Genomic DNA, 144,179 nt, shown 5'->3' with positions numbered 1-144,179 from the left:
TTCTTATCTTTGGTTTGGCCAAGGATCGCACCAATAGCATAGTCACTAGCATCACACATTATCTCAAATGGTAGCGACCAATCGGGTGGTTGGATGATTAGCGCTGAGATGAGTGCTTTCTTAAGAGTGTGGAAAGCATTTAAGCACTCATCTATGAACTCAAAAGGTGCATCCTTAGCTAACAGGTTTGTGTGGGGTCTAGCGATTTGTGAAAAATCTTTGATAAACCGTCTATAGAACCCTACATGACCTAGGAAGCTACGGATCCCTTTTATGTTCATGGGGGGTGGTAGTTGCTCAATAACTTCTCTCTTGGCCTTATCTACCTCTATTCCCCTCTCGGACACAAGGTGACCAAGAATGATGCCTTCACAGACCATGAAGTGGCACTTTTCCCAGTTAAATACTAGGTCCTTCTCTTGGCATCTCTACAAGACTTTGTCTAGATTCTCCAGACAGTGGTCAAAGGTCTTGCCATCGACCAAAAAATTGTCCATGAAAACCTCTATGATTTCTTCTATCATGTCTGAGAAAATAGACATCATGCACCGTTGGAATGACGCGGGTGCATTACACAACCCAAATGACATTCTGTGATAAGCGTATGTTCCATACAGGCATGTAAACGTTGTCTTGCTCTAATCATCGGGGTGGATGGGAATATGATGGTATCCTAAATACCCATCGAGAAAATAGAAGAAAGAATGCTTTGCCAACTGCTTTAACATTTCATCAATGAAACGCAGTGGGAAGTGGTCTTTCTTTGTTGCCGCGTTGAGTTTCTGGTAATCAATGTACATTCTCCACTCCATGATGGTACGTTGTGGAATTAACTCATTTTTATTGTTTCAACGACCGTCATTCCTCCTTTCTTTGGAACCACTTGGATGGGCTAACCCAGTCATTATGTGGTACGGGATAAATAATCCTGGCGTGAAGAAGTTTGAGGACTTCCTTCTTCATGACTTCCCGCATCGCATTGTTGAGCCTACACTGAGGCTCTCAAGATGGTGTTCTCAAAGGGTCAATCAGAATGCGATGGTACTAAGAGTTGGGATAATCCCCTTAAGATCTTGCAAAGAATACCCAAAGACTGACCTATGTTTCTCTAAAATGGCGATGAGTTTGGATGTCTCCTTATCGGAAAGCTTATCGCTACTGATTACAAGAGTTTCTTTGTTGCCATTTAGGAAAGCATAACGTAGGCTAGTGGGCAAGGGTTTTAGCTCAACCGAAGGTCATGCCGGTGCTTCTTCTTGGGGAATATTGATCGGTTCTCCTATGTTGTCCTCTTCTTCATTGAAGAGTTTCACATCTTTCTATAAGGATGACCCAGGAGAATCAAAGGGTAAAACCGACAAGACCTTCTTGGGTAAGTTAGGATAGGGGAGAGATTCTGCCACTGTGTTTTTAGCTTGAGTGATAGGAATGGTAAAGGTGTTTCTCCCTAGCTTTATGTCCAATGCCCCTAATGAAGGAGGCTCCACGATGAGTTTTTCTAAGGGATGCCCTATCAAAATGTCAAAATCCTAGATTTTGAAAACATGGAAGTCTAGGGCCATCTCCACATTATTATGATGAATTGTTATGTTGTGGAGGATCCCAAACCCTTTTAGGCTCAAACGTGGGTCAACTCTGAAATGTTTAGATGTCAGAGCAAGCGCTTCATCACTTAAATAGGTGCGTGCAAAAAAAGCGGACATAAGATTTGCTTCGATAGTGGGATTATAAAGAAGGTCCACCATGATCCTTACAACCTTGCCTTGAATGGGTAGAGAAGGGGTGTGAATCTGAATTTCTTCAGAAGAATGCTCCACTTCATCTATCCATTTGATGCTCATTAAAGCCATCAACTCCTTAATGGTTTCTTTAAGGAGAGCATCGTCTAAAGGTTTATGCGGAGTGATAGGAATAGGTGGCCTCTTTTGGCATGCATAGTTCAAGGTATTTCTAAAATCTTCAAAAAAATTCGTCCTCGGAGTACGAAAGATCTAAAGGTTGGAAACCTTCCTTTAGATCTTCTGATTCGGGTCAGGGTCTCTCTAAAGATACTATGGGTTCGGTCTCAGCCAAAGAGACATCCTCATGGTTTAGCTCGAGTTCTACATGGAGGGATTCTAGCAGGGGAGCGTTCTCTAGAATGCGGTCTAGGAGAGCTTCTCCTTCCGCTGTGGTTTTATGGGTAAACGAACCTCCGACATCTATATCGAGCAGTAGGGCAGATTCCTTTCTAAGCCCTAACAAAAAATGCTAAAAAAGCACATGGTTGGGTATAGACAAGTCTAGGCTAGACATTGTTAAAATTGAGAATCTGTCCCAAGCTGCACCTATGGTTTCTTTCTCTTTTTGTTGGAAGCTGAGGATCTCTTGTCGTAGGGTAGCGATTCAGGATATAGGGAAGAACACAAGACAGAATCTGCTCCTTAGTTCTTCCCAATCGCCTGATACCTTCCCTACGTTATGGGCGAACCATTATTTTGCCCTCTCATCAAGTGAGAAAGGAAACAACTTCCATTGAAAAGTTTCTTGTGACATGCCTAAAATGGTCAGGCAAGCACAGAGCTACTCAAACTCCCTTAGATGATGGTAGGGGTTTTCATAATCCAACCCCAAGAAGGCTTGTTCTCGAACCATGGCTATACAGCCAGGGTAGAGTTTGTAACTAGAAGCTATGATTGGCTTCGAGGATTGTGGTGGTTCTATGAACTCACCCTTGGGAGCAAAAAGGTTTAGAATGGTAGGTTGCTCCATTGGAAAAGAGTAAAAAGAATAGAAAGGTAAAAATAAAGGATACACGAGCAAACTAGGTTCGAAGACTAAAACATAATCGTTCCCCGGCAACGGTGCCAGAAATGCTTGTTGGTGCTTCTTAGCGTAAGCAGGAAAGTCCACAAGCACATGGAAGTACCGTTGTAGCACTTTAGCCAGAAGTATTCAGAGTATCGTATTTTCCCAATGGAATGGTAGTGTAAGTAGTCTCTTGGCTAGTTTACCTAGGAGAACAAGATGAAGGGTAACTTGCGTAGTGAGGTTGTTCTATGGGTAGAAACCTTAAGTGAAGATAACTTTGCTACTATAGACTCACTTTGGGCACCGAATCACACCTGGTCTACCAGGCAAGGCCGCCCTACAGCTCTACTCAATACCCGAACGTGGGGAACTACAAAGGATGGACAGGGCTATCACCACCTGCCTTCTACCCCTCAACGTTGAGATATGAGGCAGACGAAGGTAACATGTAGCTTAGACACCACGTCTACCCTAGTTGTTACTACTCTAGCGTTGGCCAGGAACTTCCATCTTTATCAGGAGTCCTCTACTAGAGCACCCGCCATGAGGACGGACGACAAACCCGCAAGTAGCAACAATGATAACTTTACTTAAGGGATGAAAACCAAAAGAAGAACACAAACGTCTTACTCCAAGTAGCACAATGTTTGTAGAGGTACAAGTGTAGAGGGAAGCCAAGTCTAGCACTTCATCCGCTCGATGTACAAGGCTCGCCGAGTACAAGAACTAGAGGGCACTACTACTCCACTATTCCTCTAACTCTTTCCCTCTCTCACTCCCTAACTAGTCTAGCTAGAAGCTAATGGAATGAGTGTAGCCCTTCTTCTTCTCCAAATGTGTATCTCTCTTGAATGTGAGGAGGGGGCACCTTTTATAGCTTGAAGATGGTCGGTTTGCTTAGATATTTTAGGAAACACCGCATGCAACCACCTCCTAGGGCATTGAATGCACCACTAGAGAAAGGTGGGGCCAGGCAGAGCTAGGGGTGGTGTAGGCACACTATGGGTGCGGCCGCACCCTAGGCTACTTGCCTAGCCACCGCCTTTGGCATGTGGGCTCCTAGTTAGGTCTGGGCCTCTGCTGTGCTGGTGTTTTGCCTTGGTGTGAAGTATGAATGTGCTTTTGCATATGTTTTGCTTGAATATGCCTTCTTGATGGCGCATTTCGGTGAATTCTCATACATGTGCCTGCAAAACATGTATATACCAAAACTCATGGAAAATGTGAGTTGTAAACCCTAATTCTAAGTTTTGGCATTCATATTTGTTTTATTTTGTTTCAATGTTGGAGGTAGAAATGTGAGTTAAGGACTAGCAACACCCGCTCGCTCCTTGTTCTGCTGCAAATGTGTCTGTCGCTCCTAGAACCGCCTCATCTCAGACTACAACAACCATAAGGTGCTGCCCTAGACTCTGGCTGGGTTCTTCTTCGACATCGACCAAGGCCATCGATGCTACACCAGAGTCACTGGTGAACAACCCTCCTTGTCCTTCTTGCCCTTCACCTTGGCCAATGTAGCTATCTTAGATATCTACAATGGCCTCATCCTATGCTAGTGCCAAGGGGCTGATGGATCATACTGCCATGTCATCTGCAATTCAGCAACCAAGGAGTTCAAGGAACTGCCGCCTACATGCATTCTGTTGGTGAGGCTTGATTGGGGTTCGATCCTAAAGCCTCCTTGCACTTCCATGTGATTGAATATATAGAAGTGGAGCAGTTTGATCGGGGTAGGGGTGTGGACATCTACTCATCTAAAACTACAGCATGGATCTGTAAGAAATCTACATGGGGTAGGAATGCTTGTGTGACAATTGAGAGATCAGAAAGGAGATCATCAGAAACTATGTATCTTAATGGTATTCTGCACATTATGGGGTACTCATGGGGCTGTCAAATACTTGCTGTGGATACGGAGGATGAAACATGGAGGAAAATTCCTTATCGGCGTGGTTTTGAAGGTTCCATCCATCAAGCTCAGGGTCACTTATGTGTATGTACTATTTGTGGTTGCGATATGCCCAAGCTTAACATCTAGATCCTTGAAGACTATGGTACTAATAAATGGACATTGAAGCATACTGTCAGCACTCTAGATGTTCTTTTAGAGACTAACATTGAATTTGGTTACTTGGATGTTGATCAGTACTACACAACGGTTCACTTGGAATGGAATTTGCTTCTCTTTGTTGGGGTTGGGGACAAAAATGACATCGTCGCATATAACATGGACAGTAGAAAAGTTCATGTCATCCCTACACGTTATAGTGCATTTTAAATATGGCATCCTACCACAAATCAATGGCGGACCTTACTATCTTCCCAATATTCCCTTGTTCTCGGAGTTGGAGTCATTAGTAGAGGAGTAGATAAAGTTCCATGATGTATCTCTCTGTCATGACATGTTTAAATGGATCAATGTTGTTTGATTGTCTATGCATAAGTTTAGTTTTGTTACAGTAAATGTCGGTGTGCAACTAGGCCTATTAATTGTCAAGTGCTTGCTTGATTATACCTATCTATCTAGGCAAACAAATAGGCCCATTGCTTCTACCTTCAAAACTATTGTAATTGCCATCCTCTTAATCTTTGTCTGCCTCCTAAGCTTTGAGCTCGTGTACTGATTGTAAGTGTGATGGATAGACTTGATTTAGCTAGAATTGTAATGGTTATGGCCCCATTAACTACTACTCTAGTTTGAGTTATATATATCTATGTGGTGCTACTCTAAATTTGTATGAGGTCGTACCATGAAAATAGTTAATGGTTGTTAAAGTTGAACTTTGATATGAGTTGTGGACTTTACTAATGGATCTTTGTTGGATTATTGTCCTCTTTAGTGATCTCATTGTTGACCAAGCTCTCATCCTACTATACACAGACAAAATGGAGGAGGCCCCCAACAAGAGGAATACACTGGCTAGCCTCAGGGATGATGTCGTTGTCGAGATCCTCCGCTGCCTCCCCGCTCACTCCTTGTTCTGCTACAAATGTGTTAGTCGCTCCTAGAACCGGCTCATCTTGGACAAAAACAACCATAAGGTGCTACCCCAGACTCTGGACAATTTCTTCTACGACATCGACCAAGGCCATCGATGCTACACTAGAGTCACCAATGAACACCCCTCCTTGTCCTTCTTGCCCTTCACCTTGGCCAATGTAGCTGTCTCAGATATCTGCAATGACTTCATCCTATGCTGGTGCTGAGGGGTTGATGGATCATACTGCTATGTCATCTGCAATCTGACAACCAAGGAGTTCAAGGAACTACCGCCTTGCATCCATTCTGTTGGTGAGGCTCGATTAGGGTTCGATCCGACAGCCTCCTTGCACTTCCACGTGATTCAATATATAGACAAGGAGCAGGATGATGCATGCAAGGTGTGGACATCTACTCATCTAAAACTTCAGCATGGATCTATAAGGAATCTAAATGGGGACCAAATACTTGTGTGACAATTGAGAGATCAAAAGAAATGAGATCATCAGAAACTTTGTATCTTAATGGTTGTCTGCACATTATATGGTACTCCGAGGTTTACCCTGAGATACTTGATGTGGATATGGAGGGAGAGACGTGGAGGAAAATTCCTTGCCCATGTGGTTCTTTATCCTCCATCCATCAAGCTCAGGGTCACTTGTGTGTATGTACTGTTCGTGGTCACAATATGTCCAAACTTTCAATCTGGATCCTTGAAGGCTATGGTACTAATAAATGGACATTGAAGCATATTGTCAGCATTCTAAAGGTGTTTGCATAGACTAACATTGAATTTAGTTATTACTCATACTACGATGTTAATGAGTACTACTCAATGGTTCACCTAGAATGGAATTTGCTTCTCTTTGTTGGGGTTGGGGTGGAAAATGACATCGTCGCATATAACATGGACATCACAAAAGTTCATGTCATCCCTATGTGTTACAGTTAGATTTTGAAACATGGCATCCTACCACAAATCAACGGCAGACCTTACTATCTTCCCTATGTTCCCTTGTTCTCAAAGTTGGAGTCATTAGCAGAGGAGTAAATAAAGTTCCATGATGTATCTCTCTGTCATGACATGTTTAAATGGATCAATGTTGTTTGATTGTCTTGGATGGATGTTGTCATTATTTTGCAGCAACTTTAACTTGTTTGTAATGTAAGCTAATGTTTGTGCAGTGTGTACCACGAATATTATTAATTGTTGTTAAAGTTGCATTTTGGTACGAGTTGTGGATTTATAAAATTTACTCACTGCTAATCTCAGCATAGAGGGGGTAAGTTGACCTTCTTTAGATGCAAGGTAACTCTCCTCATAGAACACAGACAACCAAACACCTTCTCAACAAGTTTCTTGCAAAGTTTCTCAACCGATCAGGCCTCCTCACTGCAATATTCTTGCAAGTTGAACAAAGTTTGACACAGAATCTATAGATCTCCTATTAGGCTTATTATGAAAATAGTATAATTTAAGATCAATGTAATGATACTTATTACGCATCATAATCATCCATACTTCTATATATATTTGGTCAAAATTTAGAATCTTTGAGAGAAGGGGGATGCTCCTCCCATATAGACCTTGCGCGGTTGCCGTGAGTGAAATGAATGCGCAGGAAAGCTAGACACAAGAAGTATTAGAAGAGCTTTTGACCACCATGATACGCTTGAGACTTGAAAGCCTGGTGCGGTTGTGAAGAGGACTCACAGCAGTCGAGGGGCAGTCGGGCAGACCAAAGAGTGAAGAGGGGTTGCTTCCCTACTAAGCAATTTCTCTTGGTCGAAGGATTAGAGCCAGTCAGCTAGCTAGAGATGGCTATACAATGGAGTGAGGCTAGGCTTTGTACACATAGGAACACTAGGGCTAGAATAGGCTTCTGACATGGCCGCACGACATCCATCATTACTAGTATCGAGTAGTGAATATTTTAGATGGTCGAACCTTCTGTCATCCAGTGGAGTATACAGTGCACTCCGACCCCAGCAGTCGTAGGCTCGCAGGTAGCCAAGGGGCAACAAGTAGCTAGAGATGGCTACTATATATGGTTTCATAGGTTATGATCGACTACACTCCCTAGGCTAAGGTTGACGTTGCCGCTTCATGAATCCAACTAATGTACCTTACTACTTCATGCATGAAGCCTGTTAATGGTAGTTAACAACCATTATAAACCATCAATATAACATGTATAAGGGCATAAATATAATCACCAACCAAAGTCCTAGGGTTTAAACTAACAAATTCCATGAGTTTTGGTGAATTTGTATTTTCTAGCAGGGTTTATCTAGGAAAACCATCAAGGTGGACCTAGATGTAAAACTTAATCATGCTTATCCACAGCGAAAAACAACCCTAGAAGGTTTTAGAAGACTCTAGAGGACACCACACCGAAGCAGAGGGTGAGGCGCCACCAGGTGGGGCTGGTCGGCCCCACCTACATGTCGACCAGCCCCTGGGGCCCACCAGTCAGCCCCCCATTGCCGACCAGCCCCTGGGGCCCACCTGTTAGCCCCCCGTTGCTATATCGGTTCTCCAACGCCTCCTAGATTGCATCTATGCCATTTATTCAAGTTGGTTTGATCCAAGGGCTTAAGATTGACGCTCTGGTCTATATATACCACCCCCTAGAAGCATTCAAGTCAATTGAGAAGATAGAAACCCTAATCATCCTTAGAGCTCCTCCATATTCTAGGGCATAGCTAGTTAGGCTAGGTGTAGAGGGAGGCAAGCAGGTTTCGCTTGGATTCTTTATCATGTCAAGAGCGTGGTTTGGTATAATCTTTGTATCCCCTCTCTTTTGTATCTCTCATTACTTTTATATGTTTTCTACAATTGTTATGACAACATTATTCATATCGTTTATGTTCCTAGTTATCAAGTTCATGGTCTACTTTGATTATTTACTTAGTATAGCTATATTATCCTTATAGTTATGCATAAGTTCGTATAGCACTCGCTCTAAGATACCATGGGTGAGTGGTCGATATTGTGTAAGTGTGGTGCGTATACGTTGTTTACCTATGGATACACCCTATATTCTAGGTCATGTGGTAGATCACGGATGTGACACTCCTGTTGAGTCCTTTGTAGTCCACTCCCTGAATATAGGTATACAAGTAGGATCTAGTTACGAAGGAAGACAAGCTTTGTTCTTAATCTTCCTTAGTAATATCCCTTATGTGTAGATATGAAGTTAATCTTAGCCATGACTACTAGGTGTAATTGCACTAATCAATGTATGCTTTGACTTATAATTAAGAATGACTTAGGAATTATTCCTCTAATATTCTACTTAATCATGCTAATGCCATAGAAAGGAGTACTCTAAGTGATCAATGATTAGTTATTATGCACTATTCATATATACAATTACCTCTTGACTACTCCTATTGTGAGTAGAATATTGGTTATGGTTTACTTCTCCATCAATAGCATAAGTTATCAATACATGTCCTTGTCAGACCTTCCCTATGGTAAAAATATAAATAACGATACCTAGAATACTCCTAGGTAAAGTGCTACAATAGGTATATTATCTGTGTGCTTATAGATTCTTTTCATATATATATTCTTCCTAGTCACATCAAATAATAAAGAGCTACTTAGTATTATTCTAGTAGTAATGCTAAGTAGTACCAACAAGCATATCTGGCATCATCACTAGGGATGACAACCTGGTAAAGTAATGTTAAGAGATGTATACATACATTAGGTGGCTAGTAAAACAATTGACAAGTTAATAAATACCAATGAAGCCACAGCAGGTGCAACTGCTATTTGTAGCACAGCCACTCAGGCAAGTTCTACTCACATAAAAAAATAATGTTTTTTAATGTATGACATGGGGCCAAGAGTACTTTTGTCAGCTATGAACAAATGCACTCAATTTGCTATGACATTCAAATGTACAGACGACACTATATACTGTCCTACCAGATGAAATGTACAGCGGGCGGACTTTCTTACATGTGCAGTAAAAAATTCAACAGCTATGCCTCCTCCGTTCTGCATTAGATAGAGGCAAGACTTGTCCAAATAAAATCCTCGCTGCATGGTTCGCTGCATTAGATCGAAGCCACTCATCCTACTGCTACTACTACTAAGACGTGTCCGACTGAGATCAAAAGACATCGTACCTACTGCAATAATTCTACTCTCAGCTATCCGATGAGATCAAATGAATGGATGTTTGGACTTTCTTGCATGTGCACCTAAAATGTGAATAGAAAGAAACATGCATATCAAAAAGAGAACCAGAAAACTCTGCATTTCCTGATAATTTGAACCTGTCTCATCCACTCGGTCGCCTGCCCACTAGGCAATCTAAACCATCTCGTCATTGCAAGTTCCCACGCCAGTTCAGTAGAGGGTATTTAAGAACTCCTACTATAACCCCCGCTCAGCCGCCTCCCCCTGCCTCCTCCACAACCAACGTAGGTTGATTGCGCCGCTCCACGTCTCTAGCCCTCTATCTCGCTGCCATCCACACACCGTAGTTCCATCCATGCACACGCCATAGCTCCATCCACGATGCTGCACGAGCCCTTGGTTGGCCTCCTTGCACTCCACATCGCATGACGCCGACGCCGACAATCATGGCGGTGAGGCAACAACCCACGTCATTGTTGCTGGCGGTCACTAATGAGCTGGCCATTAAGATTGCCGGCCACCTTGCTGCAACCATGGAGTGGCCCATGGATGACCTCCGCAACCTATGGGTGACCTGCTCATCCATGCACCGCATCTGCGGCAACCCTGCCGTCGGTCAGCGTGTGGCACTAGACCAGTGCAGACACGGTCTAGGGTGGGACGATGTTGGTGACTACTACGCCCTCCTTTCTAACCTAACCCAACTCAGCAACCTAGAGGCTTGCTTCCTCACCTGGGATAACAATGGTATTCGAGGAAACCCACAGGCCCAGCCGTGCCTCTATGATCTCGCATGCACCACCAATGGGGGCACAATCTAGTGGCCTATCTGGTCGCCATATTGCTCTATAGGCATAATGGCTATGCCCACTGATGACTGACACTGTAAGGTCAGTACATGAGATGGGTCAACTGGCGAGGAAGAGTCGTGGGTAGCGGTGGCGGGCGGCAGCGGTAGACCAATGAGTAGGTGGCTATGCAACAAGGGGTTAGTGCTATGCCACTATGAGGCGGCCATTGAGGTGATCTATGAAATCAGGTGGGCTAGGGGCAGGTTGTCGCTGCCTGCTACTGGCATAGGTGTGCGGTGATCTTCTATGCATAGGCGGTGCTTGCGATGATGTAGACGGACAGGGAAGGAAGGGTTGTGTATTGCAACGAGGATTGTAGGCTTTGCCGCGAATTTGACTTGTTCGCATGAGGAACTTGGAATAAGAAATTAGTAGTTCACTCTTTACATGCGAGAGTGAACTATTCCCTAAAATTTGGCTTATGCTGATGCTTATGATGATTTGTTGACATAGGAAAACACTGTCGTTCGCTGAAAAGTACTGTTGAAGTAGTTTGAGCTCCTCAAATATAGTGTATTCTACAGCTTTTGATTTTTTGTTGTTTTGTTTCAATTTTATTTGTTTCCTTTAGGGATTCAACAAAAGTACTCGTATGAAACAGATTTCCCTATATAATGTGAGATGTGTTTGGCCTGGTCAGATTTATTATGCTTGGACTTTCTTGCGTGTGCAGTAAAATTTGAATAGCTATGTGGCTCCTCCTTTAGGCATTAGATCGACGCGAGACTTGATCGGATGAATTCCGTTATGCATGTTTACCATACTATAGATTAGAAAGAGAACCAGAAAGAAAACTATAGGCAAAAGCTAACCAATAGGGGCTAGAAATCGGCTACCAAATGACCAAAGGACCTGATCTACACCATGCTCAATAGAGTTTAACCCACCTAATACAAAGTTGAACAAAAGCAAACACAGACATGCAGAGGGCCAAAAAAAGACACCCCTGCCCCTCAATATTGTGGCAGTAGCAAAGATCCTAGGCAATTAATATGGGCATTCTAGGTCTTTTTTAATTGCTTTAGTCCCTTTTAGTCACCAAAACCAAACACCCTAGGATCTTTGTTGTTATACTTTAGTCCTATGTTCCCTTGTTCTAGGAGCCATTAGTAGAGGTAAAAAAAAGTTCCATTTGATGTTATGTCACATTGCATTTGATGTATCTTCCTTATGTTGGGAGTTTCTTACATGTTAGACGCATCCAAACGAGGAAAAAACTATGGAGGATACTGTCAGACATGACCAAATGTATAGAGGTTAGACTTTCTTACATGTGCAATAACATTTCAACACCAATGGCTACTTAGCTTTGCATTAGACTAAGGTGAGACTTGATCCTCACCTACAAGGTAAACCTACCTGGGTTGAAACCAGCAAACCTATCCACCACGTCGAACCTAGAGGATCACTTCACCCGCTCCCACCGTTGTGCACCTGGGAGCAGATCCGACGAAGGCAAGCTGGACCACGATGGGGCCACCACCATAGAGCCCTCGTACATATCCTTGGTGGACGGCAAGCAGGACCGCAACATTGTAGGAGACCCGATCCCACCATGGGGTGCTAGGAGCGGATCTAGCAACAACGAGCTTGACCACGACGGGGCCACTGACGACGGCGAGGTGGACCGCACCAGGAGCTACGGTGGTGAGCGAACCACCAGTGCCAGTGGCGTTAACATTATCATTGTGGGTGACAGGGAGACCAATGCCAACCTAGGGGATGGCATGTGGGACCATGATGGTGCTTGCGACGACAGTGAGGTGGACTACACCGAGAGCAGTGGTCACAAGTGAACCACCGGTGCCGGTGGCATCAACATCATTGTTGTGGGCGACGGGGAGACTAATGCCAGCCTAGGAGATGGCATGCAGGACCACAATGGGGCCTACGATGACGGCGAGGTGGACTGCACTGGGAGCAGCGGTGCCGAGGGAACCAATGGTCCTAGAGGCGTCAATGGTGTCATCATGGGTGACAAGAAGACAAATGGCAGCCTAGGAGACATCATGCGGGAGCGCGACGGTACTAGTAGTCAAGAAGGGTATGAGCAGGCATCGAAGCAGGGTGTGCCAGCACATTGCAGGAAGCATGGACCGGAGCCCAGCCATGGTTCCTCGAGGAGGACCTTGAGCGCTTCATGGGGACAGCCTTCATGGGAACCAATGGAGAGGCAGAGGTGGGGACTTTTTGAGGTAGTGCGAGGGGAAGGCTTTCGCGTAATGCAAGGCGGAGTGAAATAATGGGAGTGAGGTGACCATAAAAACAACAATGGGAGTGAGGCCAGGCTTTGTACACATAGGGACACTAGGACTAGAACAGGCTTCTAACATGAGCGCACCACGTTCAGCATTACTAGTATCCGAGTAGTGAATATTTTAGACGAATTCCGTTCTGTCATCCGGTGAAGTGCGGTCAAGTCCAATCCAAGGAGTCGCATGCTCGCAGCAGCTGAGGGGCAGCAGCTAGCTAGAGATGGCTACATGGTTCATAGGCTCTGATCGTCTCCACTCCCTCGACTGTGTTTGAAGTTGCCACTTCAGGAATCCAACTACTCCTACCTTACTACTTCATGCATGTAGCCATAGACGGTGCAACTCCTATTTGTAGAACAGCTGATCAGGCAAAAGTTTTACCCATAGCTGAGTACAAGAGTTACATGTCCAACCCGTTCAAATTTACACTGCTCGGACTATCAGGCTGAACATACGGTTTACAAGAAACAGGTAAACATCATTTTGTCTAATATCATAGAAAACCCTACCGAATTTTGAATAAACTTATCTTTCATGCATGGTTCTTACAAGTTCAACAAATCTTATCAAACATACAAAAATAATACGAGTTGGGTTCAACACAGATCAAAGCCACTCATGACTACTACTACTGATACAAATGTTGTGACTGAGTGCACTCCGTTGGCAATAGTTTTACTCAAAGCTTTGTACTAGTATGGTATTCCGATGAGATCAAATGTGCCGCATTCGGACTTTCTTGCAAATGTAGTAAAATATGAATAGCTATCTGGCTGCTCCATTTCGGTGGCTTGTTTCTTGACATGGATTTCTCAGAAGGCATGCTCCATATAGATCATGGAGATGTGGCCCTGTGCCCTCACCATACCTCCCGCTATCACCCGACATATGTTGGAACTCCATCGGCCATGTGCGTCCCCTGCTATAAAAATAGAGGAAAAATAGGGGAGTCTGTACAGTTGTCTTGTAACCTTGCGAACTCACCTTTCATGCTCACCGCCTTCTCCCTAGCATCTCATTCTTCAAGCTTGAACCATGGCAGCGGAGAAGCATCCAAGGGAGGAGATGATGTTGTGCAGGACCTAGATGTGACCAGGCAGGCTCTCTGCGTAGAGAACCAGGAGGCGGAGCGACCACGATCATGCCTCTCCGCTGTGGAGACGGCTGTTGATGGTCACTAACATCAATTATAAACCATCATCATAACTTGCATATATACTTAATTCCATCACCTAACATAGGTATAGGGGTCTAAACTAATAAATTCCATGAGTTTTGGTGAATCTATGTTTTCAGCAGGGTTTATCCAGAAAACCGCCAAGGGGGGCCTATTCATTAAAGGAAATCACGTAATTCCATAGCGAAACCTGACGTGGGAAGACTAGAAGACTCTAGGAGGCTCTCCACTGAAACGGAGCCTAAGACACTGACATGTGGGGCTGGCTAGCCCCACATGCAGTCTGCTCAACCCTAGGGGTCCACCAGTCCGTCCCTCGTTACTAAGTTGGTTCTCCACCGCCTCCTAGGTTGCATCTATGTTGTCCTTTAAGTTAGTTTGATCCAAGGGCTCACGATGGATGCTCCATCCTATATAAATAGCCTTGTACCCCCCTCCATGAGCCATTCCTAAAACCCTAATTCATATCATGAGAATCAGAGCTAGCTATCAAGAGAAGATTAGTCCTCCATAGGATCTAGTCTTATAAATACAAATAGTGAGATAGAGACTGAGGGAAGAGTTTGGAGGAGATGTCGGCCTGTTGGTGCTCTCTCTATGGCTTGTACCTTGGCGGATTCAAGTTCTACCTGAGCTTGCTTCTGAGATTTCTCTGGTAATTAACTTTTGATTCAAGTAAGCATCTTGTTTATATTGTTCATCAGGTTTGCGACTCTTTTGAGTGCTTTATTCTCTACATAGAGGGAGTAAAGTATTAATCATAAGTGTAAGCATGGTGCTTAGACTTGGGTTAATTGTGGATGCACCCTGCATTTCGGAAGGTGGTAGATCGCGTGAGTGACATAAGTTCTATATAGCATGTACTATATAGCTTCGTTGATCCTTTGTAGTCCACCTCCCATCTATAGGCGCACATAGGACGTGGTTGTGAAGGAAAGCATCCTCTGCTGGTGTCTTTCCCTAGTAATATCCCCAGTTGAATAGTAGAAGACATAAGCTTACCCAAGTTAGAACTAGAGAACCTTAATTATCCTCTCTACGCTACTATTTATCCTAACCTTGTTGCTACCCTCTTAGTTAAGTTAGACCATAGTTAGTCTCACATGTTTCCTTATGGATATGATACTTGGAATACCTCTGGGTGAAAGCTACAGTGGTATCCAGTGTGCTTGTGGATTTATCTAAGTTTGTTAATAAATACAAACAAGTTTTCTGGCGCCGTTGCTGGGAAAACGGTTACTGAATTAACTACAAGCCTAGCTTAACCTTGTATCTTTTATTCCTTCTTTTATTTTAATTTTTCTTTTAGCATGGATTCCACTCCTATCTATCAATATGCTAAACCTGATTATGAGCTGCGCCTATATTTTATAAAACTGATTCGGTGATAAATCCTTCTCGGGAGAAGGCAATGAAAACCCATACTCGCACCTACAAGAGTTTGAATAGATCTATGCATGCTTGCATATCGCTGGCATGTCTGATAAGACCATAAGATGGAAGTTGTTTATGTTCTCTTTGATGAGAAGAGTTAAACATTGGTAAAGTCAAACCATAGGAAGTATGCAAGGAGATTAGGGAAACATTATGCTCTAAATTTTGTTTACGTTTCTTTCCCATCTCTAAAGTGGTTAGCCTTTGAAAAGAGGTTCTAAATTTTAGACAACTAGAAGAAGAATCTCTTGGTACATCATGGGATCGTTTTAATGAACTCATCATCACTGGCCCAGACCTTGCCATTCAAGACCCTGTACCCCCCTCCCTGAGCCATCCCTAAAACCCTAATTCATATCATGAGGATCAAAGCCAGCTATCAAGAGAAGATTAGTCCTCCATAGGATCTAGTCTTATTAATAGAAATAGTAAGATAGAGAGTGAGGGAAGAGTTTGGAGAAGGTGTCGGCCTAGTCGGTGCTCTCTCTACTGGCTTGTACCTTGGCAGATTCAAGTTCTACCTAAGCTTGCTTCTAAGATTTCTCTAGTAATTAACTTTTGATTCAAGTAAGCATCTTATTTATATTGTTCATCAGGTTTGCGACTCTTTTGAGTGCTTTATTCTCTACATAGAGGGAGTAAAGTATTAATCATAAGTGTAAGCATGGTGCTTAGACTTGGGTTAATCGTGGATGCACCCTGCATTCTGAAAGGTGGTAGATCACGTGAGTGACATAAGTTCTATATAGCATGTACTATATAGCTTCCTTGATCCTTTGTAGTCCACCTCCCATCTGTAGGCGCACGTAGGACGCGATTGCGAAGGAAAGCATCCGTTGTTGGTGTTTTCCCTAGTAATGTCCCTAGTTGAACAATAGAAGACATAAGCTTACCCTAAGTTAGAACTAGAGAACCTTAGTTATCCTCTCTAGGCTCCTATTTATCCTAACCTTATTGCTACCCCTTAGTTAAGTCAGACCATAGTTAGTCTCACATGTTTCCCTATGGATACGATACTTGAAATACCTCTGAGTGAAAGCAACAGCGGTATCCGTGTGCTTTCGGATTTATCTATGTGCGTTAATAAATGCCAACAACTGGCACTCACCACAGCCGATAGGGAGACGGCCGCGGCTGAAGCCGTAGTGGGTTAAGTGTGGAAGAACCGCCCGAAATAACACACCTTCAGAGACGCTCGTCTTCCACTAGACACTAAGCACCCCAAAAGCAAGCTACATCGAGCGGGTTCCGTCGAGCACTCCCCAAGGCAAAACTCGAATAATACACATTTTTTCCTCTTGGATCCAATAATGATAATGAGTTTACAATACTTAGTCCATTTCATACAACAAGAGTTCTTAGAAATACATTATTACAGTACCAAGTTTAGAGTGTGGAATGTAAATAGTGGAATTACAATAAACATCTAATGGTAGAATACAAGGATCTATCTGTGCCCACTATAAGAATCCTCCACACAATAGCTACTCTTCAAGCTGCACCTACAACATGGGGTAAATAAACCCTGAGTACGCAATGTACTCGCAAGACTTACCTGACTAATGGGAATAATTTCCTGACCCCAAAGGATATGATAATCTTTTTGGGTTGCTGGGTTTCCTTTTTGCGGAAAGCAATACTAGTAGTGAATCCTTATGTATGTTTCTGATTAGCAGTCATGATTGGTTCATTAGCTAACCATTCTATGTAAGCACCTATTCTACTTTAAAGAAAGAGTTGAGCAATCAGATCCATTTCACCATCTTTCATCTTCTAGTTCTTACTACGGTGCTAGATTGTTGACAAGTCATATCAGATTATCCGGTCATTCATGAATTAATGTGCCTAGCTGGGTACCCCAAAACACATGCCCTGCTTGTACCCTAGGCACAAGCAGGACCAACCCATCACTCTCCTATCAAGGGGTCTAGGTCCCCGTCCAAACTTGGACTCCAAGCCCCCACCCCTGAGTCCTAGACTTAGTGTGGTGCTTAGACCTCCACCATCCCTACCTCCAATCAGTTGGTCTGAAATGAGCTAAAAGCCACAATAAGAGAGCAATGAGCCTTCCCTGCTCCCATAAACAAGTATGTGCTCGGGATAATAAGTCTGTGACCTGACTAGAATCTAATGCAACGGTCGGTCCTTAACCGACATGAATAGGGAAGATAGTGTAACCAAGCTATGCCCCATTGGCCGCGGGACACAACCTCTTACACCCTCCAATACCCATACCATATCCCTCCCGATCTCCATTTTTCCATTCACCATTTTTCATGAGTGATAATAATAATCACCTATTGTGAGTAATGGCAGGTTACTCAAGCTACCGATAGCCTAAGCATAGCAACTACTCGAGCTATACTAGTAGGACTCATAGGTAGGTCATCTATGCATGTAGTTTCCATAAAATGTATGTAACGTAAATGCACATCACACATATATATATCCAATGATCATTCAAATAAGGGTTCTGCACCAGGGCTTGCCTTGGGCAGGTGCGATGTCAGCTCAGTCAGTCCATGGTGGCTCCAGGACCTCCTCCTACATGAAGATCTCCTCCTCATATGCTTCAAGCACCTCCTCGTACTCCTACTCATCCTCGGTCATGAACTCCACCAACTCGTTTTCTAGATGCATGCAATGACGATGCAACGGTCCATATTAAGGTAGTAGCAGTTCTTAAAATAAGAATACATTTACTAAGCCACTAAGCTAGCTCTAATGACTAAAATACCAACCTAATCATCATTCCCATCAAACCAGCAAGGTTTCACCTACAAGTGCTACTTAGCAACTAAAATATATTCTTACTCTTATTAACAATTTCTATATACTACAACAAGGAGTACTTAGCTACCATATTTCTCAACCTATTCTAAGGCTACAAAAATTACAATGAGCACATAATAATACAATGAATCTACTGTAAAAATTTCATGGTCATAGCTATTACCAATTTGCCAAAAAAATCCTACAAATACTAATCTAAATAATGTTAAACACTCAGAAATGATTTAATAGCCACTGGTATCAACAAATATATATATATATGAACTAAATACACTAACAGATAGAGCACAATTTGAGGAACCTAACAAAATTAGTTTCACAATTTTTGAACATCTATATGATTTTATATGATTTACCAAAGTTTAGCTCAGAATTACAAATGAAAAGCTATTTCTATTTTCCACGAAAAATCTAAACCGATTTTGGCCTACGCGGCGCAACGCGCGTGCGCGAGCGCGTGGCGGCCCACAGGTGAGGCGTGGCCCACGCGTGGAGGTGGCCCATGGCGAGGAGGCATATGCGTGCTAGCACATATGCAAAAACGCCCATGGACTATGAGCAAAACAACCCGCAGTCCATGCTACTATTCCTAGACATAGCACTTATGCAAAAGAACCCTCGGACCTATTTCCTCTTTACAACGGTGAGGCCCTTGGCCATCCCTGTGCGCTTCGGCACAGCGAGCAGTGGCACAGGCGCCTACGTCGGCCACACGGGACCCTCGTTGACATAGCTCGCTCACCTAGGGTTCGACGCGAGACAATGGGTGGAGGTTGCGCGATGCAGCACGCGTACTGGAGCGACACGACGACAGCGGTAGCATCGCGATGCGAGGCAGCTGTGGCGGATGCAACGGCAGTGCAGCGCAGGACGGGGCAGGGCAACGACGGCATGACAGCGCATGGCTAGGAGCTAGTGGCAGGGTAGTAGCATGGCAGTGAGGTGGGGTAGCCGTGCTCTAGGGCTGTTGGCCATAGCGGTCGGCGCATCGATGGTAAGCTCAAGGGCACGGTGATCGTGCCTACCCAAGGAAACCGACCTAGGATGTGCCATGCATGCTTTTTAAAGCATCCAAAACAACTAATCGGTTGGCCAAACACCCAAACCATATTCACCATACTTTAGAGGGTACATTAGGCTACTAAAATAGGCCATCACACTACTCTACTTCTTAACTAAATTTTTGTACAAAATTTGATGAACAAAGCAATGTCTACCCTTTCCAAAGCTTAAGAAATTTTCTAAGTTTTGAGTTGAACTCTATTTCAAATTGCATTTCTAAGCTATTGGAATCCTTAGCTAGTAATATCATTTTTTGACCACAGGTATTTCATTGTCATCTACAAAGTTTGTACTTCACACTTTATTCAAGTATCACATACATGTTCTATAACATTTTTGTTTGATAAAAAATTGTTTTAAACCCTAAGTGATATAACACAACTAGCAAATCAATTTCATTTCGCATTTCCATTGTTCGTTTTGAGTTACGGAAATTGATCTACACTCTTTATTACATGCATTAACACATACACATGATGCTCATGACATATTTTAGTAAATAATTTATAGTGTAACACCAAGGGTGTTACAAATCTACCCCACTTAAACAAAATCTCATCCTGAGATTTCATTTGCCTAGTGTGGGAAAAGAGATAAGAAATACATTTCAATGTAAACAACTACCTTAGTGAACTAGAAAGAAGGTGGGGATAATGCTTCAAGATATAACTTTCTTGCTCCCATGTCACCTCGTCCTCCGAGTGGTTTTGCCACTGAACTTTATAGAACTTCACTACACTGTTTCTAGTCACTCTTTCTTTCTCATCTAAGATCTTGATAGGATGCTCAATATAAGACAAGTCAGGCTAGAGGGGATGTCTTTCCACTTCCACTGCTTCATCAAGGACCCATAAACATTTCTTTAACTAGGAAACATGGAAGACATTATGTACTGCTAACAAAATATCCGGGAGCTGGCTACGGTAGGCAGCAGAACCACACTGGGCCAAGATCTTGTAAGGTCCAACATAGTGAGAGGCTAGCTTCCCATGGACACCAAATCGATGTACACCTCTCATGGGAGATACCTTGAGATACACATGATCACCAACTTCAAATTGCAAGGGCCTTCTTCGCTTGTCCACATAAGTTTTCTAACAACTTTGAGCTGCCTTCAAATGGCTCTGAATAATACTAACTTGCTCTCAAGCTTCTTTAATAAACTTAGGCCCAAAATATCCATGATCACCCACCTCAACCCAGTTAAGAGGTGTTCTACATTTCTTACCATACCGAGCTTCAAAGGTGCCATACGAATGCTTTTTTGATAGCTATTGTTATAAGAAAACTCAACTAGAGTCAAGCATTCATCCCACTTTTCAGGAAAAGAAATGGCACAAGCCCTCAATATATCCTCAAGTACCTAATTGACTCTTTCTATCTGATCATCAGTCTGCGGATGATAAGCTAAACTTCTGAGGAGACTAGTACCAAGACATTCCTAGAGTTCCTCCCAAAATTGAGAGACAAAGACTGACGCTCTATCAGAGACGATGGTAAGAGGAACTCCATGCAGGATCATGATCCGGTCAAAATACAACTTGGCATACTTCTTGGTGGAATACCTAGTATCTACCAGGAGAAAATGAGCGGACTTAGTGAGATGATCCATAATGACCCAAATAGAGTTATAGCCCTTGGATGTGCGGGGTAAACCCATAATGAAATCCATGGAAATCTCCTCCCATTTCCAAACAGGGATCGGCAAGGGCTGCAAAAATCCCAGGGTACGCATATGGTCTACCTTAACTCTACCACAAGTGTCACACTCCACGACGTACTTGGTGATATCCTTCTTCATATTTGACCACCAATACAAGTGGCACAAATCATGGTACATTTTGTTACTTCCTGGATGGATGGACAACTTGGAATGATGAGCTTCATCCAAAATCTTTCTTCTAAGTTCCTTACTTGATGGAACAACCAATCTATTCTTGAACCTCACCACACCTTGGTCATCAATACTAAAATGAGGACCACGCCCTTCGGCAATTAACTTCTTGATATGCAGGATTTTTGAAACGTCTTGCCTTTGCTCTATAATAATTTACTCGAGTAAATCTAAGACTAGAGCAATATGGGCTAGCACCTCAGCATGGTTGAGAGATAAGGTTGCTTCTTCAACTTGATATGACTTCTGGCTCAAAGTATCAGCTACCACATTAGCTTTTCCAGGATGGTAATGAACCTCCAAATTATAATCCTTGATTAGCTCCAACCATCTTCATTGCCTCATGTTCAGCTCGGACTGAGTGAAAATATATTTGAGGCTGTTGTGATCCGTAAAAATGTGTACTTCCCAACAGATAATGCCTCCAAATTTTTAGAGCGTGCACCACAGCAACCAGCTCTAAATCATGGGTGGGATAATTCACCTCATGCCTTTTTAGCTGGTGTGAAGCATAAGCTATCACACGTCCATCCTGCATAAGCACACATCCCAACCCTATCTTCGAGGCATCACAATATACATCAAAAGGTCTATCAATATCCAGTTGGGCAAGAACAGGAGCAGTGGTAAGGAATTGCTTCAGAGCTTGGAAAGCTTCCTCGCATGTCGGACTCCATACAAACTTGGCATCCATCTAGAGCAACTTGGTCATGGGTTGGCTATTTTGGAGAAGTCTGGAATGAAGCGCCGATAATAACCAGCAAGACCAAGGAACTGATGGATCTGATACACTGACTTAGGAGATTTCCAATTTAACACATCCTGCACCTTGCTTAGGTCTACAAAGATACCTTCAGGTGTTAGAACATGTCCCAAAAACTGCACTCAATCTAACCAAAACTCACATTTGCTGAATTTGGCATATAGCCTGTGTTCCCTTAATAGAGTCAGTACTATCTGAAGATGTTGTACATGCTCTTCTTGGTTCTTGGAGTATATCAAAATATCATCAATGAACACCACTACAAACTTATCCAACTCTAGCATAAAGACTAAATTCATGAGATACATGAAGAATGCAGGAGCATTGGGGAGACCAAAAGACATGACTAGGTATTCATACAGCCCATACCTAGTAGAGAAAGTTGTCTTTGGTATATCTTGTGGCCAGATCTTAATTTGATGATACCCAGAATGAAGATCAATCTTTGAAAACACTTTGGCACCCACCAACTGATCGAACAAAGTATCAATACGAGGTAAAGGATACATGTTCTTAATGGTTACCGCATTAAGAGGGCGGTAATCCACACACATCCAAAGAGTGCCATCCTTCTTCTTCACAAAAATGGCTGGACAACCCCATGCTGAAGAACTAGGATGGATAAATCCCTTCTCCAATAATTCTTCTAACCGCTTCTTCATTTCTACTAGTTCTTTAGAAGCCATGCGGTAGGGACACCAAGAAATAGGAGCAGTGCTAGGTTCTAACTCAATGGAAAACTCCACATCTCTATCTGGTGGTAACCCAAGTAGATCCTCAGGAAAGACATCTAGAAACTCACAGACCATAGGAATAGAGGCAAGATCTGGAGAAGCTTCAACATGAGCAGCAACTGGTAAGGTTGGATCTGAGGGCATAAGAAGAGATGTGGTATCCTCGGATGAAGGAAGCCATAACTCAACAACTCTCTGCTTAAGGTCCAAGACTACCCCATAAACTCACAACTAGTTCATGCCCAGAATTGCATCTATGCCTTGTCCAGGCAGCACCATGAACTGAGGCGGTAAGTGTGAGTGGCTAGCACTAATCGAACTGTGTTCGTCCAAATATTAATGCACAACTACGCACCTGAAGTACTGATTCTATAGGCAATAGGTATAGCCATAAGAGATATATTATGCCTCTGTGCAAACCCCATGCTCATGAATGAATGTGATGCACCAGAATCAAACAACACATATGTTGGGTGGGAATCAATGGTAAACATACCAGCCATCATCGGTTCATTCTACAAGATTTCCTCAACCTCAGTGAAGTTGACTTGCCCAGAGCGACTTATGGGCACCTTCTTCTTGATGATCATCAGCTTGATCAGACGGGAGTTGGCTAAGGGCTAAGCAAACTATGCAGGCTGGTTCTGTGCACACTCCCGAGCATAGTGGCCTTCCTTGCCACACTTAAAACAAGCACTAGGCTTGTTCCCCTACCCCTGACATGGCGGAACCTACTGTCCCTGGGGCTATTGTTATTATGCCTATTGAGTAGGAGCATGGTACTGAGTGGGAGGTGCTTGGTAGGTTTGCTGAGGCTGACGAAACGACTGCCCACCCGAAGACTGATAGGGCACCCGCCTGACAACCTACACCTTCTAAGCCTGGGGTGACTGGAAGACCCAGTAATCACCCGCTTGCGCTTCCACTCAGCCTGGGAGTTGGCTGAAGTCCCTCCATGACAATAGCAGTATTCATCATAGCACCAAAAGTCTAGTAGTTCCCTGTGTACAGCTCCTTCTACAGACTGCAAGAGAGGCCATGATAGAAACGGGTCCTATTCTTCTCATCAGTATCGATGTGGATCCTAGAACACTATGCCAAATGGTTGAACTTGTTTACATAGTCCATCATAGACATGCTCCCCTGCCTCAGGTCTAGGAACTCCGTCAACTTCCTGTTCAGAACACCAATAGGAATGTAGTACTCTCTGAAATCGACAGTAAACTCCTACCAAGTCACATGGTGATCCACTGGCTACATGGCATTGAACGTGTCCCACCATGCACTGGCAGAACCCAATAGCTGCTGCGCTGCAAAGCACGCTTTCTGCTCCTCAGTTATAGTGAGCAGCTAAAACTTCTGCTCCAAAATATGAAGCCAATGCTCTGCATCTAGAGGCTTAGCAGTCGGCGTGAACATGGGTGGGTGCATCTTCAAGAAATCTTGGTAAGAACAGGGCCCTATGGGACCGTGAGCACCACCCCCATTCCCGCCATTGCCTCCGTGGCCCCCATAGGCGAAGCCACCAATCGCCTAGGCTAGCATCTCCAAGGCATGGGCTGACTCACACCGAGCAGCCAGCATCTCCGCCATCATCTCCGCATGGGTCATCGAAGGTGGCAGTGGCGGAGGAAGAGCCAGAAGTGGGGCCTCATGACTCTTTCCATTGGTGTTGCCAATACCCTCACCGTGATCATTTTCACCCTAGTCTGCCCCACCGCTGGTACTCCCGCGATCAGACCTAAGGTTCATCTGTAAACAGATAGGAAACAACCATTAGGGACAATCCTCCAGATTAGGAACAAGAGTTAGAGAAATGATAAGACATTTATTAAAGCATTCTTTTGGGTTATCCTATCAATTCACTAATCCAAATTATATGTGTAGGGGAAGTTTAGTTAAAGCAAGATTTTCCTTTCATGATGCATGGCATCGGCCTACCTGTTCACTCAAGCTAGAATATTGCAGCATTCGCAAAATATTTTGGCACAACGCACCCTCACTTAACGCTTGTTAAATGATTCTTATGCAGCGTAAGTTAGTGTACCTATAGAAAACTGATTAGATAAAACCAGTGTCGCTATCCTAGATATACCATATTGCTAGGGCTTATACTTATTTACATAATTTTATCGCATCCTACTTTTTGCAAACTTTTGTTGGTCAAATTTTAGGTTCTGAAAGGAGTTAAGAAACTCGTAAGTCATTATTGGCTCTGGTACCACCTATGGTAGAATCGCCCAAAATAACACACCTTTAGAGGCGCTCGTCTTCCACCAGACACTAAGCACCCCGAAAGCAAGCTACAGTGGGCGGGTTCCGTCGAGCACACCCCAAGGGAGAACTTGAATAATCCACATTTTTCCTCTAGGATCCAATAATGATAACGAGTTTACAATACTTAGTCCATTTCATATAACCAAAGTTCTAAGAAATACATTATTACAGTACCAAGTTCAGAGTGCGGAATGTAAATAGTGGAATTACAATAAACATCTAATGGTAGAATACAAGGATCCATCTGTGCCCACCAGAAGAATCCTCCACACAACAGCTACTCTTCAAGCTACACCTGCAATAGGGGTAAATAAACCCTGAGTACACAATGTACTCGCAAGACTTACCCGACTAATGGGAATAATTTCCTGACTCCAAAGGATATGATAAGCTTTTTGGGTTGCTAGGTTTCCTTTTTGTGGAAAGCAATATTAGTTGTGAATCCTTATGTATGTTTTTTATTAACAGTCATGATTGGTTCATTAGCTAACCATCTATGTAAGCACATGTTCTACTTTCAAGCAAGAGTTGAGCAATTAGATCCATTTTACCATCTTTCATCTTCCAGTTCTTACTATGGTGCTAGATTATGGACAAGTTATGTTGGATTACCTAGCAATTCATGAATCAATGTGCCTAGCTGGGTAACCCAAAACACACGCCCCACTTATACCCCAGGCACAAGCAGGACCAACCCATCACTCTCCTATCAAGGGGACTAGGTCCCCATCCAAACTTGGACTCCAAGCCCCCACCCTTAAGTCCCGGACTCAGTGTGGTGCTTAGACCTCCACCATCCCCGCATCCAATCAATCGGTACAAAAAGAGCCAGAACCCATGACAAGAGAGCAACGAGCCTTCCCTGCTCCCATAAATAAGTATGTGCTTAGGATAATAAGCCTGTGACCTGACTAGAATCCAATGCAATGGCCGGTCCTTAATCAACACGGACAGGGAAAATAGTGTAACCAAGCTATGCCCCATTGGCCGTGGGACACAACCTCTTACACCCATCAATGCCTATAACATAAATGCACATCACACACACACATATATATATATATCAAGTGATCATTCAAATAAGGGTTATGCACCGAGGCTTGCCTTGGGTAGGCGCGGTGTCTGCTCAGTCAGTACGTGGTAGCTCTGAGACCTCCCCCTGCACAAGGATCTCCTCCTCGTACTCTTCAATCACCTCCTCATACTCCTGCTCACCCTCGGTCATGAACTCCACCAACTCATTTTCTACATGCATGCAATGACGATGCAACGCTCAATATTAAGGCAACAACGGTACTTAAAATAAGAATACATTTACTAAGCCACTAATCTAGCTCTAATGACTAAGATACCAAGCTAATCATTATTCCCATCAAACCAGCAAGGTTTCACCTACAAGGGCTACTTAGCAACTAAAATATATTCTTACTCTTATTAATGATTTTCTATATACTACAACAAGGAGTACTTAGCTACCATATTTCTCAACCCATTCTGAGGCTACAAAAATTATAGTGAGCACATAATAATACAATGAATCTACTATAAAAATTTCATGGTCAAAGCTAATACCAATTTTCCACAAAAATTCCTATAAATACTAATCTAAATAATGCTAAACACTCACAAATGATTTAATAGACGTTGGTATCAACAAATATATATATATATATATATATATATATATATATATATATATATATATATATATATATATATATATATACTAAATATACTAACTGATGGAGCACAATTTGAGGAACCTAACAAAATTGGTTTCACAATTTTTGGATATCTATATGATTTTATACGATTTACCAAAGTTCAGCTCAAAATTACAAATGAAAAGCTATTTCTATTTTCCACGAAAAATCTAAAAAGATTTCGACCCACGCGGCGCAACACGCGCGCGAGCGCGCAGTGACCCACTGGCGAGGCGAGGCCCACGTGCGGAGGTGGCCCATGGCGAGGAGGCCTGCGTGCGCTGGTACATATGCAAAAATGCCCCTAGACTATGAGTAAAACAACCCACAGTCTATGCTACTATTCCTAGTGACAGCACTTATGCAAAAGAACCCTCAGACCTTTCTCCTTTTTACAACAGTGAGTCCCTCAGCTATCCCAGCATGCTTCGGCGCGGCGAGCAGTGGCACAAGCGCCTACGTTGGCCACACAGGACCCCCGCTGACCTAACTATGAGGCCGCCGCTCACCTAGGATTCGATGCGAGACGATGGGTGGCGGTTGCATGATGCAACACGCGTACTGGAGCGACACGGTGGCAGCGGTAGCATTGCGATGTGAGGCAGCTGTGGCAGACACAATGACAGCACCGCGGGTGATGGGGCAGGGCAACGATGGCATGATGACGCATGGCTGGGAGCTAGCGGCGGGGTAGTACCGTGGCAATGAGGTGGGGCAGCCACGCGCCAGGGCTATCAGCCACAGCGGCTAGCCGAGCATGGCTAGGTGAGCGCGCGAGCAGCCAGCGCATTGACAACAAGGCTCAGGGGCACGATGACCGTGCCTACGCGAGGAATCCGACCGAGGACGTGACATGCACGCTTTTTAAAGCGTCCAAAACAACTAATCGGTTGGCCAAACACCCAAACCATCTTCACCATACTTTAGAGGGTACATTAGGCTACTTAAACAGGCCATGACACTACTCTACTTCTTAACTAAATTTTTCTATAAAAATTGAAGAACAAAGCAATGTCTACCCTTTCCAAAGTTCAAGAAAATTTCTAAGTTTTGAGTTGAACTCTATTTCAAATTGCATTTCTAAGCTATTAGAAACCTTAGCCAGTAATATCATTTTTTGACCGCAGGTATTTCATTGTCATCTACAAAGTTTGTACTTCAAACTTTATTCAAGTATCACATACATGTTCTATAGCATTTTTGTTCGATAAAAATTAGTTTTAAACCCTAAGTGATATAACATAACTAGCAAATCAACTTTCATTTCGCATTTTCATTGATCGGTTTGAGTTACGAAAATTGATCTACACTCTTTATTACATGCATTAACACATACACATGATGCTCATGACATGTTTTTGTAAATGATTTACAGTGTAACACCGAGGGTGTTACATTAAGCGCTGGCGCAGCTCGCTGGTAAGGCATTGTCATTACCGTATCTTCTTGTTTTGTGTGGCACTGCATCTTATTAATTGGTAGGGTTTTCTTTGTTCTTGCCCTTTCAGCCGTCATGGAGTAGTTGAATGCCACGTCTGTGCTGCCGACGGGGCTGAACTTCCTTGATCACGTCTGTGCTCTACCGACGTGGATCTAGGAGGTAGTGATGCATGGCATTTGCCATGGGGCTGCGTCAGCCCTGGCTACCACCCACCTCTAATCAGATGCAAACTTCTGTGTTGTGGAGCCTTGGTTCCCGCCGGAGCTGCCGGTCCAAAGGGCTTCATATGATTTTTTCCTATGGAATTTGGATCCTTCAAAATTCCTGTTTCTCCTCCATTCCAAAGTAGCCATAAGTTTTTGAGTTTCTTTTGTCCATTTCTCAGGATTCCATTTTGCAGTGTTGGTGGGCCCCGAACAGACAGGGAGATCTACCCGCGCGAAAATTTGATTTTTGGCAAAAATTTTGCACTGCACCAAGCAGTCCCACCAACACGCATCAAAAATTAGATGTCTCTCGTTTGCCCCTCGCTCGAAACTTAGGTTTACCATGCCATCGATTTTAGACAAGGGCATTTGTGGTACTGTGATGGCCAAATAAAAGCACAAGGAGTCGTTGTCTCCACCTCTATCTCCAATCTCTAGCCACCACCGTCTCTCCTCCTGCTTCAAATCCTAGCCCCATGACCTTCCTCTCCACTCACCAGCCGCCCCTCTGCCACCCCTCTCTGGACCCTAAGCGCCATCAGCACAGCAGCTCTACTCAACAATCTCCACTCTCCAGCCGCACCCTCTCTCATAGCTTTCTAAACCCTAGCCGGAGCTAGATCCCCTTTGATTCATCGATAGAAGGTCAGCTGACGGCGGAAGGACTGCCTCAACAATAGTATAGGCTAGATCCAGATCCCCTACTTCAGCACCAATCATGACTAGCTAGATTCGAACCCTAGCCAAAGTCGGATCTGGTACCCCTTCGTCAATGCCGACCGCACCAGTTCCATGACCATGATGACAAGATGATTGTGCCAACGACGAAGTATAGCCAGGGAATGCAGAGGAAGAGGTACCCAAATTCCTTTTATGATGTGTGTTGTATTGTAGTGGTTCAACTTGGGATATGTAGATAGCGATGGGGTTGCATATTTCCTATAGTTGAGTGTAGCTGACATGTGCTTTATTGGATTAATGACTTTCGTATAAGCTGGAGTTACTAGTTAGGCACTTATTTGCATACTCTTGCTCTCTATTATGTTGACATTCGCTAGAAGCTTTAGTTAATAAATACCTTTATAATCTAGATGAACAGCCACTAACTACTTTTGAACAAGAGCGGGAGGCACAAGTCACAAAGAATCATAGGAAGATGGAAGAACTAGGGGTGGTAGTTGAGGGATTTGGTGATACAAATGAAACATATTCAGATTTACAAGATGAGCCAGTGGCCCTTGTAGTTGAGGTGCTTGTTCTACCTTGTATTGAGTTCGAGCAGGAGGGGTGGGAGTGGGGTGCAGATATCAATGCAATGCTTTGTTGTTTGGATAGCAATGCAATTTGTGCATGCTTCCTGCTTAAATTTGTTTCTCTAATTTCAGTGTCTAGTTCGAAGAAGCCATAAAGAAGGCTTCGCCAGCAGGACAAAAGGCAGTGTTGATATCAGTCCTAGAGGAAGGCAATCCAAGAGAGTGAAGTCAACATGACTTGGAGAGTTGACTCATGTATCTGAGAAGGACAAGCAAAACCATGCAAAAGTAAAGTGCCACTAGGCTATAGGATCTCGCTCCTATGTTGTACAGCTACAATCATTTGTAAGTGATGGTTGTGTTTTATTATTACTCTTGCCTTTGTACAAATAGAAACTCATGTGCACTATTAATAGAAGCATTAATGGCAGGAACCTAAGGCCCCCTAAGGAACGCAGGATCGGAAAAATGTAGGAACAGGAAAAATGCAGGAATATGATTGGAATGCATGTGAAAAATAGAGGAATGAAAAACAGAAGAATTTTGTTAGAAGGGGTCTTTGGTTTTATACATGAATAACATAGGAAACCAAAACAATGAGGTTTCACTAGATGTTTTTTCCTTTGTTTTTCCTATGAAAGTTGAAGGATAGGAAACTTTCCTATGGTTTTCCTTCCCTTATTTCTTCCTATGAACCCAAGGCCTCTACAGTGCTGATTCCATAGGATTACTGATTCCTATATTTTTCTTTGGAAATCCTAGAACCAAAGGGGCCCTAAATTTGGAACTATCATATAATTTTGAAGTTGCAATACCTATGCATTGTGCTTATGTAATCCATATCTATAACCTATTGTTTACTACTTGAATTTCACATTATGTAATCCATATCAGTGCATGTGCTCTGTGCTTATGTAGAGGGTGTTTGGTTGAGGGCCACCGGCTACCACGCCATAAATTGTGGCTCGCCATGGGAACTAGAGCAGCTATTTGGTTGTTGACTTAAATGAGGTGGCCACAGCTTTACTCAATAGAGAATGAGTCACAAGAGTGGTGGATGAAAACCCCGCTACCCGCCACAACTCGCCACAGCGTGGCTATGTGTGGCCAAGATCCAAATAGTCCCATAATCCATATCAATATGAAACCTGCATTACTTGTTCTAAACTAATCTCTTGGGTTTTTAATTAAAGTCTTCTTCCACTATCTATAACCTAATGTTTACTGCTTAAATTTTAGAGGAAGCTATGGAAACTATGCGAGCAGAACCTATTGCTGGTGGGCATGAGCCAATGACAAGTGCTAATGTTGTTCCCATGGTCCTTTGCCTCTTCCATGGCCAGGTCCACTCCTAGGTCAGTGGCAACAAACTTTTTTTGAATAATGCTGGTATCCCGACAAGCTTGTTTGAAGAAACATCGGCGGAGAGAATGCTTTGAGGACAGCTTGTGCTAAACAGGAAAGTTCCGCTAACCTCGTCGAACAAGTGGATGAACTAAAGAGGAAGATAGAAAAGACTGAAAAGGAGTTTCAGGAGTTCAAGATACAGCAACAGGAGGAGTACAATAAGCTACGTGAGGATATCATGCGCTTCAGCTCTTCTTCTGGTAACTCTTAATCGTCAACTCTGTTGGCTTGATATAGTAAACATTTATGGTTTGATGTGTGTACTCATGTGCTGGTTTGATGTGGTAAAACTGTCAGCGGGCTGCTGCTGATGTGTAAACAGTAATATGTTGTATTTGATTATCATGCTGATTAATTATGTAGACATCATCAAATAATTATGTAGTCAATCTGTGCAGTAGTGACGATCTTGAATTACTTATATGATGACTTGATTGTTGGGCACGTGGTAGAACCTAGGTAGGCCACATGATCAAATAAAAATGCGACACGTGGACGAACCAGTGCATGACATGTGAAATAGCCATGACACGACACATGGGCTAATAAAAATCCAACATGTGGAAGGAAGCCATCAAGCCACATGGATGAATAAAAAAACATGGATGGACAGCACCGTGACATGTGGTCGAATACGAAACGGCCATGTGCACCAATAAAATATGACACATGGTCCAATGAAGAAATGACACGTGACCCAACCACAACACGACACATGTGCCAATAGAAAATAGACATGTAGAACAATAAGGGACCGACACGTGGTCCATTAAGAACCTAAAACGTGCAAGAACCAAATATGGCCATGTTGTCCAATAACAAGGTGACACATACCCGAACCATCTCCAATGCAACCGGCTATAGCAGGTACACATGGAAAGCATCTCCAACGGAAGAAACCGCCAGCATGGATGCCCCTGCCACGCATGCCAAAGCAGTTCTATGACGTTTAGTTTTCATCATAGATTTATCCACATCTATGATGAATTTCTAAAATCATCATAGAAGTTAAGGGATGACGTGACTTCTATGACGAACCATTTTTCATCATAAATTCATCATAAAACTGAAATTATGATGAATTTGGCTCCTTTAGTGACGAAATTTATTCGTCATAGAAGTGGATATTCTAGTAGTGTCCATTGGTGAGCGTCGACAAGAATGGTCTCCCATTAGGAATCTAGGATCTATCCATCTATTGCAGCAAAAGTACGCAAAGTTTGTTAGAGTTTAGACCATTGGGTGGACAATGGTAAAACTAGCATTAGAACAAAGCATACAGTGTTCGAGAGCACTAATATGTGCATTTATTCATATCATACTACGGGACAGTCTAGTTTTCTATTTTTGTGTGTGTCGACGAAATATGGTCGGCAGTCTACCTAGGGGTATGCCCAAGGTAGTAATTATCGGCAGATAGATGCGCAAGCTACAAACAAGATGGTGACGCAAGACAGACACGAGGTTTTATCCAGGTTCGGCCACCGTGAAGGCGTAATACCTACGTCCTGTGTCTGATTGTATTGTTGTATGTCAATCAGAGATGTTTTTGAGAGGGGTCCCATGTCCACCTTATAGAGTCTGGGGGCAGGGTTACAGATCTGGAAACTAATCCTAACCAGTTACAATTGCCATAAGTGGCCGAATAAGGATTCCTATTCTAACCAACCAGGATCTTGCTTGATCTCCAAGTCTGCCTTGATTCCTTGCGCGGGACTCCAAGCAAATTGGCTGGGCCGCACGTCATCTTCTAGTGGGCCAGACCCCTTGGTCTGGGCCGGCCCAAGCCTAGTCATAAGGGTATAGGGGTTAATACCCCCATGGCTAGTCCCCAAGCACCATGTATTATGTTGCGACACGCTGTTCGATCTTCTTCGACTAATGCGATCTGTCTTCATGTCATCTCCAACTGGTTGAAACATTGACCAAGCAAATGTGCCAGTATTCTGGTCAGCACAGAGAGCAGTAGACCACGATTATAGCCAAAGATTCCGGTTGTTCGAAGAATGCATGGTGCTCTAAAGAAAAAAGAAAAAGATTTCTTTCCTAATCAATGTGCCCACTTGTAATTCTGAAAAGAAATGTAAGTGATCCTTGTACAATAGTAGGTATGGCCAACAGTCATAGCGTAGGGGTCGATAAAATAAGCACATTCACCGCAAGGTGAAGTGTGCCCACTCAGTCCCCGAGCCTGGTAGTAGGTGACGTAGGCACGTGGTGCCAGGGTCTAAAAAGAATTCCCAATTAAGTTGAGAATCCAATCGTCGTACAAGCGATACGAGATGCACTGGTAGGTGCATCGTACCGATGTAGTCCCCAAGCTTGCTGGAAGGTGGGGTATCAGCCTTGTAGCAAGGTCTAAGTGAGAAAAAATAAATGCCTCTCAACTATATGTGAGTACAAATCACATGTAGCCGAGGAGAGCGGTCTCCGAGCAATGGTCGAAGAGTGGTCAGGGCAGTCCCCGAGCACGAGAGTGGTCGGAACAGTCCCCGAGCACGATGGTGGTCTGGACAGTTCCCGAGCACAATGGTGGTCTGGACAGTCCCTGAGCACAAAAAGTGCGGCAAAAAACCATATGCCACTTGTACTATTATTTTATGTATTTATTTATTTACTTGTTCTGTCAAGTCCAATCTGACATGTCTGGTCAAAAAAGTAGATGGGTATAGCACGTCATACTGCCTTTTTGTCTTGTCAAGCAAACAGTTGCATGGCACCTATCAGTAGGTGCGTCAGCGTGGGCCCTCCCACACTGGCAACGAAGAAGCGCATATACTGGCGTAGATCTTGAGGCTAAGTAATGCTGCAAACGTGAAAGCAACTGTCTGCGGTGCATGCGCACGTCCCCCAAGAATCCCTGGCAGACGAAATGGCATAACTCTTGGGTTAAATACAGTATATGATAGGTCAGTTACTATTTACTGAACCCCATTGCCATTCGCAACCATAGCTTTCTTCTTCCTCTCGCCAACCCTAATACATCTAAAATCGCCACCAATCAATTCGCCGCCATTTCCCCGTTCACTAGCAAGGCCAGAGTCATGGCAAAAAGTGATGCGTAGAAGAAAGCAGGGGTCATGGCGAAGGAATGGTGGAAATTGAAAAGCAATGAGCAGACCATTGAAGACCTCGTCACCATGGGGGTACTCCACAACAAGGAGCTCACAGGATGGCATGCGCCGGAGGGCGAGGGGTACCCTGATCCACAACCAGGTGAGATCGTGGTGTTCGAGGATTTCTTTAAACATGGATTTGGGGTTCCGGTACATCCATTTCTTCAGGGGCTCTGTCTTTACTACGAGATTGGGATTTGCAGTCTGCATCCCAACTCGATCCTCCTTATCGCCACTTTTATACATCTCTGCGAAGCATATGGTGGCTTCCAGCCCCATTTCAATTTTTTTGCCATCTTTTCTATCTACGGAAGAAAGGAAGCGGTGGTTCAAAGATAGCCGAGGGTGTGTACCTCAACCTCCATGATGGCATGAAAGCCTAGTACCTGCACTACCCACGGAACACGTCGCTCGATGACTGGTACAAGAAATGGTTCTACATCCATGAAGAGCCAAACATGATCACGCTATGCGACGTGGGCTACATTCCGGAGAAGAAGACAAGCTATTCGGAGAAACCCGAGCATCTGGAATAGATTCTAGAAATATTTGGAAAAGACTGGATGGTCCTAGCATGGTCGAGAGCTTCATCAGCCAAAGGATCTAGCCCTGCCAGAGGAGGGTACATCCTGGCTATGAGTATCAAGGGAGCGCGGACCCGACGAGGACGAGGTAGGGGGCGCTTGACAAAATCGAAGTCAAAGCCAGAATTGGCGAGCTATTTAACTTAGCCGACCCAAATTATGCCAGATTGAGTGACATCGAGCATGCTTTCAAGCTTGCCCGACCTCCCCCAAAGGTAACTCGTCTTGCCTTGTACCTGTAGTATTATATTGTGGTAGGATAAGTGGAAACTTACTATGTTCACTCCCTTTTGTTACCCTAGTTAATGGTCAGGATAGAGCGACAGTGTTTGTGTCACCACCCCCTAGAGTAGAGTGGCCACAAGGAGCTGATCCCACCACCCAGACCAGTGTCGAGATCGAGGACGAGGACGTCGACTAGGCGGTGTTTGGAGCTGGAGAGGAGGCAGTGGCCAAAGCTGCTGGTAAGCGGCCGGCTGCCCCCAAACAGTCAAAGAAGAGATCAGCAACCACCCTGCTCACTAGGAGGGCGCTAAATATCAATGAGCCTGAGGGGGACCCAGAGGAGAACCCGGCCGGCAAGCATCGGTAGGTGATTTTTGCCTGGCCGGACGATGGCACAGAGGAGGGAGAAGATGCAGACACCTTTCAACTTGTCCCTCAAAAAAGGAGGAAACAACTAGAGTCAATGGAGCAAGGTGGGTCCTTCGTGCCTGTGGGACCCACATTGCCGACGGCGGTGAAGGATGCAACCGGGTTGACCTCAGGAGTATCTGGGCAAGGAACGCGACCGACGATGGGAGCGACAACTCAACCGAGCACGCCACCGACCACTGCAGCATGAAGGACAAGCGGTGGAGGAGTTGAGCACCAAGGCCCAGCGACAGTGCTGGATGTAGAGGGAGACCAGGAGTCATCCGCACAGCACATGGAGCAAGTATGACCAAAGAGACACGCCTTCTCCACATCATTCCGCGCTTCCAACATGTAAGTATTTGTAATCTTGATATAAATTAGCAATTTGCATTTAATATGATTGCCTTCTGAACTTATATCAGATGTACTAGCTCGGTGTCCACCGAAAGTCCAGACTAGCTAGCCGGAAGTGGCATGGCGCTGCCAATAAGTGCAGAGCAGACTGCCCAGCAGCCGACCACCGAGGAACCCATAGTAGAAGATCTGTTAGGGCCTCAACAAGCAAGCAGTCAGACAATGGTCCCCGAGCAGGTGGTCGAGGGACCAGCCGAGCCGGGCACGAGTGCTTCGAGCACTGAACTTGCTGAGGGCAACACCTCAGCGTCGAGGGTAACAGAGCAGACCGAGGAGCAGCGACCGGAGGTGAGAGCACAGACCACATTTACTGATGCTGTAGCTCATGGGAAGGCTATGGTGATCATAGATGCTGCTGACACCGGGCCAGCACTAGGACCCAAAGAAGAACCCGAAGAGGACAAGGTGGAGGAGGTCCTAGGCCATCCGCAAGACAAGCGACAACATGTTTATGTGTCGTGTTGGTGGAACGACCAATGGGTTATCCATGAGGAAATCCTAGAGGTCGAAGAAACCAAGAAAGTTGAACGGGTGGTGAAGCGGCTTGTTACAGAAGTGCAGGTAAGCTTCGCTTCACCCGTTGGTCTTGCTGTCTAGTCATAGTTGTCTTACTTAGCTATCTGCACACAGGACTTAATGAAGACCGCAAGGTACCACAAGAAATGCTTCGACCAGATCGAGGGGATCGCTGTAAGCAACAAGGAGCTAATGGCGGAGGTGGACCGCTTGCGCCAGCGACTTGAAGCCACCAATCATGAAAAGATGGTGCAAGAGTCTCAGAACCAGAACCTGGTCATCTAGCTTAGTAATAAAGAGCGGGAAAGAACAAGTAAGTAGCCATTTTATCATACAGACTACTGACAAGTGCTGTTGCATTGTTGGTAGTAACAGCTGTAGTGCAGGCTTAGAAGCTAAAGTGATCCGTCTCCGAGAGGAGAACAGTCGTGCGGTCGTGGAGTGTGATCGCCTGAACGAGGACAACAGAAAACTAGCGCAAGACCAGTCGCAGCTCTGGGACCACATGACCAAGATGACAGAGGAGCTGAAAGGTAAGTTGTCCAACCGCCTTTGCTCATTTTTGTTGCCTACCGTAGTTTGGCGTGGTCTAACGTTTTAATAGCGTGTGTGGTTTGCAGTTATAAAAATCAATGCAAAGAAGCATCTAGAGGCCATGATGAAAGACCATGACGGCTAGAAAGCGCAATGCCAAGAGATCACCAAGGACCGTGACACATGGAAAAGCCGGTCCTAGGAGATGGCAAAGGGCATTCTGCCAGTCCTTAACCTCCTCGATCTGGCACTAGCAGAAGATGTGCCAAGGATGCTGCAGCTGGGGTTGATCGAGAGATGCCAAAAGGCATGGGGATGGTTCTAGGAGTTCGTGAAGGAGGCGGGAGAGTACACAGGTGCACATGTGCTAAGCATGGTACGTGCTCACTACCTCCTGATCGATCTCAAATGCCTGGAGGCTAGATACCCAAAGGAGGTAGATCCAGACAAGGCCGAGGAGCTATGGATGACCCAGCTGGACTTGTCGGCAAAAATAATTGGCGATATTAACCTATGTGGAGGTGTGACACCACCCGTACAAGCAACGCCATCAACAAGTCAGCTGGGAGCGCCATCATTTTCAAGCCAACCGGTGAAGCCTGCAGTCTTGACCAGCCAGGCATCGGCGGGGCCATCTTCTTCAGCTCGATCAATGCCAGAGTCCCTGAGACCCGAGCACGATGTTAGGCCCAGCGAGCAACAGGCGCCATGTGCCCCGACCAGCCAATAGTGTAGGCTATAGCTGTAGAAGAAGATGTAGTTGGGTTATTGTAAACTTGGACCTTTTTAGGCAAGCTTGTAATAACATAACTGTATTTCAACATAAGCTTGTTTGTTTTGTAGAAAACATGTTTAAGCTCGAATATCGTGTTGATGTAACTAAGTTAGAACGTGTTAGCGTTCTGTTTAGTTGTATTAGTTTAGTCAACACGTCATCCTGAAAGGTTTGTATGGCCCTGGTTTGCCTTGCGGTCGGAGTGTGAGGTGCGTAGCTTGTGCACATGTAGAAACACACAAGTCAAACCAGAGAGCACCTGTCGATCACCCGTAGCATAGAGAGCGGATCCCATACACGTGTTGGGAGGAACTAGAGATAGGGCCTGCTCTGAGAACCCGAGAAGGAATGGTGGTCGGTTTTAACTGGTAGAGTTAGAATAACAATATACTTTGAAGTGACACATTAGAGTGGTCGAAGAAATCATAATAGATTTATTTGAAATAAATCAAAAGTACAAAAGGGGTACATATCTTAGTAGCTAAGCATAGAAACACCTAAGCTTGTCGATGTGCCAGGAATTGGGTACGTCTGTTCCGTCTAGGCGAGCTAACCTGTAAGATGTAGGGCGTGTAACCTCCTTGATCATGAAGGGCCCTTCCCATGGGGTTGCGAGTTTGTGGACACCAGCCTGATTTGTCTTCCACTTCAGGACCAGGTCCCCAACCATGAAGAACCGCTCCTTGACGTTCTTGTTGTACTACCTGCGCAAAATAGTAAGGTATTTGGCTGTACGTACGCAAGAATCGAGCCACTTCTCTTCTACACTATTCACTTCTAGCTCCCGTGCTTCATTGGCCTTGTCTTCGTTGAAGTTCTCTACCCATGCTGATCTGAAGGCTATATCTGCTGGGAGCACTGCCTCAGCGCCATAAACCATAAAGTATGGTGATACACCGATATTGCGACTGGCTAGGTTCTGAGACCCCAGACCACGGCTGGTAACTCTTTGAGCCATCTTCCAGGAGCTTTGTCATTCTCTCTATACATCCTCTTCTTAAGTGCGTCCAAGATCATACCATTTGCCCGCTCGACCTATCCATTAGCTCTAGGGTGTGCCACCGAGATGTATTTTACTACTATGCTCCTTTCATCGCAGAAGTCCCAAAAAACGTTCCTGATGAACTGAGTACCCAGATCAGTGATGATGCTGTTGGGTATGCCAAAATGGTGGATGACCTAGTCGAGGAACGCAATAGCCTTTTCTGAAGATGCCTTGACCAGGGGCATGTACTCTATCCACTTGGAGAATTTGTCGATCAATACAAAGACGCATGTAAATTTCCCAGGGGTCGGTTTGAAAGGCCCGATCATATCCAGTCCCCAGCATGTGAAGGGCCCAAGAGGGTGGTATAGTCTGAATCTCGTGTGCTGGTATGTGGATTCTCTTGGCGAAGAACTAACAACCTTCACAATGGCGGACTAGCTTCTCTGCTTTGGCTACGGCTGACGCCCAATAGAACCCTGCTTGGAAAGCCTTGCCAACCAGCGTTCTTGAGGCCACGTGGTTGCCACAGGAGCCAGAGTGAATTTTGTCTAGGAGATGTTCACCATCCTCCTGGGTTATACACTTCATCAAGATTTCCTCCTTCGCGTTCTTGCACCACAATTTGCCATCGACGAGCAGATACTGCTTACTATGACGTATCAGGCGTTCGTTTTCTATCCGATCGGTGTAACCGCTACCATCTGTCAGGTACTTGATGAAAGGTACTCTCCAGTCAGGCTCCTTAGTGGTCGGAGGTGGTTTGGTGGTGTTTGACGCCGGAACCATAGCCACCAATAGCTGGTCTGGAGACTTGTCGATTGCGGGATCTTCTTCTTTGATGGAGGGCGTGAGTAGGTCTTGAACAAATATGCCATGTGGGACTTTGGCTCGGGATGATCCTAACTTTGACAGTGCATCTGCTGCTTGATTTTTATCCCGGACCACATGTGTGTACTCGATGCCATAGAACTTGCCTTCTAGCTTTCTGATCGCCTTGCAGTATGCATCCATCTTTTCGCTGGTCGTATCCCAGTCCTTGTTGAGTTGGTTGATGACCAGAGCCAAGTCTCCATAGACATAGAGACGCTTGACACCGAGTTTGACCATGATGCACAGATCGTGTAGGCATGCTTCGTACTCGGCGGCGTTATTAGACGCTGGGAAATGAATCCTGAGGACATATCGGAGCTGCTCCTTGGATGGTGATACGAAAAGGACTCCTGCTCCTGCGTCGTCGATGTTGAGAGAGCCATCGAAGTACATCTTCCAATACTCAGCGGGCCCCTGAGAGGCAGGTGTGCTTAAGTCTGTCCACTCAATGATGAAATCGACAAGTGCCTGAGACCTGATTGTAGTACGGCTTGCAAATTCCAAGGAGAAAGGGCATAGCTCCATTGCCCATTTGATGATGCGCCCGTTTGCATCCTTGTTGCGAATGATGTCTCCTAGAGGGTACTCAGTCATGACCACCACACGATATCCGTCGAAGTAGTGTTTCAACTTTCGGGATGTGATTAGTATGGCGTAGATCAATTTCTGAATCTATGGGTACCTGGTCTTGGATTCATTGAGCACCTCACTGATGAAATAAATTGGTCGCTATACCTTGTAGACATGGTTGGGCTCATCACGCTCGACCACTATGGCAGTGGACACCACTCGATTAGTCGCCGCGATGTAAAGCAGGAGGGTTTTGTCTTCTCTAGGAGCAGTGAGGATCGGAGGTGATGTAAGGAATTGTTTCAGCTATGTAAAGGCAGCGTCTGCTTCCTCCGACCACTCAAACTTCTCGGATGCTTTGAGCAGCTAGAAAAATGGTAGTCCTTTTTTGCCTAATCTTGATATGAAACAACTGAGGGCAGCCATGCATCCAGTAAGCTTCTAAACATCCTTCACCTTTTTGGGGCGGCTTCATGTCCAAGATAGCTTTTACTTTCTCTGGGTTAGGGCGTATGCCGTCGTGACTAACGATGTTGCCGAGCAGTATACTAGATGGAACACCAAAGATGCACTTCTTTGGGTTTAATTTCCATTGGAATGTGTTAAGGGCTGCAAAGGTACGCTTTAGGTTGTCAACAAGGGTGTATGCTTCCTTGGTTTTAACAACTACATCGTCAACATAAGCCTCAATGAGGTCGTCCTTTATCTCATCTTTGAGGCAGGCCTGTATGGCGCGTTGGTAGGTAGCCCCAGCGTTCTTGAGCCCAAACAACATGGTCGTGTAGCAGTAGGCGCCGAAAGGCGTGATGAAGGATGTCTTGATCTAGTCATCCTTTTTGAGAGCGATCTAGTGATGACCAGAGTAGCAATCGAGAAAGGAAAGCAGCTCGCAACTGGCAGTTGAATCTATGACCTTGTCTATGCGAGGTAAGCCAAAGGGGTCTTTAGGGCAGTGTTTGTTGAGATCAGTGTAATCAATGCACATTCTCCATTCCTTATTCTTTTTGCATACAAGAACCCGGTTGGCTAACCACTCCGGATGATACACTTCTTTGATAAATCCGGCTACTAAAAGCCATGTAACTTCTACCCTAATAGCCTCCTTTTTGTCGCGAGCGAACCGTCGTAGCTTCTGCTTGATGGGTTTGGCCTTGCCATTGACATTTAAGGAGTGCTCGATCAAGTTCCGAGGTACACCAGGCATGTCAGCGGGTTTCCATGCGAACACACTCACATTGCTTCTCAAGAACCTGATGAGCGCGTCTTCCAATTTAGGATCCAGGTTGGCCCTGATAAGGGCTGTTTTGCTGGGATCACCGTCGACCAGCTGGATCTCTTTGTGCTCTTCGAACTTGATGTTCTTACAAGGAGCCTCGAGCTCTGGGATCTCCAGGTGACCGGTTGGGGTCTTATTGGCATCGAGTGTGGTCTCAGCCATGCGAATAGAGAGGTCATGAGCCTCTGCTATTTTGAAGCTGTCATCCTCGCAGGTGTAAGCTACGTATACGTTGCCCCTGAGAGTTAGAACCCCCTTCTCAGTAGGCATCTTGAGCACCAAATACCTATAGTGAGGTATGGCCATGAACTTGGTGAGCGCTGGTCGGCCAAGGATAGCATGGTAGGTGCCTTCGAAGTTGGGGACCACGAAGTTGATGTAGTTGGTGCGGAAGTGGTCTGGGGTACCAAATTGCATAGGTAGCATGATCTGCCTAAGAGGTGTGGAGCTCTGTCTGGGGAGAACGCCCCAGAACTGTGCCTCATATGGCTTGAGATTAGCCTAGGTTATCTTCAGGGCTGGCAAATTGTTCTTGAACAGTATATCAATGGAACTGCCGCCGTCAATTAGCACTCTATCGAACTGAACCTTGTTGATACAGGGATCGAGAACCAGAGGAAAACGCCCTAGCTCAGGTATTGCAGCCCATTGGTCCTTTCTGCTGAAGGAGATCTCGCGGTGAGACCAAGGAGGGAGCCACGGGTCGGCGATGAGGTTGTTGGCATTGGCCACGTTCAAGCAAGCGCGGGCGAGCAGCTTGCATTCTCGTTTGGTTTCGATGGACACTCTGCCCCCAATGATGGTGTGGATGCGGTCGGTTGGCTTGACGTACTTGTGATGGGGATCTATGTCTTCATCATCGTTGTCCTTGTTACGCTGCTCCCCTACATCGTTAGGCTTGTCAGATGTATCCGGAGCCTGTTGGCGCGTGTAGATATATTTGAGAACACAACAATTCTCCATGGTATGGTTTGACTTGGGATGGAGCTGGCAGGGTCCTTTCAATGCTTTGGCATAGTCTTCTTCATAGTTGCGACGTCCGCCACCTTTTTTAACGGTGTTGACTTCGCCGTCATCTTCCCGAGCACGCTTGCCCCTGTAATCGTCACGGCGATTACGCCACTGATTACGCTGGTCACGGTGGTCACGGGAATCGTTGCGTTGGTTGCAGCGATCAAAATTGTCGTTCTGACCATGGTTGTCATGGTAGTCGTCGCGGTGTGGGGGTGGTCGGAGCGTGGAACCCTTGCTGCTTCTTTGATGATTATCTTTTTAGCATCATCGGCATCCACATATTTTTTTAGCAGTGGCTAGGAGCGCTGTGACTGATTCAGGTCTTTTGTGGAGGAGCTTGTCCCTTAGGGCATCGTGGAAGCGGAGACCAGTGATGAAAGCTTTGATTGCCTCATTGTCGGAGATTGACGAAACCTTGATGCGCATCTCCGAGAAGCGTCGGACATACTCACGCAGTGGCTCATCTTTGCGATCTTGAATCCGCTGCAGATCATATTTGTTGTTGGGTTGTTCACAAGTAGCAATGAAGTTGTTGATGAATGCCTGCTTGAGCTCTTACCAAGAATCAAAGTAGTTCGCCGGCAAGCTGACCAGCCATTGGTGGCCTGCATGGCCGACGACGACTGGGAAGTAATTAGACATGACATGCTCGTCAGCCATGGCTGATCTGCACGTAGTTTCGTAGAGCATGACCCATAACTCGGGGTTCTCCTTGCCGTCGTACTTCTGGAGTTTTTCAAGCTTGAAGTTTTTGGGCCATATGACTTGGCGAAGGTGAGGAGTAAACTGCTTCAAACCTGGAGGGCCATGGGTACTATCATATTCCATATGGCGATAGCTTTTGTGGGATGCACGATCGTTGGCTCCTTGGTTAATGCGATCACGCAGATCGTGTTCTCCAAGGGAATGGCGGAGATTCTTATTGCCATCACGGTGATCCCGATTGCCATCCTGGTTGACCCTACGACCGTGGTTACCATGGCAATTATCGCGGTTGTCTCATCGATTATCGTCCCGGTTGTTACGGCGATTGTCATCCCGACCACCATCATAACCACCGTTTCTGCCTTGACGGTTGTCTGATGGGTCATTGTTGCGTGAGCCATGTTGGTTGGGTGACTGTGGGTGACTTGAGTACTAGCGACTACGGCTTGATTCGACTAAGATGGACGGAGCCCGGGCTTGGTTTGCAATCTCTGTGGTCTAGGCTATAGCAGCCGTCAGGTAGGCTTGTACACCATCACGAATTGCCTGGATTTCTGGGGTATTGGGTAGTCATTGCATTGTTGCCATAGCAACAGCTACGTTGGCGCTTGGAGTCCTAAAGACATGCTTTTCCCCTACCCTATCAAAGGCATTGTTGAGATTGCGTGGCTAGAACCTTATGCATCGTGCCTCCTCTTCAGCCTCGGCTTCGGCTTGTCTACGATTAAACCGGTCAATATTGCATGCTTCGCGTGCTAGCCTTTCTTGTTCTGTTTTGCCAACTGTCGGTGGTTCGTCATTACTGATGACATTGATCAAGTCTCCTCGCCTTGGTGGGAAAGATGGGAATCATGGGAAACCCAGGGACTGGTCTGGGATATCCAGATCGTATTCAACTTCTTCATTGTCACGACGCTGGAGCTCAGTGTGGACGGAGCCAATAGATGTGATGCTAGACGGGGAGCTTGAACCGCCCTCTTGAACTATGTGGACCGACCCTTCTTAATACTCCTCGATCCGAACCATGTTGACGAAGTTGTGTGGCTTTGGCCAAGGTCGATGTATAGAACACAGATTCGAGCAGTGTTGTATATTGTGCACGTAGTTGGAAGCAGCATCTCGCAGGCCATAGGGTTGAGCCTGGTAGTTCTCCATCAAGGCTTCGCACTCGAAGAGCTAGAGACCCGTCGCAGGTGCTGGTCGGCGATGAATAGAGCGCCCTTCAGGAGTAGACATGACCACGAATCCGTACCGAGTCATGCAAGATGACTGGCCTGAGCTGGTCGGGTAGATCTGTTGTGGGTAGTGGTTACCTGCTCGGTTGGTTGATTTTGAATCGAACCTACTAGAGCTAGGGTTTCAGCAAGCTTGGTGCCGACCCGATCAATGGAGTCGAGAAGGTCAGTGTTGTTGATCCGCCTCCCTTTGTAGCGAGGAAGCGGACGATGGGTTGTCGGCATGGCTGAAGACGATGCTGGTGTGGCCGAAGCTAGATCCAACATGGTCGGAGCCATAGCTGATGCTGGTGAAGGAGTGGTCGACGTAGATTGGATCCGCGCCTCCTCCGTGGTCATGGCGATGAAGTTGTCGGAGCCAGTGGTCCAGGTGATCTGGCCGATGGTGAACGTGAGGCCGTTTGGCGTAGCCATGGAACCAGGGATGATGACCATCTTGTTCGTCTAGAGAGCAGTATGCATACCCCCCTACCTAGCGCGCCACTATCGACGAAATATGGTCGGCAGTCTACCTAGGGGTATGCCCAAGGTAGTAGATTATTGGCAGACAGATGCGCAAGCTACAAACAAGATGGTGATACAAGACAGACATGAGGTTTTATCCAGGTTCGGCCGTCGTGAAGGCGTAATACCTACGTCCTACGTCTGATTGTATTGCTGTATGTCAATGAGAGATGTTTTTGAGAGCAGTCCCCTACCCGCCTTATATAGTCTGGGGGCAGGGTTACAGATCTGAAAACTAATCCTAACCAGTTACAATTGCCATAAGTGGCCAAATAAGGATTCCTATTCTAACCGACCAAGATCTTGCTTGATCTCCAAGTCTGCCTTGATTCCTTACGCGGGACTCCAAGCAAATTGGCCAGGCCGCGTGTCGTCTTCTAGTGGGCCAGACCCCTTGGTCCGGGCCGGCCCAAGCCTAGCCGTAAGGGTATAGGGGTTAATACCCCCACAGTGTGATAAAAGCATTGATTTCAATTGAAATTCATACAGAATAGCCTTTCTTTATGTGTACTCAGTCCTATAATCACATAAGAAGGTACTCATACATTTGTTCTATGAACTAGCACGGCTCGACTGCAAGGCGCCTCTACCGTGGCACACACCTGATCACATGGATGCCAATGCCACCGCGCTCCACCGAGAGAGCACCGCCACACCACCAAAAGGACACCTGAGCCACCACAGCAGACCAGGGATCCTCCTCCTCCGTCGTCGCCGCAAGTCTAGCGGGCACAGATTTGTTTCCACATGCATGGGATATCCAATTTAGGTCAAACTTGTAGGGCATCCACATAGCCAATAGGATACTATAACGTCTCCAAAGAGATATCAGCATAGCTAGGCATCTAGCACAATGGTAAAGATGTTCCATTCCTGGATCCAGATCCCGCATTCGACTCCCAGCTATGAGACCTTTTTTCAGAAATTAAACCCCGATGGTACACATGGTACAAGTGACACGCAAGCCATCGGGTCCCACAGGTCAGATGGAGATGGAGAAAGGTCCCACAAGTAGACGTGACACGTAAGCCATCAAGTCACACAGGTCGGATGTAGAAGTGTCTCATAGGTACACATTGGATGGAGAAAGGATCGAGCGAAGACTTTTATGACGAATTGCAAGCGTCATAGATGAGTAACTATAGGTCCCACAGGTACACATCGGACGTCTGGTCCCACAGGTCAGATGTAGAAGGGTCCTACAGGTATGTTGGCGGTCCTTAACAACCATATTCAACCACCAATTAACATCCAAAATGGAAAAATAAACAAACTTTTGACACATATGCTTTTACTATTGACATATCTCCACATGTATTGGATACTTAGTGTTTTGCAGGACATATACAAGAAATACATGGGAATATGATCAAAAGGCGCAAACTCTAGGAAAGCGTAAAGCAGATTTTACAAAAGAACCAAGCAAAGGCCCAAGCAACTAACGAATCTGGGTCGAGCACCACAGTAGACAAGGCCCAGCCCCACCTAGGAACCGGCCATGCAAAGGCTGGTCGCGAGGTGGCCCCACTAGGGTGCGGTCGCACCCCAGTAGCTGGCTCCTAGGCCCTGGCTTCCTCTAGTGGTTGCATGGCGGCATTCTTGGTTGGTTTCTGGTGGTTTCCTAATTTATCTACTGCTAAACTGACCATCAGCCACTATAAGAAGATGGGTGGAGCTATCCTTCAACACACACTTCATTTGGGCTCTACACCTCCACCTCCACTTGTACTCTTTTTACTTTTAATAGTATTTTGTGAGCTAGGGCAAGAGCTACCTTGGATAGCTTGGCTCCTTGGAAGAAAGGATCTTTGGTATGAATACTATAAAGAGTTCTTCCAAAAATCTTGCTCTTATTTTATCATAGTAGTGCATATGAACTAGACTATAGTTTTCATGTTATATTCTTGACATATGAACTAGTATATAGTTTGTATGTTATGATCTTAACATGTAGGACTTTATGCTTAACCACTCATATGACTTATATGAGTAGAAGTAGAGCTAGTTTGAGGTGGAGGTTCGTCGTTCCTTCGGGTTTGCCCATGTCCTATGCTTGTCGATCCGTAGGGTCGGAGTCCTAGGGGATATGGGTAGTTTCTTTGTACACGGACAGTTGTGCCTGGGTGCACAGGAACCTTCGGATATGATGGTACCTCCCCAGTTGAGGGGTAGGTGGCAGGTGGTGATAGTCATATCCTGTCCCTTGTAATCCCCCACGTTTGGGTATCAGTGTAGGAGTCTTAAAGTCTCCCTGGCTTGCTAGCAGACCAATGCCCTAGAGATCTTCACATCCATCTTAATCTTAGTTCCAACTCTAATCATGTAATTTGTATGATCATTAACTGTACTTTCCACAACTATATTAGAACATGCTTGCTCTACTTAGGACATTCTTTTATTCTTTGTTTTCCTTTTATCCTTGAGGTTGGCCCAAGTGTGTGTCCACTATCCTTCAAATACCATTTTACCCCTATCATGAATTGTTGGTTCACTATGCAAGTATGTAATCTTATTCATATCCATGCTAGACTCTTTATACCTTGCCCTCCTTTGGGAAAGTATAAATAACGATACCCTGAATACTTCCGGGTGAAATGCTACTAATGATAGATCTGTGCTCTTACGGATATTAATTTTGTAATCGTTAAGAACTATCGTGGTTGGTGTTTCTTGGTGGCGTCGCTAAGATTTACCAAATCTTAGTGATGGTGCTAAGAAATGCCAACTAGCATTTCTGGTGCCACTGCTAGGGATGGATTTTATCTCCAACCTTGGTAGTGATGCTAAGAAATGCCAACAAGCATTTCTGGCGCTGTTGCCAGGGATGGACTTAAAACTCCTTTTTCGGTGATATCGTTTAGAAATGACAACAAGGTACATGTTGGATGGAGGACCAAGCGAAGACTTTTATGATGAAATGCAAGCGTCACGGATGAGTAACTACAGGTCCCACAGGTACACATCGGATGGAGAAAGGATCGTGTGGAGATTTATGATGAGGTGTCGTTTGTTATAGATCAAAAACTTGGTCATAGATGTGTAATTAGTTCAATGACGAAGCCCTGGTCATCACAGTTTTAAAGAGGATCGTCATAGATGAGCAGAAACAGGCACACAAGGCTTCTTTGTGACGAAACCTATGATGTTCTATGACGCTTTTGTGTGACCATGCCTGATTTCATCATAGATAGGGAGGGTTGGAGGATCGTCACCACTGATCTATGATGAAACCGAAATATTCGTCATAAAAAGCGATTTTTATGACAATTTCAGATTTGTCATTAAGATTTTTGTCATAGAAGTGGATATTTCTAGTAGTGAGCCATTTACGAATGTTTCACACATTCTTCAGCTGTGTTGCTTTGGTGATGCATGGTATTACACATATCCTGCTCCCCTCTTGGGGCAGGGAAAGCCCTAGGGGGATAGGGGCAGCCGTCCCAGGCCTAAGGAGCCGATGGGCCCTTCCCTAAGTATTCATACATTAGTACTATTAGTACTATTCAGGCCTAGTAACATATGCTATGCGCGCGATGACGCGAGAGTGCAAGGCACTGACTCAGTCTCTGACTTCACGCCTTCTCGGCTTCGACTCATCAACTGTTGGACTTCCTCTCAAGTCTCATCGAGTCATCCTCTGCATCCAGTTGATCTGCATAGACTATGAGTCGCCAGCGGCCGGCCGGGCACATCCTCATGTGATTGGTGATCCTGATCCGCATAGGGCAGCGGCAAGTCAGTGACGACGTATTCATCTAGGTATGAAATTACAAATCTCTATCATATGACTATGATCCCTAATTATGTTGAATCTGATAGGTATTTTGTGATTGATTAATCAGTGATTCAGAGACCTAGATGGACCGACATCATTTGGAATTTGCAAATTGTGATTTAATTGAGTATTCGAATATTCAATCTGCTAGGCACTTACTCCCTAAGAGCATCTCCAAGAGTTCTTTAAATCCCTTTCTAACCCTTAGTTTTTAGCAAGACGAGAAAAAACTCCCTCTCCAACAACTCCTAATCCATCCTCCTAATCTTTTAGAACTTAGAAAAAGTCATCATGTTTCACGTAAAGTTACGAGCTTCCGAGTTGCGCGTATCTTCTCTCCCCGCATGTATTTGTCGGCCAATCTAAAGCTAGAAGGACGTGGAAAGAATAAAGAGTAGAAAATAATTCCTGATGCAAATGTACAAGAGAGAAAGAATATATAAAAGTGGTTAGGATAATTTAGAAATAGTATAGGATTCCTGATGTAAAATTGTCTTCTATATTTTAGGAGTGGATTATTAAATACTTCTTGGAGATGGTCTTCTTTATTCCTTCCAATACTTTCTTAGGAGTTGTGAAACTCTATGTTTTGGGAAGAAAATATTAGGTAATCCTGGAGATGCTCTAAGTTAGTGTATAATTGTTTAATCTTTGTGAACTTTTTCTTTGTATAACTATTTAATCATTCACTAATTGTTTCTCTAAAATTTAATGGTGCCATGTCATCAAGAAAGTATGCTTCTGGCAATGGTAAAAGAAAGAAGAAAGAGCGATATTGACACCATCATCAGTGGACTTTGCATCAAGGAGTGTTAGAAATTTTTTGAGGTAATTTAATATGTATACAAATTATTTTAAATGAATATTGCTTTTGCATTCAGTTAACTACTTATTAGTGATATTCCGTATATGTGTATATATACTACAATGAATAGTACTAATAGGTATTATCATATTTATATAGAAAGGCCTAAAATTTTAGTTTCGTTCTAGATAAAAAAAACCCTAGACCCGCCAGTGATGGCTTTGGTTAACTTTGGAGTGCCTTTATGTAATATGGCTGCTTTCTTAATGTAAATATATTGGTCCGCTATAAAAAATTAGAGTAAAATGCACCGAAGGTCCATTAACTTTCGTGGGAGTGTCATTTAGGTCCATCAGCTTTGAAACTGTATTTTTTGGTCCACGGACTTTTAAAATAGTTCACTGTAGATCCATACACATTTATTTAACCTTAAATACAAAGTATATTTGTAGAAAACCCCCTACCACACGCCTCACAACTAGCCAGCCAGCCTCCTCAGTCCTCACGCTCTGAGAGAGGGAGCTCGACCGGTTGGGCTGATCCATGGCGGCACACGAAGGCACCAACCGCGTGGCGCCGATGGAGGTCACCGTGGAGGCTAGGAACGCTAGGGAGGCCGCGTGGCTGGATGACGATGGCCAGCCCCAGCGCGTCGGCACGTTCTGGATGGCCAGCGCGCACATCATCACCGCCATCATCGGCTCCGGGGTGCTCTCCCTGGCCTGGGCCATCGCGCAGCTCGGCTAGGTGGGCGGCCCCGGCCACCATGCTGCTCTTCACCTTCGTCACCTACTACACGACCACGCTGCTCGCCGAGTGCTACCGCATGGGCGACCTAGAGACGGGGAAGCGCAACTACACCTACATGGACGTCGTGCGCTCCAACCTCGGCGGCGCGAAAGTCGCGTTCTGTGGTGTGATCCAGTACGCCAACCTCGTCGGCGTTGCCATCGGGTACACCATCGCGTCGTCCATCAGCATGAAGGCCATCAGGAGGGCTGGATGCTTCCACACCCATGGCATGCTGAACCGTGTACCAGCTCTAGCATCCCATACATGATCGTCTTTGGCGCCGTGCAGATCGTCTTCTCGCAGATACCGGACTTCGATCAGATTTCAGTGGCTCTCCATCGTCGCTGCCGTCATGTCCTTCACCTATTCTTCCATCGGACTCTCCCTCGGCATCGCACAGACCATCTGTAAGTCCTTCATTTCTTCAATCTGGCTTGTCGAGAAATATTAATTCATGGTGCCATTTCGTTGCTCAAGTTCAGTTACTAAACGGTTGTTTCAACTGTTGCAGCTAATGGTGGGTTCAAGGGAAGCCTGACCAGCATCAGCATCGGTGCCGGCGTCACCTCCACACAGAAGGTCTGGCACAGCCTGCAGGCCTTCGGCGATATCACCTTCGCCTACTCCTTCTCCAACAGTCCTCATCGAAATCCAAGTAAGTATCAAGACCTCTATAGAGCTCTCCTCTGTTTCCATCACCCTGAGATTGCTCTGTTCCTAATCAACATTGCTCTTGTTTCTCCAGGACACGATCAAGGCCCCACCACCGTTGGAGTCGAAGGTGATGCAGAAGGCGACGTGTCTCAGCAGTGGCGACCACTGACCATCTTCTACATGCTGTGCGGGTGCATGGGGTACGTAGCTGTTCGGCGACGCCGTGCCGGACAAGCTCCTCACGGGATTCGGCTTCTACGAGCCCTTCTGGCTACTCGACGTCACCAACGTCGCCATCTTCGTGCACCTCATCGGAGCGTACCAGGTGTTCTGCCAGCCCATCTTCGCCTTCGTCGAGCGCCGCGCTGCTAGCGGCCTGACTGCACAGCTGCCTTCATCTCACCGTAGTTCACCCACACTGGGCCACCGTATCTTTGGAGGGGATAACGGTATGCGCAGGTAGCAAGAGTAGCCGACGACCACCACCACGTCGTCGTGGACCAACGACAGCTGCCTCCCTTCCTTCAGCGCTGGAACCACTTGCGTCGACTCGTTCAGGCACAGGAGCACTCCGCCGTGGTGCGGCTTGCCACGCACGTCCCCAGCGCCGCGGTCAGATGTGTCGTCATTGTCGTCAGTCGTAGAACCTAGCCGCGCCACGCATCCTCGCTGGTCCGTGAACATGTTGGTGTCCACGTACCACAGGAAGCAGCTAGCGCGCTAGACCGCCCCGCGGCGTCCGTGGTATCCGTCGACGACGTCCTGGGCAGGCAGCGGCAAGGCATTTCAAGCAGTCGCTGGGGAGGACCCGCGACGCTCGCCGAAGCAGAACGCGCGTGCGAAGGCGCAGTCGTCGCCGACGGCTCGGCCGGACTGAGCGGCGTTGACCGTTGAGCATGAAGGGTGAGTGCGTAGAAGATAAAGAAAGGGTGGGGGTTTTCTGCAAATGTACGTTGGATTTAAGATTAAATAAATGGGTATGGACCTGCAATGAATCATTTTAAAAGTTCATGATCCAAAAATATAGTTTCAAAGTTGATAGGACCTATAGACACCTCAACGAAAGTTAATAGGACCTCCGGTGCATTTTACTCAAAAAATTATATTGATCTTCACTTCAACTCTTCAATAGTTGAGCTATTTCCAAACATGCACGTGCCATCTCTCCTCTATGGTCATTATGTTTTGCTCAGCCTAACTTGTGGACTAATCACCTCTTCATTTCACATGAAACCTTATTAGCAAACTTAAAATTCGCACTAAAAGGCTTGTTTGACAGGGTTCCGGTTCTGAAAACATAGCTCCAGAGCATGTGCTCCACCATGGAGCAGCTATATGATGGAGCTGACCTCCCACAAAACTGTTTGGTAGAGCTCCAACGGCGTAGGGATATTGGCCTGACTCGCGGAGACGGGAGGAAAACGAACACGCGAAACAGAAAGAAAAAAATCAAACCCGTATGTGTGTAATGGATGGCATTGATGGGTAGTTTTCACCAAGTCCATTAAATTAGAGTTTTCATAGCACCCCTTAGGGTGCTCCATGGATTTGGAGGATCTAAGAGCTAGATCCACGTTTTTGACAGATATGGAGTTCGCGGAGCTGGATCGTTTGGCTAGAAAAATTAGAAGCAGAGCTGTTTTTTTTATCTAGCCCTAAATTAATAAAACGAAGCCGTGATTTTCAGTCATCTCCATACCTGGGTTCTATACCGCGCTCCGTTTTGCATAGGAATCTAGACTCAGAGTTCTAGCAAGACTTTATTTGGTGGTACTACATGCCGCAACTTTATCGAGCCAATGGAGTAACTTAAGTTTGCAAAAGAGTCCATCCGTGACCAGTCTCAAATATATTGAATGTGCATGAACAGCCCTAGAGGCACAAAAGTATTTTTATATTAAATTATATCTAACTTTTTAGCCTATAATCTATTACCTCCGTCTAAATAAGTATAAATCTTGCTTTACATGTAGTCAAAGAATCTTTAGTTATCTCTAGTTAAATTTATTATGAAATATTTCACATGATTAATCTAATGATACTTATTACGTATCATAAATATAAATATTTTTTATATGTATTTAGTCAAAATTAAGAATGACTCACCGGAAAGCGAGATTTACTTTCTTTGTTAGACAAAGATAGTAAGGACCTGTTTGTTTCTATGGAAATAGGGACTAGACTCTAAAATTTAGTTTCTTTTAGTCCCTTTTAACCAAATAGGAGTGACTAAAACAGGGACTAGAGACTAAAATGCAGAAGTTCCTTGAGTGAGGTTTATTGAGACTTATGGGGCCAAATTGACACCATATGTCCCTCTTCCGTCCCCACCCCTTCTGGTCCCCACCCCTTGAGGTGAGGGTATTTTAGTTTTTGTTGAGTAGCTTTAATACCCTTTAGTCCTCTCTATTTTGTTTAAACAAACACCATTAAAGACTTACTATTTAGTTTTTATTTTAGTCTTTAGTCCTAGAACTAGAGAAACATACAGGCCCTAAACAGTTTCATGCTCTAAAGTTTATAGTGGCTAAAATTTAGTGTTTACTTAACGACAATCGATTTTAACCCACGGAAGCCCTCCCTCTTGATTTCGCATTTGGTGCTCCCTGGCAGCGCCTGCCGCCATTTACTCACCAGTTATCAGACTTACGAGGTGATTGGTATATAAAATACTATGTCAGTGACATTGTAATAATGGTAAAAAATTAAATGTCCCCTTTGACTCCCTTCCTCCGGGCGGACTGATTTCTCTGAGGACTCTTCCTTCCTTGCTGGCGATGAGGAGGCACGGGTGGCAGCTACCCTACCTACCATCCTCGTCTTCTTCGTTCCCTTCCGTTGGGGGAGATAGGATGCAGTATTTGCTCATGGGCCTCTACACCCCACTGGTGAACAGCTGCCATCATTGTGTTGTCCCCCTTCTGTTTCAAACAGCCTTCTTGTGTGTGTGACCCTTCTTTAGAGTGGTTACTTAGATCTACATTTCCCTTTTGTGCTCTTCACCTCTGTGTCTTTCTTTACCTCTTTAGTATGTGCAGTGAGGAGTATGCTATGCTTTGGTAGTTGATACAAATATTAATGTGTCATATGAACAAACATAGAAAACACAAGCACTGACTAACAGTAACAGAGTCCTTTCAGCCTACAGTGTATGTTGAGTAATGAAGCCAAATTTATCATTTCAGGTTAGTGTAGGTCACTATAATATGTGTGTGTATGTGCTGATTGTAACATTGTGCAGGTCAGTGGCAAAACTTGCTCACATTGGAATTGGGCCTCTAAGCTTCTTATAACAATCCAAGAGAAAGCAAATAGAGGTTCTTCCCATCATTATTTCCACCAGAGCTTTCTTTCTTTTGCAAAGGATTATTCCAGTCCATGAAAAGGGAAACGATCCAGTTATCACACTAAGCAATGTGAACTTCATGTCAAGGTTGACTACTTGTCATGGTTAAAGTTGAACATTTTTTACTTGACAGAACAGTGGTATTGATGTTTCCTGTTAGTATGGAGCAATCTGTGCTTATAATTTAATGCCTCTATCATTAACTTATTGTGGCTGGAAGTGTCATTAATCAAACATCTGAGCAATGAATCAGATGAAAGCTTTCTATCTTTGCTTCTGCATTGCAATTTGATTAGTAACCGTTGCAAGACATTTTGCAGATCACCTGTGTTGTCTTGTTATATATATGGTGCGCTGCTACAGATCCTGGTGATCCAGGCATTTTCTTAAAATCGAAAAGACCATATGAAAGAGAGTCATTCAGCAATGGTTGCAGTGCTGTTAATAACAGTGAGAAGTTAAGCAATATTTTTGAAGGAAAGGATTCATCTTCATACCTGACATTTACCAGGCTTCTTTGCTTGATGTGCTTCCCATTTTCTTGCTTATGCAAAAGATGGTTCCACTCGGATGATCAATCTTCAGAACAGAACGCAAGTGAAGGCATGTTTTTCTGCAGCTTGTGTGAAGCAGAGGTATGTCACCAGATTTATCTCTCTTTCAAAATTAATGTTGCAACTTGATCATTGAAATATTCCTCTTCAGCTCCTCATCTGTACAGTTTCTCTTAAGTCCATTGTTAAATGAATTTTCTCAACAAACAGATGATATACCTTTCCAAAGCCACAAAATAGTCACAGCTCCACAGCATTTTGAGTTGTGATTTTCTAGGACTAGGACTCCCTGCAGTTACAAATAAGTGATGTTTTGAGGTTATCGAAGTCAACTACTCCCTCCTTTTAAAATTGTAAGATGTTTGAGTCAAATTTCTCTAGCTTTGACTAAGTTAAGAAAAATGCACCAATATCTATAACATCAATTAGTTTCATATCCACCATAAAATTGAAAATGCATTTATTTGTACTGTAAATGTTAATATGTATTTTGTATAACCTCAGCCAAAGTCAGAGAAGTTTGACTAAGGACAAAACTGAAACATCTTACATTTTGGAGCTGGGGGAATGTTCCAAACTTTGAATTTTTATCATAACATATGTATAAAATATAGAAAAGTCTACATTATGAAACTGCCTTTCAAGACAAATCTACTTGTGTCACTTCCAAAGACTCAAACTCAATGTGTTTTGTAATCAAAGTTTGGAACGATTGTCACTTATTTGCAACTGGAGTTACTATGGCTATTTTACGCAGGTGTTGCAGCACAGTAAGCATTTTAGGGTTTGTAACAAGTGTGTTGATGGCTTTGACCACCACTGTAGGGTAAGATTTCTTCGATAATTTTGTTTTTAAACATTGTCTTTCCTTTAAAGAAATGCTATTTTAACTAATATTCTGTAGTTGTGTCATGTAGTGGCTCAACAATTGCATAGGGAAAAGAAACTACAAAAGATTCTTCATCCTAATGGCTTCAGCAGTTCTCTTGGTAAGTACAAACAATCATCAAAAGCTTTGACAAGCATTAGGATGTAAACAGTTACTCCATGAGTATTAATTGTGTTTTCCCTTTATTACTAACAATGCAACAGTTAAAACCCAGAATCAAGTAGGCACCATGTAGTCAGCATTGCTGTTCCATGGCCTCATTATTCTAGTTGATCATTGACTGGTCTGCACGGTTTCTACACGAACAGCTTATAATGAAGTGGTTAGTGGGTTCTCTTATGTTGATTCTTTTCTTTATGAAGCGGGGAGAGTTCTCTGGGCAGATCATCTCAAAACTTGGAAGCAGCTTCTCAACTGTGGCTTTTGTAATTGTCGTGGTGAGTTTATTTAATAAGGAAACTTTCACACATTTTTTTGTCTTTTGTAGTCAGTACCATAGATAGACACAGTTATTTTTTATATCTCAATTGCATTAGCAGATGCTCCCATTGTTCTCTCCGTGTATTATTGAAACCTAGGCTGGTTACATATTGGTTGCACATAAACTGTTGTTTTCATTCGTTTTGTTAAAATTTGATGAATAAAAAATGGAATTTTAATTGTGAAAAATATCCTCTATACAGTGCTATTAACTACCTGAGAACAAATTTTACTGCATTTTAACAGAAAATTACTTTTGCAGGTGACATTGAGAGCGAATAGGTCTCGGAAAATTGTGATAGATTGATATGGGTACAGGGAGTACATTATATAGGCAAGGATCAGGAAGGATTTATAGAAACACCTAATTAACGGTGATACTTGCCTAATCAATGATCATCTACCATAATCCCTAGAGGCAACCCACCCAATAGGCTTGGGCGCCAGGCCCATGGCCAGCCCATAGGCGCCTATTCTAACACGCCCCCACAGTCGAATCGTCAGCCACTTTGCACATTTAGACTGGACCTGAACTCCGTGAACACTGAAGAGGCAGCCCTTTGGTGAAGATATCCGCATATTGTGAAGAAATGTAACATGCAGAACACGAAGATCACCAATGGCGACTCGCTCCAGGACGAAGTGAAGATCAATCTCAATGTGCTTGGTTCGCTGATGCTATATCGGGTTAGAGGTCATGTAGACGGCACTGATGTTGTCGCAATACACCAGTGTGGCACGCCGGAGAGGGGCATGCAGCTCTAGAAGAAGCTGGCGCAGCCAGGTGGCCTCAGCAACTCCATTGGCCACCGCGTGATACTCGGCTTCAGCACTGGATCTTGACACCGTGTTCTGGCGCTTGGAGGACCATGAGACAAGATTGTCGCCAAGAAACACAGCATAGCTTGAGGTCGACTTGCGGGTGTCTGGACAACCAGCCCAATCAGCATCAGTGTAGATGACAAGATCAGCCGAAGTAGACGGTCGCAGTAGGAGACCAAGGTGGAGAGTGCCTCGAACATAGCGCAGAATCCACTTCAGAGCTGCAAGGTGAGGCTCGTGAGGGTCGTGCATATGAAGACAGACTTGCTGCACAGCATATGCAATATCCGGCTGGGTGAAAGTTAGGTACTGTAAGGCTCCAATGAGGCTGCGAAAGTCTGAAGGGTTAGAGACAGGGGTGCCATCTGCTGCAGCAATCTTCGGATTGGTGTCAACTGGAGTGGAACACGGCTTACACTCTGCCATCCCGGCACGATCAAGAATGTCTAGCATATATTGTCGCTGAGAAAGAAGAAGGCCACCACCACTGCGCTGAACATGCATACCGAGGAAGTAATGCAGTTCACCAAGGTCCTTCATAGCGAACTCCCGCTAAAGGGCTAAGATGATCCGCCGAAGAAGGCCGGTTGAGGAGGCTGTGAGGACGATGTCATCAACATAGAGCAACAGGTAAGCTGTGTCTGATCCGCGCTGGTAAACGAAGAGTGAGGTGTCTGACTTGGCTTCAGCAAACCCAAGGGACAGCAAGTGTGTGGCCATGCAACTGTACCAAACATGAGGGGCCTGCTTGAGGCCATACAGTGACTTCTTCAGGTGACAAACATAGTCCGGATGAGCTAGATCTTCAAACCTAGACCACTGCTGACAATAAACTGTCTCTATCAGGTTGCCATGAAGAAAGGCGTTCTTCACATCAAGCTGGTGGATGGGCCAACGGCGAGAGAGAGCCAGGGAGAGCACCGTGCGAATAGTAGCATGCTTCACCACGGGACTGAATGTCTCATCAAAGTCCACACCAGGCCGCTAGGTAAAGTCGTGGAGAACCCAGCGCGCCTTATGCCTTTCGAGGGAGCCATCAGACTAAAACTTGTGCTTGAAGATCCACTTGCCGGTGACGACGTTGGCTCGAGGGGGGTGAGGCACGAGATCCCAAGTGTGATTCTTCAGCAGGACACTGTGTTCCTCTTCCATTGCAGCTCACCACATGGGGCCGACAAGAGCGCTACAGAAGGTCTTCGGTATCGGTGACATAGACGTAGCGTGGTACGCAGCAGGCATCTGAAAACCGCTCTTCGAACGTGTGCCCATGGTGTGTTGGTTGGTCATAGGAGGGACAGTAACAGCCCCTTTGGGCAGTGGGAGGAGCGCGACTGGTGCAGGTGTAGCTTGGGCGGCTGGTGCAGGTGCAGCCGAGGCGGCGGTGACAGGAGCAGTTGGAGCAGGCTATGGTCGAGGCCGACGCGTGTAGTGGTAGTCGAAGGCGTGGTCTGGACAAAGAGGCGGGAACCTGGGCAGGGGCCCATGGGGTGCCGGAGGAGGTGACACCGGCTCTATGGAGCCCGCGGTTAGTGCTGGAGACTGCGAGCTCGCGTGAAGCGTTGGCGGGATGTACAGCTGGCGAGGTGGAGCACCTCCAGTCATGTAGGGCGCGTCCTGAGCCACGTGTGGCGCGGGAGGGGTCCCTGGCGTCCACAGCGTAGGCAGGATGTAGAGCACGGGCGTCGAGGGATCAGCATTGTCTGTTGGGGGATCAGTAGCAGCCACCGGAGGCATCGGGGGCATCCTAGGCATAGTCTCAGAGGGACCGGCAGGGGCGCTGGTGACATCAGAGGTGCTGGATGGTGTTCCTGTAGACAAAAACTTGTGCAATGGTCCAATAGGAGCGGGCACAACATCAGTAGCATCAAGAAACTGAAAGTCCACCGGAATACTAGGACCATTGCGCTCAGCAAAGGGGAAGGCCATTTCATCAAAGATGACGTGCCAGGAGATGATGACTCTATTGGTGGAGAGGTCAAGGCAGTGGTATCCTTTGTGGTGAGTGGAATAGCCTAGGAAGACGCACAAGGTAGACCTAGGAGCGAGTTTATGAGGAGCGGTGGCGGACAGGTTTGGATAGCACTTGCAGCCAAAGACTCGTAGGTGATCATACGTCGGCGGTGTGCTGTACAGGGCAAGGTGGGGCGTGGAGAACTATGGAGACTTGGTGGGTAGTATGTTAAGCAGAAGAGTCGCTATGGAGAGGGCCTCCGCCTAGTTGGAGGGAGGCATAGACGCCTGAAAAAGCAGTGAGCGAACGACATTATTGATGGAGCGAAAATGTGTTTGGCTTTACCATTTTGAGGTGAGGTGTAGGGGCAGGACATACGAAGATGGATGCCCTATGTGAGGAAGAAGTGACGGGTGCTAGAGTTGTCAAACTCTTTTCCGTTGTCGCACTGGACAGCCTTGACGTGGGAGCCAAATTGGGTGGAGGCGTGGGCGATGAAGTGGGCAAGCATACTGTAAGTGTCAGATTTGAGTCGTAAAGGAAAAGTCCACAAGTAGTGAGTGCAATCATCAAGTATGACCAAATAGTATTTGTAACCAGAAACACTGACAACTAGAGATGTCCATAAGTCACAATGAATAAGATCAAACTTGCTAGACGCACGAGAGGTGGACGAATGAAAGGGCAGACGAACATGACGCCCTAACTGACAAGCGTGACATAGATCTGAACAATCCTGAATGTGACAGGAAATAGTAGACACAAGCTTCGACAATGCCTCATGACTAGGGTGACCGAGACGCCGATGCCATAGTGGGGAGGGAGCCTGAGCGACAAAGGAGTGTGCTGGAGGTAGGCGCAGTGGATATGGCGGCCCGAAGCTATTGCAGCTGACAATCTTGGTCCAAGATGGAAGAACCTTCACAGAACAACCAGCAGGGTCAAACTCAACAGAATAGTTGTTGTCGATAGTGAATTGGCGCATAGAGATGAGATTCTTAATAAGTTGTGGCGACACAAGAACATTATTAAGACGTAAAGTAGGGGACAACTCTGTGGAGCCAGTGGTAGTAACAGGAAGCATGGAACCATTACCGACAACAATAGATGAAGGAGTAGGATACTGCGGGAATAGAACATGTGAAAGGGAGGAAGACTGAGATGCCATATGTGAAGTAGCACCTGTGTCGAAGTACCACTTGTTGGATGAGGGAGGGGTCAGCGATGTCGTGCTAAAGGCGGAGGCGAGGGCCGTCTGGTCCCAAGAAGGGAGGTCGGCCATAGGATTCTAATACCCCAGGGCGACCCACTATCCTGAGCCATCAGAGGCAGCAACGGTAGCAGGCTGCTAGTGGGCGACGAGTGCCTGCTACTACTGGGTGAGGAGGGCCTGCTGCTGTGCCTGCAGATGAGGAGGCACTGGGATGGGTGCCAGCGGAGGACGAGGACCCCCTGGCCACATCTGAATGGAACCCATCCATGGGTTGTAGACACTGGGCTAGGGGCAACCACCGGTGGCAGGCTGCTGGGCACCGGCCGTCTGATGCTGCTGCTGCTGCTGGGCGTCAGAGGGAGGGTGGTGGCCTCCAGTGCTGTTGTTGCCACCAGGGGCCCCTTTCCACCGCCATCGCGTCTGCTGCGACGATTGCCGTTGGAGGACTTAGGGCCGCCAGCACCCCCGGAGCCCGTGTTGGACGTGGGTGAGGCAGCGTTGGAGGAGCCTAGTGTTGACACCGTTTTTTTTGTACGTGATAATGATCGGAGTGGACTAATCGGCGAGGGGAAGGTTACTGTGTACTTTGATAGCCGATGAAAGCCAGCTTGTAAAGATGGTTGCCGATAGCTGGTGATGGTCGATGGAAAGGTTGGTTTAGACTCGGGCGTTGCCGATGAGGTTGGAGGTGTTATTGTCGATGCCGATGAAGGGAGGTTTGAAGACTACTGCCAATGCAACAGTGAGTATGACGATGAAGGAAGGCTTGAAGATTACTGCCGATGCAGCAGTGAGTATGCCGATGAAGGAAGACTTGAAGACTACTACCGATGAAACAGGGGATATGCCGATGGGAAGGAAGATGGCGAGATTTTCATCGTAATTAAGGCGGACAGGGAAATAGATAGGAGTTGATTTCCTTTTCTATATTTGTTAGAGTATGGTTCATGTAAGAGTCACGTGTTTCCTTAGATATGGGCTTGGTGTCCTAGTTGTGTTCGGTTGTGTCTCTTTAGATCAGGGTATAAATATGGAGTGAGGGGCAATGTAAGAAAAGATCGATCAGTCAATATCAAAACCAATTTTTACTCCTATTTGCATCTACTTACTTTTCGGCGACTTCGTCAATCTGCATATTTTTCCCTTTTTACGAGTTCTCATTGATTCGGCGAGCTGCATCGTTTCAGTGCGACCTTCGGCGATTCTCGAGTTCCGCGTGAACACCTCTTGGCCGTGACTTCTAGGCGTATCGCTGTTGTCAGGACCAAAGTGTTCGTATCTTCATCCTTGTCGATTAGCAGGTCAAATCGACTGGCACGCTTTGGATATCGATTCGGGTATTAGCCCTTTGTGTTTGCAGATCCACTTTTGCATCAACACATCTTTTGGCACGCCCGGTGGGACCAATCAATCAATATGTTCAATCCCAAGATCGATTCAGGGAACATTATCGCAGTATCAGAAGAAGATCTCAAGGAAGAACAGAGGCAGGCTATGGAAAAGGCTGTAGAAGAATACAAGCAGCTTTGTCTGAGATCGTTTAGCTTGAACAAGAGTGGACAAGTCATCCAGAAGCAAGATTTGCCGTTGCCTCGGCAGGTTACCTTTGACTCCAATCCTGGTAAACTTCAAGAGATGGTTAATTCTGCAGTAAATCATGCTTTGATTAATCATTCCAATGTGCTGTCCAATACTGTTCATAATGCTGTGGTTCGAACTCTCAAAGAAGGACAAGCGGCACCACATTACATTGGGCCTACCTATCATCAACCAGAGCCGACATCTGTCAAAACTCCATCGGCTCCTTCGGCCGTTGTGGGTACAGAAGTTACTTCCCCTCCAGTATTGGCAGGCTCACCTAATATTCAATCTACACCGATACGATCAGATCAGGTACTACCAGGAGGGCGAGTTCAGCTTAATACAGATCTATCGGCATCAGCTATGTCAGGCCCTGTGTCTCAGAATAGCCAGATTCCTACTAATTGGTGGGGATATGGCATGCCTCCGGAGTCATCTACTTTCAATCCTAAATTACCTCAAGTGTTTGATGCAGTAGGAAGAGCGCCTATACCATCGGCCGTTTCGCCGATGGCTCAAGTGCCTCAATATGCCGCAACTACTTCTGTGCAACCAACTCCAGGAGGTTTCCAGATGCCTATGGTTCAAACATTCAATTCAAGTCCATCGGCGAGCTTACTGTCGATGCAGCAGAAAGCCCCTGCTATGAGTCAAACTGGGGTTCAGTTCATGCCTCAAACCGGTTATAATTATCCAACAATATCAGCAAATTACCAGCCATCGGTAAGTTTTGTACCGATGAGTTCTAATAATGATTGGTCAGGACAGTTACCTGTTCAACATACAGTTCAGCGAAATCAGCAGGTTGCAGGGATTCAACAAGGTCATATGCAAGCTGGTTTCCAGAATCAAGCATCGGCAGCTCAGCCGATGAATCCTTTCCAACAGGCTAATGGACCACAAGTAACGGCAAATATGCCGATTGCTGGAGATCGTGGGCCACAAAGATATGTGGAGGGATGTCAGCAGGCACCTCCTGTAGAAATTCAACCAGTTCGTCAGCAGGAGGCTGATGCTTTTTGGGCCGATAAGATAGCAGAAATTATGAAGGATCAGTTTGGGATAAAGCCCAAGGTCAATACTTATTCTTATCGGACTCCATACCCTCCTGCATACGATTTAATTCCTCTCCCAAATCGGTACAAGGTACCAGATTTCACTAAATTCTCTGGGCAAGATGATACATCAACAATAGAACATGTCAATCGCTTCATTATTCAATGTGGAGAGGCAGCTAACAGAGATGAATTAAGAGTTCGATTATTTTCATCATCTTTGTCTGGATCAGCATTTACATGGTTCATTTCATTACCACCAAATTCTATTATTACTTGGGTTGATCTAGAAAAACAATTCCATAAGTATTTCTTTGCTGGAATCCATGAAAAGAAGCTTACCGATTTAGTAAAATTGAGACAGCGTAATGATGAATCGGTAGAAAGCTTTGTACAAAGGCTACGAGATGTAAAAAATAAGTGCTACAGCCTGGTGCTGGATGATCGGCAGCTTGCCGATCTGGCTTTCCAAGGGTTATTGCCACATCTTAAAGACAGATATGCTTCTCAGGAGTTTGAAAGCCTCAGTCATCTTGTGCAAAGGATCTCTGATCAAGATACTAGGGTTTTTGAACCTAAAAAGAATTGGAGTAAAAAGGTATCATTTGTTGAAGAAGTAGGAGATTCTGACTCTGATGAAGAACCAGTTATCGGCTTAGCTGAGTGGGTTAAGAATAAAAAGCCGATATCATGTCCCTTTGGTCAAAAAGAGCCAGAAAAGTTTACCTTTGATATCACCAAGGCCGATAAAATATTTGATCTTCTGCTTCAAGAGGGCCAAATTAAGCTGTCACCTAATCATATGATCCCATCGGCAGAAGAGTTGAAGAAGATCTTGTACTGCAAATGGCACAATGCAACTTCACACAGTACAAATGAGTGCAAGGTATTCAGGCAACAGTTACAATCGGCTATTGAATCTGGGAGAATTAAGTTTGGTACTTCCAAGGCCCAGAAGCCGATGAAAATTGATCAACACCCTTTTCCAGCAAATATGTTGGATGCCAAAGGAAAGACCAAGGTATTGACGTCAGAGGCTACTGAGAAAAACGCGTCAGTGGACCCCCAACATCGGATAACTACCGATGATGCAAAAAGTAAGGGTTTGCTAGGAGAAAGCAGTAGTTCCAAAAATCCTCTTCGACCTGGCATTGTGATTACTCATCGAAGGCAGCAGGAGGGTTGGCGTCAACGTAATGACCGATATCGACAACAGCAAGAAGTGAGACGTCAGGAAGAATGGAATCGACATAAAGATCATTGGAGATGTCCGTTTTTCATCCATTGCTGGGAAGAAGGTATTAAATTGCCAACTGTTGAAAATTGCCCTGAGTGTAATGGTTATTACGGGGTCAATCGCTCAGAAAGGAGGTTTCAACTTGGTAATCAGGGTTTGTCTATCAACGAGCCGATCAGAGGCAGAGCATCAGTGCATGATCGGCTGGGGGGTAGACTTAGTGTACATGAGAGGCTTGGTAAACGCGCTGGATATTTTCCAAGGAATCAAGAGGAGCTTGAGGAGATGGCAAACGCAAGAGTTCTCGATGAGGAAATATTCTACAGGGACCCTAATATACGTCGTGTAGAACCAACTAGGACTTGTTATCAGCCAGTTTGGAAAACCAAGTTTCCTCGATGGTGCCCAGAGGGTCTGACAAAGACGCAGAGAAGGAGGATGCAACGTGAGCGTCCGGAGGATTTATACCAAGAGGAAAATTCCTCCAATGAAAGGCCCGGTCATCAGCAGTGGCAGGTAAAACACAAAAATAAGGGTCCATCGGCAGATGTTAATATGGTATTCATGTTGCCGATGGAGTTTTTGGCACTATCTGATAATGAGGAAGAAGTTGTTCTCTCTGATCAAGTAGCTCAGTTAACACTAGATCCAATGATGGCTGTTTTTGAGAAACCTACCGATGACGAGAGACAGCATCTTAAGGCTTTATTTGTGAAGGGCAGAGTTGATGGGCAGCCTGTGTCTAAGGTACTTATTGATGGAGGGGCTGCGATTAATATTATGCCTTACGTGATGTATCGGAAACTTGGTAAGGGAGATCAAGACTTGACCAAAACCGATATGATGTTGAAAGATTTTGAAGGCAATGTGTCACCGGCTAAAGGGGCAGTGTGCGTTGAATTGACCATCGGCAGCAAAACCTTGCCAACGACGTTCTTTGTTATCAACGGCAAGGGTGCATATAATCTGCTTCTAGGGAGGGATTGGATTCATGCTAATTGTTGTGTTCCTTCTACAATGCATCAATGCCTCGTACAGTGGATTGGGGATAAGATTGAGGTCGTCCCTGGTGATTCTTCTTATATCATCGCATCGGCAGAATCAGATACTTATGAGCGAACTAAATGCATATCAGGAGAAGCTTGGGAAAAAGAGTTCCTTAGAGTTGCTGATTATGAAATTCCACCGATCCAAGCAGTCGGTTCTGAAGAGGAGTTTTAATGGATAGGTTTGCCGATGATGGAAAATTAGGTCAAGGGTTCACATCGGCAGATGATTTAGTAGAAGTAGATATTGGTGATGGTGATAGGTCAAGACCTACTTTTATTAGTGCTAAGTTAGATTCCAAGTGTAAGCAGCGAATAACAGATTTGTTAAAAGAGTATAAAGATTGTTTTGCTTGGGATTATACTGAGATGCCTGGATTAGACCGATCGATAGTTGAACATCGGTTACCTATCAAATCTGGATTTCGGCCACATCAGCAGCCAGCGCGCCGATGCAACCCTAATGTACTTCCTGACATTAAGGCCGAAATAACTAAATTAATTGAAGCAAAGTTTATTCGGCAATGTCGATACGCAGAGTGGATCTCTAATGTGGTTCCTATTTATAAGAAAAATGGAAAACTTCGTGTCTGTATTGATTTCAGGAATCTCAACAAAGCCACACCGATGGATGGCTATCCAATGCCGATTGCTGATTTGTTGATTGATGCTGCGGCTGGACATCAAATTATCAGCTTCATGGATGGTAATGCAGGTTATAATCAAATATTCATGGCTGAAGAAGATATTCCCAAGACTGCTTTCAGATGTCCAGGTCATGTGGGGTTGTTCGAGTGGATAGTCATGACGTTTGGTTTGAAAAATGCCGGTGCTACTTATCAAAGAGCTATGAACTTTATTTTTCATGAATACATCGGCACATTAGTGGAGATCTACATTGATGATGTAGTGATTAAGTCTGGAGATATCACAGCACATTTAGCCGATCTGCGAAAGATACTGGAGTGCATAAGGAAGCATGGATTGAAGATGAATCCTAATAAATGTGCATTTGGTGTATCGGCAGGACAATTCTTGGGTTTTATGGTGCATCCGCGGGGCATTGAAATCAGTAGGAAGTCTATTGATGCAATTAACAAGATCAAGGCTTTCAGCCCACTACTTAAATTGAAAGCTGATCAGGAATTTGTATGGGGAGTTGAACAGCAATTAGCCCTTGATGAAATTAAGAAATATTTATCAAATCCTCCAGTGCTAGTTCCACCTCAACATGGGAAGCCTTTCAGGTTATATTTGTCAACTGATGATACAGTTATCAGTTCAGCTCTTATTCAAGAATTTGAAGGGAAAGAACGTGTTATTTATTATTTGAGCAGAAGATTAGTGGATGCTGAGACGAGGTATTCGGCCATCGAAAAATTGTGTCTGTGTTTATACTTTTCTTGTGTCAAATTAAGGCATTATTTGTTATCTGCCGAATGTACGGTCATATGCAAAGACGATGTGGTCAAGTATATGCTGTCGATGCCGATATTAAGTGGTAGAATCGGCAAATGGATTTTAGCATTATCAGAATTTGAACTACGTTACAAATCAACTAAGGCAGTTAAAGGGCAAGTGATGGCTGATTTTGTCACTCAGCATTGTAATACAGTGGACTCTCTGGGGATTGCTCCCTGGACACTTTTCTTCGATGGGTCCACATGTGGTGAAGGAGCAGGTATCGGCATTGTGTTAATTTCACCTCAAGGAAGGAAGTATGAGTTTTCATTGCCGATTGTTGCTACAGCGACAAACAATCAAGCTGAATACCAAGCCTTGATAAAAGGGTTAGAATTGCTGAAGGAGATACGTGCCGATGTTGTTGAAATCTTTGGTGATTCTATGCTAGTTATAAATCAATTGGCTGGAATTTATGAATGCCGAAGTGAAGCTTTGATTTTGTATTATGAAAGATGTTTGCAATTGTTGAAAGGATTTAGAGGTTTTCGTCTTGAACATATCTCTCGATTGCATAATGAGGAAGCTAATCGACTAGCTCAGCATGCTTCAGGGTATCAGCCTATTCAGGAAGTGCTAACATCGGCAGTTGATACCGATGACTGGAGGAAAGAGATTGTCGATTATTTAAAGGATCCATATAGAAAGGTTGGGAGACGTATAAGGTTCCAAGCTACCAAATATGTGCTCCTCGATGATGAATTATATTATCGAACTATAGATGGAGTTTTACTTAGATGTGTTAGCAATGATGAATCGAAAAGCTTGATGGGTGAAATTCATGAAGGAGTATGTGGGGCACATCAATCGGCTTTCAAGATGAAATGGATGATCAGAAGGAATGGGTACTATTGGCCGACTATTCTTGAAGATTGTTTTAAATATTTTAAAGGATGCCAGGGGTGTCAAAAGTTTGGTAATATTCAAAGAGCGCCTGCATCGGCTATGAACCCTATAATCAAACCGTGGCCGTTCCGGGGATGGGCTATTGATCTTATTGGTCAGATTTATCCGCCATCGAGTAAAGGACATAAATTTATTCTGGTTGCTACCGATTATTTCACAAAGTGGGTTGAGGCAATTCCTTTAAAAAAGGTGACATCGGTCAATATGATTGATTTTGTGAAAGAGCATATTGTTTACCGATTTGGTATTCCTCAGACTATCACTACCGATCAGGGCACTATGTTTACATCAGGAGAATTTGATGAGTTTGCTGTAGGTATGGGAATTAAAATTTTAAATTCTTCTCCATATTATGCTCAAGCTAATGGTCAAGCTGAGGCTTCTAACAAAGGGATCATCAAACTCATTAAGCGCAAAATTGAAGAAAATCCTAGGAGGTGGCATACAGTATTAAATGAAGCCTTGTGGTCATATCGGATGTCATGTCATGGTGCAACCAAAGTAACGCCTTATCAGTTAGTATATGGACACGATGCAGTATTGCCTTGGGAAATTAAGGTTGGCTCTAGACGAATACGTTCTCAAAATCAGCTGACAGCCGATGATTATAATACTCTTATGAAGGATGAGTTGGAAGATGTGGCGGGTCATCGGTTAAGGGCTTTAGTTAGTATCGAAGAAAATAAGAAAAGAGTAGCTAGATGGTATGACAAGAAGGTGAAAGTAAAAGAGTTTGCCGATGGAGATCTGGTCTGGAAATTGATTTTACCGATTGGGACTAAAAGTTCAAAGTTTGGAAAGTGATCTCCTAATTGGGAAGGTCCATATCGGATAAATTAGTCTGTTCCTGGTAATGCATATATTTTAGAAACCCTCGAAGGGGTTGTGTTTCCCAGAGCGTTAAATGGAAAATATTTAAAGAAATATTACCCTAGTATCTGGGTAGATGCATAAAAGTATAAGTGCCGATAACAGTACTATCGGCTAGAATTATGCAAGGATGTCAATGTCTCATAAAGTGCCGATACAATAAATAAGATTACAAGTTCAACAAGGATTGGATAGCTAATATCGCACGCAGGCGAATCTGGTCGGCTTCCTCCATTTCTTTGATATCGTCATCGGCAGCACCCTCCACAGGCTTGAGTTTTTTCTTCATGGCTAAAGCTTTGCGAGCTTGGATATCTCTTTCTTGCTGAAGGGCTTTGACGGCATTGGGTAGCTGGCTTTCTTCTTGTTGAGCATGAGTTAAGGCTGCATCGACTTCTTTCAATTCAGCCAATAGAGCTATCTTCTTTGCTGATAAATCCAAGATTTTCTGCTTAAGTGCAGCACCCGAAGTCTGCAAGTTGACGATGCCCTTGTGCTTCTCATCAGCAATTTGTTTCAGTTGTAGCATCTCTTCTTTGAGTTGAGCTTGAGCTGCTCTATCGGCAATGCGCTGAGCAGCCCATTGATATTGCAGTTGGCGGCTTTCTAAATGAGCTGCTGGGAAGAGTACTTCTTCAACATCGGCAGGGACCTGGCCACGAATTGTTTTGAAAATTGCCTTTGCGGGGTCCGAGTCATCTACCAGTTGGGCGGTACCTTGCTGTAGCAAGTTCAGGAGGGTTTCCAACTTGGATTTAGTCTTTGCCGATATTGTTCCCAGTGCAAGGGAAGAACTTGTCTCCTCTCCATCGTCGTCAGAAATGTCAATGGCAAAGGAAAATAGGCTGTTCGGGGAATCTTGTTCCTGAGAGAGAGAAAAGGAGATCAGTTAAGGGTAAGTATGAGTATTGTAAATCAGCTAGGTTGATCGGTTTACCTGTTTCAAGGCAATTTCCTGTGCTTGACTGGAGGAAGCAACCTGGAGTATGTCGTGTGGGGGATCGGCTGAGCTTGCCGATGGGATATCCTCTGTGACTTCATCGGTGGTGGGCTCTTGAGGTATGATGACCAATGACATTGGGGCAGATGTAGGAATCGGCATAGACCTTTGTCGTTTTGGCTGTGCTTCAGTATCTGTTAAAGCTTTGCGCTTTGCTTGGGCATCGGCAACGATTGGCTGGGGGGCATCGACACTTGTTGGTTGTGAAGCTTGGACATCTGGTACGTTTGCCGATGTACCCAATTGTTGCTGCAAAACAAGTGTAAGATATGATATTTAACAGATAAAATGTAAAGTCAAGAAGCTACCTCTGAAGGTTCATCGAAAGAAGTGGTGCTTGATATCGGCGGAATTGCCGATGACGATCCAGTAGCAGCTCTTACCCCCTGATGATTAAGGTTAATACAGTTTGTGATCGGCATAAGTAAAAATAAACAAGGTTGTTACCTTGAATGCTTTGACCAAGGTTGTAGCAGCAGCCGATGGAGTAGCCCTGGATGTAGCCAATTTGGACTTGGAAGTGATGGTCTTGGTACGAATCTTCTGGTGGGTCAAAGCGGCTAAGGTGGGAGCGTTGTAGCCGATCGGCGATGTTGGGGAAACAGGCCGAAGATTGAAGGGTTTCCCACTTTTGCTCACCGATGGTGCTGGGTTGTTAACCTGTTACAAGAGAATCAGTTACTGATATATGAAGGGAAAAGCAGAAGGGAGTTAAAAGAAACTTACCGCGTCGTCAGGGATGGCATATTCAGGGTCGATCATGTGCCGATATGTGTGAGCAGAAGTTGCGAACAGTTGTTCTTTCCACTCTCGCCACCATTGCTTATATGACTCGGTGATGAAAGATATTGGTGTCCAGGTGGATATATCAACATCTGTAGTATCGGCATCGGGGGAGAGTTGTACTACCTTGTTCCAATCTGTTCCGCAGGTGATTGTTTCCCTGGGTTTGATCACATCGGCAAAGCAGAGTTTGATTGGCAGTTGCCCAAAAGCCAATTGGCGGGATACTGCCGATGGGTTGTAAAATTCATACGTAATGTTGGTGTTTTTCCCGCTGCCGAATGTGTTTACTGGAGTTGCCCTAGGAGTGATGATAGCCATCATGAGCTCATTATTTTGATTCAGAGTGTCATCGGCAAAGTTGAAAAGAAGGGGGAATCTGTTTTCTTCGTCAATATAAGGCACCCAGGCCTATGATCACGAGAAAGACCATTGTAGAAGCTTTGAAAGAATCTGCCGATTTGGTCTTCGTTGGCTTCTGTTCCAGGAAGGACAATTATGGCTTCACCAAAATTGAGGGGTGAGCGTGTTGCCGATTCATCATCCCCAAGCACATAGTCTTCAGCAATTTCTCGTGGGAATTGTTGAGCAAAAAAGTCCCATTGCAAACGTTTGTGCATATGGGCATTCAGCCACATGTTGATAAACCACCACGGGCCTCCCAGGTTGCCGATGGGTTCGCCAAGCAAAAGTTTCTGAGACACTTGATGAAGAAGATGATAAGTGGAGCTCAGAAGGTATCGGCCAAGAGGAAACCTTACGCCATTAGCCAAAAGTTCAGCTGCAGGGAGGAAGGCGTTGGTTGGTCCTACTGATCGACCACAGAAGATAAATTTTTCTAACCACATATTCAGGAATGTGGCATGTTCCCTCTGGTTAAGTGTCCCGGTCTTCTGGTATTCTTGAATGTATCCTGTCCAACCGCCGATGTTGCGGGTATTCACCCTATATTCAGACTTTCTACCATAGATGGAGCCTTCATCGGCAGTTGAGATGTCCAAGCCAGTAAGCATGTGGATATCGGCAAGGGTAGGAGTAGCTGGGCCATGTCCAAACATAAAAGTGTTGGTCGTGTCTGACCAGAAATAAGCAGCTGCAATTATCATTGATTCATTTTTCTGCATATCGGCAATAGATAGCCTAATGCATTGGTCTAACCTTCGTTCTGCCCAGTATACTTGCATCGATCTATTAACCCTCAAGTACCAATCTTTCCACCCTTTGGTGGTTTTGGGCCAAGATCGGAATGTGTCTTTCCACAAATTCAGAGAGAAATTTTGGGCTCTAAAGGGGATTCTGTTAACCTCTGCATTGATCAGATCGGTTGGATCTGGGTTGCCCATTGGTCCAAGGCATTGGACGTGCGGCTGATCGGTTGGGATAACTAATTTGTTGCGCAGTTCCTAAGGTTATAGAATCCAGAGAACAGAAGAAAGGAAAAATCACCAACTGAATGAATTTGCAAAAAGATCAAAGTAAAAGGTAATGGAAGTGGAGCGAACCGCGGGGACGTCGAAGTTGATGGCCATTGTCTTGAGGAAGGTGGAGGTACGAGCCGGAGACTTGAAGTTAGCGCCGGAGAAGGGTTCTTGTTGGTTGAGGTCGCGCAGTTGTTCATCGGAGTCGCCGTCGGAGAGTGAGAATGCCAAGGATTGGAGGCTGAAGGTAGAAAATGAGGGTTCCGGAGAAATCTATTTATAAGCCGCCCGGAATAAGGGTATTTTGGACTTATCTCTATGTCGCGCGCATATAGGTCAAGGCGGTTCAGATGGATATGGTAATTGTTCGCGCGATAATCAGGGGATTGTACAGATGAGTTGATGACAAGTAATCATGACTTGGAAGGAATATCGATACAAGATATTTTAATTCTGAAAATGGCAGCATTATCATGTTAAGATCTTGCCGATGGGTTATTGTTTCGGTATCTTAACCATAATCAAGGCAAGAGTGGTTGGCGATTGTGCGATATTTACTGAAGTGCGTGAATCAAGATTAGATTTGATTGGATTTGATAACAAATCAAGTTTTGGCTTGGAGAATGAGTTACGGTAATCGGGCAAAGGCAAGCGTTATCTGGAGTAAATTTCGGAGCATTAATGGTTTTATACTCCGAAATTGGGGGGCATGTGTTGACACCGTTTTTTTTGTACGTGATAATGATCGGAGTGGACTAATCGGCGAGGGGAAGGTTACTGTGTACTTTGATAGCCGATGAAAGCCAGCTTGTAAAGATGGTTGCCGATAGCTGGTGATGGTCGATGGAAAGGTTGGTTTAGACTCGGGCGTTGCCGATGAGGTTGGAGGTGTTATTGTCGATGCCGATGAAGGGAGGTTTGAAGACTACTGCCGATGCAACAGTGAGTATGACGATGAAGGAAGGCTTGAAGATTACTGCCAATGCAGCAGTGAGTATGCCGATGAAGGAAGACTTGAAGACTACTACCGATGAAACAGGGGATATGCCGATGGGAAGGAAGATGGCGAGATTTTCATCGTAATTAAGGCGGACAGGGAAATAGATAGGAGTTGATTTCCTTTTCTATATTTGTTAGAGTATGGTTCATGTAAGAGTCACGTGTTTCCTTAGATATGGGCTTGGTGTCCTAGTTGTGTTCGGTTGTGTCTCTTTAGATCAGGGTATAAATATGGAGTGAGGGGCAATGTAAGAAAAGATCGATCAGTCAATATCAAAACCAATTTTTACTCCTATTTGCATCTACTTACTTTTCGGCGACTTCGTCAATCTGCATATTTTTCCCTTTTTACGAGTTCTCATTGATTCGGCGAGCTGCATCGTTTCAGTGCGACCTTCGGCGATTCTCGAGTTCCGCGTGAACACCTCTTGGCCGTGACTTCCGGGCGTATCGCTGTTGTCAGGACCAAAGTGTTCGTATCTTCATCCTTGTCGATTAGCAGGTCAAATCGACTGGCACGCTTTGGATATCGATTCGGGTATTAGCCCTTTGTGTTTGCAGATCCACTTTTGCATCAACACCTGGTGCTATGGTGGAGGCAGTGAGAGCAGTGGCAGGGGACTCCTTCTTGTTCTCCAATGTGAGTTCCTCGAGGATGAGGTCATCACGAGCCTCCAAGAAGGTGGAGAAGGGCTGGCTATGGCGTAGGAGGGCCCCGAGTGACTGAAGCGCTCGTTGAGGCCACAGATCACGTTAAGGACGAGGGTGCGGTCAGTGATCACTTCCCCAAGAGCCATGAGGTCGTTAGCCATCTTCTTCAGCTGGCGACAGTAGTCGGTGACAGAGAGGTCACCCTAGACGAAGTTGCGAAACCGCGTCTCAAGGTGGATGGAGCTAGCCTCTCGGTTGTCGAGGAACTAGGACTCAATGGCGAGCCAGGCATGCCCGGCAGTGGAGCCCTGGGCGGAGATGATCTTGGCAAGGTCATCGGTGAGCGTGGCGACGATCCAGGACTTGACGACGCAGTCCATCCGAGCCCAGTCAGGGGAGATCGGGGCCGGAGGTTCCTCGTGGACGTGGTCCTGAAGAGAGAACTTGCCGAGGATGAGCAGGAACTGATCACGCCAGCGGTTGAAATTGCCGGAGTCGACGTTGAGGATGGTGGTGACGTGGTTTCGGATGTTGTTGACGGCGACGGCCTAGGCGTGCAGTTGTAGAAGTGCCATGGCCTCATGGAGGAGCATGGCTGAGGCGAGGTCAGGAGGAGACGTGGAAGATTTGCTGGAGGAGGCGCCTCCAGGTGCATCGAGGGCGGCGGCGGTGGCTGCTCGCTCCTTGGCTGTGTGCGCCAGGGCTTCGCTGGCGTGGGCAGCAGCCGCATCGTGATCTTTGACGGCGGCTGCAGCCTCCTCCTCGGCCTGGGCAGCGCGAGCCAGGGCGGCCTGGCACTCCTTGTCGAGAAGTTGGGCGGCGGCGGCGGCATCGTTCGCCTTCTCCTTGGTCTGGCGTGTCGCGATCTCTTCAGTGGTAACATCCCCAGACCTGGGAGAGGCCGAGGGGTGGGAGACATGGCGCTGCACGGCAGAGGCCGGCGCGCGGGGGTGTGCAACGGAAGGGAAGACCTAAACCTAGGCGGCTGATACCATGAGAGCGAATAGGTCTCGAGAAATTGTGATAGATTGATATGGGTACAGGGAGTACATTATATAGGCAAGGATTAGGAAGGGTTTATAGAAACACCCAATCAACGGTGATCCTTGTCTAATCAATAATCATCTACCATAATCCCTAGAGGCAGCCCACCCAATAGGCTTGGGCGCTCGGCCCATGGCCAGCCCATAGGCAGCCTATTCTAACAGACATGTACGTTACTAGCGATGGTTGCAACAATACCACTCTCACAACTTCTATGCTTCCACATTCTTCTTAAAAAGAAAGTGAGTCCCTCAGTAGCCATCCATCTAAACAGTCAATGCTATATTTGAGAAACGAAAATGACTTTTTGTTTCATATTCTACATTTCCTTTGTTTTATATATAACTATCTGTAATATATTATTGAAGTATAAGTGAATTGCCCACCTTTTCCTATCAATTTAAGTGGTTGGGTTCTACTGGTCGGTGCATGCAACTCAATATGGTATGAGCACCGGAGGTCTCATTAGTCCAAATCCTAGCGGGCACAATTAAATAAAATAATTACCGCTAACTCCTATTTCCACATTGCAGACCTGAGGAAGCCTTGCCCACCCTATTCCTATTAGCTTAAGCTTTTAAGTGGAACCTATCTTCTGGAGTTTTTAACCTTCCATCTTATCTGAAAGTTCATAACTATTGTTTCAAACTGTGAGAATTATAAAATCCAATTTGCTTCTCTCTCCACTTACGTTGCCTCTATTGATAAATAGGTAGAGTTTTCATATCTTAACCGCATTTTTTTATTTATGCATATGCTGATAGAGAGCCAACTAAAATAATATATTTAACTTGCTGGAAAGGATAATCAGTTTTAAATTAAATTCTTGGAGAGAGCATGTTTGAACTTCTTAGTTCCTTGTAAGCATGACTTCTTTTGCTACAACCTAAATGTCTTATCCTTTATCTTTCAGGCTGAATTCAAGTAAAATTCTAATTATCACATTTCCCTTGACAACATGAATGCAGGGAATCAGTACATACGATTACATTGTAGCTTTGAGAGAGCAAGAACAACAAGAACATTCTGAGCACCAGAGCCCACAGATGTCCATCATTAGCTCTGTCACAGGACTTAGTATTACTAGCTCTTTCGGTCCGCTTCATCGCGGATCATGGTGTACTCCACCAAGACTATTAGTTGAAGATCAGGTACGATCACTACCACATCAATAATTCAAGACTAGTCTGTTGATTTATTCATTTTTCTTTGTGAACTGACCAGTACGCAGAACTAAGAGGCAACAATTTTTAAATTGCTATACTAGCTTTATGTGGCTCTCGTTTGGCCATCTGTAGGGTATACCCACACTTGATTGGGACTAAAAGCCATTGTTGTCTTTGTATACTTCATGTGATCTTCTAATTGTGACTGTAAGTTGGATTAGGCACAACGAATAGTAGATTGATTGTGGATGATACGAAGGTACAGACATATAGGCAAGGATGACCTAGGTTTATAGCAATCAGTGGTGCACCTAGGATTTTTGTATGGGGTATGGCGCGCTAAAATTTTTACAGTGTGGTTTGGTAAATTCAATTAGCAATTTGTTAAACAACCGTAAATTTTGCCCCATTATTTGATATACAAGTACTAAATTGCACAGTAAATTTCAAATTTAACTAATTTACCATGTCTTAGTAAGAGCCAGTCCTGAGATTCAGGGCCCGGGGCAAACAATTATATAGAGTCCCTCTTTCACGTCATACTTATTCCATGCACTAAAATAACCTTGTTTCACCTTAAAGTTCATATAAAGACTTATATAATTAATAAAAACTTACTTTGTCACTTATAATAGTGATTATATAAGTAGCAATTCAGAATTTGAGATCACCGAAGGAGCTCAGTAGGCCATCGCCGAGGCAATTGACATCTCAGCCAAAATGGAGGTTTGCATCGTCGACTCCCAGAAGGTCCATACATCGTCAAGGTTGTGACCCGACCAGGGTCATATAGGCTCTGTGATCAAGATGGCGTTGGCATCCCTAATTCCTAGCACATCGAACACCTTAGGCGGTTCTATCCTTGAGATGTTCTACAAAAGATATGTACATTTTTATGTATATATGCATTTCAATAATGATTTTATCCGTGATGTTTTCTCCATTTGTTTTCCATAATTTTTCTCCAAACGACTTTTCTCCATGCTAAACATCTTTAAGATGACGCATACTATTGCCATTCAAATCGGATTGCGCCCTCGCCTCAGTCGGACAAGCTCAAGGCCTTCGTCTCCCCACGCGAATTGACTCCGTCAGGCTCCGTTTACGCCCATTTGCCTACGACTCCACACAGCCGCCCGAGCCGCTCAGCCGCCGAGCCGCTTAGCCGCTCGAGCCGCCGAGCCGCTAAGCCGTCCGAGCCACCAAGCGAGCCGCCTGATTCATAAGCAAGCCGCACCTCGCCGACCTGTCACGTTTTCATTCATGTTATCTAGAAGCAGCCCTGTCCTCGACTTAGCACCTAAACGTGCACGAGCAATAGCGCCCTACATCATGAGCAGGCGGCAGTGGCTCCTCGGTGATGCCCATATTCCTAAGCGTGCACAAGAATCTTTGGATAGAATGCCCCACACGTCTCGTCGGTATAGTGCTAAGCACACTTCAAATTTTGCCACGGTTAAGTGCTAAGCACTTTCCATGTTCGCTATGGTATAGTGCTAAGCACTCTCCGATTTGGCCACGGTAAAGTGCTAAGCACTCTCTAAATTTTGCCATGGTTAAGTGCAAAGCACTCTCCATGTTCTCCATGGTATAGCGCTAAGCACTCCACATTCTCCAACGGTGTAGTGCTAAGCACTCTCCATGTTCTCCACGATATAGTGCTAAGCACTCTCCAATTTCGCCACGGTAAAGTGCTAAGCACTCCAATTTCTCTAAATTTTACTCCAATATCCAGTGCTAAGCACGGGGATTTTGTCCTTTTTACAAATATGAACAAACTCCAAATAAACATAAACTGCTCTCTAGGATATAAAATTCATCGATACATTGTTCCTGATCAACTCCACTCTGTTTTCTTCATCGCCGAGTTCACATATTTTATCTTTAAATCATGTACTACCCATTCTACATATTTGTATTGCAGGATCATCGTCTGGGTGGTCGCACCACCTGGCCTTCGGGTTTCTCCGCCGATCAACTAATCAGACCGCTAGGTTCATGACTTCGTCGCCGACCAGTTGGTCGGACTATTCGGCATTCACTTCTACTCGGTGCTCACTTCGCCACCAACCAGTTGGTTGGACTGCTCGGTGCTCGATTCTCCGTCAACCAACTGGTCGGATTGTCCGTCGCTTCATCGTTAGCTATGCCGGTGGCTCGCCAGCTAAGCTGGGGACTTCTCAGCATTTGGATTGTTCGTCGCTTCATCGTTAGCTACGCTAGGGACTCCTTGGTGTTCGGATTCTTTGTGCAAGCGTCGCCAGCTAAGCTGAGGACTCCCTTAGCGGTCAGATTTTGTTACGTCTCATCCGTCGATTCGCTTGCTGGCTTATTATGCTTTGCCGACGCTGCATGTCATATGTGCTATCAAGGTAGTCCATGCTGTCCGGATCAGGGTGCTGATCCTGGGCGGCACGTCAGGGGCCTTGATAAGTATATCTATCGCAGCAATCTAGTGCTAAACACTCTCCGTTTTCTCCATGTTTTACTACTCGATATTATCGAGTTTTACTCTACATGTCCAGTGCTAAGCACGGGGACTTCGTCCTCTACACTTAATTCTTTGATCCTGCTACAAGATGCAACTTTATCTTAGAGCAGGCTCGGGGACTAAGTGTGTACACTTCACCTAGCGGTGAGTGTAATTTTCACAGCTAAGGTGAGAATATATTATGTGATCTCAATATTAATAATGTTCTTTGATCCTGCTACAAGATGTTTTTCTATCTTACAGCAGGCTCGGGGACTAAGTGTGTATACTTCACTGTGCGGTGAGTGTTATGTTTTTTCTCCTTACTAGTTTTCAGCTAAGCTGGGGACTAGCTGTGTGCTCGGCTAAGCTCGGAGTTGGTTATTCTAACTAAGTGATCATTGATATTCTTTGATCCTGACACCAGCTGTCTTCTTCGCCTACTGTCAGGCTCGGGGACTATAATGTATACATTGCACCTAGCGGCGCATGTATCAATACTAACATCCTCTATGACTAAGTCATGGATGATGATCATCTAACTTCGCTAACGAAGCCTAAGTGTGTACACTTCACCTAAGGTGGAGAATTTTTTTAAATTTTAAACTTGAGCTCCTTACATCCTTCTGGCAAGCCTTACTTGAGTATGTTCGAGGCTTGTTGACCAGTTAAACTGGTCGGTACTTCATTTTGTTGATCGGATTACCAGTTAAACTGGTCGGATTACCAGTCAAACTGGTCGGCATTTCATTTTGTTGATTGGATTACTAGTTAAACTGGTCGGATTGCTGGATTAACTGTCTGACTCCAAGTTAAACTGCTCGGACTTGCTCAAGACGGTGTTGCTCAGCAGATACAAGGAGCTCGGGCAATGCTTTCAAGTTGTCCGATTAATCACGATTAATCGTCCTAATCGGTCCCTGCTAACTGATTAGGGGTACCGTTGACTTGTACAAGTCGTCCGATTAATCGTGATTAATCATCCTAGTCGATCATATGGCGACTAGGTTTGACTGGATGACTTGAAAACATTGAGCTCGGGGACTAGTTGTGGGGGGTATAACCCCAGGTACCCATGGCAATGGACATGGGCCGCACCATCAAGGGAGGTCCAACCCATAAGATCAAGGCCTACGATGCTCGACTCTGGTCGTTGAAAGCTCTAGTTTGGTTTTGGTGAATTGATGAAATCCTAAGTGCTAACCTAGTTTATCAAGTGATCATGAGATAGGTAGCACACTCCAAGTGATGAAGCAAATGAAGATCATAGCATGACGATGATGATACCATGATGATGATCAAGTGCTTGGACTTGGAAAGAAGAAAGAGAAAAACAAAAAGCTCAAGGCAAAGGTATAAACCATATGAGCTATTTTGTTTTGGTGATCAAGACACTTAGAGAGTGTGATCACATTTAGGATTGATAGCCGTACTATTAAGAGGGGTGAAACTCATATCGGAATACGGTTATCAAAGTGCCACTAGATGCTCTAACTCATTGCATATGCATTTAGGATCTAGTGGAGTGCTAACACCTTTGAAAATGTTTGTGAAAATAGGCTAACACATGTGCACAAGGTGATACATTTGGTGGTGTTGGCACATTTACAAAGGAGGTGGTGTTTGCTCGACGGGATTCGGCGCTTTCGGGAAAATGGAATACCTATTTTTTATTGCGCCGGATGCAAATTCTTGGTGGTTGGCACATTTGAGCAAGGGTGAAGAAGTTAGAGTTGAAATGGAGTTGGTCGAAATGATGCTGGCGTCGGTCTACTGACCGGACGCTGGGTCACTCAGCGACCGGACGCTAAAAGGCTGCGTCCGGTCGAGCTGTCAGACGGCACAGTGGCTAGGGTTGAGCACCGGACACTGGTCTGTGTCCGGTCAAGGTGGACCGGACGTGTCCGGTCGAAGAAATACGCCTCGGGGAGCTTACTGGAAACGACCGGACGCTGGGGCTTCAGCGTCCGGTTCGTTTTACCGGAGCGTCCGGTCAGCTTCGTAGCCGTTGAAATCTGATGAACAACATTTGAAGCTCGTGACGCGTGGCGTCCATCGGGTGACCGGACGCTGAGGGTCAGCGTCCGGTCAGTATGACCGGAGCGTCCGGTCAGAGCGCGTTTTGCCCAGTGAAGGGGTATAACGGCTCTATTTGATTGGGGCTCTATTTATAGCCCCATGGCCAGCTCAAGGGTGCTCTCTTGCACATTTTCATTGACATAGCATCCTTGTGAGCTTAGCCAAACACCTCCCACTCATCTCCATCATTGATCCATCATCTTTGTGAGATTGGGAGAGAATCCAAGTGAATTGCTTGAGTGATTGCATCTAGAGGCACTTGGTATTCGTGTTGCACTGCGGATTTCGCTTGTTTCTCTTGGTGGTTGCCACCACCTAGACGGTTGGAGCAGCGGTGGAGGATTGGCACGAGTTGGTGATTGTTCGTGGCCATCTCCGGTGATTGTAAGGGGAGTTGTACCTTCCCCGACGGAGTGCCAAAAGGTAACTCTAGTAAATTGCTCGTGTCATTGAGTTACCTCACTTGTGGGTCGGTTCTTGCGGTGTCCTATCGTATGGATGAGGTTTGTGAAACACCTCTTAGCCGCCGAACCACCAAGTGTTGGTCGACACAACGGGGATTAGCGTGTTGGCAAGCACGTGAACCTCGGGAGAAAAATCGGTTGTCTCTTGTCATTTGCATTCTCCCGGTGATTGGCTCAATCTTCATCTTGTGATTGGTTCACTCCATGACCCGGCGGTATAATCGTATCACTTACTCATTTACATTTCCGCAAACTAGATATAGCAAGCTCTTTAGTGTAATTAGAATTGAGAGCTTGCCTTGTGCTTTAAACATATCTAGTGGAGGTCTTTAGTGTAGCATTTGTGAGAGCTCTTAGTGAGTATTAGTCAAGTAGATTGTGTGCCAATTGATCATTGCAACTAGAATTGTTGGATAGGTGGCTTTCAACCCTTGTAGAGCTAGAGCAAGTTTGCATTTCGCTATTTGTCTTACTAATCAAATTGCTCTAGTTGATTTGTAGTTTTTAAATAGGCTATTCACCCCCCTCTAGCCATATTAGGACCTTTCAGTCGTCGTGCACCGCAAGGTAATCAGAAGACATCTTGGCGATGAAGAAAGATCTGTTCGGATATGATAGATATCGTATTTCTTGTAAATACCTAGCATATAGCCAAATAGATCTAGACCTAAACCAACATGTAACCCTACCCTCTGACTATATAAGGCGGGTAGGGACCCTCCTTGAAGGCATCTCATATTCAACATAATCCATCAAAGACAAAGGACGTAGGGTATTACGTCGATCAGATGGCCTGAACCTGTCTACATCGCTTGTCTCTGCGCTTGTGTCACCATCCGGCTCCTATTACACGCACCTCCACCGATTCATCTACTAACATGGGCATACCTCTCGGTAGACTGCCGACCATATTTCGTCGACAGCAACCCCTCCTTTTCCCTTAAAAAAATAAATGAGAAGGGCAAGATTGAGGAATGACTAATTGATGGACGAAAGAGTAGTGAGGGATGAGTGGAGAAGAGAGTGAGAGATAGGCAGCTCCAAACTCAATGTGAGATTTGTGAGAGTGAGTGCAAAGAGTAGTGAGGGACCGGCGGAGGAGAGAGTGATAGACGGAAGAAAGAAATTTTTGGTTTTTGCTCTTCAATACTAGGTATAGATATATATCTCACGTACTCAATGCTCATCCCATTTTGCTGCAGGATGTCTCTCATCCAGACATGCCACAGAATTCCACTGGCAAGAAGGCCAGGAAAGACGAAGGAACCAAAAGGAAACCTCCAGGAGCTGTAAAAATCAGCCCATGGTCACTGGCTCCCCTCAATGCAGAGGAAGTCTCAAAGGCAGCTGTAGAGGCCAAGAAGAAATCTAAAGTACTCCAGCCGATCACAAGGCGGGGGAATATTCTTAAGCCTGACAATAGAACAGACAAAAGCACGGTGTTACTACCTGTACCTGAACGATCTCTGGATCCCATGGCAAGGACATCTGCGAGTGGAACTGACTGCAACTTCAGCGACATGGTCATGGAAACACCTGACAGCTTAGTCCCATTGCAGCACGAGGCCAGGAGTGCCTTCCAACCTATTGCTGCATTGTCCATCAGGAACCTCAACCTTACTTGGTCACCAGAGAGTAGCTTGGAGTCACCTGATCTCCACCACTTCCGTGTCTCTATGTCAGGAGCCGATGACCTCCTAAGCTTCATGTCACTTGCAGCCTCAGAGTGGACTGCTCAAACGAGTATTACACTTTCGAGGTCGACAAGTGGTCGGTATGAAGCCTCAGGAGGCGAGGACAGCGACCGAATACCCTCTAGAATTGTGCACCGGTCATCCAATTGGACAAATGTCATTCTTAATTCAGGTAGGCAGGAAACTATGTCCAATCTGAGATTGCCTACAGCTGTACGGTTCATTACTAACACCAGACTGACCTAGCTCAAAATTGTGTTGCTAAGAGTTGTTGACTTTTTAATTAGTTATGTGTTGTTAGCCTGTGGCCATGCATTGGTCAGAACCAGTGTTGGAAACCTAGTTTTGGGTTTTAGAGTCGGGTACAGTGCTACTACTATATTCTTCTTATTCTTAATGTTCTGCAATCAATGGATACATGTGCCTCTTCAAGATGGCTATTCTACTCTTACCATTGTTTACGGTTACTTGATCTGAATTTACTCCACGGCTAGGTTTGCTTGACCATTGTCATTGTTTTCTGATCTGACACACATTACAGCCTTATAAATAAAATTCTTTCATTATGTTTAGGGTTTATATAAATTTGGCATATAATCTTATAATTCATTTCGTTCATGTAAATTTGGAATAATATGACATTTAAACCTTCAACAAAATTCTTTCCTTGTTGCCTTGATCAGATTTGACAATTTGTCACGAAGAACAAGTATAAATATGAAAGGGATCCTAATTTTCTATTATAATAACCTAATAGGGCTCTTGTATTCTTACCCATGTTTTCTAGTCTAACTGTGATTTTGTCCTCATTTAACTTTGTGATTTTGCCTATGCTTTTCCAAAACGATGGTAGAGTTTATCCTTGTTTCATTTAGAGGAGTTAAATTGTAAGTTCAACTATAAAAGACTAGTTTTCCCATGTGAATTTGCCCCTAGGTTTTTTAGTACTATGTGACTTTAGCCTCTATTTTGACACAATATTTAGATAACATTTTAAAATAATTTATAGAAAATTTTGCAAAAATTTAAAATTTAAGCAAAATTTAACATGTTTAATCAACCATTAGCAAAATCTGAGAGGGTTAGGTGAAGGTTAATGGTTAGTATCATCTTTTATTTTTTTCAGTTTTTTCTTTAATTTAATTATTCGACATTAATCTAATAGAGTCTAGAGTCTAAAATAGGGGTGAAAGGTGGGTTGATATTTTAAAGGGAGAATTGTCTGTTGGATATCCAGAGTGATAGTCCTTTGCTGGCGGACACCCACTTTGGAGCATTTTGTCAGAAGGCACTTTGGTTTAGTGAAATTAGGCTACAGGATACCGCGGACCGGTTGCAGCCTGTTGAGGAGAGAGAACAGCGGTGAAATTATAATCTTGTCCCTGCCGCTTTCTTCTTCCTCTCTCTATTTCTCTTTTTTTCTGTTTCACGGCGAACCGAATGAGGTGGAGGGGGAGCTTCTGACCCGCAGAGCAAGCAAAGACAACAAGTGCAGCCCAGCCTAGCGTCCCCGCGCACGCACGCGCCGAGGCCGAGGGCGAGGTGGCTGTGGCCCAACCGGACCCATGGGGGGCTGCTACTCCGCCTTCGCTTGCTCGCGGAAGCTGCGCGGCCGCATCTCCTTCGTCCTCCCCGTCACCGAGCGCGACCGCGACGACCGCTCTAGTGACGGCGGCGCCAGCTCCGCCGCGTCCGCCACACCGTTCCCGACCCGGTCCCTGTCCCCGCACAAGAACGACGCCGCCGCCGCGTTGGCGCCACCGGGCTCGTCGTGCGCGCCGCCCGTCTTCTTCCACCCGGCGCCGCCGCTCGCGCTGCCCGCGCATGTCCGGGCCACCGACGCAGGCCGGGTCCATGGTCCGTAGACCAGCGGTGGGCTGTGAGAGCGATCCACCATGGACCAGGCGCATGGTGTGGGTATTTCTAATGTATTATGAGATTTATTTTCCTATAAGAAAGCGGCCGTACACTGGGTGTGATGTCAAAAAGCTAGAAAGAGCAAAGGCACGCACAGTCGGTTGCTAGCTTGCTCTGCTCACTTGCGCGAGTGTGGTGTCACGCCGTGCTCATGGTGTGTCTGCGCATGTGTGCGAGGAGGAGACGCTGGGGTGTCCGCGCTCGGCGTGGCAATGCTAGGGACCTTGCGGTCGTGGAAGCTGCCGGCAATGGCTCTCGACCGGCAGTGCGCGTGGCAGTGCAGCGTGCGCGTGCAGGTGTGCGGGGAGGGGTTGGTGGTGGTGGAGGGATGTGGGTGCTCACCTTATGCTGAACTATGCCGGAGATGAGATGGAGGTGGTGCGGTGGTGGCCGCCGGCTATGGCCTTGGCGGCGAACAGAGCATGCCGGTGTGCTGCTCGCGGTGCTGCTGCTGGCTTGGCGCAAAAGGGGTGCGAGGGTGCAGATAAGAAGAGGGCGGGGCAAGGATGTGGACAAGGGGCTACAGCGCGCCAGAGGAACCCGAGTCCGGTGTTGTTCGGGATCGAAGATGGCCAAAAGGATGAGCGTCAGTTAGCATCATGGGGAATTTTTTGGCCCGGTTCAGAACTGGAGAAAGGGAGAGAGGAAGAAGAAAGCGGCAGGGGCAAGAATGTCATTTCACCGATGTTCTCTCTCCTCAACCGACTGCAACCAGTCCGTGGTGTCTTGTGGCCTAATTTCACCGAACCAAAGTGTATTCTGGCAAAATGCTCTAAAGTGGGTGTCCGCTAGCAAAGGACCATCACTTTGGATGTCCAACAGACAATTCTCCCTATTTGAAAAATGGCGGTAAAATCACCTAGTTGAAAAGATGAGGTTAAAATAAAATTGGCCTTTCGAGTAGGGATGGGAACACCAATCTCCCTGACCGAATATTATCCTAGTTCAGTCACCTCTTAACTAGCTTCAGCAATTGGTCTCAAAAAATTATGAGGAAAAAACAACTTAAGCTACATATTTCTTTTGCTTCCTAAGAGCATATCCAAGAGTCCCCTATATCCTTTTCCCATCTATATTTTTTTGAGAAAAAAGAGAAAAAACTCATCTTCAAGAGTACCCCATATCCCTTCTTCATATTTTACCAATTGGCAAACCGGCCTCCGTAGTGTGTAAAAATACGCGGAGCGAGACCGCGCGCGTCTTCTCCTTCCCGCGCCGTCTCCTCCGCGGAAGCTATCGAAGCTGAGCCTCTCCGACGTGAACGGGCTGCCCTGCGCCGTGCAGCCGACTGCGTCGCCAAACCACTTGCGCTCGATCGAGCTCATCTCGTCGCTCTCCGTGAGGTTCAGGATCGCCTGCGACAAGTCCGCCACGTACGGCGACCCCTTGGGGAACGCCTGCTTGATCAAAGCTCTGCGTACAGTGACCCCTTGGGGAACCCCACGATGGCGCCGATGGTGCTGTTGAGCAGCGCCTTGTGGAAGCTCTGCGTGGCCTTGTACGACTTGAGCCTGGACTGAGGGAAGCCCGACTTGTTCATGGCGGCCCACTGTTAAGCTATTCGGATCATCTAGGTAGGGATCTAGTCGGGGTGCATGATAGATCAAAGACCTAGAACTAGTTCTAGTACTACCAGAGAAAAAACAGAGAGGGTAGTTTAGGTCTTACGACCTGACACCGCGGAAGGAGTAGATCCAGAGGCCTCCATCGGGTTCGCTGGTGTAGTCTGTGCACGGGCAACGATGGTTGGGGAAGAGTCGGTGAAGTCTGGCGACGCGGTGAGGTGCAGTGAAGCCGACGGTGATGATGGTGGCATCTTCCCGTCGCTGGCTGCGCACCCTTGCTAGATCGGACTTAGGGTTTGTTGGTGGGGCAGATTGGCTCATGGTGAACCTCATACCTTGAGCCGCCGGCCCCCACCACTTTATATAGCACAGTGCGACAGGGGCCCACCAACCATGTAGGGTTGGGCGCCCCCGATCAGGGCGCGTGACCAAGGCCCAATAGGCTGTTGGGCTTATTGGCTGGGAGATCAATCTAACATTCTCCCCCTTGATCTCACACTATTACTTTTATCTTTAAACTTTAAACTTCAATCCTTTTATCCTTACTCATTTCTTCACAGATGATGCATATAGCATGTTTCATCATCACGGTCAATCGCCGATAGATTTAACAGCTACAATGCACGTCTCTGATCTAAAATAGTTACTTTAACTTTTGGGCCCTTTATAGTCTAGGAATCATAGGCTTTCCCTTAAACCCATGCCGGCTACATGTTCTCTGAACACATTGGGTGGTAAGCCTTTTGTAAGCGGATCCGCGAGCATCTTTTCGGTACTTATATGCTCAAGACTTATCATTTGATCCCGGACTCTATCCTTCACAACATAATACTTTATGTCAATGTGTTTGGCAGCACCACTTGACCTATTGTTGTGAGCATACTATACTACTGGATTATTATCGCAGTATAACTTAGTGGTCTATTGATGTCGTCAACCACATTCAAACCGGGTATGAACTTCTTTAGCTAGTTCACCTGCCCTATTGCCTCATAACACGCTACAAACTCGGCATACATTGTGGATAATGTAGTGATGGTTTGCTTTGAGCTTTTCCATGAAATAGCTCCCCCTACGAGAGTGAATACATATCCAGACGTGGATTTTCTATTATCTCCCGCATAATCAAAATCTGAATATCCCACTATATGGAGTGAATCAGATCTTCTATACGTCATCATGAGGCCTTTCGTTCCTTGCAAATAACGCAAGACTTTCTTTACCAATTTCCAGTGTTCTATTCTAGGATTGCTCTGGAATCTACCAAGTAACCTGGTAACAAATGCCAAGTCAGGGCGCGTGCACACTTGAGCATATTGCAAGCTTCCGACAGCTGAAGCATATGGAACCACTTTCATTTGATCGATCTCATATTGGTTCCTGGGGCATTGAAAATCCCCATATCTATCGCCCTTGACTATAGGAGCAGGTGAGGGACTACATTTGTGCATACTGAATTTCTTTAAGACTTTTTCTATGTATGCTTTTTGTGATAGTCCTAATACCCCTTTTCTTCTATCTCGGTGAATCCCGATCCCTAGAACGAACGAAGCTTCACCAAGATGTTTCATATCAAATTTTGAGGACAAAAACTTCTTTGTCTCCAGTAGTAGACTGACATCACTGCTAGCAAGTAAGATATCATCCACATATAGGACAAGGAAGATAAACTTCCCATTCTTAAACTTTGCGTAGACACAATTGTCCTCAACATTATCTTTAAACCCAAAATTCTTTATTGTCTGATCAAACTTCAAGTACCACTGTCTTGAAGCTTGTTTTAATCCATAAATGGATTTCTTTAGGCGGTATCCCAATCGTTCTTTTCCTTCCATGACAAAACCTTTCGGTTGTGCCATGTAAACATTTTCCTCTAAGTCTCCATTGAGAAATGCCGTCTTTACATCCATCTGATGTAATTCTAAATCGTAATGTGTCACTAATGCCATTATGATTCTGAAGGAATCCTTACATGAGACTAGAGAAAAGGTCTCATTGTAATCAATCCCTTCTCTTTGTGTAAAGCCTTTTGCCACAAGTTGGGCTTTATATCTCTCTATATTCCCTTGAGAGTTAAGTTTTGTTTTGTAGACCCATTTACAGCCTACTGTTTTGGCTCCTTTAGGAATTATCTCCAAATCCCAAACTTTATTTGCATTCATTGATTTCATTTCATCTTCCATGGCCTCAAGCCACTTTGATGAATGATCACTTTTCATGGCTTCTTCAAATGAAGTGGGATCATCCTCCATTTAGAATTCTTCAGTGTTGTACACTTCATAATCAGCAGAAATAGCTGATTTTCTAATTCTTTGAGACCTTCTAGGGGCCTCCTCATTTGGCACATTTTCTGTTTGAGGCTGTTGTTGCTCCCCCTCATGTGTGGCAATAGGTTCTATAGGATCCTGAGGAACAGGTTCCTCATCATCATTCATTGTTGCCATAGGCGGGATAACAATAGGTGCTGGCACCACAGTGTCTTATACTGTCGGTGCAGCAACAGCAGGTAGTGAGAAAAATGGCTCATGAATTATCGGAGTGGGTGCATACACCCGCTTCTCTTCAAGGTCAATTTCTCAAGCTACCATGCTCCCCCTTATCATTTCATCCTCTAGGAAGACAGCGTGTCTCGTTTCCACAAACTTTGTATGTCTATCTGGACAGTAGAAACGAAAACCTTTTGACTTTTCTGGGTAGCCAATGAAATGGCAACTCACTGTTTTGGGATCTAGCTTCCCAATGTTTGGGTTAAAAACTTTAGCCTCAGTAGGGCTCCCCCACACACGCAAGTGGTTAAGTGAGGGTACTCTTCCTGTCCACAACTCATACGGTGTTTTGGGCACCAACTTACTTGGTACTCTATTGAGAATATGAATGGCGGTTTTTAACGCCTCCATCCATAGACTCATCGGTAAAGTGGAGTAACTTATCATACTGCGCACCATATCTATTAGGGTACGATTGCGCCTTTTAGCTACTCCATTCTGCTGAGGTTCGCTCGGTGTGGAATACTAGGCTACTATGCCATTCTCCTATAAGAACCTTGCAAAAGGTCCAGGAACTTGGCCATATGGGGTATGCCGACCGTAGTACTCTCCACCACGGTCAGACCTGACTATCTTTATCTTCAAATTGTGTTGGTTTTCAACTTCTGCCTTAAATATCTTAAATTTATCCAATGCTTATGTTCTTTCTTTGATTGGATAAATGTAGCCATAACGGGAGCAATCATCTGTGAATGTTATGAATGAATCAAAACCATCCACACTCTTTACAGGAAAGGGACCATAGATGTCTGTGTGAATAATCTGTAGAATTCCTGCGCTTCGTTTGGCATCTTTCTTAATTTTCTTTACATACTTTCCTTTTATGCAATCTCTATATTGTTCTAAATCTGAGAGCTCTAATGGAGGAAGAATATCATTCTTAACTAATCTTTCTATTCTCCCCCTCGAAATATGGCCTAAACGACAGTGCCATAATTTCGACAACGCATCGTGAGCTCTCTTTCGTTTTCTATTTGCATTGTTCGATGAGGATACATTCTCATTCACATCACATACGGAATTCACATTTTCACGAAGTGATAACAAATAAAGCTCGTCTTGTCGGAAGGCAAGACCAATACATCTATTATTAAACAATATATGACATTTGCCATTTCCAAAATGGCAATCATAACCATCATGGTCCAACTTTGATACACTAATCAAGTTTCTTTGCAAAGAAGGTACATAAAGAACATCTCTAAGAAAAAGTATGAAGCCATCAGCAAGCTCTAGCGGAAGATCGCCAACGGCCTCAACATCTGCTTGTACTCCATTTGCGACTTTAATAAAACTTTCGCTTCTTTGCAAAGTTCTCATCGAACGGAATCCCTGTAATGAATTAGCAACATGAATAGTTGCACCTGAATCAATCCACCAAGTAGATTTTGAAAACTTGACATACAAGGATTTATTTACGAACGTAATAATGTTCTCACCTTTATTTTTCTTAATCATCTTTAGGAAATCGGGACAATTCTTCTTATAATGTCCCATCTTCTTACAGTAGAGACACTGGTCTTTATCCACTAGGAATTGCTTGCTCTGAGACTGTTGCATGGGACCCTTTCTAGATGACTTGGAGGAAGAGCTGTTATTATAGTTCTTTTTCTTATCTTTTAGGTAGTTGACAGTACCACCCTGTGAAACTTTTATTCTTTCCTCCTCCTGCACACACATGGCTATGAGCTTTTCTAAATCCCATTTCTCGAGCTATATGTTGTAATTAACAACAAAGGTGTCAAATTCTTTTGGTAAAGAAGCAAAAATCAAATGAATAAGAAACTCATCCTTGAGTGCCAAATCCATTGGTTTGAGCTTAGATGCCAAATTGCTCATTCTCAGTATGTGCTCTCTAATGCCACTGCCGCCACCAGAGTACCTTTCTATGACCTGCTGCTTGATCAGCTGGGTTGCATATGTCTTTGAAGAGCCAGTGAACTGACTCTTTATTCTTTCTAGGTACTCTGTGACTGTGTCATAGTTTGGAATTGAGCCCACTATTGCAGGCTCAATTGTATTCTTTATCACAGCCAAACATTTCTTATTGGCTGTGACCCACTTTCTATTTTCAAGGTCAAAAGACATCTTTACGGGAGCAAAGTCCCGCTCTCTGTTCTGCCATGTAGCATCAGTCTCATCTGTCTCTCTCACCGGTGCCACAGGTTCTTTGGGACACGGTGTGGTGACTACCCAGTCCACCTCAGCCCATATGAAGGCCAAGTCGATCTTTTTCTTCCATTCAATGTAGTTATCCCCTTTTAGAGTGGGGATCTCTTTGATACAACTCATCAAGTTGTATTCGCCTGAAAACACAATTTAAATAGTGTGAGAACACAAATAATAACAACAACAATTGCATGCCTTAGTTCAACGTTGGTCAAAATTAAAACATACAATTGTTCTCTACATTAATTCTACATCACCGTTGGGCAGAAATAGAATTAATGCAAGACAAAACATCATAATATTGCCATTAATCAACATTAGTTAGAATAACAACAATATTATAATCAATTTAAAACATATCCATTTTCAAAATTAAATTCTCCCGTTGGTTCGAATTTAATAATGAAAATTACATCTTTAAATATGCAGCGGAAAAAAATGAACTCATTTTCTTGAATTTTACCCACAGGAAAATCCTCTTTTCTATTTTCTTTTTAGCCAATTTCCATTTTACAGGAAATAAAATTTTTTTACTGGAAAAGGAAAAACAAAATTGACTCAAACAGTACTGACTATTCAGCCCGGCCAGCAAAACAGCCCGGCCCACCTCAGCTTCGCGACGCCCGGCCGCACCCAGGCCGCAACCTGGGCCTAGGCTGCCAATGCTGCGTTGCCACGCGCGCCCGCCTGGGCCGTGAAATGGCCCACTCAATCTCGGCCGTTCGTGCCGATCCGACGGCCATCCGCGCGCATCGCAGGAACAAAACCGGCGACCATTGCGGTGCCCTTGAACCCTAGTGCCATTCGGCCTTCTCCACTCTCTGTCTTCGCCGCTCTCTTTCTCTCTTTTCTCAGCGTAGCCACAGCAGCACCGAGCGACTCAAGCGGCGAATTGGTGGAGCCCTAGCGCCGTCGCCGGCCCCCTCGCCGGCGTGCGCGCTCCCCAGCGGGTGAGCACGCCGCCGTCGAGCGGTCTGGCCATGGCGCCCCTGTGGCTAGATCCCGGTGAGCTGTGCCCCCCTCGGCCGGCCCTTTCTTTTCCTCGCGTGCCGGCGTGCACGACGACAAGGTAAGCCACCCCTTTCCCCTCTTCCCCTCATGGTTTCTTTGGTTCTTTTTCTCGGATTTCATCCGATTTGGAGATTAGGGTTAGGTTTTTGGGGATGGGGTTTCACTATTTACTTTTTCCCAAATTAATTTCGGGATTTAGGGTTTGGTTTAAACATGAAATCGACTTCTTCTTCTTCTTTCTTTAACCCAGTTAGGGTTAGGGTTCAACCGAACCCTTTTCTTTCCTGATTTGTTTAACCTAGTTAGGGTTAGGGTTCATCCGAACGTCGGCCGAAACCCTCTTCTTCTTAGATCCGCACTGGATCTAATCGTCTTTTCCTTTTTCTAAATGGTTCACCCGTTCTAGATCAAAACCCTAGAAAACAAGCTCTAGTACCATTGTTAAGCTATTCAGATCGTCTAGGTAGGGATCTAGCCGGGGTGCATGATAGATCAAAGACCTAGAACTAGTTCTAGTACTACCAGAGAAAAAAACAGAGAGGGGTAGTTTAGGTCTTACGACCTGACACCACGGAAGGAGTAGATCCAGAGGCCTCCATCGGGTTCGCTGGTGTAGTCTACGCACGGGCAGCGATGGTTGGGGAAGAGTCGGTGAAGTTCGGCGACACGGTGAGGTGCAGTGAAGCCGACAGTGATGACGGTGGTGTCTTCCCATCGCTGGCTGCGCACCCTTGCTAGATCGGACTTAGGGTTTGTTGGTGGGGCGGATTGGCTCATGGTGAACCTCATACCTTGAGCCACCGGCCCCCACCACTTTATATAGCGCAGTGCGATAGGGGCCCACCAACCATGTAGGGTTGGGCACCCCCGATCAGGGTGTGTGACCAAGGCCCAATAGGCCGTTGGGCTTATTGGCTGGGAGATCAATCTAACACCCACATGAAGGAGTTGTTCAAGATCCCGACTTTGTCCGTTCCCCGCCCGCCGGCTCAAGCTGCGGCATGGTCAGCATGGACGTCAGGCTCGCCATGTAGCTGGACTGTAGGATGAGCACCACGAACACCCACACCACCACCATGAACCGTGATAGGTTGCTCTTCAGGTTCTCCCCTACATCCACCGAGCGGGCATTCCCGATCCAAGCACGTCGTTACCAATGGGCAATGGCGGATCACCGCAAGCAGCCAAGGTGCAAGCAACAGGGGGAGCGAGCATTACTATGTGCAAGGTTGAAAAGCCGAAGTAGAGGAGGGTGTCGATCTAGTCGGATGGGGGGCCACAGAACTCCTTGTTGCTGCGGGTGCTCGATGGCCTAGACCAAGAAGCCGGTGGTGATGAAGAAGGCGCGGCTTGAGGAAGACCCAGGCGGCGCGCTTGCTGCGCTGGTCGTGCATCGGCACCACCATGGAGATCCCTGACGACATGTGGGGCAGCATGGAGTCCACGTGCTGTGACCGGTCTGATGTGATGGTGATGTCCGCCACCACCGCGTTGAACTCCTGTGGACACGATGCAGCTAACTTAAGCTCAAATCCTATTTTTTGGAAGCCAATTATTGCAAACTCTTGGAGATGGACTTCTTTTATCCTCCCAATACCTTTTGGGGAGTTGCAAAACTACATGTTTTAGGGAGGAAAAATGAGGTACTCTTGGAGATGCTCAAAGGCAATATCTAGGTATTCACAACCCATTGAGCATGTTAGTATAGAGTGTATTAAGCCCAATGCTGCCATCTATCAGGACCATCGTCATTTGGATACTTCCTACCATCGACCACAAGAGGGAAATGGCGGGGATGTGGAATGTGGTCGGGATGATCACACTTGTTAGATGTGATTGTTGACTTTGACCACTTTAAGTAAGTTGGCCGCTAGTTGTAATGAGTTAACGACTTGGACGGCAAGCTTCTGCGTGCGCTTAAATTGATAAGCTTCTAGACCTCCGAAGATCATTATGACGCCCATGAGCTGATCTATGCCCCTGAGCTCAAGGAACTGGTCGCGGGTTCAGAACTGCGACAAGCATCAAGTTGTTCGTCGGAGGTCGATGTTTGGATTTCTGGTGGTTTGGACACTCAAAACACTCAGTGACACATGCAATTTTATCATGGTTCGGCAAGTAGTGTTCTTCGTGTTAGGAATGTCCAATCAGGGGTTTCTTACAACAATGGAATAGTGAAAGCTCTAGTTTGGTTTTTGGATAATGGATAAAACCCTAGGTACGAACCTTTGGCTCTAAGTGAATACGAGATAGTTTGGTACACACCAAGCAGTGGTGCAAATGGATGATGATCATGATGATGGTGATGGCCATGGTGATGATCAAGTGCTCAAGCTTGGAAAAGAAGAAAGAGAAATAAAATAGCTCAAGGCAAAGGTATACTTAATAGGAGTGTTTTGTTTTACCACTCAAGACACCAAGTGGGTGTGAGTGAGCTTAGGATAGATAGCCGTACTATTAAGAGGGGTGACACGCGTATTGAAATGCGGTTATCATAGTGTCACTAGATGTTCTAACTCACTGCATATGCATTTAGATTCTAGTGAGTGCTAACACCCTTGAGAATGCTTTCTGAAAATGTTAACACACGTGCACAATGGTAATACACTTGATGGTTAGCACTTGGGACCAAGGGTGGAGAAGTTTGAGTTGAAAAGGAGGTGGAAACAGGGACCGGACTCTGCCTGGTGGGAGGACCGGATCCTAAGGGGAGAGTTCGGTCCGCCCCTCTACCTAGGCCGAGCGTGCGGCCCTGGTTTTGGATTCAGGCGCGGCATGACCGGATGCGGCGACAAGAGTCCGGTTGTGCCAGCACTGTGCACAGGGGGCTACATGGCATCGCAGGAGCGACTGAACTTTGAAGGTGAGTCTAGTCATGTGTGACCGAACTCAGTTCGAGGGGTCTAGAACCTCTCGGTGTAAAAAAAGCCTCGACCGGACTTTGGCCTTCGGCGGGTCCGGTCATTCCTATTGGCAGGTCCGGTCATTGTTTTGCGTTAGGGCGCTCTCTGTCTCTGCTTTGGACTCGAGCGACCATACCTAGGGGTCGAGGTTCGGTCCAAAGTAACTTAGGCGCACGACTGACTTGACCGTTGCAGATCGACGCTCGGCATTCAAAGACGTTGTTGTTGACGGTCACTAACACCCGTTTTGACCATCAACATTCCACCCAAAAGCATGGCAAAGTGAGGTAAAACATCATCACATGTGAAGAATTTTGTTTATAATTCACCAAGTTCCACGTGTGCTTGTAGAATTATTTGTATGCAGGAAAATATAGCAAAAATAGGCCAAATTGGTGACAAACATGGACACATGGAGCAAGTGGATGTGACAGGAGGTCATGGGTCCACTTGGCAATGCCGCTCGGCCCCCAAGTCGCCCTGCCACATCACCAATCCGTGGGAGCTGCTCTAGAGCCAATGAAAGTGTCTATTCAATTTGGTTTGATCAATGGACAAGATTTGATGATGGTGGATCCATGCGCCCATTGTCATAGACTTGGGAGCCTCCAACAGACTTACCAATTGCCTCACTGTCTGAATTTCAACATGTGCTACCTCTACAACCGCCATTGGGAGCCAACCATCGCCGTTGGATCAAGAGACAGTGGAATGGAGGGCCAGCCGACGCCCCCTAGCGCCACCAGGCGCCCTAGGGCACCCAACATACCTCCTGATGCCTATAAATACCCCCATGCCTCTCTACACTATAAATAGAGGGTGTGGAGCTTAGTGGAGAAGTGCCCTATTCGATTCCAACTGCTCCAAGCTTCTCTTAGCTTTTTAGCTTAGCATTAGCTATAGAGTAGTAGTCTAGTAGCAGAATAGAGCAAGAGCGGAGCTCCTCTCAGAGCCGGAAGAGTCTTCTGGGTCTGGTATAGCTCTTTTGTAATTCTTTCATTTAGCATTTACTTTATTCAGTATTTATTTATGTACTTTATTTTAGTATTATTGCTTTGCTTCACTTAAGTTCTAGTTCATTAGTGTTCATCATTAGTGAGCTTAGGTGCTTATTGTTTGGCATTAGTAGCATATGTTATCTCTTAATTAGTAGCTATTCGTTAGTATTGGTTCCACCATCTGGTTAGGGTGCTTTGATCTCATTTCATCAAAGCTCGGATCGAAGTAGTAAGTTTATAGATTAAGCATGGTGCTTAGGCTATAGATTACCTATGGATACGTCTAGGCCTCTAGATAGATTGTGGTAGGTGGCAAGTGGTGACAGCATTATCCATCCTTTGTATTCCACCACGATAGGTCTAGTTATTAAATCGTAGGGCTCATGACAGACCTTGTCTATTTAACTCTTCTAGTTGGTAGGCGGGCTGTGCCCCGAAGTACTAGCGCATTTCTCCTAGTCATTAGTTTACCCTTAGTTACTTGAAAGATAATTTGCTCGCTCTCTCACCTAGCTATCTCTAGTGTAGCTTGTTTAGTAGTTTAGTTTAGGTAGTTCACATTCAACTTCCACTATCTTTCACCTACCTAGGATACACTTAGGTTTCCCTTAGCAACCTACTAGTAAATATAAATTCTAGCCTTCCGTCTTCCTATGGGAAAAATATAAATTCGACACTCAGTACTCACCGAGCAAAGTGCTACACGATAGTTCTATGCGCTTGTGAAATTCCTCCAGTAGCTAAGAAGTATCAATAAGCATTTCTGGTGCTGTTGCTGGGGAAGGCAACTGGCCTCGGATTTATATTTGTGCTAGTCTTGCTAACTAGTCTTTTAGTTATCTTAAGTAGTTTATCCTTTTTTCCTCATACCCTACCACTACCCTACACGATCATGGGCGATAAGTCCATTCATGGTTTTTCTACACCCTCGCTTGCTAATGTAGCCACCAGACCCAATGTTATCAATGGGGACGCTAACTTTGAGCTTAAGCCAGCGTTAATTACGATGGTTCAGGCTAGTCCATTTTGTGGGAAAGCCCACGAGGATGCAAATGCTCACCTTCAACACTTTTTGGAGATTTGTAGCACATTCACCATTAAGGGAGTGAACCAAGAGGCTATACATCTTCACCTTTTCTCCTTCTCTTTGTTAGGAAAGGCTAAGCAATGGTTTTACTCTAACGCTCTTCACAATAGACTAACACTCTTCATTGTAGACACATGGGATAAGTGTTCCAATGCTTTCCTAGTTAAGTTTTTCCCTATGGGTTAGACTAACGCTCTTCGCAATAAGATCTCTAGTTTTCAACAACTAGCAAATGAATCGATTCCCAAAGCTTGGGAACGAATGCAAGAGTGCATCTCTGCATGCCCACACCATGGCATGGAAGACTGGCTTTTGATCCAGAACTTCTACCATGGGTTAGTGCCATTAGATAGGAGTCATTTAGATGATGTTGCTGGTGGAGCGTTCTTTTTGCTAAGTGTTGCAGATGCCAAGACACTGATAGAGAAGATGGTTTCCAACCAAAGATGGAGCGACGATCGACTCCAACCCCATAAACGAGGTATGCATTCAGTTAAAGAAATTGACATGCTTGTAGCTAAAATGGACCTGCTCGCAAAGCGAGTAGAACATTATGAGAAGGTGAGTGCCCAAGAGACAATCAAAGCCATGGAATCCCACATGACTTGTGAAGTCTGTGGAAATGTTGGACATTCAGGCAATTCCTATCCTGAGATCCAGGAGGACCTCAATTTCATCAACACCGACAATGGGTTCTGTCCACAACAGCATTAAGGCTAGAATGAGCGCTCCAACAATCAGGGAGGTAACAATTATTACTCTTCTCAATGCATGAATAATCAAGGTAATAATAGTTATGCTTTCCTTAAAGATCTTCTTTATAGTCAAAATAGAATGACTGATAGCATTAATAAAAAGTTGCATGCTCATGACAAGATGTTGGAAAATATAAATGCTAAATTGGATGAGTTTTGTCCTGCTTTAAAGAATCAACTTAGTTTTATTAAAATGATAGAAACCCAATTAGCTCAAATTGTTGCTGCTATACCATCCTATGAAAAAGATACAATTCCTGGCAAACCTAAAAGAACCATGGAGACAGCCAACCTTGTTACAGCAAGGTATGGCTATGCTTTAAGTTCTTAGGGTTCCTACTTAGTAGATTCACTATTTACCATTAAGAAAGGTGATCTCGGAACCCCCTTGATTACCTGCTCTATTGGAACTCATACCTTCCATAATGCTCTATGTGATCTAGGATCTAGTGTTAACATAATGTCTAAGGAAACTTATGATAGATTGTTTTACAGTCCCCTAGCTTCAACCTCACTTTACTTACAGCTAGCCGATCAATCCACCCGTTATCTCGAGGGAGTAGCCACTGATTTATTAGTTAAAGTTAGGAGTGCTTATGTTCTAACAGATTTCATGATCTTAGACATGGGCAACGCTAAGGATACACCTTTAATCCTTGGTCGTCCTTTCCTTAATACTGCAAATGCTTGCATATATGTGGCTTCTGGGCAAATCTAATTCCACTTTGCTGGAAGAAAAGAAATATTTGCTTTTACCTCTGGACAACCTCTCTTTGATGAGAAACAGGAAAAGAAGAAGCATCCGAAGAGAATCAAGATGAAGAAACCAAAGCTGATTGAAGAACCAGAGAGGCCTGTTAAGAAGAAGAAGAAGAATAGAAAGAGGAGGCGTAAAAAGATCCATCCTCAAACTGATCATCCCCTGATCCTAACAAGGCCTCCGAGGTGGAACAAGAGGAAACACCTCCGTCCAAGGATGAATGACCTTGAGCCCATCAAAAAGGTAAGTTCTCCATCTATTGCATTTATTTACCACATTTCATTAGTTGCATCTCATATCTAAATTTCCAATAAATTTGCTTTGCATTGCATGATAGGTTAGTTGCATTTAGCTACTCTATGTTAATAAATAAAGTTCTATAGTAGTTATGCATGATAGGATAGATTTGCATTTAAAAAATGCAAAAAAATAATGAATAAAAATAAATAATATTCTGTGTTGACGGTCGTTAACACCAATTATAAACCGTCAACATATCCTGCATATGTACTTAATTCCATCACCAAACATAGGTATAGGGGTTTAAACTAATGAATTCCATGAGGTTTGGTAAATATTTGTATGCAGGATGATTTATCCAGAAAACAACTCCCGGGACCACTGCATACACTCTAAACAAGCAAACCGACGACAACAAGTGATTCAACCCACGAAAACTATGAAAGACGACTCTAGAAGGTTCCAGAAGATACCACGCCGAAGCTTGGGCCAAACGGCCATGAAAGTGGGCCAGACGGCCTAGCCCATAGGCCGGTCGGCCTGCCACGGAGCCCGCTCGCCCTCCGCCGCTTCGTACTCCTTCCAATGATCTACGACGTTGATTTTAAGGCGGTTTTAGGTCGGATATATATATACTTTGATCCAAAGTGCACAAGAGTTGAGTTAGTCTTAGTTATAGTCGGGTATATATATACTTTGATCCTGTGATAAGAATATCATAGGAATCTACCTCATCTGTTGTTCTCCCGAGTTGATTAGTTTACATTATCTTTACAGATCTATCCCCTGAGTGTCATTATGCTTAATTACTATTTATATATTTACCCTCTACTTAAGCTATGCTGGTATGTTGATAGATATTCCTTTGTTACTCAATAAGTCTTACTCCATTGTTTCCATGTGGTAAAATATAAATAACAATACCTGGAATACTCCCGATAAAATACTACAATGGTATTTTGTGCGCTTGCAGAATCCTTCATATTCTTTTTGCGTTAATAAATACCAACAAGCATTTTTTTGTGCCATTGCCGGAGAAACAATTGGCGTAAAGATTTAGATCATTAGCATACCTCTAGCTTTAGTAGGATTACCCATGTTCTGTTGAAATGTGGAATAAGACAGGACAGTAGACGTCGTTTCGACCTTTCAGTAAGCTTTCACAAGAAAAGAAGAAACATTAAAGAACCCCAGGGTGCCTAAACATTCAAGATCCATCAACATTGGAACCCTGCCATCTCATAGGTTTGCATAAACATATATAACCATGTGTAGATTAGAGAAAAGGTCGACGTCACAAGAATTCAAATCACATCTCAAGTGACGAATACAGACGCTGCACTACTCACAAATTCCATCATGTGAGTCATGGTAAGTATAATCAAGAAAGATGAGATAGTCTTGCTCATGGACTTTAAACTTTATGAGTAATTATCTTTTAATTTTTGCATACCACTGCCTGATTACTTTAAATAATTCATGCATCCACTCTGTTTAGTTTGAATTCTCTCATATCAAATTCACAGCATATTTAGTTACCTACATATATCCACTTGCATCCTTTGTCTTAAAAAAAGAAATCACTCACCATGATCATGCTCTTTCATCTCTATTTGAATAAATCTTTACAATGCTTTCATGTTATCTTTGTCTGCTATAGTATGCTTTAGTTTGGGAGTGCTGATCTCACTTGCAAAGGCTTTTTAAATTAAGCGTGGTGCTTAGGTTAAAATGCCTTCCTTAATCAAAGTTAGACATGGGGTTTAGTTTGGTTTTTGAACTAAAACTTATTGTAGTAGATACCGGTTATTTTGTTGGACTAACCCCTGCAGAAAACTCTCAAACTCAAATTGGGGAAGTCCTAAGATAAATTCACACTGGAGATGAAGCAAGGCATATGAATTCCAAAAACTTTGCACAAAGAAGACCTAGCTCATTCTTTTGTTGCAAGTTAACTTAGCCTTGAACCACGCTAGAATGCAGCCAATACATAAAATTTGTTAATAAATAAAATCTATGCTAAAGCAATCCTAAAACCATCCTTTCAATAGCATAGATGAAAACTACAAAAGTTATGGACAACAACCTATAATGCAAATTTATTGTATTCCCTCGGAAATGGGTCCACTAACATTTTGTAGAAAAGAATGAATATAAGTTGTGCTTGTCCATGGTTTGGTATGAACATGTGAACCCAAACTAAACCACCACTTTAGCTATGGAACCAAGAGAAAGACAAGTGCCACGAAAAGGATCTACAATAGAAGCACTCACTCATAGGAAGTGGATGAACAAATCAATGGGCTACAGTAATGTCGAAGGCAATCTAGCATTGAGCCTTTTCGGGACTCAAGCTAGGAGGCTGATGAGAAGCAAGGTGCAACCCACCTCGTATTAGCCAGAATACACCTGCTTCCATCATCTTCAAAAAGACCAGCTCGCACGTCGTCAACAACGACAAGACAATGAGATGCCACTACATCATGGCATACATTCTCGTGCCAACAGACATCATCAATCAATGGTTCACTACTGATTGTGTCTCGTAAGTCTGAGAATGACCATGGTCACACAAAAGACATTTCTAGGTCATTGAAGATGAAGCTTTCACGCAAACACCAATGAAGTTCATTCTTTGATTTTCAAGACGGCTGGCGTATCGCTGACATTGAGCCTTTGGATCATCTTCTCTACCTTGTTGATTAATTTGATTGATTCTTCATCAAGGTTGGAGGTGAAGGAGGAAGATTGATCATCATCACTTGAATCTTCATCATCATCATCATCCTCATCTTCTTCTTCACTTGAGGAGCTTGAGCTTGAGCTTGACTCAACTTTCTTGCCCTTCATCTTTTTCTTCTCACTACAAGTGAGAGCTTTGCCTTTGCTTGATGAAGATGCTTCTCCTTGACCCATCTTACGTGACATTTCAAATGCCACTAGCTTGCCAATGACAATGCCCGAGGTCATGGTGCTCAAGTTCTCCATGTTGTGAAGGATGGTGATGATGCTTGCATATTTCTTTTGTTGTAGAACGAAGATGATCTTCCTTACGATGTCCGCATCATCTAGCTTTAATAGTCCTATTGAATGGAGCTCATTGATAATTAGATTTAATTGAGAATACATATCACGAACAAGCTCATCATCATTCATAGCAAAGGAATCATAATTTTGCTTGGCTAGACAATGTTTTTGCTCACGGACATTACTTATGCCATCATGAAGCTCTTAGAGTTTTAACCAAATTTCATGTGCCATATTTAAGGTGAACACTTGGTTAAACACATCCATGCTAAAGGATTCAAACAAGCAATTCTTAGATCTAGCATTGAAATGCATTTCTTTTTCGTCACTCTTTGTGGGTTTTTCAGGATTCTTGATGGGTTTCATCCCGTCATGAGTGACTCTCCATACACCCAAATCAACCGTCTCAAGGTGTCAAGCCATTCTAGCTTTATAGTATGGGAAGTTAGTGCCGTCAAATTGTGGAGGCCTAGCGGTATTCATCCCAACCACTCTACAATAGCGTCGGCTCAACGATGGTTAAGCCAAAGGTCCAAATATGAGCCAACCGGCTCTGATATCAATTGAAGGGACCGTGACGCCTAAGAGGGGGGTGAATTAGGCAACTTAAAATTCTAACTTTAAACTATGGCCTCTTTTTCAACCTTAGCAAAACCTATGCAAAAGATAAACTATCTAAATGTGCAACTACAGTTTTGCTAGTGTGTTGCTATCTCTACCGCAAATGTAGTAAAGTAATCAATGTAAATGCGGAAGCTAAAGAGCGAGGTAGAGATATGCAAACTCTCGTCGACGACTCCGGTATTTTTACCGAGGTATCGAGAAGCGCGCAAGCTTCCCCCTAGTCCTCGTTGGAGCCCCTCGCATGGAATCCCTCGCAAGGGCCAAGCTCCCGATCGGATAACTCCATGGATAGCCTTGGGTCTTCCCCATGTGCAAGTGGATCTCCGATGTGCCTCTCGGCAAGCCTCTCCCGGATGCTCCCCGCTGTCTTCACTATCAAGCTTCCGGTCAAAACGTCGCGGGCCTTGTTCCCTCCGGTACACGGTGGCGGCCACACCACAAACATGGTTGGTGTGATCTCGCAAGACTTCAAGCCCCTCCGATGTACAACACTTGTGCTCGCAAAGCACGGGGTGGCAAGAGGTATGCAAACCTCACTTAAACACTAGGCAAATACCTAGAGTAAGCGCATAAGCGGTGGTCTAATCAACCTAAGCACTTCGCAAAAGCACTTATGCTAATCACCTAATAAGACACTAAGCACTATGTATGTGGAGATCACTAAAATGGTGTATCAACACCCTTGGTATGTTTCCTCAGCTCCACACTACTCAAATGGCTGGTTGGGGGGGTCTATTTATAAGCCCCACTGAGAAAGTAGCCGTTGGGGTCGAATTCCCGCGAAACTGCTACTGACTGGACGCTGAATCGTCCTGACTGGACGCGTCCGGTCGTCCCGACCGTTGAGCTGGCAATTTACTGATCAGACGCTGGCCAGCGTCCGGTCGCCTGCCACCGGACGCGTCCGGTCACAGATTTGCCGCTCTGGAACCTTACTATAATCGATCGGACGCTGCGTTCCTGCATCCGGTCGGTTGCCGCCAGCGTCCGGTCCTCGCGTCCGGTCGCCTATCTGCCGAGCCACCGGTCTAGCGTCCGGTCCTTGCGTCTAGTCGCATCTGCGAGCTCGTTTCTTCGTGATCTTGCGTACGGCTTGGTTCCTATCTTTATGCTTGGACTTTGCTTTATATCTTGGGTCTTTTCTTGTGCTCCTAAGGTCTTGCTTAAGGTGTTGATCATCGGATCATCACATCGCCTTCGTCTAAGTTACGTCTTGCACCCTATTGAACTACAAAACAAACACTTGCAAATTCATTAGTCCAATTTGGTTGTGTTAGTCATCAAACACCAAAATCCAAAGTAAATGAGCCTAGGGTCTATTTTCCTTACACCCGAGCATTTCTAACTTCGTTCATGTGCATCCATGATATTTATCTTGCGCATACATGCATTAAGTATAGGAATTGGTTGGAACTAATTGTTGCATTATATATCTATTCTGGTCCAGATATCGCACTTGAATCCTAATTAAGTTCAGGAACAGACTAAATGCTTAGCCATGCTTAGTGCGGTAGAAGTCGGGTGATTCCTATCACCTGCGAGCTTTAGGATGAGGTGGATCACGGTTGGCTATATTTGCTATCGTGAAAAAGAATCATGTTAATAATAAATTAAGACCGGGCGGAGTCTTGCGTAGGTTTGGACATAGTGACTCCATCTATGTCGTTTAAGGACCGATACGCTGTACGTCCTTATGTCATGTTGAACGCAGCCTAACATTTAGCTGGTCGGATAACTCATTCCGACCGCGAAGCCTAGTAGCTCGATTCAGGCTGGGGACGCGAGCAGTGGGTCACAATCTGAATGGCAGTAAGGATGTGCGGAGAACCATTGGCGTAAGCCCAAGGGCGGGTTAAGTCACCGAGCACTCATGGCAGAGTGGTTCTCTGATTTTGCGGCACTGATCGGACTCGTAACTCCTGAATTGTACCAAAAGTGACTTGTTTGCAACCCTAACGGGGGAAGCAAGGTTTGTGTTAGGAATACCCCTTCAGCTGGATAGGAATCGATTTGAATTGTCGTCTCTCTCGGATAGTGAGAACTTGACTAAGCAGCGGCAATGTAGATTCAATTAATTTAACGATATGGTTAACTGGATGATGATGATAATGTTGCCACGATTTATACCTGCTATGGTTATTAATGTTTGCATCTTAATAAAATGATTGCTTAGTACAGGTGCTAATATAGATGATAGGTTAAAAGCTAAAAGTCATTGCTAGCTCAGGTTAAGAGTTGATCATTATTACTTATGCTTTTCCGTAAAAAGAAAGTGTTAGTCAGATCAACTAAATTAAGCTATGCATGATCCTTGATGTCTTTTGTTTTGGTTTCCGACGGGTAAGTCTAGCTGAGTACATTCTTTATTCCCTCTTGTTGCAGATGAACTTCTTTATCAGGGCTTCTGTAAGTATTGTCTCCACCTGGCGGGTGACGAAGACTAGATCACGGGCATGATCTCTGTTTATCTTATCCAAATGCTTTTGTGGGTTGTGATCAGCAAGCTGGTACTTGTATTTGAACTCGGGTGTGTGAGTTAAACTATTTGCTTCCGCTACTTTACAAGACTTGTTTTGTAATAACGATGACTCTGAGGTGTTGTAATCTATTTGTAAACCGTCTGTGAAATGTTGTAACATGTGATGTGTTATGTTGAATTACTGTGATCTTGGTTGCATGCAAGTTGGTTTGAAATCATTCATGGTTTTAGTTGATTACCGGGTTTATATGGGCTCAAGTGCGAGAATTTGATTGTTTCGGCAATTGTTTTTGCACTTGTGCTCTTATAAATTAGTCGGTTCTGTGACATACTGTCGGCACGTACTTCTAGTATTATTATGTTATGTAATGTGGCATAGTATTAAACTTTTCATTATGTGGTTGTTTTATTATTTATGGTCTTAATATTCCGTTTAATGATACGGACGTATTGAAATGTGAACACGTGCTGCAAATAAAACATAACGACGTACGACATTATTTAATTCAACACACGAAACAAATGAAATGGCATGTGAGAACATGTATCGAACCTAGGTACAGAGTTTCCTTCGACTAAACCTAACATGCCTTAGGTAATTAAACCAAACAACAAGCACATAGATGTGGCATGTGAATAACATAAAGTCGTCCTAGTAGTGTGGCCACATAGCAAATTATGTTGCACCTTCTCCATAGTAGCCTTCCGTTGTTGTTGTTGGTGGTGGGGGTGACGGGGGAGGTCCCTTGTTCTTGTGGTTAGGGCAGATGCAATATGAATCATTGCAGAGTGCCTCCTGTGAATCGACACCATTGTTGTTGTCGTCCTGTCCGTCGTTCTTGTAACCGCTGCTAACTTCCCTTTCTAGATCGAAGATACGGTCCTACAGGTAGTAGATGTACTCCGCATGAGGATAAATAGGTCGAGGATCGACCCATCTACTGAACCCACAGTTGTCTTCGACCAAAGAAGACTACAATAAGTATGTCGTGTAAATTATATACAAGAGAACATATTGAAGAAACTAGTAGTAATAACAATTACACATGCTCGTGGGTATTTGAAGAAAACGATGACCTCCATCTATTCCCTCGGTGAATATCTGCACTAGGCAGTCCTCACCATGCATGCATTTTGACCACTCTTCTTTTTCATTCATCGTATCCTCTCAGTGGTGCCTCTTTGATGAAATCGGCGCGGCGCGGGCGGCGGCGGCGACGCGGAGCTCGGCTATGCTAGGGCGAGAGAGGAAGCGGAAGAGAGGCGCGGGCCATAGGTATTAAAGGCTCGGCGCCAATCACGGCGCCAATCACTATGGCGCCGAGCTCATCGTGCCCAGAAGCTCGGCGCTAGAGACGCTGGCACCGAGACGTGTTAGCTCGGCGCCAGCACCAATGGCGTCGAGCTAAGGGTTCATTTTCTGAATTCTTTCCGCCAGAAGTCTATTTGTGAGAAACTTAAAAAAAAGGTTCAAAATATAAAAAATTTGGGCATTAGGTTCCTCACCATGCCGTGCGCTCAAACCACCCCCCCCCCCCCCCCCCCCCCCCCCCCCCCCCCACACACACACACACACACACACGTGCCGACATAATTCCACGCCGCCCCCACCACGCGGACGCGGGGGCGACCATTATTCCTCTTCGCACCGCCCGCAGCCCCTGTACCCACGCATTCGCATCCTTCCCCACCCCCACTTCTCACTGGTTCCACTCTCGCTCTCCCAGCCGCAGAGCCGCTCGTGTCGGTGCCGAAGGGCGAAGGCAAAAGGCAATGGCACCCCTCCGCGCGTCCCTCCTCCTCGCCGCGGCGCTGTGTGCGCTCGCGCTGCTCGCGGCGGCGCCGGCCTCCGCGTCGCGCGACCTCCGCCCGCCCCGGGCGGGCTTCGTCGTGCGCGGCCGCGTCTGGTGCGACAACTGCCGCGCGGGCTTCGAGACCCCCGCATCCACCTACATTGCCGGTGCGACGCCTCATAATCCCCTCCCTCTCGTATGACTTGCATTTGCTACTGATGTGCTTTCTTAAATTCGGATAAACTTATTTCCCCCTTCAACCATCTGGATCTGGCCGTGCACATACTGGTTGGTTGCTTTATGAGAGTGTTGTTTGGATGCGCTCCACTGCTATGGGCGTGTGAGGATGGCGTTGAGCCTCTTGCGTCCTTAATAAACTACAAAGTCGGCTGCATGTTAGTGTTGGTTTGTGCAGAAGGTTAGCTTTCTGCTAGCGCCCGTCCTCCTCGTCCATGACAACGGTGCACGTGTAACTTGTTCGATTCCACAGATTTGCTCTAGTTAGATCCACTTGTGATTTCTTTTTTTTTTCTCATTTTGACGGATATCTCGTTCTGATTCGAAATGTCTAGTTGGTCTAGGGGATCTAGCAGATGTGCGCTTAGTACATGCTAGCTAAATGGACATGAGTGTGCAATGTATGGATCCATATGCTTCAAATCTTTCGTTGGTCATGAATAGGCAAGCGAGATCTAGGGTGGGCTATCTCCAACAGGAGACTCATGAGGAAACCCAAACCCAAAATAGGTTTCCAACACAATACCTATAGCCTTCAACAGAGTACCTATATGGAAGACCCATTTTTGGAGTCATGAGAGATATAACCCAAATCTAAGGATCCTCTCTCCTCGAGACCCATTTGCAGAAAGGGTTCTCTTTTGGATTTTGTTGTTGGAGAAGATCAAAAATAGGTATTGAACCATTTGCCTGTAGCGCTACCCAAACGTGAAATGGGTCTTGTATTTTGGGTAACGGTTGTTGGAGACAGTAGGTGCTCTGACCATTGTTCTCGGACCGTGGATTTCTTGGCCGGGACATCGAATAGTGTATGGTTCAGTGTACTCAGTACTCAGTAGTACATTGTTGGACATTGGGGTCTGGATCAGGCCATATTCCTCATGCTTGATGTGCTGCCAATTAATGAATCAGAACCATGAGTCATCTTTAGATCTCTGCACTCGGAAATAGATTAATTATATATCATAGATGGACCAAACATGTTTCTATGGAATGCATGTTTATCTGGTTGTCTAGGCTCTAGGGAGGCAGTCATCACAGAACATGAATAAAAAAATTATAAATACTCAATCTTTGTTGTTCAAACTGTGAAGTTATTGATGTCAAATCGGACAATATTGAAATGGTGTTGACTATCCCAGACTGACATCCATACATCGGACGATATAAAAATGATGTTGACTATCCCAGACTGACATCCATACGAAGACTGGTGTTATATTTGTAGCTGGAGAAGTTTTTCTGAATTTGAGTGAATACGTTAGTTTGCCCCAGGAAGTGCCAAAGTGGTATGTGGCTTAACCTGTATAACTGCTGTCATTCTGGAAGGAGATAATTGCTATCTTTTTGTTGTATTTATACCAGGGAATATGCCACTTTATTCTTTTTGAAGGACAGTTACTTTTGTCTTTCAACAGAACTATACAGTAACATAGCATGAAATTCAATTGCTCTGTATTTTCTGAACTGCAGCTGCGCATGATTCATCTTGCCTGTGTACTGCAAAACAGAGAAATGGAATTAGTGGTCTTCAAGACCATAGGATCTTTTAAATTAGGTGCAACTACAAAACAGTTTTGAGAAGCAATAACTGGCCAAAAGTAAAGTGAAAACAGTACATCCAATTGAAATAAATACCTCTTATGATTCCATTCAATTTCTAAGAAACCATTGCCCTCCTTATAGACTTGCGCAAAAGAACCCTTTCCCTCTTTAGCTGTAAGTTGCATATAATCATGCTACTGGAACGTGCATTTACTTATTCTCATTCAAAGGGCAACTATAATTGATAACCATTGGTCAGGGACACGCAGCCTCGACCTGCAGGGGGGATGACAGCCCCAAGTGGCACTGTTGCCCATGTGAGAACGGCCATGATCGGGGCTGGACCTTAGACTTGTGCTTTGGTGTCGGATAGACAAGGAGATTTTTTTAACCCCAGCCTGAAATTTACTCCCACAGGGAGTTGAACCGAAGACCTGAGTAGTGCTACTAGAGCCACCTAGCCAACTCAGCTAGAGCCCTTTCGCTTTTCCAGTATCAGTAAGAAATGAAAAAAGTATTGTTTAGAGGCATATAGGTTACAATATGTGGCTTCAGAAAGTTTTCAGGTTATTTATATCATGGAGCAAATTTAGTAAGATGGGCCAGGCCTCGCAAAACCTGGCCATTATTAGAATATTATATTGTTAGCAAACAGGGCAATACCTGGCAGGCATGGTATGCATGTTTCATCTATAATGTTGTACTATCAATGTAACATGACTTCATGACATGCATTGAAGACTAAAAGAAGCAGCAGCATTCCTGGAAATGGAATAGACTCGTGATGCAAAAAAATGTTATTTTGTTTTATGGCTAACTGTCATATTGCTTGGTTCACAATACCTTTTGGTTTTGTTGGGACTTGGGAGCATGATTATTAATGCGGTATGGCAAGGCGTGCTGACCCACCCTCTTTCAGATGCCTAGGCAAATAAGGTGTGGTGAGGCGACGCCATACACATACTCTCACGTACAATAGAGCAGAACAAACGTACATTGATACATAGCTTTCTCCTGCCAATTCTAGAGCCGATGCACAAACAGTCACCACCCACTAGCCTCATGCCCAATGCAACTATCCAAGCACAAGCAGCATACCACATCACAGGAGTATATCCAAGTCCAAGATCCAAGCAAGCATGAGAAATATAGTTCAGACTTCTGAACAGAGGAAGGGAGTGGAAGAGCAGAGGAGGGGTGAAGCTGAGGTACCTGTGAGCCGACGTGAAGAGTTCTGGGCTGCTGGCAGGAAAACGAGCAGATGAAAGAGACGGTGAGCCCATGTAGAAATGGAAGCAGGCATGAATTGATGGGGCAGAGGTCGGAGGCGTGCATCAGCAAGCAGAGGTTTGATGTCAGAGGCATGAGTTGATAAAGTGGAGGTCAGAGGTGAAATCAGTGGAGTCTGCAGAGCACAGAGGTGGGACCTGAAGTAAATATATAGGGTGGGGGGGGGGGGGGTGCAATTTATCAATTAAATTCTTATGTACATGGGTGGTGGACAAAATAATCTTAGTACTTATAATTAAGTCACAGTATACAAAATACAATCGACAACAAAATAGCTGACCATAAAAAATTCTCTAAAAAAAGCAACATAAAATCTCGATTGACAACAAAATATTACTCAATCAGCTACTTCTAGTACGCATGCTATGTAGATTTTATAGGTTGACAGTCAGAAAGGCAAAAAGATAGAAGAATCAACAAGACGCAGAGCAACAGAAGCAAAGAAAACAGGCTAACGGAGTAACGGCTGAGCGGTGGGAGTACCATTATACATACGATTGCTGTGTGTGTGTGGGGGGCAGGGGGCATGGCCGGTCTGGCCCCCGGCCGGTCACTGCTACTGCTAGCGGTGACTCGCAAACACAGAGCGCAGGGATATGCAGTGGAGTAGCAGAGACTTGTGGGCTTCAGAAAATCAGAGGCAGCGGGGGTGGGGGGGCATGGTCCATTATGGCCCCCACGTAGCTCCACCAGTGGTGGAGTAGCAGCAAGAGCTGCGAATCCGTGGAGCAGAAGGGGCGGGAGCAGCCGCGGATCAGCGGGCGGAGGTTGGATGTTAGAGGCACAAGTTGACAGAGCGGAGGTCGGAAGCGAAATCAGTGGAGGCTGTGGAGCAGCTGCAGCAGCTGTGAATCATAGAACGGAAGGGGCCAGAGCCGCTGGATGGAGGTGGGCAGGCGCTCTTCCCCTCTCTTCTCTCTTTCCCTCCGCCTCTCTCAATTGGTGAGTTGCTATGGGGCACATTCTCATGGGGAGGTATAGGCGCACAATTTCCCCCTGTGCGCGAAGCTCCCTGCGAGCGCATTGCGTCGCACATCCCTGTGTGTGCCTTTTCACACATGTGGCATCCGTAGATGCCTTGGTGATAAATTTCCATGTGAGGCTACACCATACACACGCATGGAGGTTGTGGCAGATATGGTGCTTCGATTGGAAAAGCAGCCAGAAGACTAGGTGACGCCTAGGCAGGCATGGCTGGGAGCAACAAATTGAGAAAGAAAACTAGAGCCGAGATCTCCAAGTAGGATCGGTGTCCATCTGACAGATAATATTGAAATGAGCTAAAAAATTCGAAAAAGCAACTACTTTATTTTATATGTAATTAAAAGTTTGTGAGCAACATTTAGCTGCCATTCACCTTTTTTGTTTCCTAAACATCTGTACTGCTTGGTTTTATTTTCATTAAAATTTCAGTAGGGGCTTACACCCCTCCTGTTCCATCAAAAAAACATTTAGCTGCCATTTACTAGTCATCTATTTGTTTCTTTGCCGACTGTTAGTGATATGGCATTCTTCTATTTCTTTCTTTGCGACTGTTAGTGATATGGCATTCTTTGTTATTACAGGAGCTAAGGTGAGAGTCGACTGCAAATCGAAAACCACTGGGGCAAAGACATGCAGCTTCGAGGGACATACAGACCGCACTGGCACCTACAACAGTCCTTGTCGCTGATGAGCATGAGCATGAGCTCTGCGAGTCTGTCCTTGTGAGCAGCCCGGACAAGGGGTGTGCCAATGTTGTGGCTGGTCGTGAGAGGGCCCCTGTCTTCCTCACCAGCAACAATGGGGTTGCATCCAACGTTCGTTTGGCAAATGCTCTGGGGTTCCAGAAGGACGTTGCCCTTCCTAGATGCGCACAGATCCTCAAGATGTACCAGGATGAGGATGACCGTGTGTAATTACGCCTGAGTTTAAATGTACTCGGCGAGTTACATATTTATGTGGTGTCTGAAATGTTCTAGAACCTCTATATATATTACTAGAGCAACGATATTGTCGCTTCTTAAGTCTTATATCTTGGCACTAAAGTGTGTGCATGACTGCATGTTTACTGTGGATGTTATAAAAATGGCGTACTCAGTGTAGAGAGCTTTCGTTCTGTGCGGGGTCTGGGGAAGGGTGTCAGTGGCAAGTCTTACCCTCATCTGTGCAATGCGAGAAGACCACGACTCGAACTCGGGACCATTCTGGTCATAGACGGTAAGACTATGGATGTTATGAGCTAATAAATATGTCTGGCTAATGTGATGCGGTTACAAATATAGTCTGGTATGGCTGGGGTTATGACTGTATAGTTTTGATGATCCTTGAGAACACATGATAATATTGCAGGCGCTTTTAGCTATACAAGTTTTTTTTTATTCGTAATATGATAAATACAACATAAGGATGTACAATTCATATAAAAGACAGTCAAAGCTACAACAGAAAAAAAAATAAAGAACAGTAAGACTATTATGGTCTGTTTGGATTCATTCATTTTGGTTGAATTGCAATCTACTATATGGATCTAGCTATTTGGTTTGGAATTTGATATTCTAGCACTTTTCAAAGTTTAGATACCTGGCTTGTGTCTATTAGAATTCTTAATCGTGATTAGCCCATTACGATCAATAGTGTAAAGACATGAACACACTAATTCACAGGTTAATTAGCACATATCTCAATTAGCAGAATATCGTTAGGGTTGATGCCTCCTGGGAGATGGATCACCAGTTACAGATGAACGGTGGTGGCGATGGTCTTCAAGGCCACTACCCGAGCTGACTGGATCGGGAGGTTAGGAGAGGTTACGAGTGCCTTCACTTGATCACCTAATGACATCTCGTGAAGTCTCCTCTTATAGCTCTGGGTAGCCTGGGACCAGGCCTAGTTGTTAGTTAGACGCCCACCGATCATGGGCATTGTATGGCTGTGAAGCCCCATAAGACATTGGTCTATTGACCAAGCCAGAGATCAATTTCTAACATTCTCTCCTTGATCGAATGGCTTAATACATAGTCCAGTCTTAACATCATTAGGTCCACTCTCTGGTAGAAAAGCATATAGAGGTAATATGTTACAACGGTCTGTAAACGCCACTATAACCTTAATACCTACAATATATGTCAATCCACTTTGATAGGATAATCACTTATACATAATGGGAGATGGTCCCTTTACTTATGGTCCAGTTGTGCAGTTTGTTTATATAAATGTGCACATAGAGAGGAGAAACAAACTTGTTTCCAGAATCAAGATTTGAGATCTCAATTTTGTCCCTTAATAATAGGTTGCCAATTATCATTATGTCCGGCAAGATATGAGGGCAAGCCTAAAGTAGGGAATAATCAAACTAAATATATGCTCCACGCATGACACATAATACTCATATGGAGCATATAAGCATAAACATTAGAACATAATTCATTAAACATAACCTTAGACATTATGGCCCCGTTCGCTTCGCTGAAAAAACAAGCAGAAACACTGTTCCGGCTGATTTGTTGTGAGAGAAAAACACTGTTCCGGCTGAAAAAATAAGCTTGAAAAAGACGGATTATAAGAGAAGCAGAAGCGAACAGGGCATGATATCTGATTCTGGAATTCATCTTTCACAATGTCTCGGGTTTGGCAATACCACTTGACATGTTAGCTCGAATAAAATTGCACTCATTATGTAATCAATTTTGGGATAAATCATAAATTCCTTAGTCTTAAATCATAATTCCTTACATGAATCAACAACATGTCACAACTCAGTATACATAATTAATGGTGCCTTGAGAAAACTATTGGAGCCATTCCACATATGGCTCCCCCAGCAAGGGTGAAGATTTAAACTTTATGTGGATTTCATAATATCACCATACCTTGCATAAATTAATTTCTCAGTGCACTTTTATGTGAACAGGTGATCCATTAGTGTCATGCATATCAACGATTTTCAGGGGTCCAGTCCTGAAAAATGTCTGCCAAATATCCCTTTTGCAAAAGATCAAGGGCTCATACTGACTTAAGCATACTTAATGCTTATGAAAGCAGCAAGCGTGAATAAAAACAATCGCCCTTAGTCATGACAGAGTAAGTATTTCCATTAAAACTTAAGTACTCCATCAAAGTATAACTTTTGAGATAAACATAATTCTCATTTTGGACCAATCTTGGTGAATCATAATGTCCAGAATCATGAGAGACATCACCAAGATAATTTGAATGCCTAGGCGAGAAAATAAATCCTAGGTCTTAAATACAATATCCTTATTACTTAATGAGATTTTGTCCACTTTCTTACTCAACTTATGTACCTCTTGTGTAGACACTCATAGCTTTAGAAATATTGAGAAATAAGTGCCACCATTGTCAACATAGTCAATTCCTTACTTTATGAAAAGCCTCTATCACAAGCATTTGCTCCAGTTTCATTATTTCTCTTTGGAGTAACACTTTTATTATGTGAACCCATGATAGCTCACTGTTTTGACTCCATCGGGAAAACAAACATCATTATAGGCTAATTCATTAGTCAGAACCGAGTATGAGACTTTTATCTATCATAGAGAATTGTATGTGTGTGGAGCACAGTGCCAATGTATTAATTAAATATTGGAAGCTGATAAGCCCACTCAATTCAGCTATGTGGTACACTTTGATCAATTATAGTGGTAGTGGTACCCCTTAATCTAGATGGAGATTAAAGAAAATAATAAGATCTTAAGCTTAGTGTTGACATCCATCATAACATAATATAGTTGATAGTAATTTTATATGAAGCCAACTTAGATCTCCATCTAGAAACAGTCAGGCTAAAAAGACATAAGATAGACCAGATGTTTGAATAATAGAGTAAATAACTAAAACTTTGTTCATAGGGACATTACCTCTCATAATGAAGCATACATTCAATTTTCTCAACTGAGACATTATTAAGCATCTCTTTCACTAATGAACCTCTCATAGTGAAGCGTACGTTCAATTTTCTCAATGAGACATTATTAAGCAGCTCTTTCCACTAATGAGACATTCATCTCTTTCACTAATGAGATATTCATTGAAGCATCTCCTTTTTTGAATGGGACGTTCAATACTCCCCCTCGAAATGTGGCAAAACGTTTGTCGGTGTTTCGGATCACTGGCTAGTAAATTTCTAGTTTGCGCGTCTGGCCCCGGATGGTGTGCTCGGAGGACACAAGGATTATACTGGTTTAGGTAGAACGTCTCTACGTCTAGTCTGCCGTTGCTCGTGTTACTGGCACTTGTCTGTAGTAGGGGTTACATATGGGCGAGAGAGGGAGCGGATCCCAGGTCTCTGGTGGAAGGATTGAAAAGTGTTGAGAGTTTGTTCAGCTACTCAGCCGTGTGCTCGTGCCTCTCTCCCTCCTTGGGGCATCATGCTTCCCCTTTTATAGGTGAAGAGAAAGGCGCAGGTTATAGAGAGAGAAAGAGAGAGAAAAGAGGGAAAAGCGAGGGAGAAGAAGGCCTCCAGGGCAGCGACGTCCTTCATCTCCTTTATGCGGGTTCCGCTAGGTTCTGTAGATGATGATGGGGACTGGCTCCATATCATGGCCCTGTTCACCACTAGCGCTATACGCAGGTGTCGTCAGCCGGTCGCGGCGCTCAACTCCGTTTCGGCGAGCGACGTGGTCAACAGGTACTCCTGTCAGAAGTCATACGGGGATTAGGCAGCATAGCGCTGGCACGCCCAAGACTGTTGGCGACATGAGCCCCCAGCTATGGTCCGTCGTGGCCATGGGTCACGTTGAGACGTGCCCGCTTCCCTCCTGGTGTCAGAATTTTGACACTAGGGTCATACTCTTAGACCCATAGTGGTTGGAGGCGGTATGGATCCTCGTCGGACGAGATGAAACCCGCGCTCGAGGGATCTGGTGAGACGGAACCCACGCCCGAGGGTTCTGGCGAGACGGAGCCAACGCCCGAGCGGTTTGGTGAGACGAAGCCTACGCCCGAGGGGTCTGGTGAGACGAAGCCTACGCCCTCAGGGTCGGGCGAGACAGAGCCCACGCCCGAGGGGTTGGGCGAGACAGAGCCCGTGCCCAAGGGGTCGAGCATGACGGGGCCCGCGCCCTCGGGGTCGGGCGAGACCTTAAATACGTCTTGGACCATCCTAGCGAATTAACATTCGTAGCTGTTAACTTCCTTCATCCAGGTATCCCTAATATCGATACCGACAACGTCAGTTCCACAATTCGATGAACTTTCATTAAAGAAAAGACTATAAAGCTATAGTCATGTTTAATGTTTCTAAAATAGTAAGGGAGAAGCAAATAAAATATTTCTCCATATAATAGGAACAATGATTGCGTCATTGGAATAGAGTAATCATAGCTTAAATTTATCCTCATTTCCATGTGCAACTCTAAGACTTCACTTAACTCTTCCTTAAATGTCACTTAACTCTTCCTTAAATGTGAGATTACACAGGTAGCATACGTAATTCTTTATCTTGTTCTTTTGCTAACCTTCTTTATAAATGCACACTTCCTTTTAGCTCAATCAGAGTTCACCTCATCTCTCGTGTTCATTATGGTCGATTACATAATGAAGCAAACTCAAAAGCTTGTACAACTATATGTCTAAACTCTTTAAGTTTTGAGCATTCTTATGATCGATGTAACATCGTAGGATTAGAGAAACATTTCTAATTGTTTCCCCACCATTATTATAAACTTAATGTTGTTGATCCAAAGGATTGCTCCCCAAGACCCTAACACATATGAATATACATGATCGTAAGAGACATTTATTTAGATTGCTCCAATCGGGCATTTGACAAAAGAGAAATTTCATGAACTCTCAACAATGTCCTAATTATCAAAAGATAAGCCTTTCAGAAGGGAGCTCATAATCATGTGCATATACTCACAATATAAGGAAATAACATTATAGTATTAATTATACTCTTTCTTATATGGGTACATGAAAATAGACGAAACATTAATGCCTGAATTTATAACATAAACATATAAGGATACATAATAAGGATAATATAGATACTTTAAACTGTGCATTGTCTACCATGATGCCAATCCTAAGCTGATCAGATTAGCAACATGTGAAAAGACATAATTTAATCGTTCACATCACCATGACAAAGAAAGGTCAGACCCTCACAATAATGCCATTGTCAAAAGGCTCAAAGAGGGTATTAGCTTCATTAATGTAGATTGCTAATGGGTATACGAAATAATTATGACCAAAGCAATAACATAGTTCTTAAGGAAGCAATTATACTTAAGGCATATAGATACGATCAGCGTTGGCTAGAAGATATCCATGTGCCACATTTAACAATCCCATAATGACACTAAATCTCTAAGCAAGATTTCTCGTTGGTTCCATCTTGAATAGAAACAACTTAATCACTTGGGATACATAAGCACAGTAGGTGATGTAATAAACATTAGAGGCACATGAACATAGTCAGCGTTGGCCAGAAAATATCCATGCATCACATCATTATTGCTAAACATCATTATGTCTCCAACTAAGACTTCTCGTTGGTTCCATCCTAATTAGAGCTGACTAAATTACTTGGAAAGGACATAAGGATGACACATGATTATAACAGTGCAACTTAGGTATCAACATGTGAAATCATCCCAAGAACAACATTATTCCTCTAACCAAAATTTCCCGTTGGTTCCATTTTGATTAGAGATGACAAAATCATAACATAATCATAATGCTAGAGACAAGGTGACTCAATAAATTAGCTAATTTGAGTATCAATGCCACATGGTTATAAACAACGTTGGTCAGTAAACAACCATGAGACATTAATCATAATCTCAAAGCTCACAAGTCTCCAAGCTAATGGTACATCAACCAGAGGCGAACTTATGCCATGAGCAGATAAATCATCAGTTACATAAATGCGGAAGCGTTAACTTAGCGTCATATAATTAAGAGGCAACAAATAAATGCCAAAATGACTTATTAAAAATAATGCTTTCTTAATCATCATGTTAGCTTATCTCTTAAATGCACATAAAATAATCAGGGCTCAATTAAGAAATATTCGTAAGCCAGCCTTCACATTACACCCTTAATTCATTAACGAGCAATATGCTTGGCTTAGGGATACACTTAATTCATTAACGGGCAATGAATTTTGATGATCCATAGTTATAATCCCGTAGGTCAGAATACAACCATGAACCATCATCATTATCTTAGTGCCCGAAATAATTGTAGTCCCAAGTCAAAATTTCCCGTTGGTTCTATTTTGACCGGAGACAACATAATCATAATGAGCCAATCAATGATCAATGACAAAACTGTGCATTCTTTCTTAACAGATAATGGCTACATCATTAAACATTATTTATGGGCAATAAACTTATTTTAATGAGGCATGTAACATTAATGAATTAGCATGCAACAAAGATTAAATCCCATAACTTTAGTAACCAGTCCATAATGCCAATGATGAAGCATTTGTCAAGACACACTTAGTCACATAATTGATCTTATGGTTCTCCAATTAAATTTTCTTTATATTAATTGGAGAATCTCATTAAATTTGGTGTGAGTGGATGCTACGTGGCGAGGCAGCGATCAACGTTGAGAGGGCCATCGCCGGGATCCAGGATGTGGCCAGCAGATCTCCGGTGTTACCGGCGGGGTTGCGACCCACCAGAAAATTAATGAGGAGGCGCCTTACGTTGGCTCCGGTGACCATGCACGCTCTGAGGAGATTACAAGCGCAGGATGAAGAAGTAACCGAGAAGGAGGAAGAAAATCGACGCGCGGAGGGATGTGAAGCCCTCTCACGAGCCGTGGCCATGGCTGTGGAGTTAAGCCATCGTCCACATCCAGTGCATGGAGACCGAATTAAGTCCAAGTTCTGGGCGACAGCCGACGAGTCAGATCAAGACGATGGCCCAGATCCATCGACGCCGGAGTTCATCCAGGAGGCTATTGATGCGGGTTTCACGTGTGATCAACTAGCCAAGGCGGAATACGTTCTTCATTCAGGTAAAACTCCATCATCCAATGATCTCCGTCTTCCAAAAACAATTATTGCCGGGATGCTACACGGGAAATTCGTTGGGGAAGCATGGCAAGGTCCATTGCCGGAACCTAGAGTTTCACCGCCAAGAACACTTGGGGATCTTATTGAGAAGGCTATTCAGTGGGATATCAGTCTTCGTGGTGGATAGAGGTCGATACGATCTCCGAGGCCACCTTCGGGATCGGTTCCGGCGAAGCCAGAAAAATTTTCAAATTCTTTTGAATCCCCAGAAGAAACTCCCGATCCTATTTTTCCACCTCTACCATGAAGTGCAACCAAGGTCGCTGCTACGGTGTTTCCAGCCAAGGCTGAGTGCGCCCCGCCTCGTGTGGGGAAGGAAGCAGATCAGTGGGGTAATGGGCTTGATGATCAAGTTTTAATTGGGCCTGGCAAATTTTTTCGACCGACCAAAGGTCTGTGCGCTCTCTTCAGCTGTACAGGAACCAAACACGTAGCAAAGGTCGCGAAGAAAAAGGAGATAGCGCCACCACGAAGCACCAAACCCTCATACGCCGAAGTCGTGCATGAGGGAGAAAATGGCAGAGTTTGGGGTGCTAATGGAGGTGATTTTGGTGGTCGAGGAAGAGGACGAGGAGCAGGTTACAATCTAGGCTTTCAACCCAGCTTCGATCCGGGGTTGGCGGGACGAGGTCGAGGACGCAACCAGCCCTACCCGCGTGGTCGCAACCGCGGGTACGGTGGCCATGGCGGCTATGGGAATCATAATCTCGTCTTCCATGGCCATGGCCGTGGAGGTGGTCGATTCGGAGAGGGCTATGGCGTGCACTGTGGCCGTGGAATTTGGAACCCTAGACGACAGGGTTATGGACCTAATCACGGAGGTTCCAGCAGATCGGGGAGCCATCCGGGGCCTACCATGGCTTCCATGCCAGGGCAGCAGGAGCTGCTGTTGGTGCGGGTCATCATCCGACTGGAGGGGCCCCTGGTGGACAGCTGCAGCCGACCGGGGTCATGCCTGGTGGCCAGTCGCAGTCGACTGGGGTCGTGTCTGGTGGACAGCCAGTGATGACTGGAGCTGCAGTGGGAGGGCAAGTGGCCTTCCAACCAGGTGGCACGACTACGGCTGCCCATACACAGCAAATGGTTAGAGCGATAGGGGATGGCCAGCCGCAGCCGGCCGGCGCAGCAGCCGGTGGCCAGCCACAGCTGGCCGGAGCACCAATAGGCAGCCAACCAATGCCGGCTGGTGCAGGAGCTGGCGGCCATCCTCGACCAGCAGGTGCTGCAGCTGGTGGTCACCCTGGTTAGGCGAATGGGGAGCTAGCTAGAGTCCAGGGGGGTGAGGCGCATGGACCTGTGCCTAACCCCGTGATGCAGATCAACGTACAAACTACAACGGGCAAGGCAACGTCGTCTACAATTGACAATCAGCTGGTGAACACTGTCCCACCAATTTTAAATCCTGCTCATGCAATGCTAGATGTGCCAGAGTCATCTCATAAAGGAGGGAACCATAAAAGCAAGGGTAAACCTTATTGTTATCGTTGCCATACTAAAGGTCATACAATGTCCGTTTGTACCACGGTGCTTTGTTGCGATTTATGTTTTGGTGATCATGTCAAGAAAGTTTGTCCAAATTTGAAAAATCTAAACTCTACTGCTATACCTTGCGGTTATGCAGTAGAAGGTTTGGGCTTCTATTTTATACCTGTGGCAGAAAATCCAAAATTAACTTCAGAGGATAAATCAGCTATGGTACGTGTTTTGGAAGGTTCTCTTACTGCTGATCAATTAGCAGTGGAACTGGACAAACTACTACCTGGAAATAGTTGGGTGATTTCTGAAAAGGATACTAATGCCTTTATCACTAATTTTCCCACATCTGAAGTGCTTAACCACATGGTGAACTGGGGCCCAATGGATACTAAGACCGTGAAAGGAAAGATCTGGTTCGAGAAGGGGGTTGAAAATGAGGTATATAAATATGAAATTGATAAAGTGTGGGTGCAATTTAGGGGCCTTCCAAAAGAATTTTGAGAGTTCCCTATTATTTGGGCAATTGGCACAATTTTGGGAGTTCCTCGTGCGGTGGATATGAAATTCACAAAAAAAAATGGAAGGACCAGAATGAAAGTAGCAGTGCTGAATCCTGATATTATCCCAAATCTAGTGGATGTTGTCATTGGGGATTTTGTTTATGAGCTACAATTCAGTGTGGAGAAAGACATGTCTGATGGTGAGCCCGAGGTCATAGACATGGACTCTACCATGGACGGGGATGAAGATCCAGAAGGGGATCCAGAGGATATGGATCATGATGCTGACAAAAAGAAACAGGAACCAGAGGGACAAGTACCTAAGAAATAGTCTAATGCATCAGTGCCACTGAGCGGACAGCAGGGGAATAACACTGCCGCAGGTGCGCCTACTAAGCAGCTGGCTGCGCTAATGGCTGATATTAGTACAGAGGCAACCGCTGTCTAGAAGGACTTAGTGGTGATCAAGGAAAATTCAGTTAAGCCTATGGTGTTGCTCTCCCAGACTGGAATTACTTCCAGATGGCTCTGCATAGTGGAAAACTAGTATGCTGAATAAAGGACTGGGTAGTGGTACAGTGTCACCAGTGAGATCTAGCAAGAGGAACGCGTCTACATCGGAGCAAGATTCTTTGGAGAAAGCTTCGAAATTAAAAGCGCAGAAAAATCTAGAAAACTCTTCACTCAAAGGTAAAGAAATTCAAACCCAGTCTTTTGATTCTTGTGATGATTCTATTATGTTGCAGTCAGCTAGTATATTAGGTGTTTCTTTTGGGTCCAATGCACAGGAAATTTCAGAATCAATTAAAATTTAAAAAGATCTTGAATCCAGTAGAATAACTTCGACTAATGTGTTAAATATTCAGAATGATGTCATTGATGATACTTCTACTATTTGCTCTTGTGAAGAAACCGTGGACTTAGAGATGCTAAATTTAATTTGTGCTGATATTGCTGAAGATCTTTGTGATGGGGGCTGCGACCCTTTGTGTCTGCAGACCCCTGTATCACGATCTAAGAAGGTTAAACCAAAGAGAAACAATAAAAAAATAAAAATTGTTCAAGATGAAAGGATTTTTTTGGAATTGTAACGGGTTCGTAGATTCAAAGAAATACAGATTTCTATTTGACTTGACAAAAGAAAAGGATTTAGATTTTATTGCTTTATCAGAGACTGGGAGGGCCAGTTTCCTGCAAACAACATTGAATAATATCTGCGCTGGTAGAGATTTTCTTTGGCATTGCATGGCTCAGAGAGGTAGATCTGGTGGCATGATTCTTGTGATAAATCCTCAAATTTTTGATATTGGTCAGATAGAAGAGGGTAACTTTTTTATTAGATTTAAATTACGCCATAAAGAAGATGATTTTAAATTTAATTTATTTTTAGTTTATGGCCCAGCACAGCATGAGTTCAAATCACAATTCTTATTAGAATTGGTTAGAGTATGTTTGAAGGAGACCGTACCTATTATAATGGGTGGTGACTTCAATATTATTCATAGCCCAACTGAGAAGAATAATAGTAATTACAGTGATAGATGGCCTTTTCTTTTCAATGCGGTTATCGATACTCTAAATTTAAGAGAGTTAGAGCTGACAGGTAGAAAGTTGACCTAGGCAAATAATTTGCAAAATCAAACTTTTGAAAAGTTGGATAGAATTTTAGTTTGTACAGACTTTGAAGCCAAGTATCCACTTACAACTGTTCATGCTTTGAGCAGAGAGATTTCGGATCATACTCCACTGTTATGCAACACAAATACTTCTTCTCTGACTTACCAACAACAATTCAAATTTGAATTGGGATGGTTGCTTAGAGAAGGGTTTTGTGATATGGTGCGAGCTGTTTGGCTCAATGTGGAGGTCGAAGGTAGTCCCCTTGAGAGGTGGCAAGCAAAGATTAGGAGGTTGCGTCAACATCTCAGAGGGTGGGCGAAGAATGTAAGTGGTGCTTATAAGAAAGAGAAGAAAGAGCTTCTAGATAAATTAAATGAGTTAGATAAAAAGGCAGAAAATGTTATGCTTGATGGAACAGAATTAAATCTGAAATATGTTTTAAATGAGAGACTTGCTGAATTGCTTAGAGAGGAGGAACTTAAGTGGTACCAAAGAGCCAAAGTAAAGCATCTTATTCAAGGTGATGTCAATACTAAATATTTTCATTTGTTGGCGAATGGTAGACACCGGAAAACTCGGATTTTCCAGCTGGAGGATGGAGATACTATAATAGAGGGTGATGCTCAGCTAAAGTAGCATATTACCAGCTATTATAAAAATCTTTTTGGTCCTCCGGATAGATCTAATGTGGAATTAGATGAGCACCTTGTTCAAGATATTCCACAGGTATCTAATCTGGAAAATGAGTATCTGATAGAGGAGTTCTCTGAATCTGAAGTCAGATCTGCGGTGTTTCAGATGGAACATAATAAGGCGTCGGGACCAGATGGATTCCCATCAGAGTTTTATCAGGTCTTCTGGGATCTATTAAAAGATGATCTCATGGCTCTGTTCATGGAATTCCATGCTAGGAGTTTGCCTCTACACAGCCTTAACTTTGGTAATATAATTTTATTACCAAAAAAGAAAGATGCAAAGGTCATTCAACAATATAGACCCATATGTTTGTTAAATGTTTCATTCAAGATTTTTACCAAAGTGGCAACCAATAGATTAACTACCATCGCCCAGAAGATTATTAGTCCAACTCAAACTGCTTTTCTCCCAGGAAGAAATATTATGGAAGGAGCAGTAATTCTTCATGAGACAATTCATGAATTACACTCTAAAAACAGGATAGGATAATATTCAAAATTGACTTTGAAAAAGCTTATGATAAAGTAAAATGGAATTTTTTACAACAAACTTTAAGGATGAAAGGTTTTTGTGGTAAATGGTGCTCATGGGTGCAGCAGTTCACACAGGGAGGTAATGTTAATATTAAGGTAAATGACCAAATGGGTTCTTACTTCCAAACTAAAAAAGGTTTAAGGCAAGGTGACCCGATGTCGCCAATACTATTTAACATAGTGGCGGACATGCTGGCTATACTAATTGCTAGAGCCAAGGAAGTAGGACAAATTGATGGAGTCATCCCTCATCTTATTCAAGGTGGCTTATCTATCTTACAATATGTGGATGATACAGTGATCTTTTTGAACCACGATGTAGTGAAGGAAGCTAATATGAAATTAATTTTAAGCACCTTCGAACAATTGTCTGGACTCAAAATTAATTTTCACAAAAGTGATTTTTTTTGTTTCGGCAAGGCTAAAGATCATGAAGCATTTTATTCGTAGTTGTTTGGATGTGTGATAGGCAAATACCCTTTCCGCTACTTGGGTTTGCCTATGCATACAAGGAAATTAAGTAACAAAGATTGGTTAACAATTGAAAAGAGAATTGAGAATAAGCTTAGTGGCTGGAAGGGAAAGATGCTTTCAGTGGGTGGTCGCTTGGTATTAATAAACTCGGTGCTTTCAAGCTTACCGATGTTTATGCTATCTTTTTTCGAGATTCCGAAGGGAGTTTTAGAAAAGATTGACTGCTTTAGATCAAGATTCTATTGGCAAGGCGACCAACACAAACGTAAGTTTAGATTGGCTAGATGGGAATTTATGTGCCAACCAAAAGTCCAAGGAGGCTTAGGAATACAGAATCTGGATATACAGAATAAGTGTTTGCTGAGCAAATGGCTGTTCAAGTTGCTAAATGAGGAGGGTCTGTTGCAAGAACTGTTGAGAAATAAATATTTAAAAGACAAACCACTTGGGTGTTGCACAAAAAAACCAACAGATTCTCATTTTTGGAAAGGCCTGATGAAGGTTAAAGATACTTTTTTGAGCCTCGGTACCTTTTAGGTGAAAGACGGATCTCAAACTAGATTTTAGTTTCATACTTGGTTGGGGAACAAACCATTAAAAGATAAATTTCCTACGTTGTTCAATATTATGAGAAGGAAACAGGACTCTGTAGCATCAGTACTTGCATCAGCCCCGCTTAATATTGCCTTCCGCCGTAATCTGGTTGGTAGAAATTTGTGGGATTGGCTTAGAATTATTGCTTCATTACAAGATTTGAACTTACAGGGGGAAAGGGACAAGTTTATCTGGTCTTTGCATTCATCAGGCATTTTTTCTGTAAAATCTATGTATGCTGCGTTAATTAATAATGGGGTCAGGGTGTCCCAAGATTTATGGCAAATTAAAATACCATCAAGAATAAAATTTTTCTTATGGTACTTAAAGAGAGGTGTTATTTTGACTAAGGACAATCTTGCTAGACGTAACTGTAATGGTGATAAGAATTGTTGTTTTTGCCATTATCCAGAAACAATTTGTCGACGAAATATGGTCGGCAGTCTACCTAGGGGTATGCCCAAGGTAGTAGATTATCGGCAGACAGGTGCACAAGCTACGAACGAGATGGTGACGCAAGACAGACACGAGGTTTTATCCAGGTTTGGCCGCCGTGAAGGCATAATACCTACGTTTTGCATCTGATTGTATTGCTGTATGTAAATGAGATGATTTTTGAGAGGGGTCCCCTGCCCGCCTTATATAGTCTGGGGGGTAGGGTTACAGATCTAGAAACTAATCCCAACCGATTATAATTGCCATAGGTGGCTGGATAAGGATTCCTATTCTAACCGACCAGGATCTTGCTTGATCTCCAAGTCTGCCTTGATTCCTTGCGTGGGACTCCGAGTAGATCGACTGGGCCACGCGTCGTCTTCTGGTGGGCCAGACCCCCTGGTCCAGGTTGGCCCAAGCCTAGCCGTAAGGGTATAGGGGTTAATACCCCCATAGCTAGTCCCCGAGCACCATGTATTATGTTGCGACACGCCGTTTGATCTTCTTCGGCTAATGCGGTCTGTCTTCATGTCATCTCCAACTGGTTGAAACATTGACCAAGCAAATGTGCTAGTATTCTGGTCAGCACAGAGAGCAGTAGACCACGATTATAGCCAAAGATTCTGGTTGTCCAAAGAATGCATGGTGCTCTAAAGAAAAAAGAAAAAGATTTCTTTCCTGATCAAGTGTGCCCACTTGTATTTCTGAAAAGAAATATAAGTGACCCTTGTATAATAGTAGTTATGGCCAACAGTCAGAGCGTAGGGGTCGATAAAATAAGCACATTCACCACAAGGTGAAGTGTGTCCACTTAGTCTCCGAGCCTAGTAGTAGGTGACGTAGGCACGTGGTGCCAGGGTCTAAAAAGAATTCCTAGTTTATTTGAGAATCCAATCATCGTACAAGCGATACGAGCTGCACCGGCAGGTGCATCGTACCGATGTAGTCCCCGAGCTTGCTGGAAGGCAAGGTATCAGCCTTGTAGCAAGGTCTAAGTGAGAAAAAATAGATGCCTCTCAACTGTATGTGAGTACAAATCACATGTAGCCGAGGAGAGCAGTCCCCGAGCAATGGTCAAAGAGTGGTTGGGGCAGTCCCTGAGCGCAGCATGGGGAAAATGATGAATCCCCGAGAATAACCATTGTCGGGACAGTCCCCGAGCACAAAAGTAGTCGGGACAGTCCCCGAGCACGAGGGCGGTCGAGATAGTCCCGAGCACGAGAGTGGTCGGAATAGTCCACGAGCACAATGGTGGTCGGGACAGTCCCCGAGCACAAAAAGTGTGGCAAAAAACCATATGCCTCTTTTACTATTATTTTATGTATTTATTTATTTATTTGTTCTGACAAGTCTGGTCTGACACGTCTGGTCAAAAAAGTAGACGGGTATAGCATGTCATACTGCCTTTTTGTCTTGTCAAGCAAAAAGTTGCGTGGCACCTGTCAGTAGGTGCGTCAGCGTGGGCCCTCCCACACTGGCAACGAAGAGGTGCATATATTGGTGTAGATCTCGAGGCTGAGTAATACCGCAAACGTGAAAACAACCGTATATGATAGGTCAGTTACTATCTACTGAACCCCATTGCCATTCGCAACTGTAGCTTTCGTCCTCCTCTCGCCAACCAACCCTAACACATCCAAAATTGCCACCAATCAATCCACCGCCACTTTGACTGCCGCCTCTACTAATCCCCCGCTGCTGTTGAAGATCATAACACTCCCCGTTCACCAGCAAGGCCAGAGTCAGAGGCAGAAAATGAAAGGAAATGGCAAAAAGTGATGCGCAGAAGAAAACAGGGGTCATGGCGAAGGAATGGTGGAAGTCGAAAAGCAATGAGCAGACCATTGAAGACCTCGTCACCATGGGGGTACTCCACAACAAGGAGCTCGTAGGATGGCGTGCGCTAGAGGGCAAGGGTTACCCCGATCCACAACCAGGTGAGATCGTGGTGTTCAAGGATTTCTTTAAACGGGGATTTGGAGTTCCGATACATCCATTTCTTCAGGGGCTCTATCTTTATTACGAGATTGGGATTTGCAATCTGCATCCCAACTCGATCCTCCTTGTTGCAACTTTTATTCATCTGTGCGAAGCATATGGCGGCTTCCAGCCCCATTTCGATTTTTTCCGCCATCTTTTCTGTCTGCGGAAGAAAGGAAGCGGTGGTTCAAAGATAGCCGGGGGTGTATACCTCAACCTCCGTGATGGCATAAAAACCCAGTACCTGTACTGCCCATGGAACATGTCGCTCGATGACTGGTACAAAAAATGGTTCTACATCCGCGAAGAGCCGAACACGATTACGCTGTGCGACGTGAGCTACATTCCGGAGAAGAAGACGAGCTGGTCGGAGAAGCCCGAGCATCTGGGACAGATCCCAAAAATATTTGGAATCATCTCGTGGAAAAAACTGGATGGTCCGAGCATAGTCGGGAGTTTCATTAGTCGACGGGTCCAGCCCTGCCAGAGGAGGGTACATCCTGGCTATTGAGTATAAGGGAGCGCAGACCCGACGAGGACGAGGCAGAGGGCGCTTGACAAAATCAAAGTCAAAGCTAGAATTGGCGAGCTATTTAACTTAGCCGATCCAAATTATGCCAGATTGAATGACATCGAGCATGCTTTCAAGCTTGCCCGACCTCCCCCAAAGGTAACTCGTCTTGCCGCATACCTGTAGTCTTATATTGTGGTAGGGTAAGTGGAAACTTAATATGTTCACTCCCTTTTGTTACCCAGGTTAATGGTTGGGATAGAGCGACAGTGTTTGTGTCGCCACCCCCTGGAGTAGAGTGGCCACAAGGAGCTGATCCCACCACACAGACTAGCATCGAGATCGAGGACGAGGACGTCGACTAGGTGGAGCTCAGAGCTAGAAAGGAGGCAGCGGCCAAAGCTGCTGGTAAGTGGCCGGCTGCCCCCAAATAGTCGAAGAAGAGATCGGTAACCACCCTACTCACTAGGGGAGCGCTAAATATCAATGAGCCTAAGGAGGACCCGGAGGAGAACCCGGCCAGCAAGCGTCGACAGACGATTTTTGCTTGGCCGGACGATGACGCAGAGGAGGGAGAAAACACAGACACCTTTCAACTTGTCCCTCAAAAAAGGAGGAAGCAACTAGAGTCGATGGAGCAAGGTGGGTCCTCCGTGCCTATGGGACCCACATCGCCGATGGCAGTGAAGGATGTAGCCGGGTCAACCTTAGGAGTACTTGGGCAAGGAACGCTACCGACGATGGGAGCGACAACTCAAATGAGCATGCCATCGACCACTACAACACGAAGGACAAGTGGCGGAGGGGTCGAGCACCAAGGCCCAGCGATAGTGCTGGATGTAGAGGGAGACCAGGAGTCATCCGCACAGCACGTGGAGCAAGTACAGCCAAAGAGACGCGCCTTCTCCACATCATTCTGTGCTTCCAACATGTAAGTATTTGTAACCTTGATATAAGTTAGCAATGTGCATTTAATATGATTGCTTTCTAAACTTATCTCTGATGTACTAGCTCGACGTCCATAGAAAGTCCAGACCAGCTAGCTGGAAGTGGCGTGGCACCGCCAATAAGTACAGGGTAGACTACCCAGCAGCCGACCACCGAGGAAGCCATAGTAGAATATCTATCGGGGCCTCAGCAAGCGAGCAGTCAGACAACAGTCCCCGAGCAGGTGGTCGAGGGACTAGCCAAGCCAGGCATGAATGCTCCGAGCGCTAAACCTACTGAGGGCAACACCTCAGCGTCGAGGGTAACAGAGCAGACCGAGGAGCAGCGGCTGGAGGTGAGAGCACAGACCACATTTACCGACGCTGCAGCTCATGGGAAGGCTGTGGTGATCACAGACGCTACTGACACCGAGCCAGCACCAGGACCCGAAGAAGAGCCCACAGAGGACGAGGTGGAGGAGGTCCTAGGCCATCCGCAAGACAAGCGACAACATGTTTATGTGTCGCATTGGCGGAATGACCAATGGGTTATCCATGAGGAAATCCCAGAGGTCGAAGAAACCAAGAAAGTTGAATGGGTGGCGAAGCGACTATTACAGAAGTGCAGGTAAGCTTCGCTACACCCCCTGGTCTTGTGGTCTGGCCATAGTTGTCTTACTTAGCTATCTGCACATAGGACTTAATGAAGACCGCAAGGTACCATAAGAAATGCTTCGACTAGATCGAGGGGATCGTTGTAAACAACAAGGAGCTGACGGCGGAGGTGGACCGCTTGCGCCAGCGACTTGAAGCCGCCGATCATGAAAAGACGGTGCAAGATTCCCAGAACCAGAACCTGGTCATCTAGCTCAGTAAGAAAGAGCGGGAAAGAACAAGTAAGTAGCCATTTTATCATACCGACTACTGACAAGTGCTGTTGCGTTGTTGGTAGTAACAGCTGTAGTGCAGGCTTAGAAGCTGAAGTAATCCGTCTCTGAGAGGAGAACAGTCATGTGGTCGGGGAGTGTGATCGCCTAAATGAGGACAACAGAAAACTGGCGCAAGACCAGTCGTAGCTCCGGGACCACACGACCAAGATGACAGAGGAGCTGAAAGGTAAGTTGTCCAACCGTCTCTGCTCATTTTTGTTGCCTACCGTAGTTTGGCATGGTCTAACTTCTTATGAGCGTGTGCGGTTTGCAGTTATAAAAGTCAATGCAAAGAAGCATCTGGAGGCCATGATGAAAGACCGTGACGGCTGGAAGGCGCAATGCCAAGAGATCACCAAGGACTGTGACACCTAGAAAAGCCGGTGCCAGGAGGTAGCAAAGGGCATTTTGCCGGTCCTTAACCTCATCGATCCAAGACTAGTAGAAGATGTGCTAAGGACGCCGCAGCTGGGATTGATCGAGAGATGCCAAAGGGCATGGGGATGGTTCCAGGGGTTCATGAAGGAGGCAGGTGAGTACGCAGGCGCACATGTGCTAAGCATGGTACGTGCTCACTACCCCCTAATCAATCTCAAGCGCCTGGAGGCTGGATACCCGAAGGAGGTAGATCCAGACAAGGCCGAGGAGCTACGGATGACCCAGCTGGACTTGTCGGCGAAAATAATTGGCGATATTAACCTATGTGGAGGTGCGACACCACTCGTACAAGGAACGCCATCAACAAGTCAGCTGGGAGTGCCATCATTTTCAAGCCAACCAGCAAAGCCTATGGTCTCGACTAGCCAGGCATCGGCAGGGCCATCTTCTTCAGGTCGATCAATGCTAGAGTCCCCGAGACCCTTGCATGATGTCAGGCCCAGTGAGTAGCAGGTGCCACGTGCCCCAACCAGCCAATAGTGTAGGCTATAGCTGTAGAAGAAGATGTAGTTGGGTTATTGTAAACTTGGACCTTTTAGGCAAGCTTGTAATAACATACTTGTATATCAACATAAGCTTGTTTGTTTTGTAGAAAACGTGTTTAAGCTCGGATATCGTGTTGATGTAACTAAGTTAGAACGTGTTGGCGTTCTGTTTAGTTGTACCAGTTTAGTTGACACATCATCTTGAAAGGTTTGTATGGCCCTGGTTTGTCTTGCGGTCGGAGTGTGAGGCGCGTAGCATGTGCACACGTAGAAACACACAAGTCAAACCAGAGAACACCTGCCGATCACCCGTAGCGTAGAGAGCGGATCCCATGCACGCGTTGGGAGGAACCAGAGACAGGGCCTGCTCCGAGAACCCGAGAAGGAATGGTGGTCGGTTTTAACTGGTAGAGTTAGAATAACAATAGACTTCGAAGTGACACATTAGAGTAATCGGAGAAATCATAATAGCTTTATTGAAATAAATCAAAAGTACAAGAGGGGTACATATCTTAGTAGCTAAGCATAGAAACGCCTAAGCTTGTCGATGTGTCAGGAATTGGGTACGTCTGTGCCGTCTAGGTGAGCTAACCTATAAGATGTAGGGCGTGTAACCTCCTTGATCATGAAGGGTCCTTCCCATGGGGTTGTGAGTTTGTGGACACCAGCCTGATTCGTCTTCCACTTCAGGACCAGGTCCCCGACCATGAAGAACCGCTCCTTGACGTTCTTGTTGTAGTACCTGTGCAAAACAACAAGGTATTTGGCTGTACGTACGCAAGAATCAAGCCACTTCTCTTCTGCACTATTCACTTCTAGCTCCCGCACTTCATTGGCCTTGTCTTCGTTGAAGTTCTCTACCCATGCTGATCTGAAGGCTATATCTACTGGGAGCACTACCTTAGCGCCATAAACCATAAAGTATGGTGATACACCGGTATTGCGACTGGGCTGGGTTCTGAGACCCCAGACCACGGCTGGTAACTCTTTGAGCCATCTTCCAGGACCTTGGTCATTCTCTCTGTACATCCTCTTCTTAAGTGCATCCAGGATCATACCAATTGCCCGCTTGACCTGTCCATTAGCTTTACGGTGTGCCACCGAGACGTATTTTACTACTATGCTCCTTTCATCGCAGAAGTCCCAAAAAGCGTTCCCGATGAACTGAGTACCCAGATTAGTGATGATGCTGTTGGGTATGCCGAAGCAGTGGATGACCTGGTCGAGGAACGCGATAGCCTTTTCTAAAGATGCCTTGACCAGGGGCATGTACTCTATCCACTTGGAGAATTTGTCGATCAGCACAAAGACGCATGTAAATTTTCTAGGGGATGGTTTGAAAGGCCTGATCATATCCAGTCCCCAGCATGCGAAGGGCTAAGAGGCTGGTATAGTCTGAATCTCATGTGCTGGTACATGGATTCTCTTAGCAAAAAATTGACAACCTTCACAATGGCGGACTAGCTTCTCTGCATCAGCTACGGCTGACGGCCAATAGAACCATGCTTGGAAAGCCTTGCCGACTAGCGTTCTCAAGGCCGCGTGGTTGCCGCAGGAGCTAGAGTGGATTTTGTCTAGGAGATGTTCACCATCCTCCTAGGTTATACACTTCATCAAGATTTCTTCCTTCGCGTTCTTGCGCCACAATTTGCCATCGACGAGAGATACTACTTACTGCAACGCATCAGGCGTTCGTTTTCTGTCCGATCGGTGTAACCGCTACCATCTGTCAGGTACTTGATGAAAGGTACTCTCTAGTCGGGCTTCTTAGTGGTCGGAGGTGGTTTGGTGGTGTTCGACGTCGGAACCATAGCCACCAATGTCTGGTCTAGAGGCTTGTCAACCATGGGATCTTCTTCTTTGATGGAGGGCGTGAGCAGGTCTTGAACAAATACACCATGTGGGACTTTGGCTCGGGATGATCCTAACTTTGACAGCGCATCTGCTGCTTGATTTTTGTCCTGGACCACATGTGTGTACTTGATGCCATAGAACTTGCCTTCTAGCTTTCTGATCGCTTTGCAGTATGCGTCCATCTTTTCGCTGGTCGTATCCCAGTCCTTGTTGAGTTGGTTGATGACCAGAGCCGAGTCTCTATAAACATAGAGACGCTTGACACCGAGCTCGACCGCAATGCGCAGATCGTGTAGGCATGCTTCGTACTCGGTGGCATTATTAGATGCTGGGAAATAAATCCTAAGGACATATCAGAGCTGCTCCTTGGATGGTGATACGAAAAGGACTCCTGCTCCTGCGCCGTCGATGTTGAGAGAGCCGTCAAAGTACATCTTCCAATACTCGGCAGGCCCCTGAGAGGCAGGTGTGCTTAAGTCTGTCCACTCGACGATGAAATCGACAAGTGCCTGAGACTTGATTGTAGTACGGCTGCAAATTCCAAGGAGAAAGGGCATAGCTCCATTGCCCATTTGACGATGCGCCCATTTGCATCCTTGTTGCGAATGATGTCTCCCAGAGGGTACTCGGTCATGACCACCACATGATATCCGTCGAAGTAGTGTTTCAACTTTCGGGATGTAATTAGTATGGCGTAGATCAGTTTCTAAATCTGTGGGTACCTGGTCTTGGATTCACTGAGCACCTCACTGATAAAATAAATTGGTCATTGTACCTTGTAGACATGGTCGGGCTCATCGCGCTCGACCACCATGGCAGTGGAGACCACTCGATTAGTTGCCGCAATGTAAAGCAGGAGGGTTTCGTCTTCTCTGGGAGCAGTGAGGACCAGAGGTGATGTAAGGAATTGTTTTAGCTGTGTAAAGGCAGCGTCTGCTACCTCCGACCACTCAAACTTCTCGGATGCTTTGAGCAGCTGGAAAAATAGTAGTCCTTTTTCGCCTAATCTGGATATGAAATGACTGAGGGTAGCCATGCATCCGGTAAGCTTCTGAACATCCTTCACCTTTTGGGGCGGCTTCATCTCCAAGACAGCTTTTACTTTCTCTGGGTTAGGGCATATGCCGTTGTGACTGACGACGTTGCCGAGCAGTATACCAGATGGAACACCAAAGATGCACTTCTTTGGGTTTAATTTCAATTGGAATGTGTTAAGGGCTGCAAAGGTACGTTCTAGGTTGTCGACAAAGGTGTATGCTTCCTTGGTTTTAACAACTACATCGTCAACATAAGCCTTGACGAGGTCGTCTTTTATCTCGTCTTTGAGGTAGGCCTGTATGGCGCGTTGGTAGGTAGCCCCAGCGTTTTTGAGCCCGAATGACATGGTCGTGTAGCAGTAGGCGCCGAAGGGCGTGATGAAGGATGTCTTGATCTGGTTGTCCTTTTTGAGAGCGATCTGGTGATAACCAGAGTAGCAATCGAGAAAGGAAAGCAGCTCGCAACCGGCAGTTGAATCTACGACCTCGTCTATGCGAGGTAAGCCGAAGGGGTCTTTAGGGCAGTGTTTGTTGAGATCAGTGTAATCAACGCACATTCTCCATTCCTTATTTTTTTTACGTACAAGAACCGGGTTGGCTAACCACTTCGGATGATACACTTCTTTGATAAATCCGGCTACTAAAAGCCATGTAACTTCTACCCTAATAGCCTCCTTTTTGTCGCGAGTGAACCGTCGTAGCTTCTGCTTGATGGGTTTGGCCTTGCCATCGACATTTAAGGAGTGCTCGATTAAGTTCTGAGGTACACCGGACATGTCAGCGGGTTTCCATGCGAACACACTCACGTTGCTTCTCAAGAACCTGATGAGCGCGTCTTCCTATTTAAGATCCAGGTTGGCCCCGATAAGGGCCGTTTTGCTGGGATCACCGTCGACCAGCTGGATCTCTTTGTGCTCTTTGGACTTGATGTTCTTGCGTGGGGCCTTGAGCTCTAGGATCTCCAGGTGGTCGGCTGGGGTCTGCTTGGCGTCAAGCGTGGTCTCGGCCATGCAAATAGAGAGGTCGTGAGCCTCTGCTATTTTGAAGCTGTCATCCTTGCATGTGTAAGCTGCGTATACGTTGCCCCTGAGAGTTAGACCCCCCTTCTCAGTAGGCATCTTGAGCACCAAATACCTGTAGTGAGGTATGGCCATGAACTTGGTGAGCGCTGGTCGGCCAAGGATAGCATGGTAGGTGCCTTCGAAGTCAGCGACCACAAAGTTGATGTAGTCGGTGCGGAAGTGGTCTGGGGTTCCAAATTGCACAGGTAGCGTGATCTACCCGAGAGGTGTGGAACTATGTTCGGGGAGAACACCCCAGAACTGTGCCTCATATGGCTTGAGATCAGCCTGGGTTATCTTCAGGGCTGGCAAACTGTTCTTGAACAGTATATCGATGGAACTGCCGCCGTCAATCAGCACTCTATCGAACTGAACCTTGTTGATACAAGGATCGAGAACTAGAGGAAAACACCTTGGCTTAGGTATTGCAGCCCATTGGTCCTTTCTACTAAAGGAGATCTCGTGGTGAGACCAAGGATGGAGCCACGGATTGGTGATGAGGTTGTCGGGATTGGCCACATTCAAGCAAGCGTGGGCGAGCAGCTTGCGCTCTTGTTTGGTCTCGATGGACACTCTGCCCCCAATGATGGTGTGGACGCGGTCAGTTGGCTTGACGTACTTATGATGGGGGTCTACGTCTTCATCATCGTTGTCCTCGTTACGCTGCTCCCCTACGTCGTTAGGCTTGTCGGATTTATCCGGAGCCTGTTGGCGCGTGTAGATGGATTTGAGAACACGATAATTCTCCATGGTATGGTTTGACTTGGGATGGAGCTGGCAGGGTCCTTTTAATGCTTTGGCATAGTCTTCTTCATAGTTGCGACGTCCGCCACCTTTTTTAATGATGTTGACTTCGCCGTCATCTTCCCGAGCACGCTTGCCCCTGTAATCGTCACGGCTATTACACTGCTGATTACGCTGGTCGTGGTGGTCGTGAAAATCATTGCGCTGGTTGCGGCGATCAAAATTGTCGTTCCGACCATGGCTGCTGTGGTGGTCGTCGCGGTGTGGGGGGTGGTCGGAGCGTGGAACCCTTACTGCTTCTTTGATGATTATCTTTTTAGCATCATCGGCATCCACATATTTTTTGGCAGTAGCTAGGAGCGCTATGACCGATTCATGTCTTTTATGGAGGAGCTTGTCCCTTAGGGCATCGTGGAAGCAGAGACTAGTGATGAAAGCTTCGATTGCCTTGTTGTCGGAGATTGATGGGACCTTGATGCGCATCTCTGAGAAGCGTCGGACGTATTCGCGCAGTGGCTCATCTTTTTGCGATCTCGAATCCGCTGTAGATCATATTTGTTGCCGGGTTGTTCGCAAGTAGCAATGAAGTTATCGATGAATGCTTGCTTGAGCTCTTGCCAAGAATCAAAGTAGTTTGCCGGCAAGCTAACCAGCCATTGGTGGCATGCATGGCCGACGGCGACTGGGAAGTAATTAGACATGACATGCTCGTCAGCCATGGCTGATCTACACGTGGTTTCGTAGAGCATGACCCATAACTCAGGGTTCTCCTTGCCGTCGTACTTCTGGAGTTTTTTGAGCTTGAAGTTTTTTGGCCACACGACTTGGCGAAGGTGAGGAGTAAACTGCTTCAAACCTAGAGGGCCGTGGGTAGTATCATATTCCATATGGCGATAGCTTTCGTGGGATGCACGATCATTGGCTCTTTGGTTAATGTGATCGCGCAGATCACGTTCTCCGAGGTAATGGCGGAGATCGTTATTGCCATCACGGCGATCCCGATTGCCACCCTGGTTGACCCCACGACTGCGGTTATCATGGCAATTGTCGCGGTTGTCTCGTCGATTATCGTCCCGGTTGTTGCAGCGGTTGTCATCCCGGTAGTCACGGCGGTTGTCGTACCGACCACCATCATGACCACCGTTTCCGCCTTGACGGTTGTCTGGTGGGTCGTTGTTGCGCGAGCCATGTTGGTTGGGTGGCTGTGAGCGACTTGAGTACTAGTGGCTGTGGCTTGATTCGACTGAGACGGATGGAGCCTAGGCTTGGTTTGCAATCTCTGCGGTCTGGGCTATAGCAGCCATCAGGTAAGCTTGTACATCATCACGAATTGCCTGGATTTCCGGGGTATTGGGTAGTCGTTGCATTGTTGCCATAGCAACAACTACGTTGGCGCTTGGATTCCTGAAGACCTGCTTTTCCCCTATCCTATCAAAGGCATTGTTGAGATCGCGTGGCTGGAACCTTATGTGTCATGCCTCCTCTTCTGCCTCGGCTTCGGCTTGTCTACGATTAAACCGGTCAATATTGCGTGCTTCGCGTGCTAGCCTTTCTTGTTCTGTTTCGCCAACTGCCGGTGGTTCGTCATTACTGACGACATTGATCAAGTCTCCTTGCCTTGGTGGGAAGGATGTGAATCGTGGGAAACTCGGGGAGTGGTCTAGGATATCCAGATCGTATTCAACTTCTTCATTGTCACGATGCTGAAGCTTAGTGTGGACGGAGCCAATAGATGCGGTGCTGGACGGGGAGCTTGAATCGCCCTCTTGAACTGTGTGGACCGATCCTTCTTGATATTCCTCAATCCGAACCATGTTGACGAAGTTGCATGGCTTTGGCCGAGGTCGATGTATAAAACACAGATCCGAGCAGCGTTGTATATTGTACGTGACAAATGGAGCGCCCTTTAGGAGTAGACGTGACCACGAGATCCATACCGAGTTGTGCAGGACGACTGGCCCAAGCTGGTCGGGTAGATCTGTTGTGGGTAGTGGTTACCTGCTCGGTATTTGAATCGAATCTACCAGAGCTAGGCTTTCAGCAAGCTTGGTGCCGACCCGATCGATGGAGTCGAGCAGGTCGGTGTTGTCGATCTGTCTCCCTTTGTAGCAAGGAAGCGAACGACGGGTGGTCGGCGTGGCTGAAGACGATGCTGGTGTGGCCGGAGCCAGATCCTACGTGGTCGGAGCCGTAGCTGATGCTGGTGAAGTAGTGGTCGACGCAGATTGGATCCACGCCTCCCCCGTGGTCATGGCGATGAAGTTGTCAAAGCCAGTGGTCCAGGTGATCTGGCCGATGGTGAACGTGAGGCCGTTCGGCGTAGCCATGGAACCAGGGATGATGACCATCTTGTTCGTCTGGGGAGCAGTACGCACACCCCCTACCTGGCGCGCCACTATCGATGAAATATGGTCGGCAGTCTATCTAGGGGTATGCCCAAGGTAGTAGATTATCGACAGACAGGTGCGCAAGCTACGAACGAGATGGTGACGCAAGATAGACATGAGGTTTTATCCAGGTTCGGCCGCCGTGAAGGCGTAATACCTACGTCCTGCGTCTGATTGTATTGCTGTATGTAAATGAGATGACTTTTGAGAGGGGTCCCCTGCCCGCCTTATATAGTCTGGGGGGGCAGGGTTACAGATCTGGAAACTAATCCAAACCAGTTACAATTGCCATAGGTGGCTGGATAAGGATTCCTATTCTAACCGACCACGATCTTGCTTGATCTCCAAGTCTGCCTTGATTCCTTGCGCGGGGCTCCAAGCAGATCGGCTGGGCCGCGCGTCGTCTTCTGGTGGGCCGGACCCCCTGGTCTAGGCCGGCCCAAGCCTAGCCGTAAGGATATAGGGGTTAATACCCCCCACACAATTCAACACCTCTTCTTTCAATGTTATCATGCTAGATTCTTATGGCGCCCTGTACATTTAATGTTTGGCTTATCTCCACCTCTTAGTATTGATGATTTATTTGCAAATTGGTCTAAGGGAGGGAGTAAAAGACATAATTCGTTGTTATTAACTGCAGCAACAGCATTATGTTGGACAATACGGATAACAAGAAATGAGGTAGTTTTTGACAAATGTAAACCAAAAACCTTTTTACAGGTGTTATTTAGGAGAACTTATTGGCTAAGGCAATGGGCCGGAATGCAGCGGCATGACGACACACGACAACAACTCCTTCTTGCTGGTCAACGTTTGGAGACAGCCGCTCTGCATTTTTTTAGTTCCAATGGATGGTTGTCAAATAAGTTTATTAGTCTGTCTTAGTCTGGACTTTCTTTTATGGGTTGTTTTCTTAGTTTGTGGCTGTGAGGTGCCAAGAATTATCCTTTGAATATTGGTTATAAACCAAAATCTTGTAATAATTGGCCTGATTTTACCGCGAGGTAGATGAAGCCGGGTATGAAATATCCTTTATCTAAAAAATGCAAATTAATATCATTAGAAGAAAGTCATAATGGGAAACCCCAAACATAATTCCTTAACCAATAATCCCATAATTAACTTCATTAGTCTCCACTAAATTTTCTAATATCTGAGTTGGAGAGAATACCATAATTTGTATGAGCATTATAGCTTAGTCGTTGGGCAATAAAACTTATTCATATTTGCTTAGCAGTGCCTTAGAAAAATTCATAAGGAATACACTGATTAATATGAAACCCAACAGCCCAGCTTGAGCCAGCTCAATTCTCCATTAAATATCCATCAATTTTTTTGCAACCCAGGAATAACAGAAATTCCATTTTCTATTGGGCTTATCAAACCTCACATGGCAGCTTGCCAATTCTGAATATCGCAGCTCGGGAACCGGAACTCGGCTGTATTGAGCCCAGTCCACGTAAGGCTTCACATGCACCCCCACAGGCCTGTTAAGGACCTGAATGATTTGTGCCCTCGGATCATGATCGAGCGGCTGTCGGCACACACGTAGGGAACAAAAACGTGCTGCCCTTGGAAACCCAAAAAAATCATTCTTCTCCTCTCCCTTCCGAGAAACACGCGAGCGACAGCCACCGGGCATCAGGGCGACAACGCCGAAGACACGAGCGGCTGCGGGAGACAGCATCGGCGAGGCGCGTAGCTGTTGGAGCAAGATGGCACCTGCGCGGGCCCTCTCGTCGGAGCTCGCATGCGGCCTAGCCAGCGCGCGGCTCTGCCCAGTGATACCATTTCTAGAGCCTCTAGATTTGCTTAACTTAGATGAGTGATGTACCTCGTCATGCGTAGTCACGATCACAGCGTGACATGGCCACTGGAGTCATAACAAGGGAAGCCGTGTAGGCGCCCGCTAGGTCATCGAACGTAGCAGCTGTGCAGGTGCGGTGCTGTGGCGGCGGTAAAGACGATGGTGTTTTCCGTTGCTTACAACGCCCCTCTCGATCGGTCTAGGGTTAGGAACTTCGGGGTGCGGCTGACGGCTACCGGTGACCTCATGTCTTATGCTTCAGTCCCCACTGTCCTTTTATTGCATTGCGCGACAGAGGCCTATCAGCCAGGAGAACCGGCTGAGCGCTCCCTGATTAGGGCGCGGATCAAGGGCCCAATTGACCATTGGACCAACTGGTGGAGATTATCCTAACATTCTTCCCCTTGATCTCACCTTATGACTTAAACTCAACTTATTTTATCTTTTTCCCATTCCATCACAGATCCGTGTATAGAGCGTGCCTCATCGTCACGGTCAGTTGCCACTAGATTAAACAACTACAATGCACCTCTTTGTTGTGAAACAGATTCTCAGCTAGGCTCCTAGTATCCAGAAATCATAGCCTTTTCCGTAAACCCATGTCGATTGTGTGTTCTCTGAACTCACGGGTGGTTAGCCTTTGGTAAGCGGATCCGCAAGTACTTGCTTGGTACTCATATGATTAATACTTTCAAAATGATTTTGAATTTTCTCCTTTACAACATATAACTCAATGTCAATGTGTTTGGTAGCATACTTGACCTGTTGTCTTAGGAGTTAACTACTTTAAATGGTTATTGCTATTGAATACCATTGTTAAATCCGGATACTAATTCTCTTAACCTTTTTTTGCCTGTTCCTTAAGCTCCATGTGAAGCTATACTATTGTATGCATCACTGATGACAGCACAACTGTTTCTTTAGAGCTTTTTCATAATAATACTTCAACTATGAGTGTTAGCAACTACTGTAGATTTCACTACACATCTGGTCAAGACTTAACATTTGTACCCTCAACTATTTGAGAGTACTTATTCTTTCTTACTCAGCATGAGGTCTATAATACTTTGCAAAATTGTAAGACATTCTCAACTCTATTCCAATGATCTATATTTTAACTGGACTTTTGCCAAAATATGTCGGATACGTAAACTACGTTAGGGTAAGTTTCTACTTGTACTTGTACACTCATCAAGCTTCCAACAGCTGAAGCATATGGAACCATGTTTATTTGATCGATCTCATATCGGTTCCCGAAACACTTAAAGTTTCCAAATCTATTATCCTTGACTATAGTAGAAGGCGTAGGTTTACCCCCATACATACTTTATTTCTTTAGAATCTTTTTTAAGTATGCCTTTGTGATAATCCTAATACCCCATTTTCTTCTATCTCGGTGAATTTCGATTTCTAGAACCAATAACGTTTCACCAAGATCATTCACATTGAAATCTGAGGACAAACTTCTTCTTCTCCAATGATAGATTAACATCACTACTGGTGAGTAGAATGTCATCTATTCACAGGATGTGAAAAATAAATTTTTCATTCTTGAACTTCGCATAAACGCTATTGTTCTTCTCATTTTCTTTAAAACCCAAACTTTCTTATTGTTTTTATCAACTTCAAATACTACTGCCTTGTGACTTGTTTTAACCCATAAATGGACTTCTACAGGTGGCATCTCATACGTTCTTTTTCTTCCATGACAAAACATTTGGGTTGTGCCATGTAAACGTTTTCATACAAATCCCCGTTGAGGAATGTTGTCTTTACATCCATCTGATGTAACTCTAAATCGTAATGTGCCGATAACACCATTTTAATTCTAAAGAATCCTTGCATGAGACTAGAGAGAAAACTCTCATCGTAATCTATTCATCCCCTTTGCGTAAAATCTTTTGCTACAAGTCATGCTTTATATCTTTCTATATTCCCTTTGAAGTCATATTTTGTCTTGTAGACCTATTTACAGTCTACTGTTTTGGCTTCATCAGGAATTTCTTCTAAGTCTCAAACAATGTTGGTATTCATCGAATTCATTTTAACTTCCACAGCTTCTTGCCGTTTAGACGAGTAAACGCTTCTCATGGCTTTTTCAAATGAGGTGGGATGACCCTCCATTTGAATTTTTCACTAACATAGACTTCATAGTTATCAGAAAAAAACTAGTTTACTAATTCTTTGAGACCTTATGGAGCCTCAGCTACTGGCACTTTCATATGGGGTTGTTGTTACTCTTCATTACCAAGAGGCAATTGATTCTACAGGCTCATGTATTACAAGATCCTTGTTTGCATTATTCATCTTCTTCAAAGAGCCAACAACAGGTATTGTATAAGTTATACAACATCAAAAGGTATTAAGAAATTCGTTATTTTTTAATTACTGAAGTGGGCACGCAATCCCGCTTCTCTTTAAGTCATAGATCTCTACATACCATGCTCCCCAAGATCATCCCATCTTCTAAAAAAGATTATGTACCTTCAAATTTCTTGTTTGGGTTTAATCTGTTAAAACCTGATATGGCGCTTTAAGCATCGCCTTTATATCTTTGAGGCTGACTACACTATCTTTCTATCAGAACTTTAAAAAGTCTAGGAATTTAGGTATTTCTCTGCTTAGGGGGTATCGTTATTATGACCGTTATACTCCTCTGACGGTCACATTCATCTTAATTAACTTTTTTCTCACTCTTAATGAAGAGTATCTTTCTTAATTGATCTCACTATTTCCCCCTCGAAATATGGCATAAACTTTACTGCCATAATTTCGAGAACTATTCAGGAAAACTATGACCGAGGTGACACTTATTACTTACTTCATTCACATGATTACGTCATACAAACAAAGTTATTTCTTGATCCATATAGGAGTACACTTTCCTCATTCTACTCCAAGAACTCAACGAGATCTTTTATTAATTGTACTTTTGTAAGTCACGCTTGCATCTTTTTTGTTATCCTTTGATTAGTATTGACCATGACAGTGCATTTCTATTGTGCCATGGTCAATACTAGGATAGCTTAAGAGCTACCCAAACTTCTCTCGCTATACGGGATACGAAAAACATATGAGGCATCACTAAACTTCTCCCGCTGTACAGGATTAACTAGCATAAGTATGCTAAACTTCTCCCCATGTGAGATAAATCAACATACAATTTACTGTAATGAAAACTTAGTCATGACGACTAAAAACATTCACTTATACTTTATTTTTTAATTAAATCTTTCTATTGGTTCTAATTTAATAAGAAAAATAGTAAACTAACAAAAAACAATCCTGAATTGGCTTAACTCAAGCTTTTTCATTCATATACCCCAGCATTGCAGCCCTGTTAACTTGCAGCCAAGTGATCTTATCGGTTAAAATTAAAACATAGAAGGTACTTTTGCATCAATTCTACATCACCATTGGACAGAAAATAGAATTAATGCATAAAACTCATAAATCATCTTGAAAGACATATAACTACTCTCCAAAATTAAATTCTCCTATTGATTCAAATTTAATTAGAAGATAATCAACATCATTGCAGCGGAAACTTGATAACAAAATACATTCTATTGGTTCAGGGTCATTTCTGGGTCCTTATCTACTCTCTGAAAAATTAACCACGTTCGTGTAAAATTTATCAGAGATTCAAACTTCAAACTTAAACACATTATAATATTGTTATCATTAATTTGGTCAGAAAATAACAATACCATAATTTGACTTAAATAGACTGGACTACTCCTCTAATTTAAATTAGAGGATAAACATAATCATAATTTACTGAATAAATATGACTGCTCTTTAAATTAAATTCTCCCGTTGGTTCAAATTTAATTAGAAGATAATAAACATTAAAATATTGCAGTAGAAACATGAAAAAAAATTGTCTACTTTTCAGAAGCATTTTATTGTACACATCTACTCTCTAAAAAAATTATCCTGTTCATTCAAATTTTGACAGAGATTGAAATTAGACAAAAAATCATCAAAATTTGCTTCTGAAAATAATAAAACAAAAGACCACGTTTACTGTTCATTAGGCACAGCATGGTAAAAACTGGCCCGCGACCCAGCTCTCCAGCGCGCACGCGTGAGACACGGCCCGGCCCAGCGATGTTGCTTCGCTCCACCCGCGGACACGCCTAGCCCAAGAGGCCGGCGGCCAAAATTGCCCCGTTCAATCGTGCGCGCCCCGCGCCGTCCCCGCGCCCAGGCCGTATCCTCGGTGAAAGCATCTAGGCCCCTAGTTGGGTTTCGGTGATTAATGACAATACGTGATTACTGTGACTAACATGTGTTTTGCAGAAATAATTGAGTTAGGTCACGATAATGGAGATCGATTGGGCAACTATGGTTGTCATGCCCCTACGATGGAAATCGTTTCGGTTTTCAAAGGATGGACGACAAGGTTAAGGATGGACTAGTTCTAAGTGTCGATTGGAGTTGGAGAGACACTTATAGTAGTTTAGGACTTTGTTTTTCCTTTGATCGTACTATTAAGGGGCGTATGAACGGGTAGCTTGACCTAGGTGAGTCTAGTGAGTTAGGTGTGGTGCACACTTATTAAAACTAGCACTAGGTAGCTCCCTAACAATCCTTTGATCCAATGGAGCAAACTTCATTCACATATGATCGAGAGTTAGAAGTGAATGGAGGGTCAAATACTGACCGGACGCTGGCTCCGATGTGACCGGACGCTGGCTCAGGGTTCGGTCAGTTCATTTGACCAAGGTGAAAGCGTCTGGAAGTGGCCGGACGCTGCGAGGTCATGTCACTAGACGCTGAGGGCCAGCGTCCGGTCGACTCCAGTAAGGTCCCAAAGAGGGAGAATCCTGATCAGACGCATCCGGTCAATGCTGATCGGACGCGTTTGGTCAATGCTGACCGAACGCTGATCAGGTTCCGGTTACTGACCGGACGCTACTCAGCAAGTGACCGGACTCTGGGGGTCCAGCATCCGGTCGACGTCAGTAAGGTTCCAGCGAGGGAAAAACATGACCGGACGCGTCCGGTCAGTGCTGATCGGACGCTGCCAGCGTTCGGTTAACACTTAACCACTGGAGTTCGGAGTATACTGACTGGTGCGTCCGATCAACATGATTGGAGCGTCCGGTCACCCCGTAGAGTCACATAACGGTTCGTTTTTTAGCCGGTGTTATAAATACCACCTTCACTCGTGTGTGGGGGTACTTTTGCTCATTCCAACAACTGAGAAACTCCTTAGAGAGTGCCAAGAAGAGGAAGGTCCTAGTGAGGTGATTGAGATTTGAGAATCCCAAGAGAGCCCTCATTAGTGAAGATCAAGAGTAGCAAAGTGTGCATCCACCTTCTCATTAGGCTTGTCATGGTCAAGTGAGTGTTCGTGCTTGTTACTCTTAGTGATCACCATCACCTAGACGTCTTGGTGGTGATTGGGAGCTTGGTGATCACCCGGCGGAGCTTGTGGGTGGCCCAACTCAAGTTATGAGCAGTTGTGGGTGATTCACCACGATGGAGTGTCGAATAATCAACCCGTAGAGAGCACTTGATCCTTGCGCAGATCAAGGGGGAGCTACACCCTTGCACGGGTGCTGCAATGAGGACTAGTGGGGAGT

At 44.9% G+C, this 144,179-nt stretch overlaps 2 protein-coding genes, 1 non-coding gene and 2 pseudogenes across 3 annotated transcripts; 3 read left to right on the top strand and 2 right to left on the bottom strand.

Moving 5' to 3' along the window:
• Positions 1-50,036: 50,036 nt before the first annotated feature.
• Positions 50,037-51,833, top strand: LOC136460576 (amino acid permease 3-like; annotated as a pseudogene).
• Positions 51,834-53,716: 1,883 nt separating this feature from the next.
• Positions 53,717-75,173, top strand: LOC136460566 (probable protein S-acyltransferase 22). The gene is made up of 7 exons (XM_066460222.1): positions 53,717-53,827; positions 54,606-54,920; positions 55,597-55,665; positions 55,757-55,828; positions 56,091-56,169; positions 74,411-74,487; positions 75,159-75,173. Exons 1-7 carry the CDS (start codon positions 53,717-53,719, stop codon positions 75,171-75,173), a joined length of 738 nt encoding a protein of 245 aa, XP_066316319.1.
• Positions 59,684-70,407, bottom strand: LOC136510392 (uncharacterized). The gene is made up of 6 exons (XM_066504860.1): positions 70,077-70,407; positions 69,798-70,010; positions 69,659-69,736; positions 69,513-69,599; positions 60,034-60,104; positions 59,684-59,900 (listed from the first exon to the last, which is right to left on the bottom strand). Exons 1-6 carry the CDS (start codon positions 70,110-70,112, stop codon positions 59,684-59,686), a joined length of 702 nt encoding a protein of 233 aa, XP_066360957.1. The 5' UTR covers positions 70,113-70,407.
• A 21,331-nt stretch (positions 75,174-96,504) lies between the features above and the next one.
• LOC136511888 (small nucleolar RNA R71) lies at positions 96,505-96,613 on the bottom strand. The gene has a single exon (XR_010772897.1). It is a non-coding gene; the product is annotated as a small nucleolar RNA R71 (small nucleolar RNA).
• Positions 96,614-105,850: 9,237 nt separating this feature from the next.
• LOC136538006 (pollen-specific protein C13-like) lies at positions 105,851-111,076 on the top strand (annotated as a pseudogene).
• Positions 111,077-144,179: the final 33,103 nt, after the last annotated feature.

This window comes from Miscanthus floridulus, chromosome 1 (genome assembly GCF_019320115.1).
Source record: "Miscanthus floridulus cultivar M001 chromosome 1, ASM1932011v1, whole genome shotgun sequence".
In the NCBI taxonomy this organism is placed as follows: Eukaryota; Viridiplantae; Streptophyta; class Magnoliopsida; order Poales; family Poaceae; genus Miscanthus; species Miscanthus floridulus.
Note: the sequence above shows the minus strand (reverse complement) of the source record. Positions and strands in the feature narration are given on the sequence as shown.

Coding starts and splice junctions, on each gene's coding strand:
- LOC136460566 (XM_066460222.1), top strand. CDS start 53,717: ATGAGGAGGCACGGGTGGCAGCTACCCTACCTACCATCCTCGTCTTCT. Junction 53,828..54,605: donor TGGGCCTCTACACCCCACTG/GTGAACAGCTGC, acceptor GACATTTTGCAG/ATCACCTGTGTTGTCTTGTT. Junction 55,666..55,756: donor GCTTTGACCACCACTGTAGG/GTAAGATTTCTT, acceptor TGTGTCATGTAG/TGGCTCAACAATTGCATAGG.
- LOC136510392 (XM_066504860.1), bottom strand. CDS start 70,112: ATGATCGACCCTGAATATGCCATCCCTGACGACGCG. Junction 60,105..69,512: donor CCCAGCCAATCGTTGCCGAT/GCCCAAGCAAAG, acceptor CTATTCCCGCAG/TATCCTACTCCTTCATCTAT. Junction 59,901..60,033: donor ACTACCACTGGCTCCACAGA/GTTGTCCCCTAC, acceptor TGTTCTGTGAAG/GTTCTTCCATCTTGGACCAA.